The sequence below is a fragment of the Vulpes vulpes genome, chromosome 1 (assembly GCF_048418805.1).
Source record: "Vulpes vulpes isolate BD-2025 chromosome 1, VulVul3, whole genome shotgun sequence".
Classification (NCBI taxonomy): Eukaryota; Metazoa; Chordata; class Mammalia; order Carnivora; family Canidae; genus Vulpes; species Vulpes vulpes.
The window spans coordinates 148,752,140-148,866,394 of record NC_132780.1 but is presented as its reverse complement, the minus strand read 5'-3'; the positions used below and the strand labels follow the sequence as shown (position 1 = coordinate 148,866,394).

The 114,255-nt window shown below is 41.2% G+C and overlaps 1 protein-coding gene and 1 long non-coding RNA gene across 5 annotated transcripts; one reads left to right on the top strand and one right to left on the bottom strand.

Annotated features, from left to right (window-relative positions):
• Positions 1-10,166: 10,166 nt before the first annotated feature.
• On the bottom strand, positions 10,167-96,865 carry PAQR8 (progestin and adipoQ receptor family member 8). Of its 4 annotated transcripts, XM_072733714.1 has the most exons (3): positions 96,617-96,865; positions 85,664-85,777; positions 10,167-13,106 (listed from the first exon to the last, which is right to left on the bottom strand). In XM_072733714.1, exon 3 carries the CDS (start codon positions 13,047-13,049, stop codon positions 11,985-11,987), a length of 1,065 nt encoding a protein of 354 aa, XP_072589815.1. In that variant the 5' UTR covers positions 13,050-13,106; positions 85,664-85,777; positions 96,617-96,865; the 3' UTR covers positions 10,167-11,984. The 4 variants fall into 4 exon arrangements, with proteins under 4 accessions (XP_072589815.1, XP_072589829.1, XP_025846836.1 ...); XM_072733728.1 differs by lacking the exons at positions 85,664-85,777; positions 96,617-96,865 and adding an exon at positions 47,036-47,180; XM_025991051.2 differs by lacking the exons at positions 85,664-85,777; positions 96,617-96,865 and adding an exon at positions 46,804-46,868.
• On the top strand, positions 14,734-18,344 carry LOC140595115 (uncharacterized). The gene is made up of 2 exons (XR_011996480.1): positions 14,734-14,890; positions 16,394-18,344. It is a non-coding gene; the product is annotated as an uncharacterized lncRNA (long non-coding RNA).
• Positions 96,866-114,255: the final 17,390 nt, after the last annotated feature.

The following is a 114,255-nucleotide window of genomic DNA, read 5'->3' as shown; positions in this document are numbered from 1 at the left end:
CCTCGCCGGCCCCGCCGGCGCCGGGAACTCCAGCCCTGTCTCTTCTCCGGTCCCGATTCTCACTAAAGTGTAAATGGTTGGCTCTGGTTGAAAGCGGCACTCCGTGCTTCTTGGGGGCAGGGGCTGCAGATTATTCGTGGGTGTCGCTCTTGCTCAAGGATGTTCAAAGAACTAATGCAACCGTCTCGTCCCTGCTGTTCCCCCTGCCGCATTGTCATTTTCCATCTTCACCGCTCTATTCTACGGTCGGCCGCTGCCGCTCTGCAGCCTCTCAGTTCTGGAAGGCTGCGCCTTGCATACTTGCCCCCGGGACGCTCAATATTCGTTGACTGTCAAGCTACAGGATGCTTATCTCAATTCTCCAGCTCTCTATGCCTATTGGCAGCTGCAATGTAAAGATCAGAACCACAAGGGGAAACGCATCTCCTTCAAAGAGAGAACTAAGTCATAAAGAAGCAAACAAAGTAGGGTGAAATAATTGTCAGGATCATAGGTATTCTCACCTTTGGTGATTTTTATAAAACTTGTTTCAATTATTATGCCATAAAAGAAACATAATCCTGTTCCTGAAACATTTTCAGGAAAGAAAGAAAGAAAAAAAACCCTATCAGCACCGAGGAGCTAAAAAAAAATAAATAAATAAAAAGCAAACAAAACCCAAGTGCCCAGACATGGGATTCATTAGGTCTGAAATAGAGCCCAGGAATCTGATTTTTATAACAGCTGTTTCTGATAATGAGCTAATTTAGGAATATGATAGAGTAGCAAGCCTGACACAAAGCATAGTGTACTTCATGGGTAGTTTACTGCTAATGCAGACAGCAGCTTTAGCTTTATTGCTGCATGTCAGAGCAAATCCCCCTGTTGGGTTTCCCTAATGCGCATGAACCTCAGGGGGCCCAGGACATGAATCCACTGGTGGCACCTGAAGCAGTTATTGGTGGCTGTCTACCACATCCTGCCCAAACAGTTTTTCTGCTAACCCCTCCCCTCTCTTGACTACTTCTGTTTCCTGTTCTTGTCCTCTCCTCCTCCCTTTTATTACCTTTAAAATTTTTGTCTGTTTTCTAATAGTACCATAATGCAAGCATTTAAGACTTTAAAAAAAAATCAATGAATTACCATTGTTGAACTTATTAAAAACTTTAAAAGAATATCTTAGCCACTGACCTAGGATGCAAGCCAGCTATTCATTTCAAAATGACAAGTTCAACCTTCAAAGAGTGAAGATGTCTCTGTCACTTCTCCCCACCTCATTGATGCTTAGTACCTAGAAACACTGGTAGCTATAATCCTTACTGACTCTTGATGATAAACTTACATTCTTACCAGTTATATGATCCTGCCTTTCCCTCTATCTTAATAAAACTAAATCCGTGGCACTAGGATACGGATACATTTGAAAGAGCCCCTCTGGACTAACTGCATGGTTGCACTTGGGTCTATATTCCCTAGATTGGGTAGGAAAGGAGTTCATGGGGGCTGGAAAGGGTAGGTCATGCCTAAGCCCATTGTCCATGTGGCACCTGTTACTATTTGAGGAGTGGCCTCAGCTCAAATGCCTTTCTGTTCCAGAAGCACACAATAGTTAAATGGTTAACTGAGTGTGTTTTAACTGCTTTCAGACCCTAGATATGCATGGTGAGGAAAACCTTTCTTGTTCTATGATCTCCTAAAAATGCCACAACCTCTGAGGAGAGGAAGCCAAGCAGTGTTGCATCAATCCTAAAAAGCACAGGGACAAGTTTGTAAAGAAGGGGGAAAGAAATAAAGGTAGGGCTTTGGAAAACTGCTTGAACCATGAGGTTTTGTGTAATGAAGAGTTTATATTCCATTTCTCCCAAATAGGACTCCTCAGCATGGATCACACTTCGGTTTGCACTCACCATTTTTAACTGTGCAATATATAGGAGAGAGCAGGAACCTGACTATCCCTGGCAGCTAAAGTAAAAAGTGGCATGGTCTGAAGGCTGTGCATTAAGCCTAGACTCAGAAGAGCACAGAGACATTGCATGACTTTAGAAGGTGTTTCAAAACATGGGGAAAGAAAAATATGAAAAGATCAGCCAGCCAGCAGACCAAACCTGAAAGAGGGCCTCATGCTGGATCATACCTCCCATGGAACTGAAAGAGGCTAAAATAAAGCAGTTGCTTAAAATAAGCATCTCCTTTTCAGCACTTTTCCCCAGAGCACTGACTTTACCCAGAATTTGTTTTCAAACCTATAATATTATTCTTCAGGACCTAAAGTCACAGAACATATATTGAGCAGGTGTGTGTGTGTGTGTGTGTGATAGTGTGCAATGATTTTGGGTGCTCTATTTCCCTCTGTTGGATAAAAATGGTACAGCATGGTTTCTGAAAAACTCAATTATACACACCCGTAAGTTTGAAAGTGTTAGGGGTGTGGCTAGTTGTGTGCCCATAGTGGTAAGACCTTGCAGGGGAAAAAAAAAAAAAAAAAAAAAAAAAAAAAAAAAAAAACCTTGCAGGGGAGTGTCTCTCACTCAGAATGCCATCTAGAATTCATTTCCACCACTCACTTCTTAGTTTCTGGAATCCGTTATCTAAAAAGAGTACCCAGTCAAGCCACCTCGATCTTTGCAAAGTATGGTAGAAGGAGAGAGAAACATCAAAAGGGATTTCCAAGTAGTTACAGGAACAGATTTAGGACCTCCAGGAAATCTTCATTTGATACAAATTCATACAATTTAGGTTTAGACTGTTTTGGCCTTGCAGTGGGTTCCTGACAGGGATTTAGAAAAACTTAGGTTTCTGCTGTTTTTTTTCTTCCTTAGGTCAAACCCATTCTATGACTTTAGCTGATTCAGTTGGATTTTCTTCTCTCCAAAAAAGCCTACCAAACATTACCTCACAGAGTCAGAGATTTCACAGGTTATAAGCATCATAAAGATAAGTTCTTTGTTTTGTTCATTGCCATTTTCCTGGATCCCATTACAGTGCTGACACTTCATAAATACTCAACAAACAGTTGTGAAATGATTGCCCAGGTAAATGAGTGAACGACTTGGAGATCACCTAGTATTTTTCAAACTACCAGTCTCCATTAGTCGGTAGTAAAATCAATTTAATGGATTGTGACAACAATCAGAATTTCTTTTATTAAGGAAGAAATAGAATGCAAATTATTGGGATGCATCCCATGTTATAAGGGTAAGAATAATTTACTGAAAAAGTTTTTGAGATAGATACATACACATTCATATTCTGGGTAATTTTTTTCATGGTCACAATAAAAAAACTTGGAAATTGATTGAAACCATCCAGCCTATTCATTTTACTGATGAGCAATCCCCATACCAAAAGAGATTAAGAAACTATCAACTAATGACTGGTTCCCAGTTGAATATTTCTTACATTCTACCTCAGTCTTCTTCTGGAAAATGGAAAAGATATTCCTCCTGTGGCACATGAGGGATCACTGACCTTGCCATCCTGCTTGTGAGATATCTCTGATCCAATCTTTTAATAGTACGGACAAAGAGAAGTATGAGGGCAATGAGGCAGTAATATCCACTATAGTTGTAGATTCTGATTGTGGACAGGCAAGTCCATTAATTCAGGTAAATGGTAACCTTGAAACAATGGGAAAGTATTTTTGGTACCCTCTCTCCTGCTGCATTCCTCAAACACTATTCATTTTTCCCATAGGGAGCATGGAACAGAAAATGAAACACCAGGTTGGGGTCTTGAGACCCACAGTCATGTCCTCACTGTGTCATGAATATTTGTGTGAGCTCAGAGAACTTACCTACTTGAGATTCTGGGGGTTTTTTTTTTCATCTCTAAAATGAGAAGCCTAAACCAGAATTAATGATCGTTAATTGTTTTGAGGTCATGGGGTCATCTTGAAAACCAAGTGAAAGCTATGGATCAAAACATATGCAGAACCCCAGGAAAATAAAATGTGTATTGATCTGTTATGAGTGGAGAGAAATCCCTCCCAAGGGAAGAGAGCTCCCACTCTGGTGAGCTACCTCTGAGAGCCCATGGAAGGGGTTCTGTATAGAACCCACAGCACCCTGCTCCGCATGAAGTGATAGAAATACTGATAATTATTACAGTGCTTGCCACTAGTACTTATTGAAGGTGAACTTTATGCTAAGGTATTTTTCCCACAGTACAATTAGTCAGATTCCAAAATGATTTATTCTTGTTGGAAAAGAAAAAAAGAAACACTGAGTGGAGATGCTTTGCATGTTTCTATAGTTGTCCTTGAGAAAAAGAAATTGATTTAGTCCAGAGTGGTGCTCAAATTCACTTTAATGAGGAATAGGATATATTTAATAGGTCCTGAAGACAAGGAAGGATTCACTAGAGAAATGTAGGGAAATAATCAAGGATAGTCTGTGGTTCTTAGAGCTGGTTTGAGTCCTCGAAGTTCTTCCAGATGGTCACAGATGGCTTCTGAGACAGACATTTGTAATGTGACTAGGGCTGCATTGGATTTTAGCAAAAAAATACAATTAAGAATTTCACTATCCATACTGCTTCAGCAGTAACAGCCTAAGGACATATGCTTGACCAAAGTGTTTAGAAATGAAACAAGAACTGCATCTTTAGGTTGATTTCATTTATGAGGGCAAAAAAAATTCACATTACATTTCCTTCCCAATTCTATACTTCTAATGCACACAACTGGCAGTGGGGAAGCTAGACCAAAAGACCTTCTACGTTCACTTTGTTTTGGTTGTTAAGAATATGGACTCTGGATTCAAAGGCCCAAGTTTCTGTGAGATTGCATTACTTACTGGCCAGGTAGTCCTGGGTAAGTTTACCTAATCTATCAGTTTTCTCATTTGTAAATGGAGGCAACAATATCTATCTCATAGGGTTGTCTGATGGGTTAAATGAAAGAATCTAAGAAAACAGCCTGGCTAAGGACTGGGCAAGGAGTGAGCACTAGCTAATATGAACTGTTAATGTTATTATTATTCCTAGCTTATAGACCCCGCCCTGAGTGTTTCGTTGCATTTTTGCCCAGAGGATTATCCAGAGTCCAAACCACTGTCAGTAGAACAAGGATACATTCAAAGCCTATCTGGGAAGTGGAGGTCAGCATTCAGAGCTGACTTGAGAAAATGCTAAGAATCTGGGAAGAATCCTGCAAGCACCAGAGTGTATCCACAGGAACACACAGAGTCCATGTTGCCAGGACCACAGACAGAATAACCTAATGATGATAACCTGGTTTTGTGTAGACTGAAGGACAGGATTTACTCTATTTTCTATGTGCAAGGTAATGTGTAATTAGTAATTAATTAGTCCCTGTAGGTAAACAACAACCCTGAGTTTTCTTGAACAGAATTCTTCCCCAGCATACACTGTCCTGAAGTCAGAGTAAGGGCCAAAGTGCTTACAAGGCTCTCACGATCTGTCTGCATCTCCTACTGCCCTCCCTCTCTCCGTTCATGCTGGCCTCCTGCTATTCCTAGTGTGCTCTGGCCTCAGGGCCCTTGCACTTCTTCCCTCAGCCAGGGAGAGAAACAGAGCCGAGCCAAATCCCTTTCCTCTTTGAAATTCCTGATCCTGTTTGAAATTGCACACCCGCCCTGCCCCTCTGGGCTATTCTTCCTTGCTTTCTATTTCTCCTTGGCACCATCCCCTTCTAACAGACTGTATAACTTGCTTCTTTAGCTCATCATCTCTCTCACCCCTACCTGCAACCCTTGAATGTAAGCTCCCTAATGGCAAGGGTTTGTGTGTTTTGTCCATTGCCATATTCCTGGTGCCTAGAACAGGGCTTGGCACCTGGTGGTGTTCGGTGTTTGTGGAGTGGTTGTCAGTGAATCCATATACTCACCAGTTCAGCAGGCTAGGCCTCCCCTCCAGTGAAGGTCTTTCTAGCAGAATACTCTCAGAGGGTTGGCTTCGGGAGAGGCATTTCAAAGGATTCTTTCAACACAAGATAATGTATCATTGGCCTTGTCGCATGAGCCAGTATCTCAGCCACAGCATCATCAAATTCCCTACATAGTGTAATGTCAGAAGGGAGTATAATGTTACTATATTGGTATTCCTGTAAACTGAGCCAGAGACCATTGATTTTGTATTTCATAGCATGAAAGTATTAGGTTGCTTAAAATTTATGGCTCCCAATTTCCATTTTTTTTATTTTTTTATTTTTCAGGAAGCTTTATGTGACACTTCTAATTTACTTATAATTGATGACATCTCACCATACCCTTCTTTTTCCTGTGAAGAGATTTACTTTAGTGGTGGGTCCATGGATTATCATTTTCCTCTATTTTTCTACATTTTCTTTAATAAGCAGATGTTACTTGAAACTGAGAAATAAGGGCTTTTGGGGGACTTTCTGCTAAGACTGTATAACTTTTATAAGGCAGAGAAGAATTTTTTTCGAATCCCAAAGGTCATATCACTTGTCAAAATCCCTGGGAGAACCAATTGTTCGAAGAACTGATAATCCCAGTGAAAGATGAAAGGGAGGGCTTGTATAATCTTGGCAAGATTATCAATACTAGATGTTTCTTATCCAAGGAATCAAAGTATTTTCAAGAATCTGTGACTGGAGAATGAGATTTGATGTTATACTCTAGGCCAAGTGCCTGCTGCCAATGACCTTTTGGGCTCTGAGAAGATTGTGAGGTGCAGAGAATGCTTTGTTTGGCACCAAGGACATGGTGTGAAGTAAGTCACTTTAACCTGCAAAGAAAACAATACAACCCTAGCTACTGGTGAGGTATTTAGGAACAAAAGTTAAAATGAGATTAGGTTAAAGTATGCCCAATAGTAAAAGTGCTTCACACACTATAAAGGGCTCTGCAAATACTGGGTGTTGATGTCTGAGCCCTGGACTTATCTAAAAAAAAAAAAAAAGTGCATTTGAGTTTAAACATTACAACTAGTTATGTGACTTTGAACCAATCATTCCACTTTCTTAGTGTATTTCCTAGTTTAGTGGAGATCTTTTTGGCCTTACTTCACACAGTTATTTAGAAGCTTGAATGGATGTGGAAATGTTTTGGAAAGCATAATGCATGATAAGATCTGAGGTGTTACTCTATAGAGTTGATCAATGCCTTTTGAAGTCTAAAATATAGTGCATATCTCTTCCTATGAGATCATGTTAGGTAAGAAAACCCCTTACCTTAGATACGCTCTCAAAGTTAATATTTAAATGAATTTTTTTTTATTGCAAAGCTTTTCCTTTCATATTATTTTAATAAAAATTCCCTAAGGGATGTTTGTTTGTTTGTTTTGCTTTTGGTTTGTTTTGTTTTTTTAAAAGAGGCAGCCAGAGTGCAACATGCTGTTTCCAATACACTAAATCAGGAAGCTGTACTCAGGTTGGAACCCTACATGCCCTTCCCTGAAGGATGGGGCTTTAATTACCTGGGACTTTAATTACTGCCTGTGGAAATATAGGGCTCCTCTGTGTCCAGATGTGTCAAGATGTCTGAGACTGAATTAAACACTAGAGGACAGTGTAAAGGGCTAGAGAAGCAATGGAAGTAGAGTTGAAGTGACCATACGTGACAACCTTGTTAGTGGGAGAAATAGAGGACAGTGTAAAGGGCTAGAGAAGCAATGGAAGTAGAGTTGAAGTGACCATACGTGACAACCTTGTTAGTGGGAGAAATAGAGGACAGTGTAAAGGGCTAGAGAAGCAATGGAAGTAGAGTGGAAGTGACCATAGGTGACAACCTTGTTAGTGGGAGAAATGTTTCTAGGGGCCAAAGGGAGAGAGCTCAATCCCTTTGAAAATGTTCTGGCACAAAGCAAGTCCCAGCCTCCCCTGGGTTTGGCCGGCCATCTGGCCCATGGATTGTGACTAGGACCAAGATCTAGAGGGGGATCCTCTGATAGTATACAACATGGGAAGATACTGGTTCTCATTTAGCATAGTGAAAACTCTCTGTGGAAGGGTCCCTGCTCCCCCCACCCTCACTGTAGTATCTCCAGAATCAACATGGGTACCTGCTACCAATAGGGGCTCATAAATACTTGATGAATAAGTAACTGAAGAATGGTTAAACCATTAACAGTGACAACAGAAGCATTTGCAAACTGCCTATGGCCCCTGTTGATCATAAAAAGGATTTGGGCAAGGGGTATATCCATAATTCTATCAGTGGCGCCTCAAGCCAGACAGCTGCTGTTTTCTTACTGCTATGATAGTATTATGGCCCAAAGCTGGAGCAGTTTGGAGAATGACTTTTCTTCACAGCTATGAAACCTAACAGGCTACAAAATCCTTTGGTTGATAGGTGCCACATTTCATGACATATCCATTATAGTAGCTGTTATAGTATAATTATAATTCATAATTTTTGTATTTAAGAAATGCGATTCATAAATTCAAAATTTTGGAATCTTTAACACTATTTTCCATGAAAGTAGAAGTATTTATTCAATTAGATGGAAATCCTCAGAAAAAGCAACTCTACAGCTTTTGGAGGGGGGTTGGGGGCAATGGCATTAATGATCTTCTCACAAGTGGGGATTTACAGTGCATGTGTGTGTGTATTTGGGGGCCTGGGGTATGCAGATTTTTAAAGAGCTTGTACTTTTCTACTTCTAGGTGGATATAAAGTGTCCTGATCTCCTCCTGGCAATGTTTGTCTAAATAAAACCTTTCTATAAGGTAGGCCTTATCAAAGAAACAAGATAGCTGTTGACAGTACAACAATCCATATATACAAAATCTGTTTAATGGTCATTCATGTTAGTAGATTTATATAAACAGAAAACAGTTCCATTTTTTCTTTGAGAAGCAATCAAGCAAAACACTAGGACCAATACAATTAATAGCTCAAAGACTTGGATACAATGGCCACGCTGAGTAAGACATGAGCGCCATCTGGAGGATCCACTTGAAACTACAGTGCAGCATCTGAAGAACCTGTGAAGTATTAAGGTACCATTTGTGGATAGAGTTAGGAATGAGCTACCTTTATGCCACAACCTGAACTCCTATTATTTCAAGCTTCCACAAGAGGACTGAGAATATTGTGACTGAGTGAAGTGCTTTTAGCAGAGATGGGAAATGAAATTTTAACATCTGAGGAGTACTGACGTTAGCTCATTAGTAAATATAAGTCAGAAGTACTAGGCAAGAGGGAAATTGGTAAATGAGTCCCCAACCTACTGTATCCTGATGCCCCATCTCCTTGCCCTGAGTAGGGCCTCATACAAATCCATCAGAATTTTTAATCACAAGATGTAAATGACTCATAGATTAAGTTTTCCAGAGGCATTTACATTTTAATATAGAGAGATAATGGGGAGAATCTCCAGATGTCAACTGTTGGGGAGGCTATGGTGGAGCAAAACAATCACCTCCTATAGCAAATACTTAATTCTTTTAAATAAACTAGGCCTGTTCCTTGCTGATACACTCATTTTAATGAAAATGTTCTAAAAGGGAACTTAATCACTCAAAAGTGTGAGTTTAAAACATTTTCATTTTCTATGTTTAAATATTTCTAACAAGACACAAATTATTCTATTTATTTGTTTGGTTTTTTTAAAGATACTGGTATTTTAATGAGATACCTAGTCCCCAAAGCTGTCAAATAGCTCTGGTGAAAAACTTGATTTTTAAAAAACTTCCTATCACTTGAGGGACCAATACCTGTGTATATTAAAGTGATAATTTCATGGCAATATCTTAGAGCATAGTCTATCTGAACTTGTCACAGACCGTTTAGTGTGTGTCAACTGGCCTTAGTCTGTCGACTGCATGTGAAGATCATTGTTGCTGTCCTATTTCCTATTTTCTAAAAAAGTACCTGCATATGACCGGAAAATCTCTGTCCATCAGGACCATCACTATATTCAAGAGCCTGACTTACACCTTCCTCCCAACTTTTAGAAGAATAAGGCTTTTGAATCCATAAAAAAGAACATTTCAAACATTTTCTAGTCTTCATTTTAAAGTGACCCTCTTCTTGTGATGTGTTTGTACAACTCTAATTCCCTTGTTTAGTTCAACTGTCTTCAGTTTTGCCAACTTTATTTGTGATGAATTTGGCCTAGACACCAGGGGATTATGTAACTAAGACACTTGGGTAGCACAGAATTTCAGGTATTTAAATATTAATAGGGAAATCCATCTAGGAAATCCACATAGCAGACAAGACATATACTTTCTTGATACGAAGATTATAGGAAAGCTTCAGTTGAGGTTGTATTTTTTTTTTTAATTTGTTTTGCCAAGATGCAGATCGACAGTATCTTTTCTTTCTTTTTTGTTGACAGTGTCTTTTGATAAGTAATTTTGGTTTTCTGAAACTTCTCACTGGTTCAAATCAATGAATTCTTTTTTTTCTTATCCCAATAACCCAAAACTGAAAATTCCATATTTTACATATATATATTAAGGTGTTCATATGTTTCCATTTATAAGGCATAAAATCCACAAATCTCTCAGAGAAAGGAAGAAAACAAAGACCTGAAGATAACAAAATAACCTATTAATAGTTTCATCAAACTGGAGTGAAAACAAAGTACTTCCCTTTGTAGTAAAAGGGACCTTATACTGATAGGAAACAGCCTCTGAGAAGGCTCCTATGGCTCCTCTGTCAACACACCCCCCTTCACTGGATTAATAAGTATATAAATCAGTCCTCAGAGAGGGCTATGTGACCAGAACACATCAATCACTAGTACCACTTATCCTATAGAAGCTACGGGGCAACAGAAAATCCTAGCTACAGGGCACCTTGTTCACCATTCTTACCCAAAGGAGCCTTCAGGGACCAACCCATAGTGAGCACATATGCTCATCTGTCCTGGGGCTTGATTAAGGAATTATCTCTAAGTTGCAGCATAACCTCCTGCCTGAGGACCCTGAACTAGGATAGTTACGTGGGTCCTTTACGTGGTAGCATCTAGTCAAGAGGTTGGACCCTGGGTTCCTCTTGAAATAATCAGATCCCTAGAAGGACCAGAACCAGTTCACTCTATTAGGGTTTTGGGGTTTTTTTTTTTTTTTTTTTTTTTTTTGGTCTTTTAGAAACATGCTGGTTCAAATCTGGAGAAGATTGCCTAGTGCAAGCCCCAGATTTTCTGGCCTGCAAGGCAGCCCTAATAGATCTCAAGTACTGCAGTCCACAGGTATAATAAAACAGAAGGGTCTGGTGACACAAAACATTATCCGTGGTTGTTGGCTGGGCATCCTGATGGCTCTTGGCACTGTACTTTCTAGTACCGTTTAGTATTATAGGAGAATAAGCTTCCTGAAAATGTCCACATGGATCCAAGCATTTCCTGGAAATAGGGCTGCTTCACAGTCCTCTATATTACCATGCAAGGTACAGATGGGAGTGAGTGCACTGTAGAGAAAACAGCCAGGCAGCAGTCATCCTGAGAAAAGGGTCAGTGTCAGAGTGGGCGAGAGAGAAGGGACCAGAAATCAGACGAAGCGAATAATTCATTATGTCTAAGGGTTTCACTGAATCATCTTGAAGATTCTGACTTCTCCACCCTGGACAATCTGAAAGCCAAATGAAATCAAGTTCTTGGGACAGTTTACTCAATCAATCACCAAAGACCAACATAGTACAGTGGCCATTCCAATTCGGTGTGGACCAGCCACGCACTTACTTTCCAGTCCAACTTTATCATCCCTTTAGCTCCAGGACTTGCCCCTGGAGGCCACAGTCAGAATTCCACTAAATTTTCAGGCAGAATGATCGTCCTTAATTCAGTGTCCCATGAATCCCAGCCCAAGTCCCTTCCTTTCCTGTATCTTGTAAGGCTATGACGCGGAGGGAAAAGTAATACTCCTTTTGTTAGCAACAAACAACCGTGAACAACGAAGTTCTTGAATCCTTTGGCTTTCCAATGCCGTAGCATACCCTTGGAAATGTGTGTTAATTTAAAAGCGACTCGTAAAAACAAAAAGTCAACTCCTAACTGTTGTACTGAGTTCCCCATCCCCCCACCCCTCCAAAATCTCCACAGGCTGCCTCCAGGCCTCACCCCACCTGCCAGCCTCAGGAATCTTTCTTGGTCAGTCTGGCCTTGACTTTGTGTCTCAGAAGGGCCGCAGTGGCCGCGCTGCAGGCTGCCAAGAAGAAGAAAGACAGGCAGGCCATGTAGACAGACAGGGGGCCGTGGCGCTGCAGAAAGATCTCCTGCCGCCCCTGGTAGTCCAGGAGGATGGCCTCCAGCTGGGAGAGTGTGCAGACAGACAGAAAGGCGTGGAAGATCTGATGCCCGTGGCCCACAATGTCACAGGAGCCCGGGAAGTACTTCTCGGGCACCGGGCAGGAGAAGAAGTAGGCGCTGACCAGGAAGAAGAGGATCTGGAGGGTGTGGTACCAGGCCGCCTGCTCTTGGCAGCCAGCCAGGTGGCACAGGGCCACGCGGTGCGCCACGGGGCTGATGTCCAGGACGAAGGCCAGCCCCGCCGGCACCACCTGACACAGCTTCCTCATGACCGGGTAAGGCCTGCGGTAGCGGTATTTGGCGTAGCAGCAGCCCGCGCAGGACAACCAGCCGCAGAAGGCGGCGGCCGGCAGGAAGAAGAGCCAGAAGAGCTCGTACCAGGCCTGGTCGGAGCTGTAGAAGAAGTGCGCCAGCGCGCTGCCGTACTGGTAGACGCTCACGCCCACGTAGTCCACGAAGTAGAAGGTGTAGTGCGACAGCTCCGACTTGGACTGCAGCAGGTGCGCCAGGAGGCTGCACGTGAGGTACGTGAGGGACGACAGGATGAAGAGCAGCAGCGGCAGCGAGCGCGTGGCGGCCCACGGCAGGGCCTCGGCCTCGGCGAAGGCCCAGAACCGCAGGAGCACGGCCAGGGCGGCCAGCAGGTGCGTCCACACGTTGACCACCTCATTGTGCTTCTGAAAGAGGCTGAAGAAGTAGTAGCGCCACTCGTGGCCCGTGGGGCGGTAGCCGGTGCGGATGTAGGGCTCCCGGAAGAGCTGCGGCACGTCGGTCTCGGGGACGGTGCAGGGCATCTTGGGAAGGCCGTCCTCCAGCAGCTTGGGCAGGCGGCGCAGCTGCTGCCCGCTCACCGACAGCGTGCTCAGGCGCTCCAAGATGGCGGTCGTCATGGCTGCGGGCGCGGCCGTGCGGAGGACGCGGAGGACCAGGACGGGGCTGGGGGCGACCTGCGGAGGACACAGGAGAATGGCACACCGGGCGCCTAGGCCGTGAGGGGAGCCCCGGGGCGCAGCGTCCCTGGGCCTCACGTTCGCTTCATCTGTACGCAGTGAGGGGGACCAAGAGCCCTTCCCACCCGACACGCGCGCAACACGCGAAGGTTGCGGTTTCCTCTCTGTGGCCCACTGCAGCGGGAAGCGAAGCCCCATCTTGTAAGATGGCGCTGCTAGCCAGCCTGGTTTGCCCATAGCCACCGGGTAAGTGAGGGCGCCCTCAGAGGCCTCCAGCTTCCCTAGAGGTCATTAGGGACGCCTGGGAGGCTCAGCGGTTGAGGGGCTCAGGTCAGGATCCAGTCCCGCGTCAGGTTCCCCACAGGGAGCCTGCTTCTCCCTCTGCCTGTGTCTCTGCCTCTGTGTGTGTGTGTCTCTCTCATGAATAAATAAATGGAATCTTAAAAAAAAAAAAAAAGTCATCAGACAGGCCCTAATAGTGTGAGATATTATCTTGAAATATAAAAATTGTAAGTACTGATGTTACTAATGATGGCCTACGTTTCTTGAGCACTTCATCTTAAAATATACACTAACTTCACCAGTAACTTGAAATTCTGAGATAAGCAGTACTAGCTTGAACTTCAAAGCAGTGACAGTTAAATGACCCGCGAATCTGGTTGGTAAAGACCAATACATATTCTGGGAAATACTTTAACAGTTAAAATTAACACGTGGCCTAAATTTAACATAAAATCTAATTGTAAAGATTGGGGAAGGGAAGTACTTTTTGTTTTCTTTTTAAATTATGCTCTGGAAAGTAAATAGTTTTGGATTTGTCTGTTCTGAGTACCTCAATCTGTATTCCATGAATTTCAGACCTCAGAAATGCTTACCTTACACTTGGAATTTTTACATGACAGATGAGCCAGATGAGCATACCAATTATTTCAGGAAATATTTCATAAAATAGCTGCAAAATTTCATGTGATTTTTTTTAGGGGGGGGGGGTAAAGAAATAGATTTTCAGCATATATGCAGCTGCCTTCTGTACTTCATATTCCTCAGCCTCAGAGAAGTCCAAACCTGATTGATTCATCTAAATGGGCCCCTTGCTTCAGAGCCCTTCTGCTGGGAGAGATACAGCAAGTGCTACTCAAGGCACCACTAAGTTTAGTGAAGAAAATGTCATCTTTCTACTCATATTTCTTATTATTGAAAAAGAAAAAAATATGTCTAAAATGTAAGACCTAAAAATTTATAACATGTCAAAAAAGTTCAGGGAGACCTGGAGTCCGTCCTTGGTTTGGTGCCATTTCCTGTATAACCTTGGGCAAGTTCTAGAACTATCTAGGTTTCAATTTCTTCATCTGTAAAGTGGGAGTAATGATTCTGCATCATGTATGGGTGGTTATGATGGTTAAATGTGAGACTCTAAAATATAAAATGATTGTTAAGGATTATGGAGTCAGAAGGACAAAAAGAGGGAGAGTGGGAGAGAAAAAAAAAAAAAACCTGTCATCAGAAATACTTGAATTTATTTTAAAACAAAGAAAAAGCTAAGAGTGCTTCTGCTGGCAGCCAGCAGGGGGATCCAAGAGCCTGGCAGTTAAGTTCTAGATGGAGACCTCCAACTGACCTCTGTGGCTGTTGGTGACAGAGCATAGAAGCCGTCAGGGAGAGGGAAGGGAAGGTGGGAACAGGTGGAGTATGCTGGCCCCAGGATCAAGTGGATCCACTGCATGACTGTGCCTGGGACATGGGACAGTGTTTCAAGTTGTCCTGTGGCTACTGGCTGAGAGGTATGTGGCCTAGGGGAACTGGGTTCTCTTGGAGCTCCAGGGAATTAAAAGCTCTATTCTTTAGATACAGGCTTTGACCATCTTTTGTGAAGTAGAGGGTTAAATCAGATAGAAATATTGGTCTGATTTAGTCGTTGAGAGAAAGAGAGGTTGAGTCACTGGAGATACGAGCTACAGAGAAGGAATCCCCAAAGATGCTCCTGGATAGGCCCCACCGTAGTATTGCTGTCTAAGATCAAGGGTGTTTCCATCATTTCTGGGTACCCAAACCAGCTGGAGACAATTCCACGCTTAAGTTAAAGGACACATGATTGCACAACTTCTGCTCATTTTTGTCTCCTAATACAGGGTTTTTAGGACAATAGCAGGTTCTTATAAACTGACAACGCAAGTAAATTTCTAAAGACTGAAAACTTGGGTTTTTGGTTGTCTGATGGTTGGAATAGAGCACAGGGCAGATGTGGGAATCCACTGGCATCTGTCTGTTCTGAGGGAAAAAGGACAGATGCTGCTGTTGCTTTATTGTCAGTTTCCAGAAAACCCCATCTGCCGAGCTCTGACCCCAGGGGTTCCTCCAGTCTTCATATCACCATCCTCACCTCATGGCTTTATGTTGACAAGTCCTTTTCAGAAAATTATTTCTACTTCTCTTACTTATGGAAAATAAACTAGAAGAGGTTTATAGAACTAAGAAGCAGAGAAGTACGAGATAGAAGAGTTTTAACCAGCTTCAAAGGAAAAGATGCACAGGAAAAAAAAAATTGGCAGAATCATCATTTCTCTTGCAAATGAAGCTTTCTTTTTCCAAGGATCTTTAAAATGCCATCATGCCAGTATCAGGGTCTCCTTAATAACTCCATCCTCCAGAGTCTGTAGCGCAACACCCACAGAGAGACCTGGTTGTTGCAGGGACACTACCACAATGGCCTCTGACTCAAGATACGATCTCTTTATCTCTGTCAGCGATGAGGGTGTTACAAAGATCTAAATCATCTGTCTGTGGGTGAAAAGATCTGAATTCCTCTTTGGAAGTGCAGGGTCATGAAAAATTCTAAACTAATGGTCAGAAAGAGAGGGAATTATTTGTCCTCTGTTGAGCAACTGCTCCTTCCCCTGCTATAAAATTCTCCCTTCTTCTGAGAGCAGCCCCCACAGCAACAACAATGGTGATAAGGTGTAATTTTTTCTTATCATCAACTTCAGAAGCCCCTGTCCAGTGGAGTCCCCCATTGTCTGCCCCCGTAGACAGCACTTACTTTCACTGAACCAGAGTGTTCTGTGTTTCCAGAAATAGGCTTCAAAGAGCCAGCTGTAAACTTTGAGAGCCTGTCTGGGAGGAAACCACATATTGGTCTCATGACATGGGTGCAGGCACACACCTCCAGCTTTCCTGGTGCTGGCTCTGAATAAGGGTCTTCCCCTCATTCCTGGCCTCTGTTCCCATGCACTCCTCCCTGAGCTGATGTGGTCACCAGCAACCTTAGAATAATCTCTTGTGCACAGGGTATGCTCCAGCTCCTCTGCTGAGACAGCTGAAATGTAATCTTCCTGAAGAATCCTTATGAACTGGCTAAGCTCAAGTCATATTTTGGTCAACCACAGAGCTCTTCTGGAGCAAAGATTGCCTGCTCAACAATACTTCAGACTACAAAGGCCATGAAGGAAGAATAAAAATAAGACCCCTTACCTCAAACAGCGTATAGATTCAAACTTCCTGAATCTGTAACCAATACCGCCAGACTGCATATAATTGGGTATTAAGTAGAGTGAAATATAAACAGGTCTCCAGAGCAGAGCACGCTTAGGGCACGCTGGGGCTTAGATACAAGGAGCAGGGCATTCTGGGAAAGAGGGGACTATGAGCGAGGGAATACAGTGGCTTCTTTGTGGGTCCATGAGCAAAGGGGCCGTTGGAGAGTAATAAGGCAGTGAGTGGGGTAGGTGCAATGGCAATAGGAAAAGGAGTTTAGATTTGATGTTGCAAAAAGCTTTTAGCTTGTTCAATCATCTCTCCTCGGCTGTGGGGATTCATGCTGCTGACCGATGCCCCCCTCTCTTGGCTTAAGTGACACTATCTTCTCTGGTCTGTTTTTTGTCCCACCACCTCTCTCAACTGTGGGGTTCCCAGCCATCCACCATCTGCCCCCTTTTCCACATCCACAGTCTCTCTCACGTGGTTACTTCTCCCACACCTTTGGTTGTCTTCAGCTAGCACCTGTTATCAGACGATTTCCACACATACATCTGCAGCCAGATCTTTACTGAAATTTGGATTCAAATTCGTAATGGTTCTGGATTTCCAAGTAAATATCTCACGGGCACTTCAACATCTTCAAACTTTTTCAACCCAGAGTTGACCCTCCCCCTACATCTAATCAGTCATTTAGGCCTGCTGTTTTATCTCAACATTTCTGGAATCCGTTCATTCTTTCTACTTCTACTGCTCTCCACTTGGGCCTTCAAAATGAACTTATGCAGAGGATGAAAACAGCAGTATCATAACTGATCTTTATTCCTCAAGTGATGGTTGCCCTGCTTCATGTCTCCCAGACCCTCTCTTCTCCAAACCACTTCAGGGTGATAGTTTAAAAATGGAAATCTGACCACCACTCCCCTCCCCATATTCCCCAGTAGCTCACCATTGCTTATTTATAACACAGACTCCAGGCCCTTAACAGGCCTACTTCTGTTGAACTCCTTCCTCTCCTAGGCGAGGACCCACAACCCCTGGCCACATTGATGGCCTGGATCATAACACTGGTTTTTCAAAAATGCCACACTCTTTTTATCTCCAGTGCATGCTTCTGTACATGATGACAACCATTCAGTCCAGCAACCCCCACTCATCAACATTCTGCCCAGGAACCAGCTCTGCCAGGAAGCCTTTCCTAACCCCCAGGCCAGGTTTAAGATTTTCCCCAGCAACCATCTACCCTAGCCTTGCCTCTCCCAGCACACTTCTGTCCTGGGGTTCTAATGGTTATTTTACTCTGCTCACTCCCCCATTCATGCCCAGCTCCATTTGGGACAGGGACTGTGTAGTGTGCAAGTTCCCATGTCAAAAATGGCATGCAGCATATAAAATAATTATACCCTAATCATTATTTACTGAATGAATAGTTCTTTAGGCCCAGACATATGGCACCAATTTCCTTCTGTTGAGCAAGGTTAAGGGAACAGAGAAATAATGGTTTGGGAGTCAGGGGGTCTGACTGTTCCATATTTGCTCTCCTCAATTAGTTGTGTGGCCATGCCCAAGACATTAGACTACTCACTGTGGGATGCCTGGGTGGCTCAGTGGTTGAGTGTCTGCCTTTGGCTCAGGGGGTGATCCCAGTCCCGGGATGGAGTCCCACATGGGGCTCCCTGCAAGGAGCTTGCTTCTCCCCCTGTCTGTGTCTCTGCCTCTCTCTGTGTCTCTCATGAATAAATAAATAAAATCTTAAAAAATAAAGTACTCATTGTAATTTTCTTCATTAAAAAAAGGTGGGAGGTGATTTCTTGTCTTTCCATCTCTCAGAAAAATAAGAGGATAATGATTAAAATGGGCTGTAGTTGGATAGTGCTTTGAAGAGACAAAACATGCACATTAAAGTACTAGTAATAAAGAACTCACAAAAGGATTATAACTTAGCAATATATCATTTTTCTGCCTTATATTTTATTTAATTCAGTCTTTAAAAACTGAAAAGGAACTTAACATTTTTGGTTCCTTTCTAGAGAGCCTCATAAAACCTTCCCCAGCTGCTTTCATAGAGTTTGAATTAGACTCAGATTATAATGTCATTGGAACTTGAAGTTCTATCTTAATACGAACTATTATTTAACTCTATTTTAATAATAGAAGTATGATATCTGTACCATGAATTCAGGTAATATTTGTACAAGAAAGTGTTTATAAGTGTTACATCATGTTTTGGATTATTTAGGAGTCCAATCTTAAAGTTTTATTTCAGATGCTCTTTTAAAATTATTTAGAAAAATTAAAGATAATTACTGTTAGACAAATTAGAAAGAGAAGAACAGGTAAAGCCTGTTTAGGTTTGTGGCAGCACTGTATCCAGCAAGTCTGTCAGCACTATTCTTTCCAACAGCATTTGCTCACTTTGTGTATGTGTCAATTGGTAATTCTTGTAATATTTCCAACTTTTTCATTATCATATTTGTTAAAATGATCTTTGATCAGTGATCTTTGCTGTTACTATGGTATTTGTTTTGGGGTGCCATGTATGGTCCCCATATAAGACTGCAAACTTAATCAATACAGGTGTATATCGATTGCTCCATGGACTGGCCAGTCCCTAGTCTCTCTTCCCGTCCTTGGGCTTGCCTCTCCTCTGAGACATGACATATTGAAATTAGGCCAATTAATAAATCTACAGTGGCCTCTAAGTATTCAGGTGAAAGGAGGAGTCACACATCTCTCACTTTAAATCAAAAGCTAGAAAAGATTAAGCTTGTGCAGAAGTTGAAAGCCAAGATGGGCCCAGAGCTGGGCTTCCTGCACCAAACAGTTAGCCAAGTTGTAAACGCAAAGGAGAAGTTCTTGAAGGAAATCAGAAGTGCTACTCCAGTGAACACCCAAATGAAAAGAAAGTGAAACTGCCTTATTGCTGATGTCGAGAAAGTTTCAGCAGTCTAGGTAGAAGATCAAACCAGCCACAACATTCCTTTAAGCCTAAGCCTAAACCAGAGCAAGGCCTTAACTCTCTTCAATTCTATGAAGGCTGAGAGAGGTGAGGAAGCTTCAGAAGAAGAAAAAAAGTTTGGAGCTAGCAGAGGTTGGTTTTGAAGTTTAAGGAAAGAAGCCATCTCCATAACATAAAAGCGCTAGGCGAAGCAGCAAGTGCTGATGTAGAAGTTGCAGTAAGTTACCCAGAAAGTCTAGCTAAGATAAAGAAGGTGGCTGCACTAAATAACACATTTTCAGTGTAGATGAAACAGCCTTCTATTGGAAATTCCATTTAGGATTTTCGTAGCTACAGAGAAGTTAGTACCTGGCTTCAAAGCTGCACAGGACAGTCTGACCCTCTTGTTAGGGGCTAATGCACCTGGTGATTTTAGATTGAAGCCAGTGTTCACTGACCACTCCAAAAATCCTAGAGCCCTTACGAATTATGCACAGTCTACTTTCCCTGTGCTCTATAAATGGAATAACAAAGCCTGGATCATAGCACATCTATTTATAATATGGCTTATTGAATTTTTTTTTAAGATTTTATATATATTTATTCATGAGAGACAGAGAGAGAGAGAGAGAGAGAAGCAGAGACACAGGCAGAGGGAGAAGCAGGCTCCAGGCAGGGAGCCCGACACGGGACTCGATTCCAGACTCTGGGATCATGCCCTGGGCCGAAGGCAGGCGCCAAACCACTGAGCCACCCAGGGATCCCGGCTTATTGAATATTTTAAGCCCACTACTGAGATCTGCTACTCAAAAAAAAATATTCCTTTCAAAATATTACTGCTTATTGACAATGATCACCCAAGAGCTCTGACAGAGATGAGATGAACAGCAAGGTTAATGTTCTCATGCCTGCTAACACAAGATCCATTCTGCAGCCCATGGATCAAGGAGTAAATTTAATTCTCAAGTCTTATTATTTAATTCATAATTAAATTCTCTAGTTTGTAAATAAAGTTATAAAACTGATAATATAAATTAAATTATATATTATTTAATTCATATTTCATAAGGCTATAGCTGCCATAGATACAAATTCCTCTGATGGCTTTGGGCAAAGTAAACTGAAAACCTCCCGGAAAGGATTCATGATTCTAGATGTCATTAAGAACATTCATGGAAAGAGGTCAAAATAACACTATTAAACAGAATCACATGCTATAGAGAAATCGTTCATGAAAGGAAGAGTCCGCTGATGAGGCAAACTTCATTGTTATCTTATTTTAGGAAATTGCCACAGCCACCCCAGCCTTCAGCAGCCACCACCCTGATCAGTCAGCAGCCACTGAGCAAGACCTCTACCACCAAAAAAGATTACAACTCACTGAAAGCTCAGATGATGATTAGCAGTTTTTAGCAATAAAATTTTTTTAAATAAAAGTATGTACTTTAAAAAAAAAGACATAATGCTATTATATACTTAATAGACAATAGTATAAATACAACTTTTGTATATGCTAGGAAACCACAGAAATCATCTGACTGACCTTATTGCAGTACTCACTTTACTTTGGTTGTGTGGAGCCAAATCTGCAATATCTTTGAGTTGTGCTTGTATAATCTCTGTCCAATAAACTGTAAGACCCTTTGAGAGCTTGAGAATCTTTTATCACCTACCACTATGCCTAGCACATAGATGTGCCAACAAATTTTTGTTGAATATATGACTGAATGGAATGAAAATGTCAGAATAATAACAAACACTTACTGGTGTGTTTATCACATGCCCAACAGTATTCTGGGTATGCTGCAAATATTAGCTCATTTAAACTTCCTAACAACTGGGAAGCCTGGGTTTCTCAGTGGTTGAGTATCTGCCTTTGGCTCAGGGCATGATCCTGGAGTCCCAGGATCCAATGCTGCATTGGGCTACCCTCAGGGAGTCTGCTTCTCACTCTGCCTGTGTCTCTACCTCCCTCTCTATCTCTTTCATGAATAAATAAAATCTTTTTATATAAAAAAAATAAGCTTCCTAACAACTATCTGGCATTAGTACTATTGTCATCATTCCCATTTTACAGTTGAGGAAATAGAAGCACAGAAAGATTAAGCAATTTGCCTAAGGCTATACAATAAGTCCCAGAGCCAGCAGGTAACCGAAAGCAGTTGTCCCTAGTCCCTAGAGTCTGAGCCCTTAACCATTATGCCCTCAAAAACTGCACTCTAAATCCAGATTATGATATGAAACTTCAGATATGCTGCTGTAAAACTGCTCTGCTCCATTAACAAAGATAATTTGTAGTTGGCCTTACAAAAGCAATCAGTATCACAAAACTCATTGCATTGCCACTGAGTTTATTTGTAAATCAGATTCTAAGAGAAGAAAATGTAACTTCCATAAAATCTAATTGAAATCTATCGGACAATCCAGGTAGGTCTGTAACCCAGATAAAAGTGGTCATAAGCCCAGTGGGCCTCTTTCATCTTATGTCTGGCTTTGCAGAACTGGTGTGGTGAGACATTCAAATCATAATGACCATAAACTAAGGTCATTTATCAAACTGTTGGAGGAAAGCACACAGATATTGAGAATAGTCACTGAATTCTGTTCTATCTGTAGCATGTTAATCTAAAAAGTCTTTCCTTGATTAACAAAGTAGAGGATTAAATGAAAAGCTCTATATTTGGCAAACAGACATAGTACTGATGATATGGTATCTGGAGGCTAAATAGAAGTGCTTCAAAGCAATGGTGTTGCCTAGTCTATTACCTACTTTAATGGAATCCAAGCTTGGAATAGCTGATTCCCTAGAAAAGCACCAGATGAGAATGTAGAAATCCCAATTTCTAGGGGTGCCTGGGTGGCTGAGTTGGTTAAGCTTCTGACTCTTGATTTCCACTCAGGTCATGATCTCAGGGTTGTGTGATTGATCCCCAGCATGAGCTCTCCACTTAGTGTGGAGTCTCTTGAGATTCTCTCTCTCCCTCCCCCTCTACCTCTCTCCCTACTTATGTGTGTGCTTTCTCTCCTGGATGAATGAATGAATGAATGAATGAGTGAATGAATGAAATTCCAACTTCTAGTTCCAGCTCTACCCCTAACTATGGGACTTTAAACAAATCACACAACCTCTCTATACTTGGTGTCCTTGTCCATAAAAATGGGGTTAATCTCTACAAGCTGTAGAATTCTGTAATTCATCTAGGCTATGTTTTGCTTTGTATGGGAGATCAAATAGTGTGCTGAAATCACCAACAAACAAATCCTATGACATCACCTCATGTCACTGTGGGGGGGTGGGGCTCCCACAGATGGCAGGAAGGTGGCCTGCTGGTTGCTGGACAGAGAACAAAAGAGTGGCAATTTCCATCAAAGAGCCAAAGAAATGCTTCCAGAATCCACAGAAGCCCAGCGTCACACATCAATGCATAACTATAAAGGGTTGAGGAAGAAACAACAGCCAAAACTCCAATTTAGGGCCCATTTGTAAGGACTAGAACTTTGCTTTGAACAGCCTTTGGCCTAACAGACACAGACGTGAAGTTGCAAACAGCCTCAAACACCTCCAGGATTTCCAGGCATCCGTCAAGTGAGAGGCTGCTGGCCCCACATTGATCTATGTAGTCACATCTGCCATGTAGCTTATCAGTGTTTATAAAGTCATTTTAAAGAGTGGCACTAGCAGCAGAATCTTGTTATTAGCAGAGATAATTTTGACATGAATTCAGATTCACAAACGGTCAATGCATATTCTCTCCATATTTAAGAAAACCTAACAATCATAAATAACATCTCAATATCTAACAATAAGAGATCGGACTTCATAAATTCTGATAAATCTATACAATAGAATACTATACACCTATTAAAATCATTATGTAAATATTTAACATTTATTGTTCTGGAAAGATTCATGTGAAATATGAATGTTTTCCCTTGTTTTTTCCCTGTAGTCTCCCCTGCACTTAGAACAGGGACTGACTAGCACACAGTAGGTGCTCAACAGGGATTTGCTGAATAAATAGAATGAATGAATGAAGGACATTGTTACAAGGGAGAAGAAAATAAAAAGAATATGTCCCCTTTTTGTAAACATATACATGTAGCACAGAATAAGTATGCAACTGCAGATAATCAAAACATTAATACAGACATTGTTAAGTGGTAGGATTATGGGGAATTTTACTTCTAGGGTAGATACTATCACTAGAGTATTTTAAAGATTTATTTTTGAGAGAGTGCACACGTGGATGTATGAGTGGGGAGGGGGAGGGGAAGTGAGAAATCCTCAAACAGACTCCGCAATGAGTGTGGAGCCCCACATAGGGGCTCAGTCCCAGACCCTGAGATCATGACCCTGAAATAAAGAATCAGAAGCAACCGACTGAGCCACTCAGGCGCCCCTCATTACAGTACTTTTTAGCAATGAACATTTACTACTTTTGTAACTGGAAAAATGGTTAATGCTATTCTACACATAGGAATATTTGACATAAGTATGTAAACTTGGTAAGACATGATTAATTAGTACAATACATCTTAAGACACTCTCCCTTCCCCCTCCCCCCAAAACACCTCAGTATTACAGAGAAATATACACTTATTTGCAGTATTCTGTGGATTTTGAGCTCTAGTACTAGTTAGCATTCCATACAAATAAAACTATTATTAGAAGCAACCTATCTATACTTGCCATAATGTAAGCTAATGGTTGTATGGGATTTGAAGGGGGAAAATATGTAACCATCTACTGTTAAGGAGGCAATCATGTTCTCTTAGATTGGGAAAGGCTGCAATATTGTCTAACGACTTTATCATAGCACACAAACCCAAATGGCTTTAATATGTCAATCCCTGACCACATGGGAACCTGGCATGGCTGAACCCTGCCTGTAAAAAAAGGAGGTGCTCCTGAGTGCCACAGATAAGCCAGAAACATGTGTCACCTTCTGGGATCAGTGACCTTTCCACCTCTGAATCTCTTCTTCTGTGGATCCCCATAATATTGATAGGAGAAAGAAAAGACAACATTCATTTGCTGCTGTGCTCTGGGGAAGATGAGCAGACTGTATTTCCTCCTAGTTTTTCTTTCCAGCTGAAACCCTCTGGCTGGGATTCCTGCATTTTCTTTATTGTTACTTCCTATACTTCCCAAGTCTCAGGTCATCTTCTCACTTGAACAGGTACTGTTTTCACAATGCATCATTACAGACACAGAACACCCCTTCCATAGGCAATAAATAGTATCTGTGTTTAATTCTAGTGGGAGGATTTGAGGGGAGCTGGGAACAGTTTAGAACACATCAAACAGTCCAAAGTCAATCAACAGGTTAGCTGGGTGTGATGCTCGCTTTTCTTCAGAGACTTCTTGTTTGGGTAGAGGTAAGCTCTGCTGTCTGAAATGCCTGTTAATTAATGCCTAGGGACAGGAGTCCTCCCAGACTTTCTGTTAAGAGTGTAACTACAGGCTTTGTTAGGTATGGTCTGGCACAGTAACGCAGCCTCTCAGCTTGGTCCAGCCTCTCGCCTGCAGGAAGCTTCATCACCCACCCGCAGTTCTGCTGGGACTGGGGCCAACCCAGGTGAACCCTGAAGAGAGCTGCAGATTCCACTGGCAGGAAATAAATCTGGGAAATGTACTTTCCATAGCAGAAGAATCTGATAACAAATTAAGCCCGGGTTGGAGCACAATATAAGGAATGCAGTTTCCCTAGCAATGAAACATTAACCCTTTTGCAGCTAATGCAGTCCACTCTCTTGGTAGTCCCAAGACCCAGACTTTTTATTTGCTCCCAAGCAAGTCACGTTTTTTGTTTTGTTTTGGTTTGGTTTTTTTTGGCAAGTCTCTTCATTCTCAGTTTCTCTTTAGATATTCTCAAGGCCTTAATTCAATTCTACATTGACTATGAAGGTCAACCTCCAGGCCACCTTGATTTCTCCCTGAACACTTATCTATCTATTCCACACATTTGGTAAGCAGAATATCCAGACCCAAGCACTATTTCACTGCTGTGTGTATAGAAAGCCTTGTCTCTCCTATGTATTCAGTTGCAAGCTCCTTGAGACAGGAACACTGACTTACTCATCCTTTCTCCTATCAGCAACTATCACAGTAAAGGTGCCCCAGAATGTGTCAATAGATCATTGTTTAAGACAAAGGGAAATAAGATTCTCTTTTGGCCCTCTTTGCTTCTAAAAGTAAAACCAGTGAGATCTTTGATAACGGAAATGTGAAGTATTTTTCAAAAGGAAACAACATTTGAGTTGGATGTTGTATATCTCTGTGTGGTTCATCTACGTGGTAGGTATCCATAGCAGTGTTTAAACTATTAACTGATTTCTAGTCACCACGTCACTCTTGGTCTATCTCCTCTTACCACTGGTACTTTTGTGCCCAAGAATACCTAAGCAAAGATGCTGGAAATAGAGAGCCCACGCAGAAAAAAAGATAAAGTAAAATAACATTGGAGCAAGAGTTAGCAGATTAGGAAACCTACTTTTTTATCCTTGTTGCGTACAAGAAGCCAGAACAGACTGTCCTGGTTCCCTGAACAAGCACACACTTTGCCAGTGTTAGCTGTACCCCTCTATGCCTGGCAAAGCCTCATTTCATTTCTACCTTGGCCAGCACTCTTCACCCTCTAGCCTTTCGCTGGGTCAGCCCCACCATGATTATACCATATTTCTCTCTTTCCTCACCGGCTACTATGTACCACTAGAGACAGTCATGAAGTATTATGAGACCATTATGAATCCATGCCTTTTAACCTCCACCAAGACTCCACATTGTACTTTTGGATGTCCCACATTAAGCATCGTGTGTTTAAAACCAAACAACTGATGTACCTAGTTTTGTGACTGGTATGACCAGTCTCCCAGTCACCTAGCCTTGAAATCAAACTGGAATATTTCCTTTTCCTCCTCCTTCCTTCAAATCTGTCATTAACCCTCTACCCTCCCCACCTTTTTTTAAGTTGCTGCATATCCAAAACCTATTCCTTCTTTTCATTCCCCTGGAAGCTCATATACTCTCCCCAAAATATTATGGTGATAAGTTCCCAACTGAGCTTGCATCCTCCAGTCTCTGGCCCCAGTTCCATATTATTTGACTTGACTAAAGTTTGGTTCTGATGATGATATGCCCCAAAGCCACTGGGAGTCTTCTCCTCTCTGCCAATGAGAGCTCAAATTCCCCAGGCTGGCAGTCAAAGCTTTCTGTGCCCTGATTATAATCTACATCTTCAAACATCATTCACTGCTTCAATTCATGCAGAACATAACAGAGTAAATAGAATAGAACATGTCAGAGTGCACTTCACATTAAGGATAAGTACCGTCATGCAACTCCTGGTTCCTAAAATGAAGCATATTTGTTACCAAGGGTGATGTTGAAGTTTGAAAACCACTGATCTATGCCATTTGCTATTCCTAAGCATGCCTTGTGACTTTCTTTCATTTTGAAATTATGAAATATTTAAAGTATACAGACTAATTTGGAGGATAATACAACAAACAATTGTCAAATCTTAACATGTCACATATACTTCAGATTTTAAAATGTATATGTGTATTTATGTGTATGGGTGTATACACGACTGTGTTTATGTGGAAGTGTCTATATATATATATAGAAATATATATGCATATATATGCATATAGAACAGGTATATATATATATATAAATATATATATGCATATAGAACAGGTAAAACTGAGACTTAGCCTCCTGAGTCTACCCACTCCATCCTCCTCTCCCACCAGCAGTCTCTATACACTAAATTTGGTGCAGATATTTGCCCAGAGCAGATCCCAGGGAATGCTGATTGAAGAAGCCACTGAGCTTCCCTTCTTTTGGTACCAAGCACTGCTATCACCATCTAATGACATATAGATCTCATGACAACAGTATACACCTAGTGGCTGCTGCATTCCTGTGCATTATCATTTCACCGTGAGGGTAAAGAGAAGCCCATCACTACCATCAACACTGTATATGTTGGGAGAAAATGGAGGTACAATTTACAGACTTAGACACAGGAGGCTAAGTCTCAGTTTTATGTGATATATATATATATATATATATATATATATATATATACCTTGAGCTTGATAACTTCTTGGGGCTAAATGACCACAGGCAGCATCTGTGTATAAAGATCAAGGCAAATACATTCAGATGTAAAAGAAATCAAACATTGAGCAGATAACTACGTTACAAACCAGTCAGCCAAGGCTTACTGCCATCAGTGTTGGCAGGACTTGGGAAGGAATCCATTTCTCCTCTTTCTATCTAGTCCCCAATAGTCCCTAGACCTCAGCAATCACTGCACAACTCTAGCTTGGGGAGAGAGGCAAAGACAGCATATGTGTTTCCAATGGCTGCCAGTGTAGCTCTAGAATCCTTGGCCAGGGACAGGATGGTGGTGAGACAAGGTGCCTGTCCACCCATAGATCCAAGTTCAGTGGTGTGGGGATGAGGGCATTGTGAAGGACTCTTCCTGATTTCAGAGCAGAGATACATCCTGATTATACTTCTTTTGTTTTTACTAGCCATGGAAAAGATTAAAAGGTGAGATGTGGGAAAATCAATTCAAGAACCCAATGCTGTAAACCTCTTTGCATTTTACTCATGAGTACAAAGTATTGGTTTAAATGATAGCAAGTTGATACCTATTTATAACAGCCTCATAAATTAGTAATAAAACATGTCCAGGTCACAGGATTTTTATAAGCAGCTCACCATTCCATGCCATATGACCTACCAGAGAGACAGTAACTAAAATAAATACTCTTGAGCTACTCCCCCCCGCCCCACCCCAGTTATGGGTTGACAGAAAGGTCAGCTGAAGCCCTGAAAATTCTAGTCCTGTGAAGGAGCTTAAAACTCATATTGGAAATGGGCTAAACAACACGCAAACTTAGGAGACACTAAAAACTCAAACTCCTGATTGTTGTTTCTAGGTTATGGAGTTTGATTTTAGAAAGGACCAAGCATGAGAACAACCATTTCTCTTTACTGTAACATGACCTCGAGTCTCAGATGACATCTGATTATAATCTGTGCAAGTGCCACCTGAGTGCCTGGATTGTTTTTCCAATTGAGTTGAAATGCCCACAGCCATGGTTTCTGTGTCAGCTGCCTGCCACCATAAACTGTACAGCTATGTACCACTTGGTCACTGCGTTGGCATAGCCACACACCACCTGTGGGCCCTGGAAGACATAGACTCTGACTATAACAGCACCAAGAGAGAATTTCTCCAGTCCTTGCTCAAATTGCTCCTTCTTAAAGAGGCATCCCCACCACACTACTGATTTAATATCATTTGCATTCTCCCCAGCCCTCTAGAAGCCCTTACTCTGCTTTACTTTTTGTTTTCTGTAGTACTTTTCACTTCTTACATTACTTTCTTTCTCATAGATTTTTAATTGTGGCAAAATATACCTAATGAGAATTTCCAGCTTAACCCTTTATAAGTGTATAGTACAGTAGGCTAAGCACATTCACATTGTTGTACACCCAATATCCAGAACTATTTTCATCTTGCAAAACTGAAACTCTATAGCTATTAAATAGCAACTCCCCATTCCTCCTTCCTCCAGCCCCTGGCAAACACCCTTCTACTTTCTGTCTCTATGAATTTGCTACTCCAGATACTTCATATACATGGAGGCATGCAGCATTTGTCTTTTTGTGACTGGCTTATTTCACTTAGCATCATGTCCTCTGGATTCATCCATGTTGTAGTGTTTGTCAGAATTTCCTTCCTTTTAAAAACTGAATAATATTTCATTGTATGTATATACCATATTTTGGTTATCCACTCATCTGTCAGTGGACATTGGAGTGCTTCCACCTTTCAGCTAAGGTGAGTAACACTGCTATGAACATAGGTGTGCAAGTATCTCTTTGAGAATCTGCTTTCAGTTCTTAAGAACTTGCTTTCTGCAGTTTAAGTTTTGGCAGTCAACTGTGGTTCAGAAGCAAATGATTATCCTTCTGATGTATCCTCAGAAGGTCCATAGGAGCCTAATGCTACATCACAATGCCTGCGTCATTCACCTCACTTCATTTCATCACGTGAGCATGTTATCCTCTCATATTACAAGAATGCTGAGGACAGTACCACAAGGTATTCTGAGAGACAGAACACATTCACATAACTTTGTTATAGTATATTGTTATAACTGTTCTATTTTATTAGTTATTGTTCATCTCTCTGCCTAATTTATGTTAAACATTATCATAAGTATTTGTGTAGAGGATATACATGGAGTTCACTATATATAGTGAACAGGCAGTTTCAGGCATCTACTGGAGGTCTTGGAATGTAGCCCCTACAGATACGGGGGAGGGGAACCACTATATACTCAGAAGTGGAATTGTTCCATCATTGGTAATTCTATTTTTTTGAAGATTTATTTATTTATTTGAGAAAGAGAGACAGAGAGAGTCGGGGGGAGAGGAAGAGGGAGAAGGAGAGAGATAATTTCAAGCAGACTCTCCACTGAATGTGGAGCCCGACATAGGGCTCAGATCTCATGATCCTGAGATCATGACCTGAGCCAAAATCAAGAGTCAGACATTTAAGTGACTGGGCCACCCAGGCACCCCAGTAATTCTATTTTCTAATTTTTTGAAGACCTGCCATACTGTTTTCCATACTGCCTGCACCATTTTACAATCCAGGGAATAGTACACAAGGGTTCCAATTCTTCAGCATCTTTGGCAACATTTGTTATTATCTGGCTTTTTTTTTTTTTTGTAGCCACCTTAATAGTGGCTACAAAATAATCTATTATTTTTATTTATTATGTTTCTTGTCTGTCCTTCCTGGCCTGGCTACTAAACCAGCAGGGGGATTTTTGTCTATTTTGTTCATGGATGTATCCCTGAACCTAAAACAGGATTTGGCATATAGTAAGTAAGCAGTAAATATTTTAAGAATGAATAAATGAATTGGTGAAAGAAAGACACACTGACAGTATACTAGTCTTAAATTTCCTAGTTTCTATGTCAACATCTCAATCTAGCTATCTATCTGTCTATCATTCCATCCATCTATACATCCATCTATCCATCCATTCGTCCACACATTACCTTTATGCAAGCTACTTAGCACCTTATGAAAGCAATTATTCTTTTAAAAAATCATTGGCCGAGTGTCCACTATGTGCCATTATTTTGTTCAATATTGTTCAAATAGAAATTCTGAAGCACATGGAATTCAGTGTTTTTGGAGAGCTCACAAGAAATCCATAAGAAAACCAAGGAGAGGGATGCCTGGGTAGCTCAGTGCTTGGGCACCTGCCTTCAGCTCAGGTCATGATCCCAGGGTCTGGGATCAAGTCTTGCATTGGGCTCCCTGTGACCAGTCTGCTTCTCCTTCTGCCTATGTCTCTGCCACTTTGTTTCTCTGTGTCTCTCATGAATAAATAAATAAATCTTAAAAAAAAAAAAAAAAAAGAAAACCAAGGAGAGAATCTGTAGTACACAGAAAACTTAGTTCTTATCTGGCATGTCCATTTATTCTCAATGTCCATTTGATACCTCTGCTCATTTGTCACATACCTCAAAATGAACACAACTAAACAGAACAGAGCTGCTTCCTCCACTGACCTTCCTTCTGTCCCATGCTCCTTGTTTCTATCTCACTGAGTAGCTCCCAGAAACCAGATATATATTTTTCCCTCAGTTTAACCTGGTACTCCTTTTATCCAGTTGCCAATAATAACTATTACTGACACGTATGACTGACATATAGTAAGCTCTTACTCTATGCGAGGAACACTTCTAAGTTCTTTGCATCTTATTAACTTGTTTATTCCTCACAACTCTATGAAATGGAGTACAGATGAGGCAAAAGGTCAAATCTCTTGCCCAAGGGAAAGGACCACCTGGCTGGGAAGTGGTAGAGCCAGAATCTGTACCCAGATGGTATTGCTCCAGAGGCTATGCCCTGAACTTCTATACTACTCAAGAAATGCTGTTTCAACCTCATTTATTCTAAAATGTATTAGCTAACTTTCCTAAATGTGTAAGTGAAAATAATTTGTATAATTCAGAACTGTGCAAGTCCTTTAGCTCCTTCTAGATATCAGTGATCATTAGATAGCTTGGATAACAAAGGTACCAATGATCAGAAAGATTGTGGACAGTGTCTACGGTGTGCCTAGAGCCTTACTGGGAAGTTGCTTTCAAATAAAAGTTCTCGTAGGACTTTATTTTCCTGTTTTGATAGTTTTTTTTTCAAAGTGGAATGTGTCAGTAACAATTAGCTTAACTGAAGATTTTGATTAGTCAAAACTATATTGCAGTAGATACATTATCATTAATCTAAACAAGGCATATCCATTATGTAACTACTATTTAAAAATGGACAATTTTTTCTACTTTGAGATTGTATTGATCTTGGAGGCCAAGGGCACCAGAAGGCAGAAGGCCCAAATCCTACTCAAATTAAATGAATCACATACTTAAAAATAAACCACAATCCTTCTGGCACCAACAGTGCCATCTGTAAACGGAGAATAATAAAGGCCAACAACTTGAGATTCCTGAATTAAAGTTGAAAAAATAAAAAAACAAATGTAACTATAAGCCTAAGACAAGATGACTGCAGGTCCAGAAAGTGTCACTTCCAAATTTCAAGCTGATTTTGTGTATAACAGCCCACATTATTTAAGTTCATCCTCCATTTCACATTCAAACAAGATCCTTTTAAATCAGATGATTTTAACTCCAAAGGGATGCACTTTCACACCCCAAGAGTGCCTTTAGAAAACAAAAGATGCAGTACCAGCCAGAAGCAATTCAGGCAAGTTCCATAGATCATATGGTCTTAGGAAGAGACAAGCACTGATTGTTACCAGAAAACTCAAGGTCAGTACTTGCAGTTCCATTTCCACCACCCCGGCGCTCCCTTCCACAAAGGACGGCAGTATCTACTGAAAAGTTGCAATTATCCCCCAGGCTTGCTATTATTTCAGCCTCACCAGCCACTCATCCCAGGCAGAGAATTCAACTACTTTGGACATTCCCAAAAACAGCAAATGATGGTTTTTGGCCTCTTTTTATATGACATCCAAAAGGATAGAGGAGGTAAAGAATGGTCGTAAACAAGAAGTGATTTCAGTTGAAGTATGATTTTTAGATAAGCATTGCTAGATAAAAGCAGGAAGCAGGGCTCTAAACCTAACCTGATTTTTAAAAAATACCTTTAAAACGCTGGGCCAGAGTAATGCTTTGTTGACCTATGTGGTTTTTCCCTTTTCCCTACCCCCTCATATCCAGTTGAGATTTCTGAGGTAGAAAAGGGCCTCTGCAGATCTGCTAATAAATCAGAGCATTCCAAAATGAACCTTGGTTTGACTTTTGCTTGCAAAAGAATGTACTGTTGGTTAAAACAAGAGAAAACCACACTTGACACATACAGCCTGCTCTTGACCACCCAGAGGGCAGCCTGGCCCTCTGTCAATCTTCCTAGAGATGGCCAGGCCTGGAGCAGCCCTCGCAGCCTCTGCCCACACGGTTTATCAGAGGATAATTTTTTTCTAGTGACTATAGAATGGCCCAGGCTATTCCTACTGTTTAGTACATTATCTATAATATGATCATGAGTACTTAAAACATCTGTCAAGGAAGTCTTGTCGCTTCACAGGCATTAACTTAACAACCTCCAAATTTCTTCAGAAGTAAAAAGGATTGTTAGCTGAGAGTAAGTTAATTACAATGAAGCACAAAGTTTCTTGTTTTCACTTCTCATTCACTAAATTCAGCTTAATACAACTGCTAGGTTAGGAACTCTTAAGGACAGGCTCTGGGCTGCCATTTCCTTTCTATGCCCCTTAAGCATTAAGCATTCCATTTCTCCCATGAAAAGAATGATCTTAATTAGTCTTACTGACTAACCAACAATCTACAAACTGAATCCACTTTGGGTTTGTGTTATGGAAATCCACAGGAACCTACTATGGATTGGAAAGTCACCACCTCCAAATCTTCCATGAACCATCAACATTTAAAACATTTTCCATTATCATCTGTTTTCCAGATGGAGAGGTGGTAACCTCTCCCTCCTGACCTTTGATCTGATTCTGGCTGAAAGAAGAGAGCTGGTCCCTAACTGTTAAAGACCGAATGTGACCGCAGGCAGAAAGGCCCAAGGGATTGTAGTGCAGGGAGAGCTTTAAAGACCATTTACTTTGGAGACAGCAAATAGATTTCAACTCTCATGCCAACCTCTTTGGTAAGGGCTTCCTAGAGTCCTGTGCTGAGAGACATTCTAGGCCTGAGCTGAACTCAGAGGGAAAAGTGCTGTGTTTGATTTACAGCCATAGGCTCTGAAGGGACACCAGGCTCAGGCGGGAGCCACGGCACAGAGCCATGTCTTTGCCATCCCCAAGTTGATTCTACAATAGAGAGCTAAGAGACTTGCAGTCCACCACTTTCCCCGCTTGACTTTTTTTAAAAAGTAGAAGTTGGAGCAATCATGAAAAACTGTTTTGAAATATTGATGAAATAAATATTTAAAGAAAATCCATACGCCCTGAAAAGGACATCAGCTGAAGTCCTTGCTGGCATGTCCCAGAGAAAGCCAAAGGAGGAATTTATTTTTTATTTTTAAAAGATTTTTATTTATTTGAGAGAGAGAAGGGGGCGGGGAGGGGAGAATCTCAAGCAGACTCCATGCTGAGAGTGGAGTCTGACCTGGGTTTCAATCCCACAACCCTGAGATCACAACCTGAGCCAAAACCAAGAGTCAACGCTCAACCAACTGAGCCACCCAGGTGCCCCCAAGGGTGGAATTTCTAAGCTCTTGCTCACCGACACCCTGATAGGTGTCATATTTTAGAGCTCCACTGTGAGACGACTAAGTAGGAACTGTGTAGTTCTCCATGGGTTATGTGGCTTCTGTGATAGGACTGCATGGGGAATGATGAAGAAAAAAAAAGATAGGTTTGAGAGTCAAGTAAATGTCAATGATTCCCAAAGACAAAGGAGAGTATTAAGCAGAAAAGTCAATGTGATGCTTGTTTTGATAAGAAAAATAGGGAATCAGTTTCTTGAACTTGAACCAGCGAAGCTCTCTTCTTCACACAATCAATAGTATTTACTTGCTTTCTGCTCTGCTCCTAACACTGATGGGCCAAGTGGGTGCAGACAAGGCAAATAGCATGGTTCCTTTCACAGCCAGCTTATATAATTTCTCTCCCTCTCCCCTGAGGTGGGCTTGGATGCCAGAAGCCAAGTTAACCCTCTGGAGAGACAGAGTTGGCCTCCCAACATCTACTCTGTGTTGTCAGCCAACTGGCTCCCAGGTGAGGAGAACATTTTTGCCAGTAACTGTAGTACAAAGCAAGCAAGAGACCTTAAGAAAAGGCAAGGGAGAGGAGGCAAGCATGTGATTCTGGAGACAAATAAACACAATTAGCTGTGCTAGAAACAAACTGAAAAGCCTCAGTGGGAAGACTGAATCCTTCTGCCAAGAGAAAAACCAAAGGGAAATTCATTAAAAAAACAAAAAAACACCCTTTTGCTTCCCTTGGCAGCCGGGGTCCAACGACAGTCATATTTTCTATCAAGTCCTTTCCCTTGTGGGTTTCTCCAACATCTCAAATACTATGGCAATAATGGTGCTTTATCAGGTTTGCTGCCCAGAGAGAATCCACTAATGTTTCAGGCTGATCATGTCATTCAATGGAGATGACAATTCCAAGCCTTTTAGAGCCATTCTGTCCCTGTGTACCGAAAGAGAACCCAATTTGCAGCAGTGGTCAGGTGGGTGAATTCACAGAAATCAATAGTTATATCCCTGAACATCTGTTCTTCCACCCCAAGATCCAATTGTGTAGTGTAGGATTGGCTACAGCAGAGAGGTTTAGAGGCAACCACCTAGCATGGCGGTTAACAGAACAGGCTCTGGAGTTAGGCAACTTGTAAGACTGCCACTTACACCTTGGGTGACCCTGGGCAAGTAATTTAATCTCCTTGTGCCTCATTGTCTCCATCTATAAAATAAGAATATAATAGTACCTGACTAATAAATTTAATTGTTGTGAATTTTAAGGAACTATAATGAAAGAGTCCTTATCTTTTAGAATTTCATTATCTTTTCCTTTCTCCAAACACCCAACTACCCAATCTTTTCACCATCAAACCTACTTTAAATTATTATTCATTTCCTATGCTTTGAAAGTTTACAAAACCAACTACATCCAATAAATATTCATTATCCCCTATATTTTAGTTAGATACACAAGTCAGGGTTTGAGTCAGCTTTAGATGAGCTGATGATTGGCTCCAAACTAAGTTGCCATCACCCCAGCCCACGGCAAAGCACTTCCAAGCTTTAAGGGCCTGAGCAGCACACATATATGCAGTTTTGCAGGTGTATGAGATAATGAAAAAAATGCCCAATGTATACCTCCACCACCACCTCTACCCCTACCTCTCACCCCCTACCACCAGAGTCTATGCCTCCAATACGTTCAGGAAACCGCATATATAAATTCAGAGTCAGTTCCAGAAACTTCCAGTTCCTGGAATCCCTTCCAGTCCCTGGAAAAATGATGAGCTGGATGGACAGGAAAACCCACCCTGGACCAATTCCAGGCTAGATATACACTCTAAGGGAGTCCTTAAGTAAACTCACACTCATCCAATCCATGCCCTCTTACAAACAAGGAATCATCCACCCCAGCTCTGACATTTACTAACTATAATGGCCTTGGGCTAGCCATTTCATCTTTGTTTTCTCCTTTGTAAACTGGGATTATCTCCCTTCCAAGGCTGTTTTAGGGATTAGAGATAATGTAAACAAACTGCATTGCACGATGCCTGACACAGGTAATTCCTCAGTACAGTAGCTACTTTATGTTGCTCTATGCCTGTGTGTATGCGTGGGTGTATTATTATGCACCCATATCCTTTGGAATTTGGTTTGTATTTTAGGCCCAGTGGTTCCCCAGGCCATGAGACATACCGAGGCCACATAATTATAGTTTAATATTTTCTGTCTCTTTCATTTGACAAAATTTTGATGCAGCTGCATTCAGTCTCCTCCACAGAGCTAATGTATAGGTAACTATATTACTGTCATCAATACCTACATGTCCTCTCCTGCTTGATTCGTTTTCCTTCCATAAACATCTTGTGACAATATCTTTTATTTGAAAATATTATAAAAAGTAAAAAGGAGAAAAATGTGGTACAAGTCTAGCAAGGCCATTCTTATTACTATTGTGAAATGTTTGCTAAATGTCCATGTCCACTATATATATATACTGTGTAAAGTCAATAGATGAGATGAATATTAATAATAAAGCCAGAACTCCATTAGCAAAGACTTCAGTAATGATCCAGTAGCAATCCAGGCTTCTCTAGGGAAGTTTGGGGCTAATCCGAAATCTTTATTTTATTTTTAACCTTACCTAAAACCAGCAGTCTCTTTCCCCTCCTCCTGAGTTATTTTTCTTCATAACATTTTTCACTACCTAAAAGAATATATTTCCTGATTTTGTTTATTGTCTGTCTCCCCACAAGAGAATATATGTTACATGAAAGGGATCTTGATCATGTCTGTATCTCTAACAACTATAATAATGCCAACCACAGAGTAGGCCCTTGAAAAATATTTTGTAATTATTTCATTATCATTTCCTTTCTCCAAACACCCAACTACAAAAACGCATCTAGATATGCAATCCTGCCATATGTTTTCCTCACATAGCTGACCACTGCGACCCACTGCAGAAGACAGGGTATAAACACCTAAGCACAGAGTGTATGAAGGGGTACCATGTGAGGTGAAGAAAAATGAAGCAGAATGAAGTGATTTCCTTAGGGCCTTATGTACACCACATAAAGGTATCATTCTGATTTTTGGCCTTGTGCTATTGGTTAAGCTTTCCCCCATCAGAAATACCTATCTCTGTAACCTAACCTAACCTAAATGTTACCTCTCTTCAAGATCTCACTCAGGTTGTTTCTCCTGAATTATACTGACTTTAAGAGCTCACAGTGGCTCTGCCCTTTGCTATCCAGTGCTTTACAGCCCTGTGCTTAACTATAAGCAGTTTAAGGTTTTCTTTCTTTCTTATATGAGAAAAAAACTGTTTCTTCAAATGTATTACAGGTTCCTTAAGCACAAAATCATGTTTTATCTTTCTCTTAAATCCCTCAAAGTAATAAGCACAGTGTTGGGCACTTATTGTGTCGTCAAAACCCTATACATGAACTGACAGATTTCCAATTTGAATCCCACCTCTGCTACTCTGGCATGATTTCATTTACTTCCCCAAGTATATGTTTTCTTTTTTTCCCTCATCCTTCCAAGTGCTCCTCTATCATAATGATTCTCCAGTTGCAAAAATCTAAAATATTACCATCTTAGATAAGACAAAATTGTTGAGGACCCTGAGAGCAGCAAGTCAGAAGGTGCCATTACATTCTGAGTTTTTTTTTTTTTTTTTTTTTTTTTTTACATTCTGAGTTGTAAGCCATAAACAACAAAGTCATCATCATTCAGAATGTTTTAAGGGGGGGGGGGGAGAAAAACGCAAGAAATACCTATAGCACCTCATGAATTAACCTGAACCCTTCACCAAGCCAAGATCTGATGAATCATTTTCTACCTGAAATGCTGCCCAGTTTCAATGACATTCCTGCAGCTTTACCTGGACCTGCCTGGGTGACATTCTAGTACCACAGCCAATTCCGACCACGGCATCTGTATATGTAGGAAACTAACTTCATGTTCTGAAGTCCTCAAGGCTCCTGGCAGCTCGAGAGAACAATAGCAGTGTCTTTATTTTGTTTAAGTGCAGGAATAAAAAAAAAAAAAAAAACTAAGCTGGAACTCTTGGAATGAATTCTTTGGACAGACTTGAATAGACTATGGAGAATATAAATTTTCTAATTCAAGAGCCAATACACTTGATATACATTGATTTTACATCATCCTCCCTTTTCGTCCTTTTTTTTTTTTAATTCCTTACCAATCCTCTGCAGAGTCTAAAAGAAAAATGAGAAGGTAGTTTTCACCAACAGAAGGTTTATTTCTCACAAAAGTATGATCTATAAGCCATATTCAGCAAGTGTTTTAATTCCATCTTCAATTGGTTGGAGTAGGTGCAGCCCTCCTCCAGTTTTACACCTGTAGACTTATCTTTGACCTCTTGGGTATCCTCTTAGACTCCAAGAGCAGGTGTTAAGGATAAGGTAAATACAGAGTTTCAAGCCACTGATGAAAAGCAACAAATTCTCTATTCCTTGAGAATAGAAACATGTTTTCTTCTCTGCTTTTCTTAATCTTGGATTGCATCACCCTGGAAGGATAAATGTCACTGCCCTTAATGTTAGCTACATCTCAAGACCAACAAAAAAGTCTTAACATCAGCAACCTTTGCTTTGAACCTCAAATCCTAGGAGTTGGGAACTGGTTAAACTCAGACATCAGCTCAGCCTGGGGATCCTTGGTACTTCTCTGGGTATGCTCATCTCAAAATTTTGACATCTCCAATTATCTCTACTATATATTAACATTCATTGTAATTATGATTAATTTACTCACTCAACAAATTTTCTTCTTATATAGTATTGAATCCTCTTCACGTAAGAAAATACTTTATTGACTGTCTAGATGGCTTGGAAGCTTGTACCCTCCCGGACATGCAGAGAAGGAAATTCTTCCTGAAGCCCCAGGCTTAACTCAACCTGATCATCCAACCCCATTGACTTACAACAGAGAGCAGCAGTTCCCCCCTTCTGCAGAAGTGTGGTTTCTTAATGTCACATGGGATAATGTGAAGTCTAATTCTTCCACTCTAAGCTTCTCAGGAGGTAACCAACCAGCCCTCTCCTATTTACACTTGACCTGAACTTTGCATTGCTCTGGTCATTTTACCCCCGTGTAAAGGTATTAGAAAGACACAATAAATACTCCCTTCCCCTCAATCTTTAAAGGGGAAGGTCATCTCTAAAACTTACCTGCAAACTGCATCCTCCATTCAGGCAGGGACAGCATTTTTTGCTCATCATTCTATCTCTACTGTTTAGCATGGTCCTTAGTATTTGATGAATGAATGAATGAATGAATGAATGAGTGCATGCATGAACAAGATGTCTTTGGGTTCCAGACCACTGAGAAATCCATCAAGATCTCACTCCAGGGTTAGTGTTCAGGTTCCTTTGCAGCCAGGACTACCAAAGCCCCATCATGAAATTTCAGCAATTCATGGCACTGAGCATCATCAACAGTCTGAACAAGGATCCATAAAGTAGCTCAGGTGGCAGAGAAGGCTTTTCTCACTTCATCACTGTGGGTGTAGACTTCTAGCCACATGCACAAGGAAAGCTGAGTGGAAGCTACAAGTACTAGACTGAGTGTTTTGTTCCCCCAAGTTCCATTTATGTGGAAGCCCTAACCTCCCATGTGATGACTGATACTTGAATGTGGGGCCTTTAGGAAGTAATTAGGTTTAGATGAGGTCATTAGGACTTGGTCTCCATGATAAGATTAGTGTCCTTACGAGTAGAGGAAAAGAACTCTTGCCCTTGGGCTCTCTCTCTCTTTCTTTCTCCCCCCCCCCCCCCCCCCCCCCCCCCCCCCCCCCCCCGCCCTGCCATGGGAACACACAGCAAGAAGGCAGCCATCTGTGAATCAGGAAGAAGGAGGGCCCTCACTAGGAACTGAGTCTGCTGCACCTGGCTTCCTAGTTTCCAGAACTGTGAGAAATAAACTTTTGGTGTTCAAGCCACCCAGCCTATGGTATTTTGTTATGGCAACTTGAGCAGACTAAGAGATAGAGCCATTTCTCTGTTATTTAAACAATCCCTAGAGGCTGGAATCTAGAAGTTAGAGAAATGGCAACAAACCAGTACTGAGGCAATAAAGAGCACACATAAAGAGTGTGGGTTTGCTGTCAGGGCTCAGTTCTGCTCCTTGGGCAGGTCACAACCTGTATCTTCATCTGTGCAATGGGGCTAATCATAGTACCTATCTCATAGGATTGTTTTGAGAATTTTTTTTGTTTTGAGAATTAAATGAAGTAACACAAACACATTTCTTGACACTAGCAAGTGCCAGTCAACAGTTATTATTTTTACAATGTTGAAGCCGACTCATGCTCTAGTTGTATCTTTCTCCTAGGGTCTCCTAATCAGAAGAAGCAGTGAGATGTGGTGGACTAAGCCCTGTAGCAGTCATCAGAAGCCCTGAAAGTTTGAGTCCCTGTTTTAGACATTTTCTCATTGTGATTTTGACAAATGGCTTACCCTCACCAACCCCAAGTTTCCTTCATCTGTTAAAAAAAAAAAATATGATGATATCTGTTCTCTAGGCCTCCACTGGACGGTTGCAAAAGTTGTATTTGACAAGAAACATAAAAGCATTTTGAAATCTGTCCAGCAGGTGCTCACACAGGAATATTGAGAGAGGTAAATTTGTCAATATTCTAAAACAATGTTTTTCAAACTTTTTGACTGAAACCCATTAAAAGAAACATTTTACATTGCAAACAAACATCCATTGCTAAAACAAAAGCTTAACAAAATAATTCTTATGTTATTTTGATATTTTTAATTAGACTCTCTTTCTTTCCCTTCCCTCTTCCCTCCCTTGTTTTCTTTTTCTTTCTTTCTTTCTTTCTTTCTTTCTTTCTTTCTTCTTCTTTCTTTCTTTCTCTTTCTTTCTTTCTCTCTTTCTTTCTCTTTCTTTCTTTCTTCCTCTTTCTTTCTTTCTTCTTTCTTTCTTTCTTTCAATGCAGACCATTAATTTCATAAGGCATGGTCCTAACTTTCAGCTCTCACTAGGCATCATAATAATTTCAAAAATCTGATGTCTATGCCCTACCTGTTGAAATTCTCAATCAATGGTTTGTGGTGGGATGGAGGCATCAGCATTCTTAAGAAATCCCCAGTTGATTTTACTGTACAACACAACTAATGGTTTCTAGCTCACAGCTAAAAAAACCACTGTTTTATTTACATCCTGGTCTGCTAAATACTCTCTGCACCCAGAATGGCTGCCCCACCCCCACCCTGCGGAGGCTTCCTTGCTTACAGTGAGCACATTACTCACTCAGTGGCTCCAGTGTGCAGGAGGAAAAACACAGAAAGGCAAGAAGATCAAAACAGAGCCTGGGCTTTATGGGAGGTCTCCTATCTCCTCCCAGATGGCTGGTAACTCCACACAGAGCAAAAATGAGTGGACTTAGATGATTCCTTAAAAAGCAAAGGGACCCCTACAAGAACTTGTTGCTTGAATAGAAGAGGCTAAGGAAAATAAAGGGAAACTGCCAGACCTTGCTCATAGCCTGCTAATGCAGCAGAGAAAGCTTTGACCAGGCATATACAAGGGTCTGAGTAGATCCTGGACATGAGCTCAGTTGAGGGGAGTTTCCCAGCTTGGCTACCTCCTTCCTTGTTTAGCCCAGATGTAACAGAAAAGGCCTCCACCCACAGTGAGCCTTTCCTCTACACAGGGGAGGTGTGCGGGACTGACTGTCCTGTTCATTTGGTTAGAGTTATCCTTAGCCTATACTTAGCTGCCCAGCAGAACCAGGGCAGAACCTGGGCCAGAATGCAGAAGGAACCACGGGGACCAGAGACCATAAGTTTGTGTCTCTGCCCTACACTTGGACACATAGATGGGATCAGGAAGCCTGGACTGGTTCTGTATACAATGGATTAAATAACCAAAGCTGTCTGTTTGAAGTCTAGTCTCTAGATTTACAAAACAGATGTAATACTAAGAGTTACCATTTACTGGGCACCTTCTGTATACTAAGCACTTTATATACATTATCTCATTTAATTCCACAATATCTATCTCTTCAGACACGAGTTTTACAAAATCTCAGGTTTAAAGAACTTGCCCAGGGATATGCTAGGATGCTAATGCAGGTTGATGCCCACTCCAGATCCCATGCTCCAGTCCAGAGTTTCTTTCTTAGCACTACTAATGTTTCAGTTGGTCATTCTTTGTTTTGAGGGCTGTCCTCTGCATTACACTGTGCTTAGCAGCATCTTTGGCCAGTAACATCCCTCTCCCCTCCAGCTGTGATTATAAAAAATGTCTCCAGACATTATCAGATATGCAGAGTGGGGGAGGGGACCATTAGAGTAGAACCTTTACTCTGATCTAAACCACCTTGCTGTCTTGTTTCCTGGTACTTTATAAATACATCAACCACTACTCAGAAGACAGACAGAGCTGGAACCAAACACTACTATGGAGGTGATAATTAGAACACTCTAGAACAGTACTGTACAACTATAATACTACCTTATGCTATAGTTATATATCACTTACAATTCACTAAGACTTTTATAGCCATTATCTCCTTTCACGGCATATGACTGCACAGCAGGATCTAATTCTGAAAGAGTTAATTCACTTCAAAAATATGAACACTGTTAAGAGATCCATATATTTAACCTTCTCTAAGAAATTGAGGGAAAAGAACATGTAGTGAAATCCACATTAATCCTTAGTCCCATAAGCCATTAGGAGAAAAAACTTTTGCTACCGCATGGTCCTAAGGGAACACCTTATGTGAACTCTTAGAGGACAGATCTGTTTCGACCTTTATCTTCTGCACACACCTGCCTAAAACAGACAACTCTCACTGAATGTTGAACATTTCATGAAACATGTATTTCATAGTAACCCTTAACTATCTGATTGATTAAAACTAAGATAAAATTCTTTTCCCCAAAAATAGGGAGGAAGACAAACCATGAGAGACTCCTAACTCTGGGAAACAAACAAAGGGTTGCAGAAGGGGAGGAAGGTGAGGGGATGGGGTAACTGGGTGACAGGCACTGAGCAAGGCACTTGATGGGATAAACAATGGGTGTTATATGTTGGCAAATTGAATTTAAATTAAAAAATAAAAAATAAAATTGTAAAAAACAATCTTTTCCCACATTTTTATATCTCCCTAATTTATATTTAAGCAAAAATCACAGAATCAGAAAAAAATTAATGTCAATATTTATGAAAGAGCCGAGACCTTAGTGCCAAGTTATTCTTCCATTTAATTTAACAAAGCAGATTGAAATTTAAGTTTAACTAATACAAATGTGCACCAGAATCATCCCTTTTAATAGAGGCCCACAGAATGGTACCTATTACATTAGAATAGTAATTCACCAATCAAGGAAAAGAATTATAGGAGGAGCTTTTAAAGTTTTTACTTCAGATTTTCACCAAACTGTTATACCTAACGTACAAAAAAAGTAAGAATGTTGGTTTTTAAAAAAAACTAAACTCAAAAAAAGCAGGTAGCAATGGTTTTTAAGGTTACTTTAAAAACTCTTGAGAAGCTAGGAGAGTAAAAACAAAATGTTCCCATTCACGTATTCATTTGCAAAGCCCAGCAAAATTACCTGGGAAATGGTAAATTTATACATGGCTTCAAAGGAATCTTAGTATAAAACTATCAATAAACAATATTAATAACAAAGATAGCTAGACTCTCTTGAGCACTTATGTGTTGGGCACTGGACCCAGTGTTTTACATGCAGAAATCTCATCATAACCTCCTGGGGTGCACACTCATTAGCATCTTCATTTTAAGGTAAGAAAACTAAGGGTGAAAGAGATGAAATCACTTGCCCAAGATCACAGCTAGATCAAGATTCAAGCCCTGGGTGTATGAAGCTTCATGTTATAGAACCTTAAAAAAATTGATTATTTAGGGAATAAAAGGAAAAAGGATATGTTAATTTTTCACATTGTGTGCCCTGGAGTCCCAAAACTGAAATGGATTTGCAGAACTCACTCTCCTCTCCTTACTTCTATATAGATCCCTTTCACATAAAAGCTCAAGTACCAGGCATTAACTACATGTGAGGTAGGTGACCCTCTGGGTACCATATTTGTGTGCATGAGAAAACAACTCTTTGTTTGTTTTGTCTTCTGTAAAAATGCAGTGATAGGACCTGCCTGGTAAAGAATACGTTGAAAGAGAAAAGAAAGGCTTATTTTCTCTAGCCCAATAGCCATAAAGTATAACAAGGGGTGACAGGACCAGTTTTTTTACACACATATGAGAGCATATATACCCCAATAAAGGTTGTAATTCAAAACAATTACTTTCCTATTCTAAACACATTCACATACCTGTACTGGATGCCCCTTCTAAGTCCACCAGTCAGTCCTTCAAAAGGACTTTCATTACTTTAATAGGCATACTTCCTATTACAACCTCAATTCCTCACCTCAAAAACCAGAGTTGGTCCCACTTGCTATTTGGCTGTTTCCCAACTAAGGAAGGTTTGCCATCATGGAGGCAATTCAGTAAATGTGTTACAAATTCTGAAGGCAACTGCAAGGTAGGAACTCTAAAATTATGCTCAGCAATGACAGCATGACTAGAATCAGGCCACAGCTTGCCAAGATGAGTCTTCTGAAGGGGAGAAATATTCATCTGAATGTATAAAGACTGGCATATTTATTTTAACATTTGGATAAAGAATAGAAAGAATCAGCTAGCTATGTCCAAGTAAATAAATATGCTGTGCAATAATGATAATGCAGATTTTGGTGCAAGGTTCTGACCACCCTCTTAATGAGAAAAAAAAAGCCTGTCCTGAAATGATACTTGTAAAGTGAATAAATCACTTTTCCATTAACTTGGATAATTATTGAAGAGATTTCCTTCTCATGAAGAAAAGAAAAAAAAAAAAAAAAGAGTCCCAACATAAGCTAGTTGCCAAAATAGCCCTTGGTCCTCCCAGGAAGCTTAAATCTTAGTATATGTCATAATATGAACCTATATCTATAGCACAGAAGAAAAGGAGTGGGGATCATCTCTTTCCTCCTGCCCCTCAAAGCCCAGGATACGTCCGTGGATAAATGAACTGAATAGGATTCCTGTCCACCCCACCCCACCCCGTCATCCTGAATTAGCTGTTATGTGAAATAATTAAACTAATTACTATACAAAACTAACCATATGGATAAGTTATTATACAATGTCAATATTATTTAGCTAACTGAAGGGAGACAGAGACCCAAAACAAACAACAGGGGAAAAAAAAAAACAAAATGTACTGGTCATTTGTTTATCTTTAGACACACATTTGGACACCCCATTCACTGAGGTCCTAAGCAGCCTAGTGTCCTGCCAGGTGACCTTGGTGAAGCAGCTCAGGGCTGGGTACAGACTGTGAGCACATCTTAAGAGCTAGAGTGCAGGTAAGGGCAGCCCACCTTCCATGCAGGTAACTTCCTACTAACTTCAGTAAAGGAAGCCCTCCCCAACACACACAACCCAAAACTGTACAGTATTTCTCATGTCTACTCGGCTGTGGAATGCAGCGCGTTTGTGGGCAGTGTGTGTTCCTGTGTGCGCGCGCGTGCACCCCCCCCCCCCCCGCCTGCTGATTTCCCTCCAGTTTTTACTCAGAAACAGCTTCTCCCAGAGTATAGGGGAATGGGGAGCAAGTGCCACCCGTGGATCTAAGAATTAAATGCACCTTTATTATGAGTTGTGCCCAAGGCGCACACACAGGCAGAGCTGCTCTGCAGATCTGAAATCTCACTCCTTAACGACTCTTGTAAGCCCCGCCTGTGCTCAGTGGGTCCCTGGGCAAGACGCCTTCTAACCCAGCTTGGAAACGGGAGGTGCGGCCAAGGCCCCGTCCCGGCCGGCGGATCTGCCCCGGCGCGTCCCGCTCCAGGTCCCACACGGATGCCCGGGAAGCCGGCGCCCCCGCGCGGGTCAGCGACGTGCGCCCCTCCCCGGTCCCTCCCGCCCCCCGGCGGCGGTGGCCCGGCCCTGCTCGCCCGAGCGAACGCCGTCTCGAGGCTTCCATGACCCGGTTCCGCCGAGAGGGCGCGTCCCCTAGGCCGAGACGCTCCGCGAGCCCTGCCTCCCCGCCCCGCCCCCCCCCCGGGCACCTCCGATGCCCGCCGCGCCGTCCCTTCCCCCGAGCCCCGGTGCCCCGCCACTCGGCCCTGGGCCCCCGCACAACTCCGCTTCCCGCGCCCCTTCCCCGACAGCGCCCCTCCATCCTTGTCCCCGAGGAGCCCCGACCTCTCCGGGGCCCCCCTCCCCCCCCGGCCGCCCCGGGCTTCCTCCCTCCGCCCGGCGGAGGGCGCCCCCAGAAGGCCGACAGGACGCCCCGGTTCCGGCAGCGAAGCTCTCCCGCGTGGCGGTGCTGAGCCCCCTCGGTGCTCCAGGCTCGGGCCCCGGAGTCCCGCACGTCTGGATCCTGACCTGCAGCCTCAGCCCCAGGGCTCGGGCTCGGGGACTCCCCAACCCCGGAGCACTGACCCGGGCCCCGCGCTCGGCTCCTGCTCGTCGCGATTCTGGACGCCCTCGGGGCTCGGGTCGGGGCCGGGGCCGGGGTCGGGGCCGGGGCCGGGGCCGGGGCGCCCCACCCTCTGGAGGCTGACCCGCCCGCCCCCTCCACCCGCCCCGCCCCGCCCCGCCGTACGCGAGCCTGGGGCTCCCCATCCGCACGGTCCCGACCTCTCGCCCGGCCGGCGCGGCTCCCCCGACTCACCGCAGGGGCGGCGGCTGAGCCCGCGAGCGAGCCCAGCCCAGCCCGGCCGGCCCGGCCCGCACTCCGGCTCGGGTCCCGGCTCCCAGCTCCCCGCTCCCCTCCCGCAGGCGGCGGCGACTGCGGCGGGCGCAGCTCAGGGGAGCGGCCCGGGGGCGGGGACCGCCCGGCTCCGCCCCTTCCCGGCCGGGGGCGGGGGCGGGGCGGGGCGGGGGGGGGAGCAGACCCGCGCGCCCCCCGCGGCCCGCGACGCCGCCTCGCCCCGAGGACGTCGAGGACCCCGTCCCTTCCCCCGGGGTCAGGCCGCACAGTCCCCTTTCAGCTGGGACTCGAGAGGTGCAGAGGACTCGTTGCAGAGGGACAGAGAGACGCGTTAACTGCTGTCCTGTCGGTTCGAAGAACCCACTCCAGGGGCCCATTTCTGATGGGATTTTTGCTTTTTTGTTTTGTTTTGTTTTTTGGGAAGGTGTTTTTGGAGGACGGTGAGGGCAGCGACAACAAACTTCATCTTCCATCCCAAGAGCGATTCACATGCTGGCCTCTCCACCACCCGCGTCTGCACCTTCAGGGCCATCCTGCCTGTGAGATCATGTTGTTGCACACCCAGGAGGGCCCTGGCAGACACACATTTTCACACCCCTGAGATACACCCGTGAAGTTCTCTCCTGTGACTTAAGCACCACACAAACACACCTCTTGCACTGTCATGCTAGGAACCCACGTCCATACCCCTATATGCTCAATCCACAGCTCCCTAGCCAGTCGGCAGTATCCGTGACCTACATCCACAGGGCGACAGGGCAGGAGGTGAAATTCCACATGTAGACCCAGACCTGCCACCCTTGCCCGTAATTTCTGGGCCTTTTACCAGGATAACAATACACTTAAGATGTAAGAGCATCAATTAACAAATCAAATTGGCTTTGCTATTAAAAAGCAGTCTCCATTATCTGGAAAAAAGAAAAACCGATCAGATCCTGAGAACATGGCCTGAGCCGGTGCTCCTGCAGGAGATTCATTTGATTTATGTTATTGCTTTTCTGAGACACTGAGGCCTAACTCTGGTTTGGTGATACCTGGCAATTTGCCATTATACCACCCTGCTTAACAACAACACCTCACTTTTGTACTGTGTTTTCACTTTTCAAAACATTTTAAAATCCATTATTGTCTTTATCTTCAGCAAAACAACATGAAGCAAAGATAGGTTTTCCAACAGAAGTTATTTGAATTTCATAAATGGAAGACTTAATAGATCCAGCAGTTCAGTGACCAGGTTTGAAGCAGAGTCAGGACTAGGAAAGAGTAAGGGGCCTGGTCTTCAGGTCCACTGCTCTTCCCACAGAATCACAGGCCCAACACACATAGATACTGGTGGAAATGTCACAGTAGGCCCTTGGCAGATTTGCCCTCTCCATCTCTGCTTTACCTCAAAGATGTCAGGGAATTCTCTATTCGCAAAAATGAAACCGCTCAATATTAACAGGCATTTATTTTTCTTCCAAAGATCATAAATATACAGCAAAGCTGATCGACAGGGGATAAACAGTCCTTTTTCCCCCTCTCTCTGCCACTCTAAAAACAAAATTACAGGTCAGCAAATATGAAGGCCCAACCACAGGCTCAGTCTAACTGAAGTGAGCTATCAGTGAGAGCTGATGAGTCTGTGAGATGCATGCTGATTATGCTTGCAGCTTTTCTTCTCCCCTGAGACTCCCTCCACCTGGAGCATAGAGAAGGGTTCTCTTGTCTTAAAAGAAGACCAACAAGTCCTTTAAGGCTTTCTCAGTGTCACAGCAAGAAAATGGTAAATGTTCCTTTCCTATGAACCTTTATCTAGGGAGCAGGCATCAAAGTGCAGCATGAAGTGTAATGGGTGTCAGGCATTTTTATCTGTGGGCAGAGGGTTCTGTTTACAAGCGTTGCCATCCAGAGCCACTAGATAAAAGACATGGTTCCTCATTCATCTTGCCTCTTTTTATTTTAAGTGTGGTAAAATGCTCATAAATGTTACCATCTTAGCCTTTTGAAAAAAAAACTTTTAATTGTGGTAACATAAACATAATATAAAATTTGCAACCTTAACCATTTTTCAAATGTACAACTCAGTAGTGTTAAGTACAGCCACAACCTTCATGCCTTTTAAAACTACTTGGATCTTACACTAGCTTCTTCCATTTTTTTACTCAGAGGTGATGGCTCACTGATGGCTCACTTCAGTTTGGGCAGTACAAGTGACATCTTTGGTAATTCTGGAAAAAAGAGTCCAAAAGTGACCTTACTATTTTTGAGTTAATAAAAGCCTTCTGGATTTTTCATAAAGGATAGTAAGGATGGCCTTTAGTACATAGAAATTCACAGCCAACCTCCCTCCATGTAATACTTTCATCTGGCAACAAAATTTAGACTTTTGGTTTTTCCAGAAGCTGAAAATAGGCAAGATCTGGGATATTACAGAATTTCCTCTAAAAGAGAATGCTAAACTGCTAACCCAATCAACATTCTATCAGACGCATTTCCCGTTCAGATTGCCCTTGAGAGCCACAGATGCAGCCAATATACAGTGTAATTAAAAAATAAATATGCAAGATTAAGGAGCTACTTTTGTACCAAACTCTTAACAAAATAATTTGGTCCATTTTATGTTGTATACATACCACACTGACACTGTTTTTCTATTGCTTTCACAGTGTGTTTATAAAGCATTGTTTTCCAAGAAGCTCCAAGTGCATGCGATGACATCGTATCACTAAACTTCTTACATTTTATGTGAAGTAGGAAAGGGGTAGGAACTGTTAGCCTTACAGTGACATGAAGAAATGAAAGTACGGTATAGTTAAAACATCTGTTGGAACATCTATTCTGGTTTATACTGGTCTACCCTGAAAGACCTACTCCTGAAAACTCATACAAGAGAGTGTTGTTTAAAAACACTAGTTATTTTTATTTTCTTTTTACATCTTATGGGCAAACAGAGGGCCATGAGTGTTTTCACTATCTTGGCAGAGAAAAGGAGAAGCACTTTGCACTGTGGACCACTATCCTATACCATACACAAAAAATTACTCAAAAAGAAACTAAACTACTAAAAGAAAACATAGGCAGTAAGCTCCCTAATATGGTTCTTGGCAATGTTTTTTGGATCTGACTTCAAAGGCAATGGCAACAAAAGCAAAAATAAACCAATGGGACTAGATCAAACTAAAAAGCTTCTGCAAGGCAAAGGAAACCATCAACAAAATAAAAAAGCAGCCTACAGAATGGGAGAAGATATTTGCAAATGATATATCCAATAAGGGGTTAATATCCAAACAACATACAACTCAGTAACAACAACATCCAAGCCCCAGATGGTCCAATTTAAAAATGGGATTTAAAAATGTGAAGATCTGAATAGGCATTTTTCCACAGAAGACATGTAGATGGCAAACAGGCACACGAAAAGATTTACTAATCATCAGGGAAATGCAAATTCAAATTCACAATGAGATATCATGTCATACCTGTCAGAATGGCTATTACCAAAAAGATAAGAAGTGGGATCCCTGGGTGGCGCAGCGATTTGGCGCCTGCCTTTGGCCCAGGGCGCGATCCTGGAGACCCCGGATCGAATCCCACGTCGGGCTCCTGGTGCATGGAGCCTGCTTCTCCCTCTGCCTGTGTCTCTGCCTCTCTCTCTCTCTCTCTCTCTCTCTGTGACTATAATAATAATAATAAAAAAAAGATAAGAAGTAAGAAATGTTGGTGAAGATGTAGAGAAAAGGGAATGCTCTTGTGCTGCTGGTAAGAATGTAAATTGGTGCAGCCAGTATGGAAAACAGTATGGAATTTCCTGAGAAAACAAGAAATATAATTGCCCCGTGGTCCAGCAATTCCACTTCTGGGTATTTCTTCAAAGAAAATGAAAATACTAATTAGGAAAGACATATGTGTTCCTATATGTTCATTTGCAGGGTTATTCACAATAGCCAGGATGTGGAAACAACTGAAGTGCCCATTGATGGATGAATGTATAAAGAAGATGTGATATATATATATATATATATATATATATATATATATATATATATAACAGAATACTACTCAGCCATAACAAAGAATGAAATCTTGCCATTTGTGACAATATGGATGGACCCTGAGGGTATTATGCTAAGTGAGGTAAGGCAGGCAGAGAAAGACAAATAGTGTAGGATTTCACATATAAGTGGAATCTAAAAAACAAAACAAATGAACAAATGAGCAGAAACTCATAGGTGTAGAGAACAGATTGGTGGTTGCCAAAGGGGAAATGGGTTTGGAAATGGGTGAAATGTAAAAAGGGGTCCCAGGGGTACAGACTTCTAATCATAAAATAAGTAAGTCATGGGGATGTAATGAACAGCATGGTGACTATGGCCAATAATATTATATTGAATATCATGTAACTTTATATGGTGATAGAGGAAACTAGACTTATTGTGGTGATAATTTTGCAAACTATACAAATATTGAATCATTGTGTTGAATACCTGAAATTAATATAATATTTTACATCAATTATACTTTAATAAAAAAAAGTATGGGCTTGAAAGTCAGACCATCCTGAGTCTGAGCCCCATTACCATCACTTAGAGTCTTTGGTACTGTACTTCAGTACTGTAAAATGGAAATAAAAATTGTACCTGCTTCATATATTTATTGCTAGGATTAAGTGAAACAACATACATTAAACACTCATCATTGTACTTATCACATAATGAGGGCTTGATAAGTGTAGATAAAAAAGCAATGGCTTCATGTAAATGGTTCTTTATAGGATCCTTGTTCTAATACTTCCTATTTGATGAGAAGATATACTTATTCCAGAGGACTGCATAGGAGTAATTTGGAGAAACTTGAATATCTCTATTTTTAACACTGAAGTCAAACCTATCCATTCCTTAATATTCCATCATCAGACAGACATCCATACTTAGCTTGTGTGCTTGCTTGCTTTCTTCCTTCTTCCTCCCTTCCTTCAGCAGGCACCACACCCAGCATGGAGCCCAACACAGGGCTTGAACTCATGACCCTGAGATCAAGACCTGAGCTGAGATCAAGTGTTGAACGCTTACCTGACTGAGCCACCCAGGTGCCCCCACACTCAGCTTTTCTATTTAGACCCACTGCCAGGTGGAGAAACAACCATGATACTAATTTCACACACAGGATTCTAATGAGCTGTGGTTGGATCAAGTTAAAAATTAAAATAAGAATAATGGTTTTCCTGTATTGTGTGTCTATATTATCTTATTTAATAGTGGAATGGTAGGGGTTCATTAATTTGATTTCATCTGGAGTGGTTTATCCCCGTCTGTCCCTAGTATATTTCTTAATGATAACAATCAATTAACAATTCAGGGAGCAAACCAATGAACACATATAGACAAGAGAGACAAAATGCAGCAATTGCTCCTGGGCATGTGTGAGGTTGTGTCGCCTTGCATTTGACTTCCCACTCTGTTGCAACTTGTGCCTGGCTGAAGAGCTTCAGATGGGAAAGTGCAAGGAGCATGATAAAATGAGCAACCAGTTACCCTTTATATAATCAATAATACAATATAAGTTCCTACATTCCAATAAGGTTTGATGTGTATAAGTGTTAATTTTAACATTTGTTCTAAGACTTAAATTTAGAAAATACAGTTTATAATTGGATCATAATAATCTAATGGCAAATAAGAGTGTGGATATTAAAATATGAGGCCTTTACTTATTCTTTAGAAGAATGAAAAGACTCAGAGTTAATCACCCAGTTGCTCCCCTCTTGAAAGGTCCTAACAATTATGTTTCTTCCCTTCACTTTGCTCCTGATTCTTAGTCATTATATTAAGGGGGAGGGAGGAAGATGGGGGCAATCCCTAACCCAGGGGAAAATCAGAGGAATTGAACTTCAAGGACTGAAGTCAAGGGATGCCTGGATGGCTCAGTGGTTGAGCATCTGCCTTTGGCTCAGGGCGTGATCCTGGGATCTGGGATTCAGTCCTACACGGGCTCTTCCTGGGGAGCCTGCTTCTCCCTCTGCCTATATCTCTGCCTCTCTCTGTGTGTGTCTCTAATGGATAAGTAATTATAATCTTAAAAAAAAAAAACTGAAGCCAAAAATTTGGAGGGGTAAACATTTTTTAGTCTGCTCAACTCCAATTCAATCTGAACTGTGTTCTTTTTAAAAAATTTTTTATTTAAAATCAATTAACCTATAAGGTATTATTGGTTTCAGAGGTAGAGGTCAGTGATCCATTAGCCTTATATAACACCCACTGCACATGACATCATGTGCCCTCCTTAATGTCCATCACCCAGTTATTCCATCCCCTGCCCTCCCCTCTAGCCAACTATGTTCTAAAGGGAGATTAGGACATTTCTCAGCTTTAGGACTAGAGAAAGAGCCATGAGAAGTCACTCAGGATGGAAAACAGGCTTGTATAAAAACCTCTGCCTTTGCCACGTCTCCGACTGGTGTGTTGCAGGGGGAAGTATACAACCCCTTCTAGCTCATTTCTTTCTATTATCTGTCATGTAAGTCAGGTTGATGAGCAAAGGCACAGACCATCCTCTGTTAAACAGTGGTGGGGTAGGGCCAGAATCCCTTACTGTGGCAGAATGTTCCATCCATTGCCTTTTAGTTCATGTTTATCTAAAAGAGACTTATCCTGGCTCTCAGTTCTTTTTTTTTTTTTTTTCTCTCAGTTCTTTTAAAGAGCATGGAAGGATGAAAATGGCAATCTTGGACAACATGACTAACAATTGCATTATTGATGCTTGCTTCTGACTTGGTTTCAGGGTTTTAATGATTTTAAAAAGGAAAAAAAAAATCAGTGCAACAATTAATCAGTTTAAGCCGGCTCATGTTCACTGAGTCTGTCTTTACTGCATAGGGGTGAGCTAGGGATCCAGAACTGGCCCATTCATTTGGCCATCTAGAGATCTAGAGCTATACCCAAAGATATGTATAAAACCCAGACCTCAGGAGTAGAGTAGACAAACTGGAGTCTTCTCTAGTTCATGTATATACCTCTCTGAATAAGCCCAGTGACCTGAATGTTGAGCCAGGCTTAAAGTTATAATTTTGGTCAAAAGTGACCTTTAGTCTAATGAGACAAAGCATCTTGATTGAGCTGACCTCTCTTACATCATTACATCATTTTGTAATTCCCTATGTCTTTTTTTTGGCTTCTCCACTAGACTGTAAGCTCTTAGGCAGCAAGGTTTGTGGACATGCCATTTGCTGCCACACCCATAAATCTAGCCCATAGTATGTGCTGGAAAAAAAAAATCACCCAATAAGTGAATGAATAATGTGAATGCTCTGCATATTTGGAATCCAGTTAGCCCAGGAGTCCATGATCACTTACTCTAGATCCCTTAGAGGATGGTAGAATAATCTAGAAATGGACTAGAAAAGAACATGGCCCAGGGATGGGAACAATGAGGACAAGAAAAAGAAACTGAGGAGAAGCATGTTTTCCCATTTGGAGAGAGAAGGAAAAAGAATGAGCCAGGGTAATTCTGGGTCCCCAGCAGGACATGCTACAGAAATAGACCACTCCAGTTTTTTAAATCAAACTGGATTGAACTGAAGTAAACGGAGTTGCAGGAATTCATCCTATGGAGGGGACATCTTGAAGAGTTCAAACTAAAGTAAAATTCTTGGGGTCTGGCTCAGTAGCTAGAGCATATGTCTGGCTCAGTAGGTAGAGCATATGATTCTTGATCTTGGGGTTATAAATTCAAGCCCCATGTTGGGCATACAGATTACTTAAAAATCTTAAAAAAAAACAAAAACAAAAACAAAAACAAAAAACCCTAAAGTAAAATTCTCCCCCTCCTTTATTCTCCCTCCCAATTAAATTAAATTTCTCTGGTTACTCTTCCCACTAGACTATGACTCTCCAGCCCTGAAGATATCCAGGGATGAACCTGGAAGCCACTCTAGGCATAGAGATATAACTTTATTGGGTCTTTCTCCCCAGATGTTCCTGAGAGTCTTCAAGAATTACCTAACAGCCTGTGTATTTTGACCAGAATCTTAGAATCCTGTTAATGCCAATGGGAAGTTTCAGCAGGAATCACATAGGGCAAATAGTCTCTGGGGTAAAATATGATATCTGAGTCCTGACCAAATTGACTAGGGTCCATGCATGAGATGGAATACTGTATGGTCTTCAAAAATCATGCAGACCGCATGGCATACAGAAACTTGCAGTCTGCAGTTCTGTGGTTCAGTAAAACAGCAAGTTATGTAGTGTGATCCAACTTTATAATAAAGACATATATGGGGGCACCTGGCTGGCTCAGTTGGTGGAACATGTGACTCTTGATCTCAGGGTTGTGAGTTTGAGCCCCACATTGGGTGTAGAGGTTACTTAAAAATAAAATCTAAAATAAAATAAAATAAAATCTAAAAGAGAGAGAGAGAGAAAGAAAGAGAGATGCACCACAAGAAAAAAAAATAAAGAATGAAAAGAAAAAGAAAGTTGTACACCCATAATGGTTATTTCTCAATGGTGATATTCCAGGAGAAAATTTTTAAAAATAATTTCCAACATTTTTCAAAATATCCTTAATTAAATACAAACATAAACTGATGGCTGTTGTTCATTGTTCTGCACCTAAGTTTAATTCTAATGGAATATAATTAGTTGTAGATTACAGTAGGACAAAAATGAAATGAAGTTAATTGGGACATGTTGGTGCTTCTGAAATCATAACAACAAATGAGTATTCTTATTCTCTTTTTAAAATAGGTATTAAAAGAGGTAACTTGCTCAAGGCAATCATAAACTGTGTCAGAGTCACTCCATCATCAGTGGTACTGGGGAAGCGGGTGACAGGGAGGTCAAAATCAGCATGCTTAGATTCCAAGAACCCAAGGTTCTTGGAGGGGACACTGAGTGCAAAAGGCAATGTGTCCCATCTCTTAACAGCCACTAATAGGCATGACTGGCTCCTTTGGCCAGCTCCTTTGGATGTAAACAGTTTCTCTTCCTGCCATGCTCCTCTTTAATGGTGCATTTGACATCTCTTGTCCCCTCTATTAAATCAGGGCTGGAAGAGAATGGTGCTAGCTGATCCAATTTTATGGAGATTGAGTCCAGTAAACTTTGCAACAAGATGAGGGCTGGCTGCTTTAAGTCTCTCTCTCTCTCTTCTCTCTTCCTCTTTAGACAGATCCAATTAGCCCTGATCCCTCTACATTTTTGACAAGGGGGTCAGCAAATCGTTTAGGGCAGGAGGGAAATACCTTATTTGGATGCTATGAGGACACTAAATAAGATTTAGTCTGGAGACAAAGGGACATGTGCCTATTATCCAATATGCAGTAGTCTGTTATTAATTCTTTCATCTATTCAGAAAATATTTATTGAAGACCGCCTTGTCTCCGTGCTAAGAGCACTCTGCTAAGACCTAAGGATAAAGAGATAAATTTGATGCAATCCCCATCCTCCCATCTAGCAGAGAAAATATTTATACAAATAATTATGAAACACTGTGGCAAGGGTGGTTAACAGAGGGATATGGGATGATTTTCCCTGTATGAAAAAACAGGGGAGGAGCACCTAGCTCCCTTAGTCATCTAGCTTTTCAGTGTTGGGAGGGTCAGGAAAAGCTCAAGGTAAGTCATGAAGGATGAGGTCTAATAAGCAGACAAGAGGAGAGGGAAACATTCTGGCCTGAGGGAATAGCAGGGACAAGCTGAGAGGCACACAACAGCACCACACTAGCAAGGGATGACAAGGGCACATATGCATGCAACCCCTGCTTATAGCCTTCAATGAGGATGGAAGAGATGGTACAGTCCATAACCTAATAGTTTTACTGTCATTTAATCAATCACACACATGGAATACTAAAGAAAGTAAAAACAGCCCTTTACTTTGGGTTCAAGTGGCATGTTCCAGAACATATAAAATCCTCAGGGGAAGAGATATTCCGGAGCAGCTCCTCTTACCTCACCAGTTCCTCTAACTAGCACCAAGACTTAGTATCAACATTCGCAGTGGCCATGTGATCTGTACCCGGAGTAAGTAAGGACAGGAGGGTTATTTCTCCCCTTTGGACTCTCTTCCTCCTCTCTTCAGTCCTCTTTTTTTTTTTTTTTTTTTTAAGATTTATTTATTTATTCATGAGAGAGAGAGAGAGAGAGAGAGGCAGAGACACAGGCAGAGGGAGAAGCAGGCTCCATGCAGGAAGCCCGATGTGGGACTCCAGGATCATGCTCTGGGCCGAAGGCAGGCGCTAAACCACTGAGCCACTTTAGCCCTCTTTCTCTGGTACATTTAAATAGTTTCATTCTCCCCATGCCCTGCTCTACCCAGCATCCCACCTCTTCTGGTTCTTAGTCTTGGGAAGGTTGTCAGTCACTCCTTCCACTTCTGCTGCTGGACTGGGTCAGGGGCTTCAAATCAAGTGAGTGGTGGATAGAGCCCAAGAATTGGCCTCAGGGTCAAATATCTGAAAGATCTTCAGACATTTCTTGTGGCCTCATTTATCCATTTGCTAGCAAAGCATTTATAAATTGTTATATTAAGCATGTCAACTTCTCTGCTTTGGGGGGCAGTCTCAGCTTGGCAATGCGTAGACCACAGGGTTTGGGAAAGTTGGAGAAAGAAAATCCATCGTACTCCATGAGAGTGGCCATGTCAAGGAGTGAGACTGGAGAAGGAAGCAGGGGTCACATGATAAAGGGCTATGCATGTCCTGGGAAGGACCTTGAACTACACAATGATTCTCCACCAGAGTCAGGGTTGGGGGGCAAACCCCCTTCATGTCATCAATCTCTCTGCTATCATGGCTCCTGTTGTGGTGGGAGCATGGTATGGCCCCCAGGTGTGTTGGGTCACTACAGTAGATAAGCAATTATCAACAAGGAAATTATATGAGATATTTTCTTTTTGAAAGATCTTTCTGGAGGCAATGTGAGAGAAGGAATTGAGACTAGTGAGGCTGGAGGCATGAGAAACTGGGACAATGAGACTGTTAGGAAGCAGTTGCAGTTATGTAGGCATGAGCTGCTGAGGGCTTGAAGGAAGACAAGAGTATTGTGGAGGAAGAGCAAACACCAGATTTAAGAAGTATTTAAAAGGTGGTTAATTGGAGGTAGGAGGTTGGATCCCAGGAGCTGTGTGCTTGCATACAGATACACATCCCTATATTTCCCAGGTATTATTTCTCATCTCACTGTGTTGCGATTCTTGATTAAATAGTCTTCCCAGGTCCTCTGCAAAGGTTAAACCCATGTACATCTTGTTCCCAGCACACAGCACCATGCCTGATACATAACAGGTCTTTAAAAACATTCACTGAAAGGATAAATAAGCAAATGAATGAATGACATAAAGAATGACCCACACGTGGATGGATTAAATGACTGGATGGTTAGGGGAGCTATCAACTAAAGGAGGAAATACAGGAGGAAAATGAGAGCCAGTTCCAGAACTGTAATTTTATTCTCCTTATGTTGGGTTTGAGGTGCCTGTGAGATCTTTGGGGAAGATGTTCAACTGCAATGGGAGCCCAAAGAAGGGTTCTAGTCTGGCATTGTAAATTAGGTGGTTGTCAGTGAATAGATAGACATTCACAGCATAGATATAGGAAGGATAAGTATACAGAGGGAAGCAAAAGGGGCTAAGAACAAAAAAGTTCTTTCTAACCAGAAGGCTGGTGGATTTTTTGTTTGTTTGTTTGTTTGTTTTTCTTATTGTTTGTGTTTTTATTAAGATATAATTCACAGGGCACTGGGGTGGCTCAGTTAGTTAAGTGTCTAACTCTTGGTTTTGGCTCAGGTCATGCATGATCTCAGGGTCATGAGATCAAGAGCCCTGTTTTGAGCTCCATGCTGTGCTCAGTGGGAAGTCTGCTGGAGATTCTCTCCCTCTCCCCTCCTCCCACTTGCCCACATGTGCTCTCTCTCTTTCTTTCTCTTTTTCTAAAATAAATAAATAAAATCCTTTTTTATAAATAAAAATCTTATACATAAAAAATATATAATTCACATACCATACATTTCAGCATTTTAAAGTGTGCATTTAAGTAGCTTTTAGTGTATTCACAATGTTGTACAACCATCACCACTATCTAATTCCAGAACATTTTTATCATCCTCAAAAGAAACCCCATCTTTATTAGCTATCACATCCCATTCCCTGTTCCCTCCAGCTTCTGGCTACCACAAATTATCTTTCTGTTTCCATGGATTTGGTTATTCCAGATATTTTATGTAAATGGAGTCATCTAATATGTGGCTTTCATGTCTGGCTTCTTTCAGTTAGCATAATGTTTTCAAGGTTCCTCTATGATGTAGCATGTATCAGCACTCCATTCAGAGGGCTGTTTAATCTTTGCTAAAGATTAAGCACCATTCCCATCTTTGCATTCCCATCTTTGATTTGTAAGGCTCTCTCAGACCTTTTGAGTATATTCCTCAAAGTTGAAATGGTAAGTCCCTTCATTAATCTACTGAATTTCCTGAAAGGAGCCATAAAAAGCATCCTCAGCTACTCCCTGAAGGCATCCCTGACTTCTCTAGCTCACAAGGATGTCTTCTTTTTCTGACTCCCAGGGCACACACTGTGTGCACTATGCAATTAAATGCCTGGTTCTATAAATTTTCCATCTTCCTTCTCAAATCAGAGTGAAAACTTCTGGGGACAGAGGGTAGGGAGTGTCCTGTGCTATATTTTTCTTCTATTGTTTGCAACACTTAATACAGCATTCTATGGAATTATTCCTACAATCAAATAGAAACCAAAATAACACTTACATTATTCCTCTAATTGCTAAAATGTTTCCAGGGACACTATTAATTTTTAAAATGGATTTGACTTTTTTTTCTCAGACTCTAATAGACCGCTCTTATGACTATCCAGTTCATGATTATTTCCCATTCTCTAGAAACTGGTTCTCTTCTGTCCCCATCCCAGGTTGATATCCATCTAGCATGCCCTTATCCAGCTATAGTGGTTCTTCATGGCTGATGTTCATTCTCAGTGGTTGATGCTTATCCCATAGTAACTGTTAAATATTTTCAATACCACTTCTGTGCTACCATTTACACTGTAGCCACAATGGTATACAGCAGGGTCCCCTCTGCCCCCCACTGCAACATGACTATGTCACTTAGTTAGATAGGCCAGGAAAAGCCACCTGACCCAAACTTTGCCAATTAGTCCCCTTCATAAAGAATTCGGATTTGGTTCATTCTTAATCTATGTGATGTTTTGACCAACAAAAAAAGTAAATTCAGGAGATATTGGCAGCATGCAAACTGAAAAACTATACAAAGCCAGTTAGAGAAATGAAAGAAAAAGAAAAACACAGTGAGGGAGTCCTTCCTACAGAGAGGAGCCTGCAAAAGATGGATCTAGAGTCTTAATGCTATCCAAACCCTTGATTTTAACTCATCCTTATAGGCTGACTATATCTCTGCCCTTGAGTTCCATTAAAAGTCTATGTATCTTTGTGTGTTAATTTATTATTCAACATTCTTGTTGAAAAGAACCAGAAAGGAGAAGAGCTACTTTTGTTTCATTCTTTTCCCCTTGCTCCTTATTTCACCAGCTCCCAACCCCTTCCATGCAGACTGACGGTTCAGCTGGTTTGCACCTTTTTGGCTGTAGTGGGTATTAAATATTTTGTATCATATTGCTTCTCAAATCCTCATCTCTAAACCCTCACATACCCTATCTTGCATATTCCTGCTGGCACAATGGGATGAAAGATCAGAATCAGATTTTGTTTGAGTCAAAGGAAATCTACTAATGTGCCATTCCTTGCATACTACAGTTTCCAACAAATGTCTCTTTTTAATTTTACCTAGTTCCAGTGACTTTGTTATTGATAACAAAGAGTTCTAACTGAGAATGCTTTTATTTTTAATTTTTAAAAATATTTATTAAAATTTGTTTAAAGATTTATTTATTTTAGAGAGAAGAGGTGGGGGGAGGAGGAGAGGGAGAGAATCGTCAAGGAGATTCCCCACTGAGGGCAGAGCCATCATAGGGCTTGATCCCATGACCCTGAAATCATGACCTGAGCCAAAATCAAGAGTTGAATACTTAACCCTCAGGACCCTGAGATCATGACCTGAGCTGAAATCAAGAGTGGGGCGCTTAACTGACTGAGCTACCTGAGTCTCCCAACTATTTTAAATATAAACATTATTTTTTTAAAAATGGAGTTAGAAGAGACTTTAGAAATCATTCTAGGGAATCCCTGGGTGACTCAGCGGTTTAGCCCTGCCTTCAGCCCAGGGCCTGATCCTGGAGACCTGGAATCAAGTTCCACGCCGGGCTCCCCGCATGGAGCCTGCTTCTTCCTTTGCCTGTGTCTCTGCCCCTCTCTCTCTCTATGTCTATCATGAATTAATAAATAAAATCTTAAAAAAAAAAAAAGAAATCACTCTATCATTTGACAGATGAAAAAACAGATTCAGAAAGCCAGAGAACTTGTCTGGCATCACACTGATATGTGAGACTGGAGACTGTAGATCCCCCTTGTATTCACTTGGGTGTCTTTCCCTTCAACTACTCCCTCTCCTTCTCTGCTTCACACCCCTGGCATCATGCATCATTTAATGGCAGAAGAAATTACAGTAATCAGTGCTTGTGTTACTTGTCCTGATAACTGCCACTGATAAGGAGAGTACAACTGCATTTTGGAGGGGTGTGGGCCACTTTGAAACTATCAACGATCCTGGTTGACCTGCTAGATCTTGACTGTGGCTGACAAACAGAAATTGATGCATACCATATGGTGGTTTAATTCAGTAATTACCAAATAAAGACAACTCTTAACTGCCTAGCACACATTAAGAGGATTTTCTGCTCTTTGTTTTGATACTGCAAGCTCTCTGACCACCCCCACCTGACAGCACCACCATATCATAACACATTCTCTTCTCCTTAGTATTACCACTTCCACTTTTTGCATCCTCTGTCCTAGTCTACACTTGGCAAAGAAAAGTGAGGAAACCTAGAATATCTCAAATAATCAAAGATGTCCTGTATCACTGGTTGTGAAATAGTTCTTTGATTGGCCAAATCCCAGCCAGGCTGCAGGCAGCATGTGTTGCCTGGCACAGCAAAATGTCTCACGTCTAGCCAGATGCTTTGAGCAAGCCAAGGTGAAACATGATCAGAGTCTGTAGATACTCTGCATGTCTGCCAAGATGGAGTACCTTTCATCTTAGGGCATGAAACACCAAGCTGGATGGACTCAGAGGTTTAGTCCATGCTCCAAGGTAACAATCTGTCTTTTGACCCCACTTCTGTCACTATTTTCAGTACAGCTGCAGATACATCATTTAAATCTTCTCCATTTCCATTTGTTTATGCAAAAGCACACTACTGACTTACTTCTGAGTCTCTGTTATTCAAAATCTCATGGCTTTGTCCATGCTATTTATTTTGTTAAATATTTTTTTAATTTGTTACCAAAAGAATCATATTTAGCCAAGTAACCAATGTCTACCCTAGGCTGTAAATTTCTTGAAGGCAAATACTATCAATTATTTTGTATACTGCCAGGAGCGCAGCATTTATAAATCCATGAAAACCTTGAGTATAACTACTTCATGATACTTCAATTCAATTTAGCAGCAATGTAATGACTCTCTTCTGCAGTGGCTGTTTCTGCCAGCATCTTTTCCTTTGAGAACTCACCTTCCCTCACATGCTAGTGCTGACAATCACATTGCCCCCTTCCCATGGGTCCTGTGAGTCAAGAATAGACCCAGAATGGTTGATTAGAGTTTCTTAATCCCTTGGCAATAGGCATGAACATATAACCCAAACTGGACCATTTGACGTTTTCTCTGGGACTGGCAGGAATCATTAGTAAAGAGATACACATCTGCCTAGTAAGGACCATTCAAACCCAGTGCTTGAGGGACTCTGCCTGAGAATGAAACCATAGACCTAGTTCTGGCTATGCAACTTAAAGAAAATCTGCTGGACTTGGCTCTGGAAAAATTTCTGTTGGTAGGGGAGATAGTCATGGTCCTTTTTATTTTTCTTCCCTTCTGACTTGCATGCATACGTCATGTTTGGAGCTGAAGCAGCTATCTGGAGACCATGAGGGAAAGACAAAGAGAATCACAAAGATGTCAATACTGACATCTTCAAACCCTCCAAACAATAACTAGCAATTACCTTACTCCGGCCAAGCATTGGCAAACTAAGGTCCTCAAACATAATTTGTGTTTGTATGGCTCAGGGCCACTGCCTAAGCAGGCTAGCATGGTAAGCTGAAGAGACCAAACCAGGGCATCCTCCTCTGCCCCTACTTCCCCTCTCTGGTCTTGGTACTTGGCTCTCTGGCCAATAGGCAGGTATGCATCACCAGTTTCTAGGGTCTAGCTGGCCATCACCAAGATATTAAGGACTCCACTGTTGGCAACAGATGGGTACTGAGTGGTGGACTCTCAGTCTAGGGATTGATGACCGTTAGTCCCCTTGTCTCTGGCCAGCTGCCCAAGTTGATATGCTGGGTTCACAGGAGTATAAGATGCACAGGACTCTTGATGTCACTGGGGCAGAGTGATATTAACCAATGAGGTGGCCATCCCTACTACCCATTGGACCAAGCCCCTCCCACTTAAGCCGATAAGCTCTTCCTCTCAAGAATGTCTGCAGCAGAAGGCAACTGGATGCAAACTATGCCCACTACCCACATGGCCCCTGAGAAAAAAAATGGAGCAGGCAGGAGTTTTCTCTTTTGTTATAGAAGTGCCTACATAATATCTTTGATTTTACTTTTTAGCCCACAAAGTCTAAAATATTTACCATTAATATTATAGAAAAAGTTTGCTAACTTTTTCTATAATATTAATAGTTTTTTTTAAAGTTAGCAAACTTTTTCATAATATTAATAGTTTTTTTTACTATTGCTCTAGGCAATATCTGTTATGGGAGAGAGAGGGAAAAATCCTGTAGTCAAATTTCTTGTGATTCATAGCCAAACACATATCTAACTTATTTTAGTAAGTAGGACTTCACTAGACAAAGATGTTCTAGGTAGAGCAGTTGGGACACAAATGATAGCCTAAGCAGGGATAGAGAAATAGGAGCTTATGAGCCAGGTGTGAGGAAATGAAGAGCTCTAGGGTGGCTTGAGAACCAGGTTAGTAGTAGGGCCAAGTAATTAAAGACACCTTTTAAAATTGTATGTCAACCCATTAGTGGATCATGACATCAATTTGTGGACTGCAACCAGCATTTGTTTAACTTGGTTTTGTTTTTCACACAAGTGTTCTTAGAAGCTTTATTCATTATAGATAAAAACTGGAAAAAATCCAAATGTCCTTCACCAGAGAATGGTTAAATAAACTGTCAGACATCTATATTATGGAGTACCACTCAACAATAAAACAGAATGAATCATCAATGCAGGCAACAGTTTGCATGGATCTCAAGAGAATTATGCTGAGTGCAAAAAACCCCACTCAATCTCAAAAGATTATAGACCAAATGGTTCAATTTATATGATATTATTGAAATGACAAAATTATAGAGATGGAGAACAGATGTGTAGGTGTTATAGGCAAGGGCATGAGGGAAGGGCAAGAGCTGGCTGTGGCTATTAAAGGGTAGCACAAGAGTCTGCATGGTGGACTGTTCCTTATCTTAAATATGATGGCGGACACACAAATCTACACCTGTGGAGTAGCCTGGGTGGCTCAGCGGTTTAGCACCGCCTTCAGCCCAGGGTGTGATCCTGGAGTCCCGGAATTGAGTCCCACGTTGGGCTCCCTGCATAGAGCCTGCTTCTCCCTCTGCCTGTGTCTCTGTCTCTCTCTCTCTCTCTCTGTGTGTGTCTCATGAATAAATAAATAAAATCTTTAAAAAAAACTACACCTGTGACAAGCTGTATAGAACTAAATGCACACACACGCAAATAGATGAACACAAAACTGGTTAAATTTGAACAAGGTGGGTGGATTGCATTTGTGTCAATATCCTGGTTGAGATATTGCACTCTAGTTAGGCAGGATGTTACCACTGGGGGAAACTAGATAAAGGGTATATAAGATTCCTGTGATATTTCTTACAATTGATGTGAATCTACAAATATCTCAAAATAACAAGTCAAAAAATACACAGAAAAGAGATGGTAGCCTTAGTTTGGCAGGGTCTATGAGAAATCAGCACAAGATGTTGAAGAAGGGTGGAAGAATGTGTTCATAACAGAAGTTGGGAGTGCTAAGAATCTGGATACATGGCAAGCCAATCCTTTTCAAATAGAACTTGTTTTATCAACACTACTGCAGACTTCATTCATATTCACTGAACTCTATTTCAAGTATTTGAGGACCTGTTATATTTCAGGCAACTTGATAGAACATTTTCTACTGGCTTCCTTTGAACTACATTATAAAATGAGCTCTTTTGGGGGAAAAAACTTTTAAGATACAAGAACATTGATTTATATCGAATATGCTACTTAATTTCCTGCTCATGTATGTAGAAGACAAAAAAGAAACTTTTCTAAAAATATTCAATGTCAGTCACTAAGCAAGTGATTCTTAGAATTAAAGACAAAAGGGAACCCCCATTACTATAATGTTTCTCAAGGTGAGGTATGTTCTCTCAATGTTTTTGCATCAATTGAATATAAAAGTTTAAAACTTTGTTGCAAATCAATAATAAAAAGTAGCCCTGTCTCAGGGCCTTTCTTGCTTAAAGAAGATGAAGTCTGCGTTTTTTTCTACCTTAAAATACCTAAAACACTGTCTGTAGAAGGAATATTGGCAATTTAAAAAGATTACAATAGTTCTTATTTGTGGTCTATATAATGGCTTTCCCATGAACTTCCAAAATTTTCAATTATTCTACATACACCACAGTTAACTATAAAGTAGAAATTTTAGAGGATGCTAAATATCAGCTCAAATTATCCCCACAAAGAGAGTGAGGGAAATGTTTGTATATAAAAATACATTTTCATGATTATTAGCTTAAAAATAAAAGAATCCTGGAATGATATAGTGTAGCAGTACATAAAATGTTGTCTTTGCAAATACTATGTTCTGTTTTACATGCTTTGCAAAGGCACTGCCTTTTCATTCTCATCCTCATCCAACAAGTCACCAAGTCTCTTGCTTGTTCTCACGTGTGGTTATTGTACATGTTTATCTTTCTTTGCTTTCCAAACTTGCTCTCTACTTCAAATGTAGATGTCTGGTCATCAAAAGTATACTGTCCCATCTGAACATCCTTAAAATGCTACTGGGGAACAGAAGAGGGAGGATTATGTAGATGCCTATGAGTTGAGGTCTGGTTCTCTCCTGCTTTGGAAGCCAGTCCTTCAGGGAGAAATTCCTCTCTCTTGCTGAATTCTTTTCATCTAGGATTGTTAGCAGGTTCCTGAGGAGCAGTTATTCAGTATTTGAGCATCTTGGTGTACCCTGGGGGTCTGTCCAAGAGAAGCTGATTGAAATCATCCCCTGTTCCTTGTCATCCATTTCTGAGCCACAGGGGCTTATAGTTTCTGCCAAAGGCTCAACCTCATCCTCAGCTGCAAACTTCTTAAATCTAGAGGCAGGAAACTGGACTCCAGATTCTCTCCCCATAAGAAAAGCCCTGGTTTTGGGGCCCTCATCATGGCATAGAATATCTCGAACCCTCTATGGCCATAGTGACCACAGGACAGAGCACAAAGCAACTGCCACTTCTCACTCTGGTGAGGAGAGAAGCACATGGGCTGCAAGCAGCATTTTAAAAAAGAATCAATCAATCAATAAATAAATAAATAAAAATGAAAAAGAATCAATAGAGTAAAAAAGAAGGAAAGATAGTGTATTATAAATAGTAAAGATAGGTATAATTTTGTAAAATGTTTGTTTTAGTTATATTTGTGTATATATATATATGTTAGGTCATAATGTAAAACACACATATATTACATATATACTATATAATATAAACTATATAATATTGGATATACTATATATACAATATAGTATATATAGTATATATAGTATATAATTATATAAATATTTTTACATTTGATCAGGAGGGTAACAGCATAATCAGATGCAGAGAAAGAACAGATTAAAGAGTGAGAGACAGCAACTGGTAGGCAGTAAATTAGGCAAGTACTATCAGGGCAGAAGACTTTCTTACAGGGCAAGTGATAGATATTCAACTTAAACTTGAGTAAACGAGAGTTTATTTCTGGGCTGGCATAGCTGAGAAGAATGTGAGGTTATTTTACAGAACCAAATGATAACGAGCTATAGGAAAACAGAGCTTGGTGGCAGCGTGGGAACTCATGACTGCTCTGCCCCTCCCTAGTTTGGCCTCATCGTTTGCTGCACAGAGGCCCTCTCAAAGTGGTGGTAAAGACAGCCTCTAGCAGCTAAGGATCCGTTTCCTCCTCCAGCTTAGCAAGTCTGCTGGTCTTTGTCCAGAACTTGGACATCAATCCCAGTGAATGACTCTAAAAGACCCTATACCTATTCCTTGTTCTTTTTTTTTTTTTTTTAGATTTTATTTATTTATTCATGAGAGACACACAGAGAGAGGCAGAGACACAGGCAGAGGGAGAAGCAGGCTCCACGCAGGGAACCCAACATGGGACTCGATCCCAGGTCTCCAGGATCATACCCTGGGCTGAGAACTGCGCTAAATTGCTGAGCCACCTGGGCTGCCCTCTATTCCTTGTTCTGAACCTTTTACAAGGTTTTAGTTAGAGTGCTCTTAGCTGGGAGCTATGGAATACCCATTTAAAAGCAGTTTAAAGGGCAGTCCTGATGGCTCAGTGTGGTTTAGCGTGCTGCCTTTGGCCCGGGGCCTGATCCTGGGGACCCTGCATGGACCCTGCTTTTCCCTCTGCCTGTGTCTCTGCCTGTGTGTATGTGTCTGTCATGAATAAATAAATAAAATCTTAAAAAATAATAATAAAACTAGTTTAAATAATGAGTATAATGAAATATTTTTATTATAGTTCCAAGTTGGTTGGTTAAGATAGTGGTGCAACAAAATTAGTTAGGGTCTCAGGTAGCTTCTTCACTATTCTCTTGACTTTCCCTTCAAAGGCAAGATGGTTGCTGCATTTCCCAGGATCACCTTGTTACAAAACAAAGTTCAGGGGAGAAAGAAGCAAGTCTTTGACTTGCATCGATTATTTAGAATGAGGAAAGGTTTCCCAGAAATGTCCTCTTAAATTTCTTTGGTTGTGATTGTGTCCTATGTAGGCATATTTAGTCCATCAGTGGCAAATGGGATAAACAAGACTGTTAAGACCAATCAACCAATACCCCCTAGGGTTGGAGATACCCACGAAGCACATGAATGCCACCATCTAAAACACAATTAGTGTTCTGAAAGAGAGAACAATGGTTAGTAAACAAGCAACTAGCATATCTACTAAGCAATGAGAATGAAATACTGTATTAGTTTTCTATGGCTGCATAAAAATTTGCCACTAAAATAGTAGATTAAAACAAGACATGCTTCTTATTTCACAGTTTCTATAGGTCAGAAGTTTGAGGACAGTATACTTGAGTTTTCTGCAAGGCTGCAGTCAAGGTCAGACAGCACTAGGTTTTCTTCTAGAGGCAAAACTGGAACAGCGTCTACTTCTAAGCTCACTTTTGTTAGTAAAATTTATGTTCTTGCTCTTGTAGGACTGAGGTCCCTGACTTCTTGTTGATTGGAGATTACCTTCAGCAACTAGAGGCTGCCCTCAGTTCTCTCCCAAGTGAGCTTCCCCATCATAGGCACTTATTTCATCAAACCAGCAAGAAAAATCTCTAGAGTGAGTCTTCTAGCAAGATGGGTCTTACAAAATATAAACATGGGAGTGATACTCCATCACCTTTGCCATAGTCTGTTGGGTACAAGCAAGTCATACATACTACCTCTACTCAAAGAGAGAGGATCACACAGAGGCATGAACACTACAAAGTGGGAATCACAAGGGGTCATTCTAGCAACTTTCTGCTGCAGATAGCGTGAATAGCAAGGCCTTGGTCATATACCAGCTCAGTTACCAGAAGATGGGGATGGGAAAGCTTTCTGGAAAATTAAAGATGTAGCTTCCAGTTAACATAAAAATTAAAGAGACATTCTGAAAATAGAATTATTAAGATATGGCAACCATTTTGTATGGTATAGGAAATGGAAGAGAGAAGCATGACTCAAAGGCTTTAGAGCCAGTGACTGGAAAGAGTACAATGCTATTACTGGACCTGGAGACTCAAGCAGAATGACAGAGAAGGGAGGAAGGTGAAGAGATTCATTGAGGTTCTCATAGGTGTTCATCTGGAGCTCAGGGCAGAGAAGCATAGGCTTGGATATCATCAATCTAGGGGTAGATGACATTGACACCTGTGGGAATGGATGGTATATTTGTGTATGTAGCAGCAGGTAATCATGGCCACACACTCTTCTGCTGAAAGCCTTTCACATTTCCAATCAAACTCCTCAAACTTCCAAAGTCCTTCATGGTTTTATTCTTGCTTACCTCTCTAGACTCTTGATAGACTCTTTCCTTAGAACAGTATTCTACTTTTTATGGATCTCCAAAATGTCCTGTGCTCTGTATTTTCTCTGAGACTTTTCTTGTTATTTTCCACTGCACAAAACCCTCTTCATACCTTTCTATATCATTGCCTGGCTATGTATCTTTTGGGTTTCCATGCAGATTATGCTCCCTGGAAAGTCTTCCATCATTCCCTGAGACGTTGAAGATACCCCTCTTTGTGCTTCCAGAGCAGGCTATACTACCTTTCTGTAGTTTTAATGGCACTATACCATCTTTACTTACTTTGTTGTCTCTTACTAGCTTCCTTAAGGCAGAGATGGGTTTCACTCGCAATTGTACCTCCAGTTCCTAGTATAGTCTTTAGCACACAGAAGATGCTCAACAAGCACTTGTTGAATAAACAAGGAGTTAATGCTAACATATTTCTTGGTTAAAATTTGTTTACTTATAAGTATCAGAAAACTCAATCCAAAAAGGGGATTAGTGCTTAAGCAAAAGCAGGACTTAATGAGTAAACAGAGAAGTCCCGGTGTTATGTTGTTTTTAGATGTGACGTGGTGCGGAGGCCCAAATGATTTCACCAGGACAAATTTTCTTTCTCTATCCTTTGGTTTTGCTTCCTCTAGCTTAGCTCTATTCATAAGCTGGGTCTCTCTTGTGGTAGCAGGATGGCTTCATTTGCATTCAGTTTTATATCTTCATGCTTTCAGGCCCAGGGGGGAGAATGCACTTCACTCCCAGAAGACTTAGCAGAAATCTCCTAGAGTCTCAGTGATTCTGAGTGGAGGTCTCCTGTCCACTCCTGAGCCAATCACTGTTTGTCCAAGCGAATGAAAGACTCTGCTTGGTCAGGCCTAGGTAACATGCCATGCTCAGATCTCCTGGAGCTGGAAGTTGGGAAGGTGTAGACTCTCCAGACAGAAATCTTGGACTTGTGCTGGAATTTTGTGGAGGAGATCCCCGCAAAAGCAAATTTCCATTAAAGCGATTCCTATCATTCAAGGGATAGGGAGGATAAATACCCAGGAAAGAAATTCTAAGTAAGAGACATAGCCAAAAACTAAAAAGAATGTTTAGTGTTATCAAAGGGAAGGAGACTATTAGTTATTTAATACCAACTACAGGAGAGAAACTTTTCATGTAATATCTCCACTTAATCCTCACAATAATCCTGGTACATAGACTTTTTAAATTCTTGGTTGACAGAGTCTCAGGGTAAACTGAGCCTGAGGGGATCTGTGACTCACCCAGACCACACAGCTAGTAAGTGGTGTAGCTGGGAACAGGGACTCTCTGTCTCCAGAAAACCAGGTTGCTACAGAAGTTCAGTAAAATGTCAAATCCAGCAAAATGGCCAAGATAAGTATTATGATGAGGACTGGATATTTGGAAATAGGAAGTTCCAGCAGAGTCATTGTGTCTATTTCAGAAGAGTTGTGAGGGCCACAGGGATTGAGAAACAAAGAGGGGACTATTCTTCCAGGAAGTTTGACAATGAAAAGAAGGAGAAAGAGGGTATATATATATATATATATATATATATATATATATATATATATATTTAAATGTGTCTTCCTAGCCACAAAGAGTGCTCCTCAAAAGCAAAGACTTTATTTGTTTTTATGTCTCCAGCCTAGGAGAGGCCTTGCCCACACTGTCAATCACTGAGCATTTGGGAAATTAATGAATAAATGACTGCATGAATGGAAGAAAAAAAAACTATATCCCAAGAACAAAAGAAGATAGAGAAAGAAATGTAAAGATAGAATAGATTTGAACATGTTTCTAGGGCAAGTGCAAAGAGGTTGACAGTGAAAAAAAGTTGATGAATGAAGCCAAGTCCCCTGTGTGGTTCAAATCCCATGGAAGAATGAGCCTTACATAAAGATTTAATTTTTCTTTCCCCAAGGCAAAAGAGAGGGAGGAAAGTATAGGCTATGATCTTCAGAAAGTCTAGGGTAGAGGGGAGAACCAAAAGCACTTTTATCTATTTCCCTCAGTGTTCACTGTGAAATAGTCAAGGTGCTTATCTCTCTAACTCTATTGAATGTACCTTCAAGGCAGTCCCAATGTTTCAATTCATGTCTCACCCCCAGAGTCCCAGGCATAGAATAGGAGCTAAAATAAATGTATAAACTTGGTGGGCTGAATTGAATAAAATTAAATTATCTTTTAAAAGAATTTGAGCACAGCCTACAGAAAGGACAGCCACAATATATAATCTTGATTTGGTGGCTTGTGGGGGTTTAGTAGGGTGCTGTGGGAAGATGGAGGAAGGCAGTACAATGTGTACATGTGATCTGCTCTACAGAATGTATTTGCTGGGTAAATACCTCCTTATCTTTTTCCTTTTAAATACAAGCTTACGCCCCACTTCTTCAGAACATCTGGGCTTGGGCAGTGATGATTAGGTTGAGTGCTTGTAATCACAGGTCTATTTTGGGAAATTATAAGGTGTGAAGTCTCAGAGGTTAGCAGTCAGGAGTGATTTACTGATCCTCCCATGGGCCAGCACCAGCCCTCCCTCTTAGTGGATTGACTTAGCCAGCACTGACACCTGTTCAGCAGGCCACACTGCCTCTGACCACATGCCTCTTCTGCCCTCTCTCAAAGAGACTATGACAGCAGTCAGGTGAATAAGGCCTAGGGCCACCAGGGGTGCCTCCAGCTGCAGAAGGTAGCCTGACCTTGAACTCTAACACAGCTTTAATTCTTCACTTTACAGAATGAGTTAACAGAGAAAATGGATGATTGATGATTCAAATAATAGTGAATGGAAGAAATAAAATGATCCACGGAGAAAAACTCACTCTCTTGTCTGTATTTAGTCTCTGATGGGAATAAGGATAAAGTTAATGGATGTGGTAGAGTAATATAGGAGGTGGGTCGAAAGTATCAGGAGGTCCCTTAGCCATCAGTAGGCACTCTTATGGCTGTATTCCTGTGAAGAGAAACAAAGAAAGGGGGGCTGCAGAGAATGGAAGGTAATTCCACCTCTTTGCAGTAGTAGAGAGCCAAGAGTAGGGCTGGTCTAGGCAGGGAGGCAAGAGGAACTTACCTGTCCATTTCCAGGGATTTCTGAGCTTCCTATTTGTACAAGCAGGTGGTCTATCTCCACGTACTGTGCAGAAGGCCAAGTGGACTCAGTATGTCCGTTTGCTAAAAGATCTTTTTTCTTTTTTAAACGTGGAGGTTTGGAGACCTATTTTACAGAACTAACAGAGCTGGGGTTACAGCCTTCTTGAATAAATGAAGTCAGAAGACAAATTCCTACCTCTGGAGGGATTTGACTGCTATGCTGGATTTTCAGGCACAGTAATAAGCATGAAATAATCTTCCTAATATCCAACTATAATACCTGACTCTTACTCCATAAATTGAGACCAAATTAAATGAAAAAACCTCCTAAATCTCTTGCAATCTGGCTTCCTCTCCAACTATTCCACTGAAATTGTTCCTGTCGAGATTGCCTGTGAATTATTTTACTTTACATTTGTACCTGTCTTGGCTGCTCTGCAGCATTTAACTGCGGACCACGTGTTGAAAGGCTCCCTTCCCTGGATTTTGGGGCAGCAATCTTTCCTGGTTTTCCTCCCATTTCTCTAGCTTCTCCTTCTCAGATGCTTGCAACAGGCTCAGATTTATCTGACTATATCTTTTCTTGGTTTAGGTACAAAGGGAGGAACCCACCCTTGTCAGTTTAGGTAGAAAAGGATAATTAGAAGGTACTAATTGGCTTACAGAATCAATGGAAGAGTTGAAGAAGTAGATTCTAAGCAGAGTTACTAGGAACAAAACCACACTCAGGACCAAGTTGCCAAGGAAGCTGCTGCTTCTGCCACAATCGGGAAGTGCTTGCTGAGATAGGAAACGTAAGCTATAGTGGCCCACCTGGGGTCCAGAGTCACTACACTCCATATCAGCAAAATGGATACCTTCTGCTCTGCCTGGTCCCCCATGAATTCAGCTCTGAAGCTGGAGTCTTAATGTGAGTGTGTCTAATTGGCAGAACCTAAATCACATCCTTGGAAACCCTAGAAGCAGGGAGTCTCAGAAGTGTTTTTAGCTTTCCAACTTTATAGCACAGGAAGGAGCACTAAAAGGAGATTGAAATAGATGTTGAGTCATGTAGTCCCTTAAATTTCAGTGTTCGTCAGAGTTATGTTCTTGGCCCTTTTCTTTTCTGGTGCTAAGACTATCTCTCAGCAACTCATGGCTTCAACCATCCTGTGGGTTGTCTCTAACTCTGAGCTCCAGACTTGAATGTCCAGCTGGCTGCTAGACAGCTCTGTCTCCTCTAAAGTCACTTCCTCCCCCATATCTTCTATATCAATGAATGGCGTCACCATCTATCCAGTAATCCAAGCCAGAAATTAGGGACATTGCTCTGCCTCTCATCTGCCTTGCGCAAATGGCTGTTGAGGTATGCAATTGGCCTATATTTTCTAGTCTTCCTGCAATGAGGTTGGGCCATGTGACTGCATCTTGGCCAATATAATCTGAACATAGGTGATGTGAGCAAAGTCCGGGTAAAACCTGTGGAAACCTTTCATATATTATCTGTGTTCTCTTTCCACATCTGCCAACTGAATGAATAGAACTTTAGGATCCTAGAGGAGGATAGAGCCATAGATATAAGCAGCCTGGGTCCCTGAATGACTCAGTGGAGCTTTGCAACTCCCAGAACTGATCTGCATTGTACTACGATGTGTGGGTGGGCTGGGGAGGGGAGTGGGGTCATGAGAGTGTGTCATTCAGATCTACTGCAGGGAGAAGGAGACAAGATTTACTATGACCCCAGCTGCTGCCACACTGGGTCTATCACTGTGTTTGTGCCAAGGCTACATTTCCCATGAGCTTCTACCAGCCAAGGACTGAGCATGGTGAGTGTAGGAATTCAGACCCGTTTCTGCAAGACTCAGGATTCCTCCAGCAGGTAACTCTGACTCCTGGAGTCTCCACTGGCCTGGATGAGTTTTTCTTGGAACTACAATGAAGTGTGGTATCTTGCTACCCAATTCTTCCTTCCTGTGGCTCTTCTTCGGTGGTGTCAGGTCTGTACTGTGGTCTGAAAGCTCTCCTCTCCTCTCATGACATCTTTCTATTTATCCTTCACAAGTGTTTCCCCTAATCAACCAAGTCTTGTACAACTAATCTCATCTGGGCATCTGCTTCTCAGTAGCCCTGAACTAGCACAGGGGAGAAATGAACCTTTAATGTATCATACCACAGAGATTTGGGAGTTGTTTGCTACAGCAGTTAGCATATTCCAGTTAACCACCAAGTTTTGAATATTTCTAGAAGTTAGTTTCTCTCCTCTTTGCAATCGTGTTTTTTAGGCCTCCCGAGCTGACTGCTCATCTTCCTGAGTGAGTCTTCTGTGCCTGCTCTTGGTAAGCAACCCTGTTTCAGAAACTACCACCTTATCACAGCATTCTTACAAGAAAATTATTAACCTCAATTTTACACAAAGGGAACTGAGATTTAGAGAAGGTAAATCTTCCCCAATGCTATCTCATAAGTAACAGAATTGGGATTTGAATCCAGATCTGTTACCAAACTTTGTGTTCTTTGCACTACCCCAGTGAATTGGATTTAAGTATTTTTTTCCTGTGCAGTAAGTATATCATGACATTCATATGCATAACCACTTCCTTGAGTTTATCTAAGTTCTGATGCAAATTTACCTAGAAAATGAAGCAAATAGATCACAGACTACTCAGCGAAGAGGTTTATATTAATAAAAGCATATTCTAAATATGTAAGTAGAATATCCACTTAATGATATTGATACTTCTCTGCATGTTCTCTTCATTTCCATTTTCTCTCCTTTTTAAACTAAAAATATAATTATTGGAAAAATAAAGATAAAAATATAATTATTGGAAAAATAAATATAAGATTATAAATAAAAAATATTTTAATCTCCACTGGTATTAGAGGTTATATCAGGAGCCTCTCTGAAGGTTAGAACAGGGATAAGCTGGGAAGGGAGTTATGCATGCTATTTCCACAGCTCTGGAGAAAATGCCATTCAAAATAATATTTAAAAGCAAGTGGCTTAGAGTGCTATCATATAAACATTTAGTCAAGTACGTATTTTAATTTATTTAAAACTAAAATTTATTAAATTTAAATTTATAATTTTGTTTATAATTTCAATTCTTTATTATCGTTTACAAATTTTAAATGCAATTGACATAGAAGCAATCTTCATGCATGAGTGTGAGGACTCCCACACCTCACCATGCTACATGCAAATCTGATTATGTCATGCCTGTTAAATAGCTTTCAGAGGCTCCACAGCCTGTTGAGGACAAGGAGCAAATTCCTCAACCAGCATTCCAGCCCTTCTGTGAACTGGCCCTTGTTTCACCTCTTGGGACTGTCTCCGTATCTACCCTCCACTGCAGCCCTAGTAAACCAGTGACGAGCTCACCAACCCACCATGCTTCCTTGTGTCTCTCTGTCTTTACAAATGCTATCCTTTTTGGAGGGAATATCTTTCTCTTACTCTTGTCTTCTGAAATACTAAGAATTTCCCAATATACGGTTTATGTACTACCTTCTCCCAAAAGCTCTCCCTGAAATCACTCTCAGCCATACCTACCTCCTAGGCTGAATCAGGTGCCCTCTCTACCACCATCTCCCCTTCCCTTTCTTCCCTGAGGCTTCCACAACGTCCTCTGTCCTATCACACTAGTGTAATTGTCTAATTATATATCAGTTCTCCCCATGAAGTGGCTTCATTCTTAAAGTTAGAAATTGATTTTAAATAAATACATTACTCCAAAATAGTAAGTGCTTAGCAAACAAATGCTTGTTAAATTCATTTAACAGAGGAAGGAAGGAGGAAGGAATAAAAATGTTGGCTTCTCTAGTATACAATTTATGTATCCTCTATGTAATTTATAAAGATGAATCATTTGCCATATAAAAAAATGGAGTTTGTATCCTGTCACAGGCATCAAGTGTATTATTGGCTTAGCTAAAATTTAGGGGTCAGAATTCTAGGAACTGAGAATTAGGGAAGGAAACTAATTAAGTGGTTATTAACAGACTTACTGAAGAGTCCATGAACTCACCAAAGTAATATGCAAAACTTTGTGCGTCTATGCACAACATTTATGTGTTCTCCTCTATCAGGCAGGTGGGCAAGTTTCTTTGAAAGGACAAATGGAGGGACACCTGGGTGGCTCAGCAGTTAAGCATCTGCCTTTAGCTCAGGGCATGATCCTGTAGTCCCAGGATCGAGTACCACATCAGGCTCCCTGCATGGAGCCTGCTTCTCCCTCTGCCTGTGTCTCTGCCTCTCTCTGTGTGTCTCTAGTGAATAAATAAATACAATCTTAAAAAAAAAAAAGGAAGGACAAATGGAAAGCAGCCTGATTTATTCCAGACAAAGCACCATGGAAACATTCTGATGGGCAATGAGGGGAGAAGGAGGGATAGGCCATTATAAGAATAATGAGATGGCAGCTCCAAAGAAGGGGTGATTCATACATTTTAATTTATTATTGGGTTCTCATTTGGTGAAGTGTTTCACCATCAAATAAAGTATTAAAAATATAGTATATTTACCAATTCAAGTGTGACAGGTCAAATTTTACCCCCACCCCATCTCTGTTCATGAGTCTGTGTCTGTCCTATTCATCTACTGAGGGTAATGAGGACAAGAGAATTGGTAAGTGCAGAGAAAGACAAAATTGATTTACATACATAAAATTGATTTGGATTTATACTTGTGAAAGAAAGGACTGAATCCAGAGGTGAAAGAAAGGGTCTTCTAGAGTTTTGCCAGCAGGAGAAAGGAGAGATTCAGAAAGCAGCAGCTTGAAGACATGAAACCTAGGAATGAGCTGTCCCCACATGATTTTTTAGGAAGTGTGATTTTTTTAGGAAGTTTGTCCTTGCCACATTTTCGCCAGGCTCAGTAAAGACATGAATTGCTTTTCAAGGTCTTAGGCATCAGATTTATGTTTGTTTTTAGTGTGGGTGCTATGTGGCAACAAGCTTTCAAGCAAGCCTCAATTTATTTGTTCAGGTTACACAGGTTTGCCTGCCTGTTCTGCTGTGAAGTAGCCTGAAGTCTACACTTGACACACCTTTTGGGTCTGGGTTGGGTAGGTTGGGGGATGGTGAGTCATGAGAGGCTAACTGACCCCCTATCAGTAGTTTCACTGACCAAGCCACTCCCAAGTTTCTATTTGTTTTATGGGACGTCTGGGCCATTCTTCAGGTGGGGAAATCTGCCCCAGGAAAAACCACTAGGTCTCTGGACAAAGGTACAGAAAAGATGAAGCTGTTCACTTCAGGTCTCTTTTCCTTTAGATAGCTGCAGGGAGGGTGGATAGCTGACAGTTCCCAGCTAACCCTCTCTGCCTTGAGATTATCCTCTGCTGAAGTGAACGGCTTCATCCAAAGTTTTGTTCCCTTCTCGGAGGCAGCCCATACCCAATGGCTGGTCAATGTCCCCAGAGTAAGGGTAACCCTTTGGGGCCATCTCAGTTCCAGAGACTCTCTTGCAATCTGTGGAGGCCTATGTTGTGACAGCCTCACAGTCAAACTTCTCTGCTCAATCCTGCTTCTTTACACTCCCACAGATGTTGATCCAAGAGAGCCCTCCAATAAGCTTCCTGCATGCTGCTCTCCACTGCAGATGCTGTCTCCCTGGAAGCCCAGCTTGTGACAGTTGACTGGAAGAACAGTGCAAGAAAGCAGATGTTAAATCTGCATCATCCGCTAGTTATCTGGAAATAAGGACCCCATTACGTTGGTTGGTAGAACATGGATAAAGCCAGGTCCACAACAGCAGTGTGATCACTGCGATTCTGGAATGATACACTTTTGGAAGGGAATGCATTGGCTGGGGCAATGGAACCAGTTTTTGAGAAGCATGAGGAAATTGGTAATTAGAAGGGCAAAAGATGCTCTGGAGAAAGACAAGGAAAGGCTGGGTGTGATTAATTAGTAATTAAAGGCTAAACATAAAAGTCAGAGGAGAGGGCCTTCTTGTAAAGAACAATGAGACTCTCATCTCCAATAGCTGGAGGGCATCTAAAACTGGAAGATCAGGCTCAGATCTAACCATAAACTTAGCAGAGCTCCAGAAAACCTTAAATTCTCAGTGGCAGGTCTGCTACACTTAGGTCCAAGCTCTAATTGGGAAAGAGCAGGATTCTGATAAATGAGAGGTAGATATTTGGGTTGATGGAAATCTTGAATATGCATATTCCCCTGAAGCCTCTAGGTATGCAGAAAGAACCCACTCCTCCCTGTCAAAGGCTGGTACTCATCCCCCCATTAAGGATGGTTACTTAGGCTTCAGACTTGCCAGGTAACATGTGTTCCCATGTGAATCTGCCACCATTTCCCTTCTTGCCACCAGGACCATCATAACCCATTACAGTCAATAACATAACCCATTAAATCACAGCAAATGCAGTCATGGATGCACTGGGTCTGTGAGAGGAGGAAAGGAACTACACCCTGAAGGAACTGCAGGTCCTGGGCAATGCATACTAGCAGAGCTAAGAGAGGATGTGGAATCAAGGGGAAGTAGAATATAAAGTTGGCTAACAGAGTGTTAATTGATATGGGAGCATTCTCCTGGGCTATATAGGATTATTAGACAATGGCAGGGACCTCAGTGTACACTGCTAAGATGGCTCTCAGATTCTTGGAGAAAGTGATGCTCACATTCAATGAGGAGTGAATGCCAAAACTTGTCTTGCAGACAATGAAAAAATGGATCAAATGTCTCATAGAAGGAAGCATGCTTGAGTGGATTTATTATGTGGGGCTGAAAACTCCACCAGATGACTGTTTTTCATGTGAAGGCTCAGAGGAAAGACCAAAGAAGTAAGGAAGGACCTGGTAAGAGGGACATCAGATTCACTGAGGAACTCACTGGTGGCTCTCCTTTATAGTCCAGAGCTTGTGGTTAGAGACGTCATTATAGAACTGGGACCCTTGATAATGATAGGGATGACAACAACCTGAAATATCAGAGGCAGTGACAGTGCTTAGCTTTTGCTTTTAGAAGCCAAATGGGTTCAATCATTAAAGTGAGAGGCAAGGTTGCAGATGTGGCAAGAGGGGCTTGATCCATAGAAAGCTATGGAGAGGGTTATCAGAAAAGATTATCCTTATGGGCAAAATAGATGGACAGCCAATAGGACTATTATTCAATCGACTCAATAAAAATAATTAAGGATGAAAGATCAAGAGGCTGAGGGCAGAAATACCAATAAGAATTCATGATCCTTTGTTCAGCTTCCATATCTGGGTTATTTTACACACCCAGAACTCTTACCTGAACCACAGAACACAGTAAGCATTAAGTAAACAGAATGGCTCAGGCAGTTGACATCAGCTAGCCTTTGTGTTGTGACTCAGTGTTGGTACAACAAAGTAGCCATGGCGACAGGAATGGGAGATATATATGGGCTCAACAGTAAGGGTTCCCACTCACCAAGACTGCTTAAGCTATTGCCACTACCAAATTTCTGATCTTCCAACAATAGAGGCCAATCCTATATTCCTAATATAACCCCATCACTTACAGGAGATCAACCAGTCATTTGGTGTCAAGTTAACTTCATTGGACTCCTTCCACCCTGGAAGGGGCAATAATTTATCTTGACTGAAATCAACAAGTACTCCAGCTATTAGTTTATCTTTCCTGTTTACGGGCCCCTGGACAACACCATTATCCAAGAGCTCATAGAGTATTTGATCCATTAATAGGGAGTTCTACAAAAGATAACGTAGGAATAAGGTGAGCTGTAGTAGTGAGTATATGATCATAGGATCCACTGGCCCTATCCAATCCCATACTGCACCACACAGATAAAGCAACAGAATAACTTGTTGAGGTACAACTGAAAGACCAGGCTGGAGGTGATACCTTACAGTATATACCCTAAATCAACAACTACTATATGGTGTGGTGTCCCTTGTGGTTAGAAAACATTGGTCTAAGAAAGAACCAAGGAGTAGAAATAGAAGTGTCCCTGCTTACTTACACTCCCAGAGACCTACTGGGAGAATTTCTGCTCTTGTTCCTGAAACTCTGGGCTTTATGAATTTAGAGAGCTTAGGTCCCAGGAAGAGGATGTTCCACCAGGGTGCACAGCAGGAATCCTATTCAAGTTTTGTCTGCTGCCTTGTCACTTCAGTTTCCTCATGCCAAGAAATCAGCAGGCATAGAGAGAAGTCACTTCCCTTATGGGGGAAATTGACTCTAAATATCTGGAGGATATAGGGAGGCTTGGAATAATATATTTGACCCCAATATACTGTTAAACACTTGGTACTCTCTTGCAGCAGCTTTAACTCAAGGAGGGCAAGGTGACCAGGAAATCAAGATCCTAATGCACAAGAGTCTGGGTGACGCCACTTAGGAAAACCACCTAACCCAGAAAAACTGCTACCTAAGGGTAAGTGAACTTCATCATGGATAGTAGAAGATGCAGTTAATGAGTACTAGCTGGGACCTCGAGACCAGGTGCAGTGGAGAAGACTAGTTTTTAGTTCTATGTTAATGAACCTTCCTCTAAGTTGCCCCCCAGGTGCTGATCACAAGGAGGATCAAGAGGTAGAAATGTCTTACATTCAAATCTCCATCTCAGACTCTGCTTTCTGGGGAACTCAAATTGTGGCAATTTTTAATTATATCAGTTCCTAATACATCTATTTTATTTTTTTCTGTGTTTCTCCCTAGTTGATACATATTTTTGCAGGGTGGGTAGGGGGCCTGATTATCTTCATGTACATGTGCTTTTGTGTTTATTAACTTAACACTGTCATAAAGCACTCTTTCCACATATTATTACACAGTCTTCATAAATCTGATTTTAATGTGGATATAACATTCCCTTCAATTGATGTAGCATAATTTTCAAAAACCATCCTTCTATTGTGGGCCATTCAGGTTTATTTTTATTACAGACTATATCTTACATAAAATTAATATCTTCCTTCAGATGACTGTCTTATTCAACTGAATTAACTCCTTATATCAATCCTGAGTAGTAGGATGATGGAGTAAAAGGGGGTAAACATCTATTTTTTTTTTTAAACATCTATTTTTAGGTCTCTTTTTATCTGTTACCAAATTGCTTTCCAAAAAAATTATAGCATTTATACTGCTGCATCAAGGAGCATTTCAACACAATCTTCTGTCATTAGAAATTATTACTATAGAATTTGTTAGTAGTTTAATAAATGTGAAATAGTACTTCATTATTGTATTAACCGGGTATCTATTCTATAAATTCTGGCTGAGATTTTATTGTTTATTATTACTGTAATTTCTTTTTGTATGTTAATGTTCCTGGGAATATTGACAACATTTTTGTAAACTAGAAGGCACTCGCCACCATCACCAAAATAGAAGAGAACTGAAAGAGTTTTTGATGAGTTAAATTCAAGTAGAAACAACATGGTAATCTGCTAGAAAGAGCACTGGACTTGGAATGAGTACATGTAACCTCCAGTTTCAGTTGAGTCTGTTACTACTTATGGTATTTTGAGAATATTTTAGATTGATAAAAGAAACTGAGAGACCTCAGAGTAGTAGGCCAGATCCTATTTTGATTTTTTTTTCTTTGCAAAGATCTTTAAAAACAATAGATCCAAATATAAAACTTATCTGAAGGATTTCAGTCTCCGGTTTATGCTCTCCAGAATTACTCACATTACATCTGCCCTACACCTGGAGGGTGGAGTGTTCAATTCTCCAAGTTGTCCAGGTCACTGGAGCTGACCAGCATGGCTCACTTGTCTCAAGCAATTGATATTTGGTGATAGAGAGGTTACCAGGCTTCTGAGGCCTACACTTGGTTGGCAGAACAGAGATCTAGGCCAAGGAGAGAAGGTGTTCAGACCTAAAAAACATTATTTTATGTTCCATGGTTTAGAAAAGTTTAAGAGAAATAGGGCTAGTTGACATTAATAGACACTTTGGAAATCATAGTTATTTTTACCTGTTTAGGATTATTGGTTTTTGGTTTGTGGTTATTAGATTATTGATTTTTCCTTAATTTTCCAACATTTATTGAGGCACTAAGCTAAGTGCCAGGGATATAAAAGTGAATAATACAGTCCTTGCCCTTAAGGAAGATCATGATTTACAATGGAGATAGCCACTTACAAGATTATAACTACAATATGTAATTATAGGAGTATGGTAACCACAGCTGTAAAAGTATATGCAACGGCTTTCTTCTCCTGTTGTGAATGATGTGTTTCAGATTTTTAGTGTTTTAAAATATCTTATACTTTTGCCTATTAAGTAAAATAAAGAGATTAGGGACTGAAAGCTGAAGCAAAAATGTCATTATTTGAAAGTTATAAAACTGCATATTTGAAAACCCCAAGAATATCAGCTAAAAAATTACCAGAGCAGTAAAAGAATATAGTAAGGTGGTGGCATTCAAAATTAATACACAGAAATAATTAATCTTCATACAGACAAACAACAAGTCAGGAATACACAGGAAAGACCCCATTTATTACAAAAATTAAGGATAAAACCACCACATATAAATTAAACAGTAAAAGATGCATAATACCTATAGAAAAAAAATTTTAGAACACCAGTAAGGAACACAAAAGATAATTTGGAAAGTCAAAACACATTCTTGGAGAGGGTGATGGCTCAATATCATAGATATGTCTTTTTTCTCTAAATTAATCTATAAATTTAATCCAGTCATCCTCACCCATCCAAATGTAATTAGCAAGCTGATCTAAAGTTTATATAGAAAGACAAACAAGCAAGAATATCCAGGAAATTTTCTTTTCCAGGAAAATTTTGAAGTTAATGAGAAGGGACTAGCTCTTGCATATATTAAAGCATATTATAAAACTATAATTTTTAAACCAGTATACTAATGATGTATGAAAAAATTAATCAGTGGAATGGAATAGAGAAATCCAGGAATGGACCCAAGCATATATGGGATTTTGTATATAATAAAGTTAGCAAAGAGATGCATTAGTTACTCATGTTAGGAAGGCAGTGTAATGGATGCTGTGGTGTGCCATCTATATTCCTGGTTCAGGGCCAAGGCACTGATTTCCCCAGGGGCTGGGAGTGCTGTTCGCTGAGGCTCCTGGTTGAGCCCCTCCCCAGAAATTGCTCTCAGCCAAAGGCAGCTGCCTCATTTAAAGTATACCTTAGGGTCAGTAATATCCAAGGACTGGTTGATGCAGGAATACAAAAGCCTGGACCTCTTTGCTCAATTTAAGACAATTCTGTAAGGACATTCCAGATCCAGAGCTCATGGAATCAGATAAAGCTTTGTTGCCACTGAATCTCAATTCAACTTCTTCCTCTGCCCAGTTCTGCTTCCTTCATTGCCTTACAGGTATGATTCCTGAAAGTATTTCCCAACAAACTTTTCGTGTTCAAATCTCTGTCCCAAAATCTGTCTCTTGGGGAACTTGATCTTCAATATGACTTTCTTCTTGGTTGGATGTAAACCTTGCAAATTCAACTAGAATAAATTTCAGCTGAATCAGAGCTTCAAATGTAAAATTTTAAAAATTAAGCTATAAATGTAGAAGAAACCAGAGAAGAATTTGTATACCCCTTATTAGCATAAGTATTAGAACTCATTAAAAAAGATGGATTTTTCCACATTAAAATAAAATTCTGATGAATGGATAAACAAAATGTGACATATGTATACAGTGGAATATTATTCAGCTTTAAAAAGGAAGGAAATTCTGACTGATGCTACAACATAGATGAACCTTGAAGATGTTATACTAAATGAAATAAGCCAGTCACAAAAGGATGAGTACCATGATTCCACTTATATGAGATCCCTAGAGTAGTTAAATTCACAGAAACATAAATTGGAAATAGTGGTTACCAGCGCCAGGGATGGGAGGATAGTGGGAAAGGAGGAAAGGGAAGTTGTTATTTAAGGAGTTTAGAGTTTCTATTTTGGATTTCTGTTCTGGAAATGGATAATGTTGATGGTTATACAACATAGTACCTGTGCTTGATGCCACTGAATTGTACACTTATAAATGGTTAAAATCATCTATTTTATGTTACATATATTTTACCATGATAAAAAATAAATAAAATTGTTTGTCAAAACCCACCAAAGTGAAAAGAATATTTGCAACTTCTATCAGAACAAAGGATTAATTGTCCTATGAAGCAATACGGAAAAGACCCAAAGTACAAAAGAAAAATGGGAAAAATTGTAGGAACAGAGAATTCATAAAAGCAACGAAATTGGCTTTTAGATATATAAAAGTATACTCAACTTCACTCATAAAAAGAAATACAATTCAAATTACAGAGATACTACCTAACACCTGTACCATTCCAAAAGCCAATGAACGTACGAGGAAATATGCATGCATTGCCACCCCATTGAAGGAACATTGGCAATACTGATCCAAATTATAAAAATGAATATTTTTGACTCCAAAATTCTACTCCCAGGAATTTACTCTACAGAATACTGTACTTACATACTGTACTTATTATATAAGAATACAAGATTACACATTGCACTGCTTTTTAAATGATAATTAAAGTTTAAAAACAATTTGAATATAACAATCAATTTATAGCAGCATTATTCATAATAGCTCCAAATTGCAAACTATCTAAATGTTCATCAAAGTTTGTGAATGGATAAACCATGTTATATATAGCTATACAATGCAAAACTACTCAGCATTAGAAAGGATCAAATTACAGATGAATCTCAAAAACCTTATGCTCAGTAAAGAAGCCAGACACAAGCAACCACATGGTATATGATACCATTTATATGAAACATCTGTAAAAAACCAAGCTATAGGGACAAAAATTAGGTATGTGGTTCCCCAGTGTGGAGAGCAGGGAATTAACAGCAAACGGACATGAAGAATCTTATTGGGGTGATAAAAATGTTCCAAAGTGGATTTATGTTCATGGTTGCACTATTTGATACATTTACTTTAAAAATCACCAGATTGTACTCTTAACGTGCAAAATGCCTCAGTAAAATTATTTTGAAAAAGTTCCAGTGGAAGATGGTGTTCAGTTGGGTGGCTTGCATACCTTTAGAATGAGGAGGCTCAGTTGAGGCCCTTTCCTTATTCTCCTACCTTACGTTTTGCTTTTTTGCCAGCTAGAATCAGCCTGAACAAGGACTGGTGGATCTCCAGAAAGGGTCAAGGAAGAGGGTGGACTTCCTTGGAGTGTTGAAGACTCTCCTGCTCCTGAAGGAGAAAATAGGAAAAGGCAGAGTTAGTTCAGAATCACCTGAGCTTGGGTGGGGTATCTTAGGAGCTTCAGAAGAAAAACCCTTTATCAGCCAGAACCCAGAGCTGGAGCAATGCAGGTAGGGACTAAGGGCCCAGCGGGAAGTATAAACCCAAGTTGAGGCCAAAGAGGAGCACTCTGCCAGATAAGCAAGGAAATGGATTCCCCGTATGGCTTGGGGTCAGTGAAGTTTCCAGCCTGGTTGTGTCTTCCTTTGGTGTGGTGGAGGGAATAGCTCTGATACTGAGCCTGTAGAGGTAATACTATGCTAGGCAACTCTACTAATGATATATGACACAAATTCAGAGTGGATGAAGCAGAAGATGCATAAAGTTCTCTCTCTGTAGTTTGATAATTTCACTATTCTGTGGCTGATTCTGCAAGGTTCCAGTTAGAACATAGAAGCTCACCAGTAATCATTCTAATAATTACACTCCCAGGACACTTCCATGGAACTAAGTGGCAGGTAAGAGAGAGATGTGAAGGGGAGTGGAGGATGTTGAGAGACATTAAGAAGAATGCTAAGAAGGAAAGAAAGGCCAGGATACCATCAGAAGGGCACAAGGTATAACATGGGAACTGGGCACCCTGGCTTTGCCATCACAGACTGGATTCTAGGCCAGGCTACCTCTCACTATTATGTGCTTGTCCTTGAAGAAGTTGCATAAAGTTTCAGATCTTCAGCTTCCTCACGTGTGAAATGGAGACCTGGCAGTGCCTTCTACACAGAATTCTCATGGGGATAAAGCATCCAAGTGCTTGGCACAATCCCAGGCACATATTGTTGCTCATTAAGCGCTAGAAAGTTGTATTATTATAAGTTCTCATCTCAAGAAAAAAAAATTAGTGACTATGTGTGGTGATGGGTGTTAACCAGACTTACTGTGGTGATGGTTTGGCAGTGTATACAAATATTGCATAATTATGTTGTATACCTGAAACTAAAGAATGTTTTATATATGTCAACTATACCTCAATTAAAAAAAAAAAGCATTATTGAAAAAAATGCATTTACCACGTGGTAAAAAGCTGATGCCTCTTGCCTAATAGCTAGGACCCATTTGCCATCCAGATGGGCAGGCCACTTTGAGAGCAGATCTTCCAGCCCAACTCAAGTCTTCTGATGGCAACAGCTCTAGCGATTAGCTTGACAGCAACCCCACATGAGACTTTAAACCAGAACCATCCAGCTAAGCTTCTACTGAGTTCCTGACTCAAAGACACTTTGAGATAACAAATATTTATTTTTTAAGCAAAAAAAAAAAAAAAAAAAAGGTAGTAAGATCATGTAGTGGGGGAACATTAGTGAGCCATCTCCTCTTTCACAAGCAGCAAATAAAAGTCAAAGCACACTTCTGGTTAGGGTTGATGTTTCTGGTGGGTATACCAAAGACTATGTCTATTTCTCACCCTGTCTCTCTAACCCTGAAACAAGTCAAAGTGAAGGTATCTTGCTGACTTATAACAACTATCTGCAGAGGGGACAAAAGTGCTTTCTGCTTTGGTCAGAGGAAGAATTCATGAGCTGTTTGTATTGCAAACTGCTTAATTAGACTGCTAGCACTGGCTCCTCGCCTGATGCCTGAACTGTTACCAATAATCCATTTTAATCCCTCTTAAGTTCCTAATGGCAGCTTCAGTAACTGTGAGAGTTTGGGGGGGGGGCAATTTTTGAGCCTTAAATATGTACAAATAAATCAGGTGACTTTAATATTGAGCATGTTAATCTGTACTTGTAAAACAACAGATAGAATATATGCATTATTTACAATGTCCTGTGGACTCAATTTTTTAAGATTTATGAGACGGTGGATGTTTTCGTGCTTAAGTTAAGTTAGGAATAGCAGTTATCATCGTATCATGTAAACTTAATTTACCTGTAAGGCCATAATATCCCATTTTTATAGTTAAGTATGCCTTTATCCCTCAAAATCATGCCAAGGTCACCCAATTGTGCCCTTGCTCAGCCAGGACATTTTCACTAGCTGGTTTCACTTGGAAGGCAACTGAATCTGAACTTCATCAGGGATGTCAGTTCTGCACTGTGGCCTCCAAATCCAGTTTTCACACCCTGAAATATTCTATGACCTTCCCAATACTTTAAAAATAAACCCAGGGGTACCTGGGTGGCTCAGTTGGTTAAGAATCTGTCTTTGGCTCATGTTATGATCTTAGGGTCCTGAGATCAAGACTCACATTGAGCTCCACATCAGGCTCCCTGCTCAGCAGGGAGTCTGCTTCTCCCTCTCCTTCTACCCCCACCCTTGCTCATGCTCTCTCTCTCAAATAAATAAAATCTTAAAAAAAATCAATTTATAGGAGGGTTGTGGTGGGATGGGCAAAATGGGTGAAGGTGAGTGGGAGATACAGGCTTCCAGTTACGGAATGAAAGGCACAGCGTAGGGATATAGTCAATGATATTGTAATAGTGTTGTATGGTGACAGATGGTAGCTACACTTCTGGTGAGCATAGTGTAATGGATAGAGATGTTGAATCACTATGTTGTATGCCTGAAACTAATGCAACAATGTGTGTGAACTACACTCAAATAAAAAATAAAAAATTAAAATTAAAATAAACAAAAAATCTATTTTGTATTTAAAATAGCCAGAATTTGGGATGCCTGGATGGCTCAGTGGTTGAATGTCTGCCTTCAGTTCAGGGCATGATCCTGGAGTCCTGGGATTGAGCCCCATATCGGGTTACCTGCAGGAAGCCTGCTTCTCCCTCTGCCTACCTATATGTCTGCCTCTCTCTCTCTGTATCTCTCATGAATAAATAAATAAAATCTTTAAAAAATAATAAAAAAATAAAATAGCCAGAATTGGCTACTTTTTGCTCACTATAGAGAGCCCTGACTGATATATACTTCTCACACATCAGTTATCTCATGCAAAATGTGAGTAGTATAAATTACACATTATTAGCCCTAAATTAGATTTAAATGTTAAATAAGTAATCTAAATATCTCTCTTGCAAATAATTACCAGGAAAATTATCTCACATTTAAAAATGAAATCAGACTGCTTGCTTCTTTCTCCATTTTTTTCTTTCTTTCTTTCTTTTTTATTTTTTTATTTTTATTTTTTTTTCATTTTTTTTTCTTTCAAAGAAATTTACATGTATTAAAATAAGAAGAAAATGTCTGGGTGCCTGGGTGGTTCAGTTGGTTGAGCGTCCAACTCTTGGTTTTAGTTTAGGTCATAATCTCAGGGTTGTGAGCTTGAGCCCTGCAGCAGGCTCCACGCTTAGCGTGGAGTTAGCTTGAGATTCTTTCCCTCTCCCTCTGACCCTTCCCTGTGCACATGTGTGAGTACAAATGCACATTCCCTCTCTCTCTCTAATAAACAAATCTTAAAAAAAAAAAAGAAAAAATGTCTGTGGGTGAGTTGGAAAGTTATTTTCTTTAAAAAAAACAGCTTTCACATCCTTTGGTAATAAAAATATTATAATATCTTGAACTCTATGGATATTAAAATTTTAATTAATGCAAGATATTATTTTAGAAAATGTATAATAAAACTTTGATCTTCTAGGAAGAAAGATGATATAAAATATAAGATACCATCATTAAAAGATATTACAATAGGCATATAATGGACTTAGACATATGTGCACAGCCAGCTGGAAGAGATGGCAGGAAATGGAGTCTGTTCCAAGGGGCCAAGTGACCAGCTGATCCCTGAGAGATGTACAATATGGATGAAGGATAGCATGCACATGTGGGTCTCTGTGACAAGGGCTTCTTCCATGTCAAAAAATACAGATATTGTTATTTTTAACAATGCACAGACATTTATATTTCACATTCTCTTTTAACTTGAGGTCATTTTCAACCTAGTTTTATGTAAGCATTTTTCTCACCTTGTTGGAGTTCTATTTCAAAGAGAAACTTTTAAGGAACTAGACAGGATGAGGCAATACATGGAGAGACCAGGGGTAAACCCAGTGTCATTCAGAACCTCTATAAATTAGTGATTAGTGCTCAGTAGGCAAATGATGCTGTATCAGAGAGCTTGAGGCAAATGACAGTGTTATCTGGGCAAGAAACACAAAATATAGTCCTGATACTCTCCCTCTGTGCCCCTATTCTCCATATATGCATGAGTCTGAATAATTATTTCTTGATTTAGAGAGGAAAAAAATGCAAACTCATGCTCTAATTACCCCAGATACTCAAAGATAAAAAATAGAACAAAATAAACTCATGGTTGAACTTGAAATTTTGAAGGAAATGTATGCTTGTGTTTTCACAGTTTTTTTTCTTCTAATTTAAAGATTAATTAGTGTATCCATGTCAGATTATCTCAATTTTCTTATCTGTGGTTCAAACTTGAATACTTAGAATTTAATAAGGCATAGTGATGAATATAAAAGAATAAAAAATAGGATTCCTGCTTTCAAAGAGCCTTTAGAATCTCAACCATGGATAACTGCAAGGGTCTGCTGGTCCATCTTCCTGAACCCTGTCTTTGTTCTTTGCTGAGTTTACCATCTACCCCACAGTTGATCTCTACTACTTCCATCATGTCCCACTGCTACTGCCAATGACTCCGTGTGACTCTTAGAACAACTTTCAAGCCCCTCCACAGTATGGTCTGAACCCACTGTCTAATTTAGTCTTCCACCATTTTCAAGTGAGAATCAGGCAGTCAAGCTAGCGTTTCAACTGTTCTGAGACCAGTAAACCTATCTTTACAACCAGGCTCCTCTTCATGCTGCTCTCCCAACTCAATGCTCAGTCCCCTTCTCCATGTAATCAAATCCTGTCTATTCCACCTCTCTCTACTCAATTGCTTCCTTATAGGTCCATGTCTTATTTCCAATTTCCCTTTTTTGGGGGAAGACTTCATTTTTTGGAGAGCAATTTTAGGTTCATAGCACACCTGAGCAGAAGGTACAGGTATTTCCCATATATCTTCACATAATGCATAACCACCCTCATTATCAACATCCCCCACCAGGGTGGTACATTTGTGAAAACTGAAGAACCTATGTTGACACATCATAATCACCCAAAGTACTAATTTACATTAGGGTTCACTCCTGGGTGTTGTACATTCCGTGGGTTGTACAAATGTATAATGACATGTATCCACCATTGCTATATCGTACAAAGTATTGTGATCTCCTTTCAATTCTAGACACTTTCACATTGCTATTTATTTACTTTAGGAGTGTGTGCTCTTTCAGTTATTAAGCAAATATTTCATAAACACTATTGTCTGACAGTGTAATTGACACTGGATGTATAGCTATGAACAAAACAGACCTAGTTTCTACCCTCCTAGAACTTATAAATGAATGAGGCAAGATAGACCGTAAGTAAATAAATAAATGAATGCAAATAATTCAAGTGATAAGAGCTGCAAAGGCAAAAAAAAAAAAGAAAAAATTAGAAAATTATGAATAACAGAGGGGCCTAAATTAGATGGGGTAGAGGGTGGGGACAGGGTGTGGTCAGGGAGGGTCTCCAAGGAAGTGACATTTAAACAGATCCTGAAGGATGGATTAGGCAGCAAGAAGGGTGGCAGTTATCTGCAAAGGCCCTGAGGTAGGAAGGAGCTCAGTGAATTTGAGGAAGTGAAAGAACCCAGGGGAGGCAAAGGAAAGTTGGGAAAGATGAAGCCCATTCTTGCTATCTAGACCTTGAACTCCTTAAGCCCAGAGACCCCATTTTGTCTTTCATATATTACCCTTCATTCCTATCCTGAGGACCAGGCACAGTATTTAACATATAGTAGATACACCAATACATTGATAGATTTGACTACTTTACTTATTTACATTCTTACTAAGATATCAAGAGTTTACTTAGGGAATTAGAATAAGTTTAAAATAATGCATAATCAAGTAGAGTTTTTTAAGACTTTTTTTTAAGACTTTAAGGGTAGAAACTAGGCCTGTTTTGTTCATAGTTTTAAGTCTTTGTTTTAAGACTTTGTTAAGTCTTTAAGACTGGGGTAGGTTCCAGGCACTCTCATTCTCAGAGGCCCTACTATCCCCACATTATTCCAAAGGTGTTCAAATGGGCCCATAGTTTACATCAAACATTGTTTATATGTTACCACCTAAAAGTAGAGTTGAGTCAAGTTGTTTTTCATGATGATAAATTTGTGGACATATAAAGACACACATATTAATTTTGATTAGGCAAGGTTTTTTTAAAGTTTGATTTACTTTCAGAGATCTCAAACATTTTTTTAGACCCTAAAAAGAACTGTAGGTCCTGAGCATTTTGCATAAGAGGTACAGCCTGCAATCAATGGTTGAACTGGTTATAAAAACAAATGCACAGGGATTTTGAGATGGGAAAGATGAGGGAAAGGAGATGTCAGCAGAGCAGGTCTCACATGCGGCTTCTGGTAACCTGCTGATTTGCCTGGCCAATACTACTACTCCCAGGAAATAGGAAGTAAGAGGGCACTTGGATCCCAAAGCAGATGCTAGTGAGTCAATTGAAAGCACTAGGAGTCTTGGTAAGAAGTAACCATATCTTTTTAAAAATTTTGGAGTATCCAAGGACAGACAGTCAGATTTTATGAAGGCAAATGTCAAACCATTTAGGGAAAAAACCTAGGTCTGTTTTCCTGGCCAGAGACACTGAACAGAAAGATATCTCTAGAAGGTGAGAGAGCTGTCAAAAATCTGATACCGAGGATACAATGAACAATGTGGATGGCAGGAAGCTGAGAGCTACAGACACTGTGCAGGTTGAAATCCAAGCTCATTGAGGTCAGATTTGGAAAAGACCAACTGGGAAAGAGAAGGCATAGATACAAAGACAGCGTCTTTGTTCAGACTGCCAGAACATAACACCATTGACCGGGTGGCTTACACAACAGACATTTATCTCTCACAGTTCTGGAGGTTAGAAAAGAAGTTCAGGATGAAGGTGCCTGCAAAGTAGGTGTGATTCTGAAGCCTCTCCTTTTGATTCTAAGCGGTGTGCTCGCATAACCTCCTCTTTGTGGGCAAGGAGGGGGTGGAGAGCAAGCTCTCTGGGGCGTCTTCAAATAAGGGCACTGATCCTATCATGAGCACTCCACTCTCATGACCTCATCTAACCCTGAGTATCTCCCATATACAACCACTGGGGAGGGGTTAAGGCTTCAACATGTGAATTTTGAGCAATATAATTTAGTCCACAGTGGAAGGGTACACCTAAAAGAGGAGCAAGGGGATGAGCTGAGACTTGAGAAAAATAAGCACAGTTCTTTTTTTAAAAGGCAGTGTAATAATGAAGAAAAGAATAGGGACTTCAGATTCACACAGTACTGACTAAATCCCATTTATTAACTATGTAGCCTTGGACCAATTACTTAACATCTCAGTTTCCACAGCTGTAAAGTGAAGATAAAAATGCATACAATATAGGGTTGTGGTAAAAATTAGGAGATTGAGGGGGTTAAAGTGCCTGACACAGAAAAAAGGCCCTTTGAAGCTTTTGATGGAGCATGGAAGGCACAGGAGTGTGCATCAAGAGCAGAAGATGTGGTGGTAATGCGTGACAGAGAGAAACTGTTGAGTGCTGAAATGCACTGTTCACGAGTACCAGTTCTAGTGAATGGGAGGCAGGACTGGGCAGCTTCTCTAGTACCTTCCAACTCTGAAGTCCCATAAATCCATTTACCTGTGAAGAAGCAGATCTATTCATCTCACCTACTTTGCTGTAACTATCAATCCATTTGTCTCAGCACTCTTCCAAATATCTCTTTCAATCTTCCTTATGGTCTGACAACCTAATAATAGTAGCTATTATTATTCCTATTTTACAGAGGTACAAACTGAAACTCAAAGAATTGGATCACTTACTTAGCCCAAGATTATACTGCTGGAGAGTAACAGAATCTGGATTTGCATCCAGGACTTCCTGGCTTCCACCTCAAAACACCAGCTTTCCTGATCCAACTTTCATGAAGCTGAATGTTCGTCAGACAAGAATCAGTAGGAAGACACTGGAGCACAAAATGAGTGGGATATTGTAAGAGAACGCCCAGCTTCGAATGAGCTTATGTCTCAAAGGTTGAACAAATTCCATTTGGGGTACCAACAGAATTTATATATGAAAAGACTGTTGGCAGTTGTTCAGGGACTGTGGAGCCAGGGAGGGGTGCCAGAAGGCTGGATGGGTACACACTGTTCCAATTTGTGAAAAGGGGAAGAAAGTGGATTCTGCAAACTATAGATGCCAGTCCTGGGCAAAGTTCTTGAAGGGCAAGTTGTGAACATAAAAAAAAAAAAAGGAAGGAAATAATTATTAGGTGCCAATGAGTTTTCAGTGAGAAGAAATTATTCTAGATAAACCTTTCTTCCCTCTGTGATAAGGTAAAATACCGCTATGTTTTTATTTAGACAAGTCATTTTGTTCATTCTGATGAACAAGTTAGAAATGTATATACTGGGGGATAGACAAATGGAGTCATAACAAGTTAAAAACCTATTCTTTTCAATTTAATAAATAATTTTAAATGTTATTGTTTCCATGAAAAATATAAATTTTGGCTATTCATTTTTTTCATTTCTTTCTATCATTCTTTCTCTTCTCTTTTTCTATCATTCTTTTCTTCTTTATTTCTGTCACTCAATAGTTTTTGAGCATCTCTATCCATCTGGAGAGCCACAAAAAGGCTGACTCAGTGCCCTAAACTCAAAGTGTTTCAAGACACTAGGGTTCCCACTCTTAATTCAAATCCTGGGCTCAAATCCCACTCCATCAGCTCACTAGATTTGTGACCTGTGGAAATAACTTGACCTCTGTAAGCCTCAGCTTCCTCATTTACAAAATGAGGATAAAAACAGTACTGGCGTCATCAGGTTGCCTTGTGTACAGTAAGCATTCAATAAATAGAGCTATTTTTATTTTCAATAAACTATTCTAAGTTATGGCACTTAGGGAAAAAAGCAGCACAGGATCCCAATGTTAATCATGGCCATGTCCTTTCCTATGTCTTTCGAGATTCTTTTATCAGCTCCTTTTTATTTATGTGGATAAGTAATTTGTTTAATTTTCTAGGCCAAACTTACTTCCTTTTGTGGTCAGTTTCCATAGGTTTTATATCAACTGAGGGCTTCAACTTGGCTTCCTAGAACATTATTTTCTTATGCTTACGAGAGGCAGATCAAGGCTCCAGTGTGGCCCTATGAAGTACAAGAGGAGACTAAGTAGAGAAATCAGGGTCAGCCTTCTGGGAATGAGTGCTACCTGGGGTTAGACTGGGGGTAGAGTACAGGCCCAGTCTCAAATACCCATGGACACCTGACATGTAGGAATGTGTGAATCTGGCTTGGTAAAGACTGTATCTAGTAACTGTCTTTTGTTGATTTGTGCAAAATGTAGGTCCAGTGTTGATGGCATGTATGAATCTTTTTTTTTTTAAAGATGAAAATACAGAGTTTTATAAGAAATCTCCTAGTATTTCACTGTTAGCAACTAACTTAAAAACAAAACAAGTCTGAGAAGCAAGATTCAGCCCACTGGCCATGAGCTTGGCTCCTGAAAGTGTTCAGTGTTCCACGGGCAAACAGCCTCCCCAGTCAGATCTACGCCCTCCCCTACAGAGGAGAAAAGGGACTCTGGAAGTCACACAGCTAATTGTAGAAGCTAGGAGACTAGAACCAAGCTGACAGAGGCAGAGTAACCTTGTAGTTACAGGTTGAATTTAAGCATTTATTTATCAGTCAAAATCCTCTAGTGGCCAGCTTCTTGCACCAAAGAACCAAGTTTCTGTGAACCTTGTTTTGGAATTACTGGGGAGAGTCTTTACTGCAAAGAGAGGAAGTGGGAAGCCAGAACTTCTAGGTTTTATTTTTATTTTAAGGGTTTTAAAATTTCTTCCACTCTCCTCTCACTTTTGCCTATCTTTTTCATTTTGAGAGCCAAGTCCCCAAACTGCAGAATCCAATTCAGGTGGTCCCTTCCAGGTGTCACTCACTTGGTGGACCTGTCTCTGCTTACCAACTCTCCTTTGTTGCAAGGATCTGTTTTCAGCTAAGAGTGTGCTTGGAATAAGTCTGATAAATTCACTCACTTCAAGTGTTAATAGCAGCAAGGCCCAGGTATCTGATAAGAATAAGACCCCGCAGTCACCTGTTATCTCTTCTGGAGGGTTTTTGCAATTCACACTCTTTTAACTTCAAAGTCAGTTTTCCGTCCCTGTAAGGGCAGACCCCTAGATAGCTGGCTGGGAGAGATCCTTTCCTCCGCCTGGAGAGTGAGAGAACTGTTTTCCCACAGAGGTTAGAGCGTGGCCAATCCGGCAAAAGAAGACAATTGAGGATTTTCAGGAAATGCAGATAGGAGTCCCTCCAGCTATTTTTAAAACTTTTCCGCAAATTGGACATATGTATATATATTCATATAGCTATATGATATATATTAATAATTTGCATATCTATATAATATAGTTATATATAAATATATCTATATAATATAAATTATATATGTGTGTGTGTGTGTGTGTGTGTGTATATATATATATATATATTTTTTTTTTTTTTTTTTTTTTTTTAAAGCAAGTAGACGTGGCTTGGAGGAAGCAAGGAGGAGAGAGGGGCCTAGAAGAGCCAGGGAGGAGGGACGGTGGGCGGGCGGAGGGCGAGCGCAGGCGGGAGGGGAGGCCTTGGGGCCCGCGCAGTGGTGAGAGGCGCGCGCCCTGCGCGGGGTTCGGGCAGCGCCTAGGTCCGCGGGGCTGTCCCCCAGCAGCGCTGCAGGGGAGCTCGCGCTAGGGCAGGGCGGCTCGCTGGCCCAGCGCTGCCGGTGACCCCGCCGGGGCTGGGGTCCGCAGGTTCTTACCTGTCTCCGCTCAGAAGCCGAAGTTCAGGTTGGGTGAACAGAGCCCGGCTCAGAGGTGAACCAGCGAGTCAGGTCAGCCCTCGGTTCACTGCATCTGCGCTGCAAGGACCTGGTGCAGGTTTTCGAATTTATCAAAACCCCCTTTTCCTGTAGGGACGGCCCGGAAGCCGTAACGTGGGCGGTGCTGGCGGAGAGGTAGAGCAAACCTTGGGAGAAGGGACAGAGTAGAGCAGTCAGTAAAGGTGATCTGGGGGCAGCTTCTGTGAAAAAAGCTTCAAACCAGAATGGAAAAATAAAATTTTTAGACTGTCCTCATCCATGTACTGTCCCTTTTTTTTTTTTTCTTAAAAGTTATGTGTTGCTGGGGGAGGAGGCATTGGGAGCATTCATTTTTCTTCCTTTCCACTTCCCACCAACCAGTTGATAGCAACTAATTAGGAACAGGACTTGCTCAAAGGTAGGCAATGGGATGCTGAGAAAATCAGCTGGAAACTCCTCTTGCCTCCATCTCTCCTCGTGGGGTTCAATGGGACCAGTCTATGACTGCTAAGGAGAACTTTAAATGATTTGTGAAAAGACCTGACATCTAAGGTGGTAAGTTGAGTTAATGATAACAAAGGAGGAAGCACTAGGCACTCAGTTTTTAACATGTTAGGAGGAGGTATTACTAAAGACTGATTGTGAAGATGTCTTACATCAAAGGAAATAGGCAGAAAACGCAGAATAGAAACTCACATTTCCTCTTGATCAATGGGGGTTGGTTTAGCTGTTATTTCCAAGTGGAAGATGCCAGAAAGTTTAGTAAGAGAGCAGTTTTCCAATAGGTGGACAGAGAATATACTATTAAAATGAGATTACAGTGAGCCCCAAGGTTGTGACCATAACTAATAAACTTCTTCCCATTCAGATAGGAGATATGTTTAATTACTACATGGAAGGATTCATCTAAGTTATAAAACCCCGAGTGCCAGAATATTCAGTCCTGCCCAAGTCAAGAATCAGCCACCAATAGCAAGCACAGACTTTCCATTTACAAACAGCCACCTAGAAAGGGATGAGTAGTCACTGCATTTTCTTTCTCTAAGCTGCTGATCTAATAACCAAGGTGAAATGTAATCCCTTGTGCCTGTTGGAATTCCTAGCACATAATAAGGCTCAATAAATATTTGTGGAATGCATTGCTGAACTCATAATGTTTACTACATTATATATATATATATATATACATATATATCTTAAGATTTTATTTATTTATTCATGAGAGACAGGGAGAGAGAGAGAGAGAGGCAGAGACACAGGCAGAGGGAGAAGCAGGCTGTCTGCAGGGAGCCCAATGCAGGACTCAATCCCGGGACTCCAGGATGATGCCCTGAGCCCAAGGCAGGCGCTAAACCACTGAGCACCCAGGGATCCCTTACTACATTGTATTAATTAGACTTGCTTAGAAATAAGCTCCGAGATGCAGTTTTAGCCATCTTTAGCTGATATGGGATCTGGCCTTTTAAATTAGTCCAAGGAGGGGAGCCTGGGTAGCTCAGTTGGTTAGGCAGCTGCCTTTGGCTTGGGTCATGGTCCCAGGGTCCTGGGATCAAGCCCCAAGCCAGACTCTATGCTCACTGCAGAGTCTGCTTGTTCTTGCCCCTGCTCATGTTCTCTCTCTCTCTCTTTCTCTCAGATAAAGTAAATAAATAATCTTTAAAAAAAGATATAAATTAGCCCAAGGATGTAAGAGCAACAACGTTAGGGTTAGGTGAGTCCACCCTATTTGCTTTACAAGGAGAACACTTGACACGCACTGAGAGGAGGTATCTTCCCTAGGCACATACAGCCTATGGAGCTGGGATATGAACACTCCTAATCCTACGTAGGACGGACACCAGCTCTTAGAAAAAGATCAGCCCAAAGGACACGTGACGATATAGAAGTAGATTTTCATTAGGGAAAAAAACATCAGGAGAGGCATTGCAGTGATGTGTGAAGTCCTTAACAGTCTCTCAGTCCTGACATTAAGCCCTCATAGGGTCATTAGAAGTGACTTGGCAATGTGGAACTCTCAAATCTAGAACTATAAATGCTAATGTTAAAGTTATTCTGTCTTGTGGTTGTTCATTCTGAAAACTCTAAGGAATAACTGATCTTTTATTGTGCTTCTGTGAAGCAGGTCCTTCATAATAAAGAAGCTGAAATCCAGGGTGTAATTTTTAATTAAAAGCCAGGTGCCTGAGATTGAAAAGCATTTTATCTTCTTGCCCTCCAAAAGATTAACTGATCATTTCTTCAGGTACTTCCTTGTGGGAGTATCAGATGATCAAGACAAGTGAAGGTCTTTGTATTTTCGGAGTAATCCTTGATTTTAGTGTGTGGAAGGGGACTTCCCATAGAATTTCACCAGTGTGTTTGCTCTGTGAAGAGATCCAGAAGCCCAAGAGAAATGAAAAGTCTTCCAGAAGGAGTCATTGAGAAGTCTTGTCTGTGAAGAAAAGAAGGCACACTAAGAACCTTGTCTAATTTGCTCTGAGCTCTTTTACCATAGCTGGGTTGCTGACTCAGTCTGCAAGAAAATGAACAGAAGTTGCTGATGTGTGGTTACACGGATGGAATTACATTCGTTACATCCAGTTCATAATGGCAGGCCTGATATTCATCAGCTAACTCAACCCTGAGCTTCCTGATGCCCACACCTACATAGGGGATAAGAATTTCATTGGCCATCATTAGGAAAGACATATACAGCAACATATCACTCTGCCTAACTCAGCTCAGTGGCACCCACAAGCCCCAAAGCACGCTCTGTGAATTCAGCCCAGGGGGTGCTGCCGCTGGTTATGTAAGCCACCCTGCAAATGGGAGCCACTGTTGCCATGCTTGGCTGAGAGTAAAGAGGCTGACAAAGAGGCTGCCCTGGCCCAGGCCATGCAGGTCCACCTGAATCAAGCTGTCCTCCATACCTGGATGACCCATGCAGTCATCCACTCTCTGCTCAGAAAGCCACCGAAGCCTGCTATGTCCCAGTCCTTTGGGAGAAGAGCACACAGGACTGGGGCTCTCCCTACACAATTCATCTTTGGCAAGAACTCTAGGCAGACAGACTTAGCCTTCACAGATGGAGGCAAGCCTTCTGGATGTCTCAGGAGACATTTTATGGTATCTGCAAAATCTGGTCCCGAATCTTCAAAGGGAAGCCACCCACACGAAGCTACCTTCCTCTGTGTCTCACAAAGTAGCTATTGGAATGTATCTGCTGGCCTCCCTGGTGCCTCTGGGCTGTGTAAATGAGCTCTCTGAAGTGGGCAGAGCTAGTTTTGGGTGTATTGTCCACCAGGTTGTGGATGCCATCTGTGCTACCTTTCGGCACCTCCAAGAAAACCAGTCTGACTTGGAGGAGGTCATGGAGAGGTTCTGGACAACAATATGGCTTCCTGATGTGTGCCGGGGCTATTGGAGGCACACATATCGAGGTGTCCTGCCCCAAAGGGCAGAAAAAGAACTATACAAATAGGCATCTGTACTTTTCAGTAATTCCTCAAGCTGTGGCGGGTCCTGATCTTCATTTCAGCCAAGCATTTGTTGGCTGCTCAGGGCAAGTAAAACTGACTGGATCCAGCCTTAATTCACATGTATTGAAGGCAAGTTATTTTTGCCCTATGGGAGGTGCAGGCACTCTCCTCTATCCAAAAAGAAATGGGGAAAGCCTTGTGGCCATAAAGCTTGTCCTTATGGGTGAATAGAACATACCTTCTCCATCCATCATGGCTGGCAGCCTCGTAACACCAAATGATCACTCATTGTATTTCAGTAAGTGGCTCTTGGCTTTCTGGGGGCACTATGGAGCAAGCCTTCAGGAACTTGGAAGGGTGGTGACAGTGTCTCCAGGGTAAGGCATATGTCAGGCACAGAACGTTTATGATATGTTCACTGGCTGCGACTGGCTCCATAATCTGTGTATCCACTGACATGAGGTCTTCCACCTAGAGTGGAACCAGTGCCTCCCACCCTGACTGTGGCATGGAGTAGAACTAGACTGCAGCCTGCCATGCAGACAAAGAGGCACAAAAGCAGCAGGAGTTCCAGGTGGGTCAAGTCATCAGGGCACCTGCTTGTCCCAAACCCAGCCAATTCAAGGTAATGAATATCTACTCTGCTTTTTCACTTGAATTTCTCCTTTAGGCCCTTTTTCTTCTTTCCATGTTAAGCTTCCCCTCTCCCAAAGGATAAAGCACTGCCATTAATGTTTGTCACACTCCAAAGGTGCTGTATCTTTCTATAAAGTGCCTGGAAAGGCCATGTTGGCTGGTCATCTCCAGAGAAGAGGAACAAATTGTCTGCACTGTCCCAGGGCACTGTCACAGAAACTTGTTTCAGGTGTGTGGCTGATATACAAGCGCTGAGCAGTTTATAGTGGCAGATCTGCTCACCTGCTGGTCCTGCTTAAGATTTCCTTAGTGCTGCTTTTATCATCAATAAAGGCATAATGCATTTTCATGTACATTTACAGTGATATATACACACACACCTATGCTTCTCTGGATCCATCCTATTCAAATAACAATAATCTATATTAATTTTCTATTGCTGCTGCAATTGCTATTGCCACAATCTTGGTGGCTTAAAACAACACAAATCTGTTATCTTGTAGTTCTGAAGGTCAGAAGTCCAAAATCAGCCTCAGTGTGCTAAAGTCAAGGTGTAGGCAGGGCTATGCTTCTTCTGAAGGCTCTAGGGTAGAGTCTGTTCCTTGCCTTTTGCAGCTTCTGGAAACCACCTACATTCCTTGGCTTATGGCCCCTTTCTCCATCTTCAAAATTAGCTGCAGAGCATCTTCTCTCCTTTCTGACACTGCTTCTATTGTCATATCCCCTTCCCCATCCTGCTTCTCTTGAGCTCTGAAGTCCTTTCCATATCTAACAATGATTCCATGTTCCCAAACTCAGAGAAAGTGCTTACAGCCAGGAGAGGATAGACCTGTGCTAAAGTTTTCCAGGGACCCTTCAAGGCATGAATTCATCTTCCAAACAATGTCCTGGGCAGCACATGTACTGTTGAGTTCATTTACTAAAAGTTTTATGTGCTACAATGTATAAGGCACTAGATATACAAAAGTGAAAAATATATAGTCCTTGCCTTCAAGAATTCCAGTGGGATGAAAAGCCAAGCAACTGGACAGTTACACACAGTAAGAGAACTGTTGTGGAGGTAAGATCTGGGCATATGGCTGCAGAAGAGGGGCAGCCAATTGCGTAGACCTGTAAGAGTTTGCCCTTGAGCTGAGTGGTAAAGGACAAGCATGGGAGAGGGAGCTTGAGAAAGTGGGGCCTGCAGAAGGCACAGGAGTGAAAGCAATGTGCTGCTCCAGGAGAGTTGCAGGTAGTTCTGCAAGCTAGAGGCTGGAGTGGGGTGGCAGAGGCAGGTGGGGACCTGCCTGCCAGGCTAAGGAGGCTGAACTTCCTGTAAGCCAAAAGGAATCATTGATGGAATTAAGCAAGGCGTGACATGGTCAGTTTAGCCTCTTTTTTTTTTTTTTAAGACTTTATTTATTTATTTATTTATTTATTTATTTATTTATTTATTTATTTATTTATTTTAGAGAGGGAGAAAGAGAGTGGGAGAAGGGGCAGAAGGCGAGAGAATCTCAAGCAGACTCCCTGCTGAGGGAGGAGCCCAATGAGCAGGGCTGATCTCAAGACCCAGGAGATCATGACCCATAGATCATGACCTGAGCCAAAATCAAAAGTCAGATGCTTAACCAAATGAGCCACCCAGGCGCCCCTCAGTTTAGCCTTTTAAAAGACAATCCTTTGTAGCACAGAGGAATGAGTTAGAAGGGGAAGAAAGAGGGCAGGAGAATCAGCTAGGAAATCAGTGGGGAATATATGAAAGCTGGAGGCTGAACTGTATAGCTGTGTGTGTGTGTGTGTGTGTGTGTGTGTGTGTGTGTGTGTGTGTATAGGGGTGGGGTGGAGTGCACTTTATTGGATTACCCAGAAAGTTTTGCTTTGTTTAGCATCCACCCTCATCTACTTGTGATTGGCTAGTGTAGCTTACTGGATGATGCAGCTGTCCATTCTCTGCTTTGGGGACTCCGAAGAAGATAGAGTTTCAGCAGCTGCCCTGACCTTTCAGGCAGTTTTCTAAAGGCAAGTATCTCCCCCCACCCCCCAAGCTGCCGGAGTCCTCTTCAATGCTGAGGCTCACCCACCCGCAGAGGCTGGAGCTGGCTAGAGTGAGAGGCAAACTGGGGACTGGAATTCCATAGAACTGGAGGAGGAGCCTCAGCCTCTCCATTTTAAGAAATGTAGCCAGACAAACCCAGCCACGTATCCAAACCCAGCTGTGATTTTGCTTGTTTTTGCCCTGTGCCCCTCCATTTTTCTCTTCCTCCCTCACATAATTTCCTGGAAGTAAAAAACCTCACAAGAGTCCATGTGGGGTGAGGGGTAGGTGGGGAGGATTTTAGGGTGGACCATGAGTGTATGAGCAAGCTCTACTAGTTAAAAAGTGTTCTTTAAAACAAAGTTTTGAATAGTCTTTTGAAAGATCTCTTTTAAGATTTGAGGGTCACCTTGGGGGTGGTGGTGATAGGTAATTTAAAAATGCTTTTTAATATTAATGATAATAAGGCAGAGAGGAAGCCTTTGTTTTGGTTGGGGGACATGAGGAGATAGGACAGAAGTTCAGTTATTTGTTAATATGGGGGTGAGAAGGAAGAGGAAATGACATGTTCTTGAGCTGTTTCAGGCTTGAGGGGTGAGGGAGGCTGGTCTTAAGGCCCCAAGAATTCTAAGCAATTGCAACCAGTGACCAGAGGAGAGGGCGTGGCACTCAAACCGTGGATGGAGAAGAGTAAAATCACAACTCAGGCCCATCTTTTGCTTACTTCTGCATTCTACCAAGAGATTACTGCTAGAAAGATAGTGGTGGGGCTCTGGTGAGATTAAGGTAAGCTTTGGGTGAAGCCTAAACATAGAAAAGTTCTGGAGTCCATCTCCTAGGACTCCATGGTCTTGGAACCTCTTCAGGTCTCAACTTCTTCCTCTGCCTGAAGCTTTAGCACTGCTTCACTTCTAGTGTGAAAATGTCATTGTCCTTGCTCATTGTAGACCTAGCAGCATTCTCTGAGGCCTCAGACAAGTTTATGATGATCAGGTGATCAGATCAGATCAGATCAGATCACCCAGTTCCTGGGGTGGAGACTTTTCAGCTACGTGGTAGGAAAGGAAGAGGGAAGGAGGCCTGCTTCTCCTGTCCCCTGCCATTCTTAACTTTCTGGAACCAAGGAAGGCAGGTGCTTACCCAGAGGCCGGGGTCATGGTGACAGCATGGCCCTGGGCAGAGGGAGGAGCTGAGCAACTGAGTGGAGGTTGAGATCATCAAAGGTACAGAAGGAGAGAAGCTCCACCAATGGTTTTATCATTATTTGGTGAAAAAACATCAAAGGTAAACCCTCTTACCTCCAGGAAAAAGGACAAGTCTTTTCAGGGAGTTTGAAAATATCCACTAAAACACCCACCTCCAAGGATTAGTTGGAAATGGCTAGAGAGAAGCACTTATGAGTTAAGTGTGTGTGTGGAGCTCCTACTCTCTGCACAATAACTGTAAATGAGATACTAAAGATGTTTTGAGATACTAAGGCAGTATTCCTGCTTACAAAGACTAAAAAAAAAGTCATACACAAAAGACTTAGCATAATACCATACAAAAAAAGAATGCTCTGGTGTAGGCTCAGGCAATTGTCACCCTCAGCCCACTCTGTGCTGTGCAGAGGGAGAAGGGTTAGTTGGCCTGTGTTTGCTAGTGGGAGACTTGCTACCACTGCCATATGTCACCTGCAGTGACCAGGGTGGTGAATCTGACTACTTTAGATACTTCATAGAAACAATCATATAGGGCAGCCTGGGTGGCTTAGAGGTTTAGTGCCGCCTTCAGCCCAGGGGGTGATCCTGGAGATCCGGGATCGAGTCCCACGTCCGGCTCCCTGCATGGAGCCTGCTTCTCCCTCTGCCTATGTTTGTCTGTCTGTCTGTCTCTCTCTCTCTCTCTCTCTCCCCATGTGTCTCTCATGAATAAATAAATAAAATCTTTAAAAAATTAATCAACAATCATATAGCACTTGTCCTTTGGTAACTAGCTTATTTCACTTAGCACAAAGTCCTCCAGGTTCATCCATTCCATAGTATATGACAGGATTTCCCTCATTTTAAGGCTACATTGTATTCCATTGCATGTATAGACTGCATATTGTTTATCTATTCATCCACTGAGGGGCATTTATTTTGCTCCAATGTCTTGGCTACTGTGTATAATGCCAATGAACATGGGTATGCAAATACCTCTTTGACATCCTGATTTCAATTCTTTTGGATATATACCTAGAAGCAGGATTGCTACATCACATAGTAGTTCCAGTTTTAATGTTTTAAAACTGTCCTACTGTTTTCCCAAGATGATGTGCATTTTTATCACTAATGAATACCAAATCCTGTACTTAAGATAATGGTTGGGCATAAGGTAGACCCTCAAATGTCTTCGAATGATAACAAAAAGGACTTGAGGTTAACAAGAAAATTGACCTAAGCTTCACCACCATGGCCTCTCTTGGCTAAGGCCTGATTCATTAGAAGCCCTGATCCAGAAGCTTGTCCACCATTTGCTATGGGGCTGAGATAGAATGAAAACATAAGGAAGAAACCTAAAACACTAGCTGCTTTTGAATCAAGATCTTTTTATTAAAATTCTAAGTTTCTTTACTTCTTATTCACATTTTTATCTACCCCTTTCCTCTATTTAATTTTTGAATTTCTTCTAAAAGAAAAAGGAGAAAAAAGAAGCAAGAATCCAAGTCCCAATGGAGAAATCTTCCCAAAGTCCTGAGTACCTGAGTATGGCAGAGGCTGTGGTCTGTAGGTCTCATTCCTGGCCCAAGTGGCCTAGAGATGTCCTTAGGAGGGCTCTTATGGACATCCTTCTGGTGCTAGGTATAACTCTGTCTAGCCAGCTGGACCAGAGCTGCCATGTGGGTATTGTGCTATTCTAGCTAAGCAGCTGGCTCCTGGGCGAGTTCTCTGTTCACTGCCATTTCAGCCACAACTGTGCCACCACAGTTTGATGGTGCCTGAAGGTCCTGGCTGTGCTGGAGCTTGTGTACTTGGGCCACCTGTGCTTCAGGGTATACTGTAGACACCCCTGGAAATTTGGGGGCTGCTAATGGAGTCTTTCCAGGAGGATAGTTTCAGTCTGGAGACTCTGGCCTCCTCTGGAGTTCTGCTGGAGAAACAGAGAAAATATACCTACTCTGCTCATCCCATTCTTTTCAGACCCCAGCTTTAAAACTAAAAGATTACCATGATGACCAGTTATCAACTATATTTAAGACAAGATCCAGTTAAAAGCCAGTGGAAGGATCACTGGACTTGGGTTTTAGTGTCAGCCTTAACACTGACTGGCAGTGTCACCTTCTGCAAATTACCATCCTTTGGCTAGGTTTTCTCATCTATAAAATGCTAGGGTTGAAGATAGTCTCTAGCTATTCCTTAGAGCTTTAATATGTTGACTCCAACATGTAGTGAAACCAGGTTTTCTTAAATTTTCAGGAGCTCTGACTCCTTTGAGGGGATCCCAACTTTTATCACTTATGACTTCCTTCTCCACCCAGTCTCATGTCATTAGGGCTCTGATAGAAGATACTTGGCTACTTATATGCCCAGTCCCTTGGTCATCCCTTGGGTATCCTTCATCTCAGTTGTCTTATTGGTCTCGGTACCAGCTGGGCTTTCAGGGCTGAGGTCACGGGACAGCTCTAACACTTCTACTTCCAGCTTAAACTGATACTCTGTCTCTATCTCCATTTGTGGTTCTGGTGCCTCCAGCTGCTGCTACCTGGGAGAGTATCCTTCTGCTAATCCATATTTCTGCTCATTACCTTTTCTCCTCCCCTGGGTTGGTAGTGGTTGAGATCCCATGGATCTGGTCTGCTCCCTGAGGTTGTCAGGCTGCTGTTGCCCATGATCTGCCACACCTGACCTATCACTAGTGCAGAATGCCATGTGGGCCTTCTTGTAGGCCCCGAGGGGTCCTTGAACTTGATAGAGCCCTGTGCATGCTAGACACATCCCTGCTCCTGAAGGTACCTGGCCACATCTTCGAAGATCAAAGTATTATAGTGAAACATCTTCAGGCACCTCTTGATGGCAAGCTCCTTTATGATGGCAGTGGATGGCCAGATGGATCCTGCTGTGGTGTCTGGATGGTTCCACTGGCTCCTGGCCTGGGAACATGAGGGTTGAAGCCATCAGTGGAAGTCCTGGCCTGGTATTACCAAAAATAAAGAGCACTAGATACTTGTTAAAGGTGGCGAGGCAGATTTTGTTCAGACTACCGCAATAGGGAAGAGAGACTCCACTGTAAAGTGAGCTCAATTAAGACTGAGGGTTTTTTTAAGGGGCTAAAGGGAATTAACCCCTTAGAGGTAACTGAAAGGGGCTACTTGATAGTAAAAAAGCAGGAACACAAGGGGAGTAGGACAGACTATGGGGAACTAAAAAGGGGGCCACAGGGAAATGGAGAATTAATAAAGTGGGTAAGTGGAAAATGGTTGAAAATAGTTTGGCAATGTGGGTTGGGACAAAGTACATTTTCAAGTTTGGCAGAGTTTCATTTTCTTGAGCAAAGACTCAACATGGGGGCTGGGGTCACGTTTAGGCACACAGCCTAATGTAGGCAGAGCCAGGCTAAAGTTTGATCAAGTTTCTTAGCACAGTGTTTGGGCAAATCTTTTCTGCTGTGTGGGAGTTCAGAGTCCATTGTTGCTTCCCTGGGCATAGCATTTCTATTGGAGCAATTTGGAAGCTAGGAGGACAGTAGGCTGGGATCCCTTTTCTTTCTTTACAACCCCAATGGGTGATGGGATAGTCAGGGTGGGCTATACTGAGGTCAGCTAACATGAAAGGCCCTGTACTCTGTTTCTACCCCAGAGTGCTTGGAATGGAAATAGGGGAGAGACAATGTTATTGAGGAAAGAACTCCCAGAGAAGCCCCCCACTCCTGTAGAATTCACTATGGTTGCTGTTTTTTTTTGTTTTTTTTTTTGTTGTTGTTGTTGTTCCTTTAGCTGCTGGAGATTATCAGGGACGTGCCCTGTACAATAGATGATGCTATGGAGGTTTCAAGATAGTAGAGCTTTCTAATGTTGTAGGCCTTTGTACTCTGCCCTATTTTGCTCAAGCTAGAGCTTCTGGCAGGGAGGGACAGAACCTACAGAGACGGTTCATTCACCCAGATGAATCAGAGACCCCAGACCTGCCCAGGATCTAAGAAGACTGGATATGAGGTGAGGAGTTAACTTGGCCAGCCACAGCCATCTCAATCTCAATCTCAATCCTTGTTGACAAGGAAAGGTAAGTATGCACCTGCTGTCTTGTGCCCTCTTGAAGCAAACAGCAGGCTTCCTCAAAATAAACCAGGGGTGCACTGCCCATGTGTTTGTTTCACTGCAGTGTGCAATTATCTGAGTTACATTCAGCTATCCTGCTTATTTGCCTCTGCTTCAATATGGCTCCTGTAGAGCTCACTGCTGAAAGACACTAGCTGGCCAATAAGCAAGCAGGCCCAAGGCAGGGCCAGTTACCCCCCAACAGACTGTTTGCACAAACATCTTTTTTTTTTTTTCTTTCTTTCTTTTTTTTTTGCACAAACATCTTTGTAGGAAAATCCCTTCAATGACAACCAAGCAGAACAGACCTGTTTCCACAGCATAGATGATAGAAATATCTTGCTGGCCAGACTGCTGTCTCTGTTAAGATAGTACCACCCACAGCTGTAAGGAAGAGCTGTTTTGTCTTGAAAAGAGAGGATTGTTATCATGAAGACAAAAGCTGGCTTTGGGAAACCAGAGCTGGGAGTGAAAAGGTGGGTGGAGGACCCACACTTCAGCCTGGGACACAGGGGAAGAACAACATGAACCCTAGGTGTCAGGGACTGCCACATCCCTGTCCTTTATCCTCTTGACCATGACTCCCCGTCACGGTTCCCACAAAGTAGAAAAGTCAGGTTCAGGATTCTGTGGCACTCCTGGAACATCCCCAGAAAATCCTCATTTCCAGACATTGTTCCCAGTCTATCTCCCTTGTCTTCCTGATAAAGCACTCACTCTGTGGGCCACCTAGATGTGGGTTTCTGTCCCAGCTTAGAGGTGGGCGGAGGCTTAAAGGTTTCAAATTTTGAGAGCCTGAAAGAGAACCCAAGAAGGCGGTAAAGCAAAAGACAAAGGCTTGGAAAGCTTAAACAAGAAGCCAGGAAATCACTTAAGATCTGAAATTTTGTATTCAAAGTTAATTCAACAGACATTCACTAAGACATACTCTGTCAGGCATGTGCTAAGCACTCAAGGTAAGAAGTGGATTAAGACTTGGTCCATGGGGACCAATTATGTAAACTGTAATTTTAATACAATGAAAAGAGAACTAATAAAAAAAAATGCCAAAGCAATGAGATGAGGTCGTTCCACCCTGCTTTCTTCTATAGGGATATGCTGGGGGTGGCTTCCATGTAAGCAGTCAATTGGTAGCCCTCTACCATAACTGTTTCTCCTCCCCCAATTGCTCCCCCTATTCTTTTCCTTTACTTCTCTCTGCTTTCTTCTTTCCCCACAGCCACCAGTGGCACCCAAGAGTACTCACTCATCCCACTAATAGAAACAGTGCCAAATAAGTTCTGACTCCTGTCCTAATGAAACAGAACTTTCCAGTGGAATTAGATTGTCTAGCTCCTTGGTCCTATGGTGTGAGGAGGACTCGTTATGTTAGATTATTATTTTGTGGATAGAAGTTTCCTAAGTGACAAAAAACCAAGTTCAAGTCCTAAGACCTAAATGAGTCAGATAGAAACAGTCTAACACAGAGAAAAGAGAAAAGGATCTGGGTGGATATGTTTCTTTTGAACTTGAATTTTTATTTATGAAAAATAGTTTCAAACAATATAGTCTAAAACCCAGATACTCACCACCCACATTTTATAGGTTGACACTGTCATATTTGCTTCAAATATTTTCTTAAAAATATTTAGATTCAACTAAAGATCTACTCCCTGTCCTTTGACCCTCCTCCAGAGCAAATCATTCTTCTAAAGTTGAGTTGTGTCATTCATTTCCATGCATATTGTTATAGCTGACATATTTATATGTTAATAAAACATAAATACTACTAGTTTATGTTTTAAAATTTTACATAAAAGGTTTACTACTGTACATATATTTTTCTACCTGATTTTTTTTTTTTACTCAATATGACCTGGATATATGAGGTTCCATTAAAATTCTGTATTCCATCATAAGAAGAAACTGGTATAGTTCTTATTTATTTCTATCATATTTCTTATGCTTTCTATTTACTATGCTTTTCATTGATTTCTTTTTTTCCATCTCTTTTTCCTATCTTCTGTGTATCAATAGTGTTTTCTTTATTCCTCTTTCCCTCAACTAATTTGGAAACGATACATTCAATTTCAATTTTTCTAGCCTCTATCCTTAAGTTTTTATCTTTTTTTTTAAGACTTTTATTTATGCATGAGAGACATAGCGAGAGAGAGAGAGAGAGAGAGAGAGAGAGAGAGAGAGAGGCACAGGCACAGGCAGAGGGAGAAGCAGGCTCCATGCAGGGAGCCTGACGTGGGACTCCATCCTGAGTCTCCAGGATCATGCCCTGGGCTGAAGGCGGCGCTAAACCACTGAACCACTGGGACTGCCCTATCCTTAAGTTTTTAATATGAATAACTCCTTCCAAAATGTCCCTTCTCCTTCCAAACAAACAAAGACCTTAGAATATTTACCTTTGATCTGCTCTAGCCACTTGCCGTGTTATTATTGTGTAATGCTGTGTTGTCTAATGTGGTAGCCATTACCCACATACAGCTACTTAAGTTGAAATTAATATTAAATATAATTAAAAATTTTCTTGGTTGCATAGCCATGTTTTAAGTGCTTCAGAGCCACACGTGGCAATTGGCTACCATATTGGACAGAGCAGATATAGAACATTCCCATCATTATAGAAAGTAGTATTGGACAGTGCTACTTGTTTACATATAGTTTTAGCCCTCTCCAAATTAGTTATTAGTAGTACTGATTTTTAGATTTACCTTTGTGTTTACCAATTTCTTTGCCTACCTTTGTTTTTTTTCCCCCTTACTTTTGTATTCAATTTCCTTCCTTCTGAAATTATCCTATAGGAGTTTGCTATGGACTGAATTGTGTCCTGCTCAAAATTCATATGCTAAAGCCCCAACCCCCAATGTGATTATATATGGAAAAAGGTCTTTAGGAGATAATTATGGTTAAATGAAGTCATAAGGATGGGGTCTTAATCCAATAGGACTGGTGCCCTTTTTAGAAGATGTTCCGTAGGAATAGATGTTTTTGTGATTTGTCCCACATAACCAACCACCTGGACCAGCATATACACAAGCAGGCTAAGGAGTATTGTTTGTGATACTCATGTTGTGTGAATAACCTTGGGAGCCTAGTTCCTTGAAATATATTATGTAGCCTCCAGGTCAGACTGGCCCTTCTGTTCTGGACACCAAGAGCTACAATTTTGTCTCACATCCCCTCCTGCTTCAGTCTGGGATGGCCCCCAGAATGGCATCAGGGAGGGGAGGCAGATACCTATAGCTTAGGGTCCTCAAAAATACAGAAACATGATAACATAGAAATATAGCTTGCTCCAAACTGCAGGTAGGTGAACAAATATTTAATTTTAAACCCTGTTGTCTGCCATATGAATATGGGCCTTATGGGGATGATCAGTTGGAAGTCTCACCTGAGGGGAGAATGCTCTGCCCAGGCCTCTCAATCGGTACTCTAACCTGCTGTTTCCACAGAGTTTCCCCAGCTGAGGCTGGATGTTGTATCTGATCTGATGTAACTTTGTCTTATTTTCGTTTCTTGCCTTCATCTATGTATAGACTCCTTTCCTCTTCTGTCTCTCTTAGGTTTCAATAATAATAAAGTTTTCTTACCTTTTTGAGACTGAAATATGACTATTATGAATCTATTATTCGGAACAGAAGAGGAAGAAAGACCCTTCTTTCCTTCTCTCTCTCAATTTCTCCTTCTCCCTCTACATATGCTTATAGGAAAGGTCATGGGAGGACTCGGCAAGAAGGTGGCCATCTGCAGGCCAGAAAGAGAGATCTCACCAGAAACTAAACCCTGTCAGACCTTGATGTGGGACTTCCAGCCTCCAGGACTGTGAGAAACAAGTTTCTATTGTTTAAGCCATCTAGCCTGTGGTATTTTGTTATGGCAGCCCTAACAGACAAATATAGTCTGTTCAACAAAGGTCTCAAGTGTTATTCTGAAAGTCTTTATTTTGCTCTAACTCTTTAATAACAGTTTAGCACGGTATAGGATTCTAGGCTGTCAGTTATTTTCTTTGGGAATTGAAAAATATTATTCCATTGTTTTTTAGCTTTTGTTGTTCTAGTTGAGAAATTTGTGGCCAGTCTAAAAATTTTTTTGGATTGCTTTTAATATTTCCCCCATATTTCTGGGTTTCATTACAGTGTGTCTAAGGGAAGATGTGATTTCATATTCCTTGCTTCAGGTTCATTGTGATTCTTTAATCTGAGGATTCTTATTTTTGATCAATTCTGAAAATTTTTCACATATTATTTATTTTCTAAATTTTTCTCCATCTAGAATTCCCATCAAATATATTGAAACTTTTCATTCTACTATTAATTTCCCTTAACTGCTCTTTATATTTTTCATTTCCTCTACTCTTCTGCATTATGGCAATTTCTTTATCTCCACCTTCTAGTTTACTAATTCTCTTTTCATATTTGTCTATTCTGCTTTTAACCAGTCCATTAATTTATTCCTTCCAATAACTCTATTTTGCAATTCTAAGAGTTTGGTTTGCTCAAATCTATCTTTCTTTCAGGGTCTTGTTGTGTACTGAGCATTTCTCTACCTATTTATTTTAAGTGTATAGATTTTAGAATATAATTGAATTTCTCTGGACTTTAGTTGTCTAGATTATGAACTGTGGCTTTAAATTAAATGGCCTCTACAACTCTGCATTTCCAATCAATGAAGGTGGCATTGGAGCCTGGCAGTGAATAAAGAATGATTATTTTAAAAGCCACCTTCCCCAGACCTCTAGGGCTTTGTGCCAACATCTTCCATTTTCTCATCTCCCCTTCCTATATTAGCACAGAAAGAAACAGGTGGCCAACCAGCTGAAAACAGGCCAGGAAAAATATCCATCTGGGTTTGGTTTCAGATCAGAGATATTTTTTGGAGACTCATCAAAGAATCCAGTTGAAAGGCTGGGGAAAAGAGATAAACACTATACCTCTCAGCTTTTCAGAGATTTTTGGATTGATTGTTGTAGTACTTAAAATATAAAATTAGAGTGTTCATGGTTTTTCTACACTCTCTGGAATATTGGAAGGCTCAAGGAAGGATAATGAAGGCCTGTATTTCTTTTTATCTAAAGATTACCATAATTGAGCTAGAAGAATATAAGGTGCTGGAAGTGAACTATGGATTATAAATTGGGGTGAAGAACGTAGGATGTGATCTTAATATATTTCTATAAAGGGAAAGTGAGTGATTAATACAACCATCTCTGCAGCTTGTATCTCAGAGTGCCTCACAAGCATTTCAGATTCTGCTCCTATGATGTCAAATGTTCAGTGAGTAGAGGATGCAATGAGACTCAATCTGTGAATGCTGTAGATACGACCTGTAGGTTCTTAGGCAAATGGAATAGAGCCAATTAAAACTGATGTTTGGCTTACTTCAAAAGGCACTGGCTTCCCCCAACATCCCCCCCACCTGACTGGATGCAGTCATGCTGCTTTTATGATTTATTTCCTCTGCTTAGATTTTTAGAATAAAGTTGATTGAGGCATAATTTATATACACTTTGCTTTACTGAGGTATAGTTTATATATACTTTGTTTTAAGATTCAACAAATATAATTTTCCTTTCTGTTCCATGCTGTACTAGACAAAGTTTTGGAACTAAACGTCAAAGTTGTATTCCTCTCCTACTGATGTTTTGGAAGAGGTGGCTGCCTCTTAAATTTCTCTGTGACTTAACTGTGCAACAATTATTCATTCTAAACAGAGATCTAAATAAAGATCATTAGCAACTAAATGCTTTTTATAAGCCCTTGAGACATTGTGTGTGTGTGTGTGGCATATGTGTTTATTCTAAACCAAGCACAGCCTTACTCTGCTGGTCAGTGTCCTCTACAGTCAGTCCCAAGGCAGCCCTGCTTCTAGTCCTACAATGAACTCACTTGCCTTTGTACTTTGCTTAAAATGTCATTGCTGTCACATTTCCCTGCAGGAAATATTGCCCACCTGTTGAGGCTCAGATCAAATCCTATCCCCTTTCTTTAGCTTTCCATCATCACTCTTATCCAAATTCATATCTGCCATTTTGAAACTCCTATGGCACTTTGTACCTCGCCTAGAAGACATGTTGCCTTTTCCCATGATAATTTATGCTTGTGCCTTATTTTCCATACTAGACTGTAACCTTGTCATCTTATTCATCTTGGTATCCTCCTAAATACCTTGCATATAATAAAATACTGGTAGTATTATTTGTAGTATGAATATTCACATCTCAAAG

Excerpts from the sequence above, each read along its gene's own strand:
- PAQR8 (XM_072733714.1), bottom strand. The coding sequence starts at position 13,049 with ATGACGACCGCCATCTTGGAGCGCCTGAGCACGCTGTCGGTGAGCGGG.